The following is a 121,896-nucleotide window of genomic DNA, read 5'->3' as shown; positions in this document are numbered from 1 at the left end:
TATTAATATAACCCTATGATTTAAATAAGAATAATACTTTGATCCGTTAAATTAAGATGAATGAATAAATAAAAAACTATTATTTTCGAAATTGGTCTTAGTGCGTTTATGCTTTGAAATTGAAAACTTAAGGGGGGTGTTCTTAGGTAAGACATGACATAAACAATAAAATAAAAATAAAAATAAAATGATGAAGGTAGTCGTCCCCACTGAATATAACTTCTTCTTCTAATAGCAAACAGTTTTTCTCTCTTGTGCAGAGATAGAGATATAGATATAGAGAGAGAGAGAGCTGATCACTATAGAGAGAGAGAGAGCTGATCACTTTCTCGTCACACTGAATATATATTTTCTGTCTGAAAACTCATGCACCTTTTACCAACAAGCTAGCCTTACTTAGCCTTTTCAAATGAAGAATCTTATAACCATACCATTTTTCTGATCCTTACTATGGAAAATAATAATAATAATAAAGATGATATTGATCATCAGATCAAGGCGCCGACGTCGACTGATCAAGAAATTAATTCCGACCAGATTCCGACCACTTTCCCGGCAGTACCCAGCTTTTCAAGCATCTTCGACACACCATCCGCATCATGTGACCTGCAGAATGAAATCAAAACCTCAAATTTAGGTTTCATCGATATGCTCGAAATTCAAGACTACACCCCTTCTTTATTCGATATGTTCCAAACTCCACCTCCGCCGCCGCTGCAACCGCCGCCGCCGCCGCCGCCGGAACTCGCTTCACCATCAGGGAATTCCATCTCTTCATTATCTTCCACAGAGGTGACGACGAGTAAAACGGAAGAACGAGATAAAGAGGAGAAATCGACTATCAATAACCAGTAATTAATTAATATATACTTCCAAATTCAAACCCTTATTTTCTCTCTCTACAAGTTTTGATTTTTTTTTCTTTCTTGGGGGATTAATTAGGTTAAAACCGAAAAAGAAGAATACCAAAAAACAAAGGCAGCCAAGATTTGCTTTCATGACAAAGAGCGATGTCGATCATTTAGACGATGGATATCGATGGAGAAAATACGGCCAAAAAGCTGTCAAAAACAGCCCTTATCCAAGGTAATTAATTTAGTTCTACAATTTGATCCATATATATTATAAACACGGATCGATCTGTTTGTTTAATTTGTTTTGATGATCATATGATTTAAACTGATTAAATTTAGGAGTTATTACCGTTGCACCATGGCTTCATGTGGGGTGAAGAAAAGAGTGGAGAGATCTTGCGAAGATTCCACCGTAGTCGTTACCACCTACGAAGGAACACACGGCCATCCATGCCCTGTCACGCTTCGCACCACAACCACTGCGGCGGCGCCGGAGACGGCCGGTTTCATTGGCGGCGTTAATTTTCCGACGGTGGCTTCCCCCAATTTCATCATTTCTTCACAACCCCATAATTATAATAATAATAATAATAATAATCAAGTTTATATTAATAATAATAATAATAACAATCTCCATAACACTATTAATATCAACCCAATATCCTCCATAATATCAGATTTTGTTCCTCATTATTATAATTTCCCTCCTCCATCTTCATCATCAACAACATCTTCTTCTTCTATGGTTAGAGATCATGGGCTTCTTCAAGATATGATCATGCCCCGGAAGGAATCACAAGAAGATGATGATCATGATCAGCACCATTAAACATGATATACACGTTAATTCATTAATTAATTAGTGGATTTTTACTCCAAGATTGATATAATTAACTAACTTATGTGATCAATCTATAATATATGAGGGTTTTTGTTTCACAGGATCTTTGTGTTCATTCATTCACACTCTAGCTTCATGATATGTAAATCTCAAGACAGGTTTGATCTTTTCTTGATATTAATTAGTTTACCTCTTGTTTATATTCATTTTATGTAATTAACTTCACATTTCTTATATATATATAGTTATTGTTTTTGTGATTCTCATTTACATTAATGTTTCTTCCATTTGATCTTATGTTTTATATATGTATCAGGTTGAATTTTAGGGAATGTCATCATGAACAATCTAATATTTTCCAGACTTATACATGAATCATCATCAAGAGGTTGGAAATTAATTAGTTATGAATTATTTATTAATTTGTTGAGTAATATATGGTCATGATAATTAGTTACAAAATCATGATATAATTAATTAGTTAGGTCTTAAATGGTCTGAACATGTATTGGCTTGTGATTTTGAAAAGTGAAAACTTTTTTTAACTTGAGAACAAGTTAAAATTTCACTTGTTTTGGGAAAATTTATCATCAGTACAAACTAATTAAATTGTGATATTATATATAGCTAGCTAGGGATACAAATTAAATGTTTAGAATAATAATATAATAAATTTAATAAAAACCAGAAAAACATACTAAAAAATATCACTCACTAACATCAACTAATTAAACAAATATGGCCACTATTTCTGATCAGATTAATCTATCTCAAAAGATCCCAATTTTAGGTGGATGTTGATATCTTTATCTTGATAAGGGTTTTTTTTTTTCATTGATATTGAAATTTAACTGATGTTTTTTTAATTACATCCTTTTGTTCATCTTGAATTTTCTCCACATGTATACTTTCTCAATCATATTTGTTACTTTGACAATACCATTAATATTTCTAGATAACAAAAAGAAATAGTTCGTCTCTTAATTAATTAATGACTTGCCATAATTATTGATTATCTTTCTCTTCATGAACAAGTTCTTCAATATCAACGTCATCTAACGTCTCTCTTATAATTATTTGACCATCATCATTGACCTCTAAAATATATCATTTAAATCCCCTTAGCCGCATTTATTAACCATGGTTTAATATATCTATCTTTGATTTTTCATGTTGTCTGATAGATCTTGTACAAGTCAATTCTAGATGTTTTGTTGACTTTTATTTTATTTTATTTTATTTTGGGTGTGATTCCTTGACCCATATATATATATGGATCGAAATTAACTTGATACATTGAAACTTGTGGGTATATATAATGATTTAAATACATATAGCTAGAAGCTTAATGAGTACTATTGTAAATTAGCTAGCTAGCTCGGTGATGAGTATATATTATTGGTAATTAATTAATTATGTTATTGAAGTTTTGTTAATAATAATAATAATAATAATATTGTACATTAAGGCTAGCTGCTGCTGTTCTATCGATCTATTTATTATTATCTTCCTTTTTTGACACGCAAAAATGTGTACCCCCCATCATCAATACGGCTCTGTTTGGTTTGTACTTGGACGCATGTCTGATATCGTCTTAAATACCTCATTATCATTCCATACGGGCCTGTTTGTTCAAACTCGTGTATTTTGTTATATAGGACATTTTGTCATTTTATTATATTCAATCAATTTCAATTATTACCTAGCTAGCTAGGTAATTCATTCATCACATTTTATATATATAATAACACTTCATGCATGCCCCTCTCCTCTATTTATGGATATTTTACACCAATCTTATATATAAATATATAATCAAACATATTCAATTTAATTAACTATTTAACTTATCTTTAACTCCATCTAACACACACATACATATATTTACTTCAACATTTTCCAATAATTGAACCAGTACTAACTACACACATGAAAAATTAAAGAATTATAGTTTAGAATTACAAATAGCATTGCTACATCTAAAATATATATATATATATATATATATATATATATATATATATATATATATATATATATATTGAAGGAAAATTAATTTATTGTCTCACATTACATTGAAGTTGGAATTCGTTGTCGCGACAATGAAGATCTGATCGAATGAATTATTGTCGAGGCATCCTTTTATCATTTCATGTTTCATATAGCAACCTAACAGGGACACCTAATCAACATATATATTTCTCACAAAAATATATATAAAAAAAGAGAGGAAATTTTGTTGAAAAAAAGTATAGGAGAAGAAAAGTGTGAGATGATTGATAATCTCATGGATTTAAGAAAATAAAATAAAAGGGTGTATGGGGATTAATTTAAAGAAAAAAAAGAAATATATTAATTGAAGGACAGAATTCATGAAAAATATGTCTGCGATCAGGTTTGGACAAAACTCATTTTCATTATTTATTGTCTTATCGACGTATAATTTGCGTCGGCATTTAAAGGCCGAGAAAAGCCTATAATAATACAGGTTAATCTTTAAATTATGAATTGTTAAAATTAAAGCAATTATAAATTAGATTCCTTGACTGAAACAGTTATATAAGACGTTTTGTTTGATCTTATATATATATAAAGTTGGTTGGTGGTGAGTATCAATTTCAGGAGCAAATCTAGAAAAAGGAATTAGAAAGATCTCTTTAATTATGTCTTGTGCTCATCATCCATCTCCAAAGAGCTAACATCATTGCTGGATTCACGGCACATTATATATTTACTTTAATTAATTAGTTGTGTACGAAAAATCATTAAATGTTTAGTCAATTTATATAAAAACACATTAAATTAATTTAAAGATTTTTTAGTTAGATTTTTACTAAAAATAACTAATTAAGTTGTAGATCATCTCGTTAGATATTCACTAAAAAAAAACAACTTAATGAAAGAATGATAGGGTGGATTTGCTTAACTTTAATAAAGAAAAAAGAAAAAAAAAGTGATTGCATTAGTTTTTATAATTATTGCATCAGTAAGATCCTCAAAATATACAGAAGGGATCCCTATTCTGTCTTTCTCCTAACACAGAAGGGCAAAATGGTAATTTTTTCTTTTAAATATGATGTTCTTCTTGTGAGACGGAACAAAGAAAATCATGTAACAGGATCTCTTCTACAAAATAGAAGGAATCAATTCTTTTTATTTCGCATATATGTTCCCTTCATATAGAGGAACAAAATGGTAAATATTTTAAAAAAATTATGACTAGTTTGCCCCTCTTTGCAAGGGAAATCCTGATATCTGACGCCCAACCCTATATATGTATATTTAACTTTTAAAATATACGTTCACTACAACTTTATTTAATTTAGAAAGTGAGTAGAAATCTATTATTTGGTCGTTTTAATTTGAAGAGTTTTTAATAATAATAATAATAATAATAATTACATATATAATTTTAAAAGCTGTTATATAAGCAAAATCTTCCACAATTTATTCCTTTTTATAGACTTAGGAAAGAAAATAAGTGTTATGTATATATATAGAAGAGTAATTAATAATATTAAAATTGGGAAAGAAGTGGACGAGTGGAGAGCGGTGGAGTTGGACTAACTCTTAGATATCATTAACTTATTATAAACATTTCAATCTACTGTATTTTAGTTTCTTCAAATATAATTTTTCAAATAATTTTCACCATCAATCAAAACATAACGCTTCTATTTTGGTATGAAGAAATTATATTTAAGCTTTGGAAGTCTTTATTCAGACAAGTGTCCATGTTTTGACATATTAAGAAAAAAACTCCCTTTTATATGAATTAAACGAGCCAAAGCCCATGTTTATAAAATTGAAACTAGGCCTATAATATCATAATGGGCCTACTGTTTTGGGCTCAATTATTGTGTTGAGTTAATAATTTTTCTAATATAACTTCTCCTCTAACAACTAATTTTCTTTTGTCCAATTCTATTCTTTTTAAAATGAGTGACCACTAAAATTAATTTAAGTGATATTCTCAAGATAATAGATTAAAGTCTTCATACTTTACCATTTAAAAAATAAAATCAATTGGCAATAATATATTGTTTAAGTTAATGGAATATGAGACCAATTGAATATTATTTTTTATATCCTTAACTTTGTTATTATTGTTTAGTTATATTATATTATCATCTTCCTTGATGTTCATATTGTTTAATTAAATAAAAAAGTTATATATAAATATTGAAACCATATTTTTTTTCCAATTTATTATTGGTAGGATAAAATGAAACCATTTGAGATGAATTATAATATTATAAAAATGTATATATAGCAAATGCAATGCATGGAATTAAGACGCCATGGGTAATGGGGTCCCATTAGATTTGAACCGGTCCGTCAGTTGATTTTATGGGTGCCAAACCAAAAAAATTATATATATATAAAATATCTCTTAAATGCACGTGCCTCTGTACCTCTACCTAAAGCCTATGCTCTTTTCATTGTCTATTCTCAATTATTATTTATTATTATATATTTTTCATAAAACTATGACTGTAAATATTTAGGCCTTTCAATAATTATTTGATAAAAATACAAATTTAATTATGTATTGTCTTTTGTCTGAAAAACAAAATTAATATCCCTTTTATCAAATGGTCCCCAAACAAATACAGATTTTAGATTTTAGGAGTAAGGCACAGAAAAGCCATCAACTTTTAATGATTATTTAGGAAAACAATAATATATGGTTTAGTTAGAATTCATATTACACCGACAGCATATCATTTACAAAAAAACAAAATAACTTCCTAAGATTATATAAATAAACATAGATCTATTGTAAAATAGTAAAAAAAGTAACTAGGTGGGTGGAGTAAAAAAGGGGGTAATTTTGGGTTTTTGCTGGATGAAGAAGAAGAGGAAGGTGTCGGTGGAGGAAGGAAGAAGAGCAGTCGTTCTCAGCTTTAACAATGGCAAATAGAAGTTTATTCCGGTTAGTGGGGTGCATTTCTCTGTGCCTAATTAAATGATATATACAATTATTCATTCATATTTCTTTGCTGCTACCCTCCACTGTCTTCTTCCTTGTCCAACCTTCTCCTCCTCATCGGGCCCCAATTCATTCAACAAAAGGTCTTAAATAAATAGTCACTCCCTCACTGCCTCTCCCTTCGCCGCTCCTCCTCTTCTTCTTCTTCTTCACTGCAACTCCTCAAAATTGCAGGTACTACCCTTCTCCTTCTTCTCCTTCTTCTTCTGTAATCTGTATGTATGCATGTATGTTTGTGTGAATTCAATGTTTTGCTCAAATAATTTGAATGGATTTTTTCAGTGAAGAAGCTGCTTAATGGGCATGGTGGGTTCAGGTTGTTATGCTGCAATGGATTCATTATCTGAAACTGCAGATATTGATATTGAGACTGGTGTTGGTGTTGGTGGGTGTATTAGTGAAGAAGAAGATGAAGAAGGAGAAGAAGAACAAAGGGCTGTTTATTCCAAGACTTGTTGCAGGTCTCTGGTAAGAACTGATGGATCCACTGAAACAACTATGAACAGCAGTAGCAACGTTCTTGTTTTGGATGATGTGAAATTGTTTGAGACAAGAACTAAAGTAGTTAAGGAGAAAAAATCGTCTAAAAAACCTCCAAGGCCTCCTCGATCTTCAAAACCTTTGTCACTTGATGCTGCTGATCAGAAGCTAATCAAAGAGATTTCTCAACTTATAATCTTGAAACGGGCTAGGGTTGAGAGAATCAAAGCACTCAAGGCTAAGTCTGCCAAGGCTGCTTCTTCTTCTGCTAATGGCAATCTCTTTGCCATGATATGCACAATTCTCTTCTGTGTCGTCTTCATCTTCCAGGGTCTGTAAAATTTACATTGGCTGCTTTCCTTTCAATTTATGTCCTCCTTCAATATGTACTACAACAACAAAATCATCATATGTGATTATTCTTTTACTTTTCAGGAGTTTCCTCTGGAAGAAGGATCGATACGAAGACGGTTTTTCAGAGTTCTCGGGTATCGCCTGAAATTGTCGGTTATGAGTTGCCAATTCCACCACTAAATTATGACAGTATGAAACCCAAGGTTGAAGAAGATGCAGATGCTACAAGTTGAAAGTTTTATGTGTTTTAAGTAGGGAGTGTGTTTTTTTCTCATTTTGTTAATTGATTGTCCAGTCAAAATTGCAGTGTATATTATGTCAAGCTCTCTTGGTGATCCATAATCTATTCTTGTGATGATAATAATTTGTTGGAGATTCCACTCCGACTAACATTTGAACACTTTTAAACAGAGAGTCTTGTGCTTTAATTTATCGGAATAGATAGATCCACAAATACGAATTCTCAGCAATTAAAAAAAAAAAGAGTAGAGAATACAAATGACAGTAAAATTGAAAACTGGATAAGAGTGTGCTTGCTCATTCTTCTGCAGCACTGGCTGCACTTAGATCCACACTAAGATCTAAGACCTGCAATGAACCAAACCAGAAGCAGGGTTTTAGTTATAACCGACATTCTTTGCAAATTAACTACACTATTTTAAGAAATTAAACTTAACCAAGAACCATATTACGTCTATTATTTGAATTCAGAAAAGAAAAAAAAATACACTTGACATGTGCTGTTTTCATGCATCTCAATTATGGGATGACCAAAATCCCAATTATTTTGGCAGTTTCTTGAGACCATAATACTTGACCGAAAGCCCAATTTTTTTTTGGCAGTTTCTTGAGAACATAATTATTGAATTATACACGCATACTTATCATATGGATTTAATTCGTAAGTTCTTTCCATGCCATGCCCTTTTAGATTTTAAATCCATATCATTAATATGATGAACTAATTTGTTGAAGCTTCCTTTTCTTTTTCTCCATAAAAAAATATCATTAAAGTTTGTTTGATGTTGGGTTCTTTGGCATTATCCATCATCCCTTCAATCATTATATATTTAGGGTAAAATGGTAAAATGGTAAAATAACCTAAATAATCTAATTTCTAGGATATTAGGGTTACATGAGTGCATGCTTAGTGTTTAATGCTTTAAAATATTATAAAAAGTAAAAATTAAGGATCTTTTAGTATTTTAGTTTATAGTTTGATTAAATGAAGTGATTGATAATGGGATGTTTGGATTAAATTCAAATAACCCTTCATCAAACAAGGCCCAGAGATATGATTTTTTCAGAATAATCCAGGATCAAATAAGCCTCTTAGAACTACCAAACTAACTATACATTTTAACTTCCGTGCACAATGATAATTCTGGAAACATGCCAACTAAGACCGACTCCAAATAAAGAGAGAAAAATAACACACCTTTCCAGTTATCGCTGTATACATGTTCAGCACATCCATAACAGTGGACTCAAAGTGAGTTGTAGCATCATAACTCTGTGAATCAAAATTGGTGGGTGTATTATTAGTATAGCTAACTAGAACTTAATCCAAAAATGACCAATGATTGGCATTTACAAAGAAAGAAAAACTCACCGAGGATATAAAACAATTGTCCAGAGAAGATTCATTAACTGGTTCATATCTATCATAGGTGTCAATAAACATCTCATCAACAGGGCCCAACAGATCAATTCCAGCCTTTAGTTCAACAGCAGGGTTGTCAGTCTCAGCTTCTGTTGATACAAATGCAATAAACTTCCCTTTTGGAGCAACATTGTGAGAATAAGAACAACAAAACAGATACCTGCGCAACCCACATAAGATTCAAATGAATCAGTCTACAGATGATGTTAAAGGCTAAACCCATAAACTAACAGTATCAAAGAACAGTATAGTAGGAATGGAGGCTCAACAAGGATAAAGCCCTAGGACATAAAAGAATAACAGAACTGGAAGCCTTATATTGGCCCCATTGGAAACACTTTTCTTCTTCTGTCAGATGACTCATTGGGATGTTGATCCAGATGACATCGCATTTGGAAACATAACTTAGTTAAGACAGATGTTCAAAAATTTATTTACGGTTGCTCATTCGGATTCAGATTTAGAAACAGAAAGTGCTTACAAATAGGAATTGCAGCAGCAAATTATGAAAGTTCAGGCTAGATAACTCACATGTCAGATTTGCGGCCTAACTGCTTCTGTGGTAGAATAACCTGTACTGAGTGAGAGTCATTGGTATTTGGGATGGGGTGACTCATTATGCAGATTGCTCTGGCAACCTTTCCAACTTTTCTGATCTGAAGCACCATACATCAAAAGATTAGAAATGCTATACAGGAAATGCAGAAACAAATATAGACAGTGCTAGTTGAAAGTGCATAAATTATATTAATTGGTTATTAGAAACAACAACTGAATGATCTTCAGATCAAAAACAATTGCTGCTTGAATGGCTATTATCACCTTGCTCGGTAAATAAGAAGGATCGCAAACAACTTTCTTGCACCTAGCAGTTTCACCATCAGAGGTCACGCCAATGACCTGACCTTGATCATTGAACTCTACCTGCACAAGAATCATATCATGTTTCCTTTAAGCCCGATCACATAAGAATGACATATACATAAGGTATGATCATGAAGATGTGACACGTGCAAGGAGGTGGCACCTTGCATTCAGGTTTGTTCAGCATGTAAGTTCCACCATATACAGCACTAAGCCGAGCAAACGCCTGAATGATTAGAAAAACTGTCAAGGGCCAAATAAAAAGCAGAAGAAGTTAACTGATAAGAGAAGACATTCACAAAAAGAACAAGAAAGGAAGAATAGAATGTGAAAGAACCTGAGGAAGCTCTCCTAATCCATACAAAGGGTATATATATGGTGATCCTCCTGCAAAGCGTGCAAGAGACTCTGCATATAGCTGAATCACATAAATAAGTTAAATACTTAAAGAGCTGATTCAGAAAGGTTGACCTCTTCTTAAGTTACTGAAAAATTAAGTATCTATACAGTACTCAGAGATCTTACTTTCATTCTCTTCACAGTGTCTAATGCAGGTTCATCTAAGTAGCGATCATCTCTATGAAGTGCCAGTGAATGACCAATGAACTCCATAGTGTTGTCATCAAGACCATATTTTCTGGAGACACAATTGTAAGGTGAGAAGAAAATTATTAAAGTGAAAGGAAAAATGCATGGAAGGAAAACAAGCGAGATTGTAAAGCTTACGCAATAAGATCTCTGGTTCTCACTCTTGTCAGATCTATCCCCTCGTGGGTCTTTGGATCACTTTCAACATAATTCTGGACATATATAAAGAATTTACGGGCACGTCGCTTTTCAAAAATCCCCATGAGGGGAGATTTAAGGGCTTCAACGTCAGTCGCTGGAACCTTGTGAACCTATAACAATATAATCATAGAAAAAACTATGATTCGATAAGAAGAAAACACTAGGAAGCAGAAACAAACTTCATAAAACTAGAGCTTTCATGGACATTGCCTTTCCCTTGTTGTAAACAAAGCTTCCATCCACAGCCTTGAAGTACAAGTATTTGGTTACATCCGTGTGAATGAGGACTCGTACAAGAGTACCATTGGCCATCATAAACTGGGGTAGTGAACATGTTAAGTTAAGCATAGAATATCAAGATAGTACAACAATCCAATGAAAAGGTAAACAAAATGCAACTGAGAGAAGGGACTAACTTTGGGGACCATATCAACATTATAATCCTTGCTCGATCCCAAATGGGCTGGAGGCTGCTCACTTCCTCTAAATCTTTTCCAGAGCTACAGACCAAATATCCCACCAGACAATTAGATCAAGAGTAAAAGTTAATTGCATCAAAATTGATAAATCTTAATTTAGCTTACACACCTGAATAAGACTGAGTGAGCTAGACTCTCCTCCGTAATAGTCATTCCTATCCATGTGAAGAACCTAAAATAAACCAATGGTACATCAAATTCAAGATAAGTTAGCATTTCTTCAGAGTAGCTTCATCGTTGCCTATGGAAAATAGCAGCAACCATAATTGAAGTAATAAAAATCAAAAAGTAATAAAAATCAAAATCACATTTACGTTTCCATACTAAGAATGCCACCGGAAGTAAAAAACATGCAGGTTCCAGATCGAAGGTTTAATTCATTGATCGGATGAATAGACATATAAAATGATGATAAAGAAGAGAGGATACCTTAAGGCCATCAACCGAGAGAAGACCGCTCAGGATGCATTCCTTCAGACCGGTTCCGAGAACAATGACATCGTACTCTTCATCCATAATTGGATCGCGGCAACAAGAGCAAATTGCAACAGATCAAATCACAATGTGACAAACAATCAAGAGATCTGGAGATTCTTGGATTGGATAGGGCACGCAATGTTTGTTTGATTTATATATATATAGAAGAATATATATATATATCAATCTATGAATAGACAGGACTTGAGACACACTCAAGAATAAATCTGCATACTACCTTTTAAATATGTGTACAAAATATTTTTAGCATATTTGAAAAATTGTCACAATCTCTCTAAATTTAAATTATTATTTTTTTATTTGATATTAGATTTTTCTTTTTCTGAAATTATTTTTTGAAAAACATTTTCATGTATATAAATATATATATATATATATATATATATATATATATATATATATTTCACATATTTACACTACAAACAAGTTTTCTCAAACATTTTGTATCAAAATTATTTTCAATTTTTAGTTTATTAGATTTCAAAAAGTGATTATACTAGTAATATGTGTGCCAATAAATACAAAAGTTATATAGATTATAGTAAAAATTGGGATGAACTACAACACAATAGTTCAAAATGACAAACAAACTATTATACTAAATGTGATCTTTGAGAATCTCCTCGAGGTACTCCCGCTGTTCATGCTCCCCTCGAAGTTCTTCCCACTGAAATCAAAATCAAAATCAAAATCGATCGTCAATAAAATTAAATCAACAGGCAACAACAAAGAACACGATTATGAAACAGAAAACATACTTCTTGGTGAGAAAGGGACACTAATTTCCAACCAGCAGCTGCGATGTAACGACGCTTTAACATCGTATGACCCAAAGGAACTCCTGTGTCAAAGAAACATTATTATTAACCATAACAAGAACAACAACATTAGACAGATCATGGGACTCACCGGAATTTCTAGAGAAATGAGTAGGTCCATCAATTTCGAGAACCACTTTCTGATCAATTAAGACTGCATCTAATGTGTACATATCTAAACTGTATTCTCTAACCCAATTGAGTCCAGTCCCAACAAGAAGACGCGCCACTTCTTTCTGAAACAAAGAAGTTACTTTTTGATTAAACCTCTTGCTTCTTCCCAAACGAATCACTTTTTCCTCCACATCACTCCCTAAGCACAGTTCAAGATTCGGGTACTCCAGTTTCAAACACTGATTCGCAAGATGAAGCTGCGATGCAAACATCATATCCTCCCTATATTGATCCGACACCCTTTGCTCTTCGAATTGGCCCAGAGTTTTCCATGCCCGAGAAAAGAATGGGCGATCCATCTGCCCGAAAACTGCATAAGACCATGCTATATTTCCAAGCTGATCTCTCGTAAAGTTCAACAATGCAGATTCTTGATCAAGGGCGTCCAGTATTGAATCTGGATTCTCGTTTAAAGAAGCAAAAGCCCAAAGAACTTGAGCCAGTTCTTGTTCCTGAAACGTGTTGATTATTTCAGATGCTGTTTTCGAGAGTTTTGAAAAGAGATCAGGAGCGGAATGCAGCATTGAGGCGAAGGCACCAGCTAGATTAGCTATATTCTGAGAATTGAATTCGGTGACTTTTGTCGAAGCTACCTCGGCTACTCTATCCATTTCAGATGAATAGAGAAGTTCTCCACCAATTTTTGACAATGCCCATGAAATATTAGAGATTCCTTGACCGGAGCATTCGGGAAGAACCGACATGGCGATTCCAACAAGCATTGACATTTCTCTTTGTCGTGCGAATGCTAGCCTGCGTGTTTGGATCATTGAAACTGTCTCCATTTTCTTGGCGATTCTGTGGATTGCGGTTGCGATATTTAATGGAGAGAGTGGAGAAGGGCTCATGCCTTTTGAAACAGCCATCATTGTATCAGAAACAACTTCAAGCACTTCTTCTGCTGTCTGTGAATCAACAATGGAGCGGTTTAAGTTCACTTCTTTCTTGCGATCAGACGGACCTGAAATCTGAGAAAGCTTCTCGATGAAAGCTTCCATGTTCTTCTCCTTCCTTTCTTCAAACATACCGTTTTCAATCATACCCACTGTTGCTTTTAAGTCATCGATGCCATTTCCAAAACTCTCATCTTCAAATTCAGAAAATTCTCCCAAATACTTGTCCGTAGTCTTGTTGTATTGTGTCTTTTTCTTTTTCTTCTTTTTGTTTACCTTATTAGCATTCATCAGATCTTCCATGGAAGTAGAAACCCCTCTAGCTTGAATAGATTTAAGGGCAACTTTTCTAGCTCTAACACACCAATCCATCATCTCATTTTCCTGAAGAACCTTCGAATTTTGATTCTGCAATAATGGGTTTTGCTTCTTTCGATTGACTTCACCAAGGAATTCTGATTCCCAATCGCTACTTGAATTATCTGCCTCATCTTGTTCTTCATCAACGTATTCTTTCTCATCATTATCAGCAAATGGCACAGAGTTTTTAGATACATGACAAACCATACCTGTTCTAGAATGACAAAAAGACCCGCTTCTTACTGAAGAAGGAAAAAAAGGAGTCTTGGATTTTAGAATCATCGTTGATGGAAACTGCCGCGGAGGTTGAGAACATGTACATGGAAGAAAAGTCGTCAAAACCCCTTCCATGAAGCAAATCGGAAGAGCTACAGAGAGATTCCTATCTCAGATTTGCCGCCGCTTATAAAACGAATGGATATTTGAGCATCCGAGAAAGAGAGTTTCAATTGTTGCCGCCGACTATCTTCAGCGCCGAAAGTTTTAGACTAAAACGGGAAGAAGAAGAAGAAGATAAAATTAACAGGTAGTCCCCGTCCGTACAAATTCAACAAGTTTAAGTCCAATATAACATCAACTAAAAGTTAAAAGGTGATTCTAGATATTTTGTATAAGCTTGAGGGTCAATTTACAAAGGGTAAGATTGGAATTACATGCCAAATTATTATTATTATTTTAAAATAATTCATTTATAAGCAAAAAGTTAACGCAATCTTAAAATCTATATATATATAAAATGATGCTTAATTTTTAAAGGGTTCAAATTGCCGGGTCGAGAACTGTGATTAATTTGAATATATGTGAGAGTAAATGGATACTTGGGTCGAATTGTGGGTTGACCCGCCCATAAACTTAAAACGGTTAAAAATAAAATTAAAAATACTATATGTATGGTTCGAACTTGCAACATAACAAAAACAAGTACAACCTTTTAACCAACTAGACTAATAACACTGTATATTTTAAATTCAACCAAAAATTTGATAAACGATTTTAACAATATAAGTTCAACTTTTTAACTAACTAATCTATATATATATATATATATATATATATATATATATATATATATATAATCATACTTAATTTTAAAAGTGTCCGGATTACTAGGTCGAGAGCTGTGGTTAATTTGGATATATGTGAGAGTAAATGGATACTTGGGTCGAATTATGGATTGACTCGCCCATAAAAATTTTACCGTAATATTTTTTTACGGTTTTTTATATTATTACTCGTGCAAATGCACGGGATACATGCTAGTTTCTTTAATTTTAAGACATGTGTTTATGATAATAAAACATGTGTTTTCGATATCTAGACTCAAAATCTCCATTTAGATGAAGAATGATGAATTGGACTATGAACTAGATTAAAATCATTTTCAGAAACTTAAAGTACCCTAGTGTTACAAATCAAAATAACTAGTGTTACTAATCAAAATAAACTAGTTTAGATATGGGTAATATTAGAAATACGCTGAAGTTACAGAATTCTCGTGTTCCCTTACGGTGGAGGACAAAATAGTCATATTTATTTTTACGCCCCCATAACAGGGATTCCTTTTGAGAAATATGATACATCATAAAAAGAGAATTCTTATGATGCCCATAAGAGACTATAATCATTAAAAGTTACAAGGATACTCTATATATTTGTTCTGTAGTTAAAGAATTGTATTGATATTCATTTATAGCAAACCAAGAAGAACAATAATGGGTAGCTCATAATCAATGAGCAAATATACACACCAATTTTGATCTCTTATTTTTATTAGCTTTCTGACACAATGTGAAATCCATCTTTTTTGTTGTGGCAAACTGATAATTAAGTGGATATAATCTACTAATTACTACTCATTGTGAACTCCACAACAGCAGAAGGCCTTATGATAATGGAAACGGAAGGCAAATAGCTGATAAGGATTGGAACCATCAAACTTGCAGTCTTTAACACCAACAGTTTTCTTCTTCTTTCCTTTTCTTTTCGCGGGCAAAACAGTGAGACATTTTCCAGTACTATGTGAAACCCAGAATCTAAATTCGCGATGGTTCATGTTCTTGGGTGGATTGATCGATTTCCAGTCAGCATCAGCCAAACTATCGAGTTTCTTCAAAGAACTTAGGCTCACTTTTCCATGCTTGTTAACAGTTAAGTAACTCTCCCCACCTGAGCATTTGTCCATATAATTGCTGAATCTGTTTCATGCCAGCCAATGTGTTTCGTTTAATAATCAGAAGAAGAAGAATTCCAAAAAATCTTATTTTACCTATGGTAGCCCGAGGCTGAACCGGAGGTTGATTGCCAACCATAATAAGCATTAAATTTGGATGAATCTCCACCTTTAACATTTGGGACAGAGTAAACCCCTCTGTCATTGGAGGATACATAATCAGACTGTAAAGCTCCGGCAATTAAGGAATCATCAAATGCAGTCATGTGAGGATAAGCCTCAGTTGCTGGGCATTTGCTAGTGTCACATTCAGAGCACTGTCTGCAAAGATGTTCACTGCTCAACGCCTTCGCCTCCCTAACAAGCCCAACCGTCATCACTAGAACCAGCAGAAGTAGGTTTCCCATTGTGTTCATCTTTCTTGATAGGAATTCTCTTGTATTTGGATAACATATATATATATATATATATACTCTTGTTTCCTATTCTCATTTCTTTTACAGTTGTCATTTGATCATAGATCTTGACAACTCCAAGCTGGGATATTGTTTTTGTCTCCTAATAATAAAAAGAACAATTGATTTTTTATTTTATTTTATAATGAATGTTTGTCTTAATTGATGTTCTAGGTTTGTCTTGACATCAACTTTTGTCATCAATGGACTGCTGATAAGTTGATTTAAGAGTGAACTTCGACATTCTTTATGATGGCCGGCCACTTTGGACAATTCTTAGTTTTAATATCTATCTACATGACACAATATAAATAAGTGCTACAAATGTTATCAAAAGGTTAAGAATAATGGAGGCTGTTATGATTAAAGGATACAATAATAACATGAAACAACACCTAAACAACAATTTTTAATATTCTTTTGAGACAAGGGTTTTCTTCCCTTGAGAAAAAAAGACCTAGACAATAATTTATTGAACATGCTGTAATCATATGATGAAAACAGACACAGACTTACATGGGGCTTGATTCGAACTGATGGATGGGTTAGAAAACTACACTAGCTATGTTGTTTGGAACTTCTTCATCAGCAATCAATGATTTCAAACACGGAATCTGCAAACAGATTCAGGAAAATCTTACTTCCTGTTAACATAGTTATCGTCTTCATCATCTGAGAAACATCTGCAGCAGTCTGGATCATCAGTATCTGTAGTTCCACTGGTCAGAGTCAGACCATACTTCAGTAATATGCTTGCCTGAGATGAAGAACTTTCCTCTGTACTGGGAAGTTGTTGGGAGTGCTCAACGGAATTGCCAGACAAAATTGGGCAAGAAAACTGGAAACTTGAATCATAATCCAAAGGTAATAATATACCCTCCTCTGAAGAGGGAGTGGGAGAGGGAGAGGGAGAGAAGTTTTCCCTAACAAGAACCTCAAGTGATTGAATTTCTGGATAATGATAATCTCCATGCGGACTAAGTGAATCAAAACAAATTAATGATACCCCTTTACAATGATTAGAGATTGAATCTGATTCCGGGGTTTGAATCACATTCTCACTACCCAATGAATCAAATGAAAATGGGGACCAATTATTTCCCTCATGAAGAAAATCATATTGTTTCGCCCTTCTCTCTTGAGAAGTAGTAACCACCTCACGGATAGCTGTAGCAGGGGAAGAATCCTTTACTGAGAAATGTTCAACCACTTGATCATCACCAGAAAGGGAAGGAACCCTAGTTTGATTCGATGAAGGTGAAGAGGGAGAAGGCAAACCAGATACATCCTTTTTCTGTTCTCCAATTTCCTCGTCGCAACAGAGCCATCGCATTGAAGCTTCAAGAGGCTCCAGAACCAAAGATGAACTAGAAAATTCATGAAGATCAGCAGTGTTGATGCTATTGCTACAACCTGGATCATATCTTCCAACAGCTAGAATTCCTCTTGCTCTACATTTTCTCCTGTCAGTAACACCTGAAAGTAAATGCCCAGTACCATAGCACGCAGGCGTCGCCGCTGCATTGAAGGAAATTGACGATCCACCTTGAATCTCTGGCGACACCGATTGTTGAATAGGAGGTGTATTGTTAGGTTCTGAGATTGAACCCTCCTCCACAAATTTTACTACTTTATTACCAGATTGACCACTTGAACCTAGACATGCTACCTTACCGGTCGGAGTAGAAGTATGTTCCACAGCACCAACACCTGATTCGTTACCTGTCTTCACCGCTTTCAACAGATCCGGTTTTCTTCGGAGATCTGCTGAAATCTTTTGCTTCGAGGCGGCGATACTGGAATTATTCTTGAGAGGATTCGTCTTCACATTTGTCAATTTCACTTGTTTAGGCAGATTCTCCTTATTAGATCTATTAGATCTAAAACATGAAGGAGAATCTCCCGTGGTTGTTGTTGCGGGGAGCCTTCGGGGCTTTCGAACATTTCCGGAGGTAGAAGAACTTGAATTGAATAAGCGGTGAATGCCGATTGGAGCTTCAGTAGATAAAGATGAAGAAGACGAAGAAGAAGAAGAAGCGACGCCACCTCTGGAGCTACTTGAACTGGAACTGATGCTTCCGGTGGCGCCATTGAGATCCTGCAAGGGACTGCGAGGGCTCATAATAGTCGTCTTCTTCTTCTTCTTCTGGTCATCGGAAAGCTTTCGGTGCAGTATCTTCTTCGTCTCCATAATACCAGAAAGAGAAGCATTCGAAAAACTGATTCTAAGACCAGACAAGATTTGAATTTTGAATAGTGAAGAAATCAGATTCTGAGAATCCAAAGAAAATCATCCCCCTTTTCCTGTTAATGGGCCGGACCGGGTCTCGGGTCACACAGAACACGTTCTTCTTTTAAACTGAAATTTGTCCGTTGAGACTCTTAATTTGTTTTATTTTAAATTTCAAATTTTATTCTCTACAATAAATAGCAATTAATACGTTATTTCTTGGGAATAGAAACTAAGACCTACCTTTTACCTCTTAATTAGGCATGTTTCCACTATCAATTACTTGTCATTTTAGCTAGTAAATAAATGGAAGAAATAATATAAAGAAATGTTTCATTTGAATGTTTGATTTTAAAAGAATATTCAATCCAAAATATTACTTTATGGGTTTATATAAGAAAATAATACCTCAAGGATAAATTTCACAAAAATAACTAATACTTTAAGATAATTTATGTGAGTTAGATAAAAAAAAAATGGTTATTTATTTTTGTTCACAAATGTTTATTGATTAACATGGTCATAGTTGTCCGCTTATAATTCGTGAAGCTCGTATAAGATTCACCCAACCATCTCCATTTAACTTTCTAGAATGAGACTTTTGATATATTAAGAATAATATTTTTTAATTTAATTGTTATCATATATAATAATATATATATACAAAATATTATCATAATATTATATTAATATAATATTACGATAATATAATTATATTATTGTATCAGATTCTCTGTAATAATATTTTTATAATTAAACATAATCTATAATATTATATATAATATTTCTCTATAATAAATGATTAAACCCTCTATCAACAACTAAATGGTTGGTAACTATTGATTGAGTTACAAGAAAATTGTATTTATAAGCTTAAAAAAAATATGTCTCTTATATCATGTTAGCATATATATATATATATATATATATATATATATATATATATATATATATATATATATATATATATATATATATATATATATATATATATATATATATATATATATATATATATATATATATATATATATATATATAATTTAATACAATATTTTATATATTTACTAATATAGGTTTTCCTTCATACAAAATAATTTGCATCGTCTTGTTATTTTTAGTTGTTGTTAAAACTTAGTATTTAATTTTAATGAGATTTTATATATTTTTTTTTTTATTTTTCTTTTAGGCAAGACATTGTCAACTTGTTCGTTTGATGAATTATAACACTCATAAATAATTTCAAAGATTTTTTTAGTTGTTGTTTCACTACATCATTCCATACTTATGAGATTATATTTTTCTTTACTAGTTTTTTTAGACAACACATTATCATCACGTAATTTAATAAATTTCTAACACTTTCGAGTTTATCAAGTTTAAAGAACATAACATCAACATTTTATAAAATCGTTTTTAACCTCCGGTTGTCAAAAAATTTTCATCTCAAGTTTAAAATGAGATGTTATAATATAGAATAATATATATGTAAGATATTATCACAATAATCAACTCGTTCGTTTGATGAATTATAACACTCATAAGTAATTTCAGAGTTTTTTTTAGTTGTTGTTTCACCACATCATTCAATACCCATGAGATTATATTTTTCTTCGCTAGTTTTTTAGACAACACATTATCATCACGTAATTTAATAAATTTATAACACTTTCGAGTTTATCAAGTTTAAAGAACATAACATCAACATTTTATAAAATCGTCTTTAACCTCCGGTTGTCAAAAAATTTTCATCTCAAGTTTAAAATGAGATGTTATAATATAGAATAATATATATGTAAGATATTATCACAATAAAATATAGTTATACTATTATATCAATTTTCTTATAATTTCATTATAATATTTATATATTATATATAATTTATTTAATTATATACAACATTAAATACAATATTTTAAAATAATGATGCTTAATTGTTACTTGAGAATTAAACTCAATATTAAATGAAATTCGAATTATTCAAATTTTAATCATTAGAAACTTTGTTCACACATTTTGAAGGCTCACAAACCATATTTTTATTGTTTAGATCGTGTAAATTTTGAAATATACTTCATTTAAAACCATAATATCCAAAGAACAAGAATAGTAGTTCTCACACAAAATTATGTGATTCCGAAATTATGTGAAAAAATAAATATATAATTGATGTCCTTTAAAAAAAATTCAATTTTTTAGCACATAAACATCCAAACCATCGCAATTTCAAAAATACTCAATAATTTCAAAAATACTCAATTTAAAAAAAAAACATCAAAATAAGAAAATAGACGTTTATACTTCAGCACAATTTGATGAAAACTACTAAATTAAATGTACACATGAATCTTGTTCCCTCAAAGTTATGGAGTTAGACATTGATTTTTCAATAAGATCAATTCTTTTGACACATTGAATGCCTTTTTTAAAGTATTTATAAATAGGGATGTATTCATATTTGTTCTTAATTGGAACTCTTAAGATTATAATAATACTAGAATAACATACACACATATTAATCTGAGTTATATTCCAAATCCAACACAAAACATAAACAAATTCAAAGAGAACAGGGTCCTACTCTTTGTCTAATGAAGCTTGCTTTATACCTGGTTTTCAAAGTTTCTAGACAAAACAGTAACTACTTTCAGCATAATCCCATCGCCTTGTTATTGTTGATCGGGAGCAGTTGAAACATCGAACCCAGGAGGAATGAATATCACATCATCCCAAATTGATGTGCCATTGTCCTGCAAATCAAAGGTATAACTAAGCAACCACCAAAATTACATTTTTTGAAGAAAAAGAAAGGAGCTAATGAGTGAGTGAAACAGGCGAATCACCATCATCCCTTGTATTATATCCTCAAGTACACCAACCTGCCAAATTATTAAAAACAGTAGTTAAACAAACCGATTGTCCCAAGTTCATCATCTAAATGAAAATAAATTTACAGAAATTGAGTTTAAGTTGTTGATCGATATCATACATGAATATCACCCTCCCTAAGGGCTGGATTCATTTTCCTCTGTTGACTGGAAGCTCTTAGAAGCGAGCTGTCAAGATCTTCCTGCATAACATGCACGTAAAAAAGTGTTTCTAAATTGTATGAAGAAAATGAAAGCATGTGATAGTCTTATTACTCAGTTGTTATCTACCACTCCATCTACCTTTCTAAAGAAAACCGGCCTATATGTTTTATTGTCGCTCCTCAGCACCAAGCTCCGTGACTGCAAACAACAAACTGCCTATGTTATAAATGGTTCTCGAATTTACAGATTCGCTCATTTGGGTTCAATGAATAGTAAACAGACCTGGAACACAGGAATGCCTGAGAAACTGTCACCTTTTACACCATTCTTTTTCCTCATCTACATACCAAAGAGAAATAGCAGGCTAATTCATGAACTTTCAATGCAACATTAGCTAATCACTCTTATTGAGAACAGAACGGAACAAAAGAAACAAAAACATCCACTGTTCTTAAGGTTAATAATTTAAACAAAGCACATCCTTGGAACCAGTTGAAGATGGACAGATCCTTGTTTTCAATCTTAGGCTAAGCTACAGTCTAAGATTATCAACATCAAATTGATATGAAATATATAAGACATGCAAAATTGAGAGAATTCAATAAAATCACTAACCCTAAGAGCATTTTGTATCTGGGAAGCATCGGGTATCAACCTAAATGCCACTCCATCAAGTTTAAGCTCGAAAATCTGCATTGATATTATAAGCAAAAACCCATCAATTGAACAATTAAAGAATGAAGAAAACAATTACAAAAAATAAAAAATTGACTACCTTGCTCAAAGCCACGGCAACCACTCTAGATCCTTCACGCATTTCAGGGTCCATTGTTTTCATCTGATTAAGAAGGGACTCAGCATCCTGTTCCTTAAAACAGAACAACCCAACAGCTTTTTTTGCATTTATGCTCGAAATCAAGACGAATTCTTGCGAAGAATTGCTGAGTGTATATACAGGTACGCCGGACAGACGGTCTTCAATGGATTCGGCTGACATGGTAGCGCTCCCTGCGGTCGTAGAGTCGCCAATTCGAGCCCAAGCCGGGTTCTTACCAGCACCAGAACGCAATCGCAGCTCCGAGAAGGCTGACTCGAAAGCATTCTGGGCGTGGTTTTGGAATTTGGAGACGGCGGATTCGATGTGGGATTTGAAGGAAGATGGGTCAAAAGTGGGGGGAGAAACTTGGGGTAGCCTTGGCGCGTTGATAGAGTGAGAAGAAAGGAAGTCATTGCAGCTTTTCCGAAGATGCGTGAAGGCTTGCTGGAGATGGATATGGGGTGTTGACGGAGATGGCAAAGATTCAGATTTTCGGGGATTGGGAGAGAAAGGCGTCGCCATCATTTCTAGGGATAGCGATGAAATCTCGAAATGGGTTTTAAAAAAAAAACAGAGTAAGGGTTTTCTACATATTTTTTTAGTTCTTATTGTTGAAATATTATATTTGATTTTAATAAAAGAATGGTTGAATATCTTTTACAACTTTGTAAAATAAAATATATTTATATAAACCTTGAATAAGTAGACATACTTTTACAAAAAAAAAAAAAAAACTTATATTATAATTTGACAGGATAAAAAAAAATTAATACTTTATTTTCTTTTGGGTTATTTAGATAAATATAACATAAATTTATAGGATTGTGAGTATATAAATAATATACATATATATTTTTAATTCTGTGATAAATTTGAGACTATCATATATATATATATATAATGATGCTTAATTTTTAAAGTGTCCGGATTGTCGGGTCGAGAGTTGTGGTTGTCGGGTCAAAAACTGTGGTTAATTTGAATATATATGTGAGAGTAAATTGATATTCGGGTCGGATTGTGGGTTAACCCGTCCATAAACTTAAAACGGTTAAAAAAAAATTAAAAATACTATATGTATGATTTGAACTTGCAACCTAACAAAAACAAGTTCAACCCTTTAACCAACTAATCTAATAACACTTTATATTTTTAATTCAACACCAAATTTGATGAACTCCTGATATTTTAACAATATAAGTTTAACTTTTTAACTAACTAATATATATATATATATATATATATAATGATGCTTAATTTTTAAAGTGTCCAAATTACCGGGTCGAGAGCTGTAGTTAATTTGGATATATATGTGAGAGTAAATAAATACTTGGGTCAGATTGTGGGTTGACCCGCCCATAAACTTAAAACGGTTAAAAATAAAATTAAAAATGTTATAGGTATGATTCGAATTTGCAACCTAACAAAATAAGTATAACATTTTAACCAACTAGGCTAATAACACTTTATTTTTTAAATTCAACACCAAATTTGATGAACGCGGGACATTTTAAATATATAAGTTCAATTTTTAAACTAACTAATATATATATATATATATATATATATATATATATATATATATATATATATATATATATAATGATGCTTAATTTTTAAATTGTCTGGATTATCGGGTCGAGAGCTGTGGTTAATTTGAATATATATGTGAGAGTAAATGAATATTTGGGTCGGATTGTGGGTTGATCCACCATAAACATTTTTACCCTAATAATTTTTTCACAGTTTTTTATATTATTGCTCGTGTAAATGCTGAAAAATGAATTATTTAAATGGAGTAAAAATATCTATAAATAATGAAAAGTATATATTTTTAAAATTAATATTTATATGTTTTAGTCTATAGTTTAAATATTGAATGATATAGTTAATAATAAATAAAAATGCATGATTGATTAAAAGTTGTCTTATTTGAGTTTGATCCCAACTTACTTGATATGAGTTATTTAATATTAATTAATAAAAATAATATTATTTATTATTTTCAAATAATTCTATTATATACTAATTTTATTCTTTAAAATAGAAGGAAAATAAAATTGTAGATAAATGTTGAAGTTTGAGGTCTACCGTCAATTATGAAGTAAGAAATAGGTCAACAAGTCATAGCTGTTCTTTGTTGAGTTTTTTACATTGTTTATTTATTATTATTATTATTTTTTTTTAAATTTTTTTTTTGTCTTTATTAAGATCTTATCCCTCGATCTCGATGTAAGCAAAATCCATGACATTGAAGATTAATTACAAACATCTCATTTTTCTAAAAAATAATACCAAAAAGATATTTTCATATTTTAAAACTTTGTTTATTATAATTTAAAGAGAACAAATTATTAATAAACTTGAATAACCACATATTTTAAACCAAGAACATTATTTTCAATTTCAAATAATAATAATTTTTAAACCAAGAACATTATTTTCAATTTCAAATAATAATAATATTTTCTGTATTCTAAACCCTAAATCTTAAACCATTCAAAATCAAACAAGTTATTTTAAACATTATTTTGATCTGTTTTTTCCCAAAATTTAATATTTGTTATGTGAAAATAAAATCCAAATCCAATTTATTTAGTTTAATTCTTTATTGTTAATTAATTATTCCGTAGATTTATTTATTGATTAGCGCTCATCATGAAACACAGTTTACAGGTTACCCTAAACCCTAATTTACTCTTCTCGCAGTATGATTGTTAAGAAAATGATAGAAATTTGAGTTCTTGTGATGCACGTTTCTACTTTGTAGAAGTGGTGGAGGAAGAAGAAGAAGGCGAAGAAGGAGTGAATTTGAGAAGTTGTTTATCTTGATCAGTAATCCATGGCTTCACCACCAACACGGCGTCGAACGTCTTCGTGGCTCCAGACTTAGTTACCACCGTACTGATCTTCATGTAGTATTTGATCCCGGAGACCACCTGTGTCTCCGCTTCCACAACCTCCCGAAACTTCACATCTCCATAACCGCCGCCACCACCGTTCTGGCTTCCAATTATTGATTTCTGCATATTGTTGTACTGTTCGACAGAGAATCGTCCCAGATCCTGGATCTCCTTGTTCGTTTTCACGTTTTTCACCTTTGTCCGACCACCGATTAGCCCACCGATTGCCTCCGAGTAGTGCGCGAGGAGGCAGATCATCGCGATGACGGTCACTGCTGTAGGTCTCGCCATTTTCAATTGATTCAAAGTTCTTACTGAAATGATGATGAAGTGAAGTGATGGGGGTTTATAGAGAGGGCTGGAAAATTGAACACGTAGCAGATGCAAAACAGGGTGCCGCGTTTCCAAGCTAGACGACGGAAGTAAGTAAGAGAATCATCTTTATCTTTCTTATCCCTTTTCTTTTATAAATGTCATTTTGGTCCTTCAACTTGTTCTTTCCCTATACAAGACCCTGTATATATGTGGGTAGAAGTTTGACACTTGGATGGATGGGATGAATGACGATCCTCTGTGTCATTTCACGATCACCCAAACCAAATCCATACAATCAATACCCATTTACTACCTATTACTCTATCTTTCAATATCTCTCATGCTGATCTCTTAGAGAGAAGAAACCAGAAACTAAAATAGAGAAATGCCCATCTTTGCAGCCACAGCAACAGGCTGGGCTTCAGGAATTGCTTTTCTCTCGCCACACCATTCTTCTTCTTGCGACGGTGCTTCTTCCCAGCAGCAGCAGCAGCCTTTCCCTTCAATTACTGCATTTACCATTACCAATTCATTCAATTCGCTACACTTCTCCTCTTCTGTCAGATACCCTCTTCACGTCGCCAAGGTATCTGTCTCCGGCGATGCCAAAACAGAAGATATCGACGGAGTTGAGTCCGTCCTAGTTCCCAGAGACCAACCTTCTCTATCGGACGATGATTTCAGGAAAGCACGGGTGAGAAACTCTTTTCCCTTCATTTTTCTCGTATAGAGTTGCATATGCTGCGCAAGAACAGAACCCATCATTGATTTAAGATATTTAAGTAGAACCCTAACACCTCATTCCTAAAAGAAGTAGAGGTCTGCTGACTGGAAGGCAGCAAAGGCTTACAATGAGAAGTCATTCATTTACGAAGGCAAGGTTGAAAGTGTTAATGGAGGAGGTTTACTGGTTCGCTTTTATTCTCTAGTTGGTTTTCTTCCTTATCCATTATTGAGCCCCTCTCATTCCTGCAAAGGTACATTGACTGACACTGCCTCCTTGTTCTACTCGAAAAACGTTCAATCTCTGAATAGTCATAGTATTTTCTTACAGATACTAAAAAACCCATCAAAGAGGTAGCAACAGCTCTGATTGGTTCCACAATTTCAGTGAAGGTATGTATGTCTAATGTCTCCATTGTGTACCACCTTAAAATACTAGTGTGAAGCAAGATTTGATAGAACTGTAAGTGAGATATATTTAGATAATCCAAGTGGAGGAGGAGAAGAGGAAATTGATATTATCAGAGAAGGAAGCATCATGGGCAAAATTCTCTAAGCAAATAAAAGTTGGAGATGTTTTTGATGCAAGGGTGGGGTATGTTGAGGATTACGGTGCATTTGTTCATCTGCGTTTTCCAGATGGTATCACTACCACCCATCTTTCTCTTTTTGATCTTCTTCCTTCCTAAGAAGATAGTTCTTCTTGACTAACAAATTCATTTTTTTTCTATAAAAAAATTACAGGTTATTACCATGTTACTGGACTTGTACATATCTCAGAGGTGTCATGGGATTTGGTTCAGGATGTGAGAGATGTATTAAGTGCAGGTGATCAAATCAGGGTTAAAGTCATTAAACTAGATAGGTTGGTTGGTTTAGTTCTTTGAGTCTCTCTCGTTAATATGATTGCAATGCCTGTAGCCTTGATTTTATTGCTTAAACTTCATTAATGGCAGGGTAAGATCGAGAGTTATACTATCGATCAGGCAATTGGAGGAAGACCCTCTTCTAGAAACTCTAGACAAAGTCATTCCTCAGGTGTGTGTCTGTGTGTTTCTAGAATCAAACTCTTGTCTTCCTCTCTAATTGAATGAATGAACTGATGCAGGACAATTCGCTAAATTCTGAAACCGAGAGTCGAGGAGAATCATATGTAGACATCGAACCTCTTCCTGGCCTGGAGACAATACTGGAAGAGCTACTAAAGGAAGAAGGGTATTTAACTATTTATTGATAAATCTTTAGTGGAAATGGTTTAACCTCCAATCCATTTTTTGTTCTTTATTATTCAGGATCGTTGATTTAAAGATTAGCCGACAAGGATTTGAGAAACGGGTAGTTTCACAAGATCTACAGCTCTGGCTTTCAAATGTAAGTAGTAATTTACATACTAGAATTTGAAAGGAAACACAATGATAATAATCTGAATTGAATTTAACAGGCGCCAATCACTGGGAAACAGTTCACTCTCCTTGCTAGAGCCGGGAGACAGGTAGGTGTTAGCTAGCACTTGATCCTGAGTCTGATTTCTGATTTCTAATATATGGGTTCGATCATTCAGGTGCAGGAAATACAATTGACAACTTCGCTTGATCAGGAGGGAATTAAAGCTGCATTGCAGAGGGTTTTAGAAAGGGTGCCATGAATCTATTGGGTTTTTTGCATATCTTTGTTTGAGCTCATACATACCCCCACAACTCCAAATGGCAATTACCATTCTATTTTATATTAATATTGTTCTTCTTGTCCCTCCTTCTTAACATTTTTAGATACAAGCCATCATCATCAACATCAAATTAAAAGATAAAAAAAAGAATACACCAAGCAAAGAAGAAAGCACACAAAAGATAAAGTAGCTAGAAATGAGTTAAGAAACAAACCATTATGGTGCATGCATCTTCAATCAATCAATCAATCTTGCTACTAACTAGGGTTTTGTTTGGGGAATGATGGAATCATCATCATCAGAAGCAGCTTCAACAATGGGTGTGGGTGCAGATGGTGGTGGTGGTGGGTATTTGATGGCATTCAATTTGAGCTTACGAAGAGCAGCTTTTCCAAGATCTACACCACACATATCAGAAAGCCTGACAAGGTAAAGTAATACATCAGAAAGCTCCTCCCCCAAATGTATTTTGTCAGCCTCATCCCAATCTGCTAACCCTTTTGCCACCTCCCCTTTCCATTGAAATATCTCCGACAACTCTCCCACTTCTCCTATCTTCAAACAAACAAACAAAATTCACAAGATATTAATGGTCTTCTTCTTCTTCTTCAAGATCTCGAACAAACCTAATGAATGGATCATACTTACCATAGCAAGGAGGAGATTTCTAGGGCTATGATACTGATCCCAATTCCTTTCCAACGCAAAATTCGCCATTTTCTTCCTCAAATCTTCTAGAGTAACCGCCGCCGCCGCCGTCTTTTCTCTCTCCGAACCCTCTGCCATCTTTCTCTCTCACTCTCTCTCTCGGAGTGCCCTTATCACAAAATGTGACTGCGCAGGAGCCCTGTAACAGAGGTTTTATCGGCCGTACATCACCTTTGATATATTAATACATGCCTAAAATTTATTTATTTACTAATTGTGTCTTTTTTTTATTTAATAATTTTACATGTCTTAAAACAATTTATATATAGTTTACAAACAATTGGGTTTATTATTATATTTAAAAAGTAAACAGTACCAATGAAAATTTTATTATAACAAATAAGTGTAAATATATAGTAAACTTATTTATATATAAAGGTTTATCGCACACAGTATATACATTGAGTACACCATAATGTATATACATACCGTTTTATTATAATAACATACAAGATTATTATTATTATTATTATCATTATTATTAGATAAACACAATTAATTAAGCAGCAGCAGGAGGAGGTAGCCATGGTTGTTCCAGGTTTAAACAAAAGCCCTAGGAACACTCCCAACCGGTTTGCAATCGGTCTCCCTGAGCACAGTCTTGAGCCCTTTCCCAGCCGCATTAGCCAGCGGATGCAGTCCATGGTCCGGCCCCTTCATATCCACACGCTTAACTCTCTCATCTTCAAACGAAACACCATACCGATTCTCCACCTCGGTCGCAAGATTCCGATAAAGCTGACCGTCCCTAGTCAGAGCCATCATAATCTGAGGTATACCCAGCGGAAGAACATCTCCTTTCTCAACCTGCCAAAAATGGATTGTCTTACCATAAGTCTTCGCCACCTTCTCAAGGTCCATGTGCTGCACCGCCGCCGGCATACCCGGCATGAACAGAACGCCGCTCTTAACCTCGTACGCGTGGCTATGCCACATGGGCTTTTCCTCGTCGGGGAGAGTCATGAATATGTTTTCCGTTACTATGTATTCAACTCCGATTAACTTTGAATCTGCGTCGGGTCCGTCGTAGATTAAACACTGACGCATCTCCTCGTTTAGGTGACCGCAATAGTGATGCGCCTCCACTTGCCGAGTCATGTCATCGGCGTAAAAGTGAAATCTATATGATTAATTAATATATGTAAGAAATTTAATTAATGAACACAAATTGATGAATGGATGAATGAATTACGCGCAGAGGTGTTGATGGATATTTTTGAGGGGAGCAAAGTTTTGGATGGTGGCGGTTGCCTTCTCTAGGAGGTAAGTTCCTGTCTGAGTATGTTCGCCGGGAACGTCTATCTTCTCCGACGAGCTGTGCATTGCCATAGCTGAAGCCTGAATTGATTAATTTACAACTGAAATGAATAATCTGGATTGATTGATTGCTTGCTTGCTTGAATGATCTGAATATGTTCAGACAGACTTTAGAGGAGATGTTATGTGGACGTGGCAAGTAAGGAGGACACCTGGCTTATGAGTTCTATCACACGTGGTGTGCTTTTATTAACACGTGTCTTTACAGGTGGCAAACACCCAACTTGTGCCTTTTTAATGTTTTCTTTTTAAATACTAAAGTATTTTCATTTATTAAATATATATAGTTTAAAATGTAGGAATAATATTGTTATTTTGAATAGTATTGTTATTTTGTTTAAATATTAAAAATGATAAAAATGGTTTAATCATAACGACAAAACATTAAATGAAAAAAATAATATATTATCGAGCTCGTAAATTTTCGAGAAAATTATTAACTCTTCGATGAATTTTATCGGCTTTCTGGAACGATTATCAAAAAACGTCATAATAATAGCACGGTGAATGATACGCATTATACGATTACGATCATTGAAAATACCATAATTTTTTCAATCAGATAGTCCATCAAAAATAATTTGAATGGTAATTCAAATATGCAATTTTGTCATACAAGCCGAATCAATCCAAACTTTTTAGCAATTATTTAAAATATTGGACATCACCTAATGAATTACCATAATATTAAAAAAAAATAAAAAATCTAGATACTAATACCCCATAATGAGTTACTGATTCAACATATTTATAACATATACGACTAACCATAATACAACATTTTTTCATGTGTATATTATAGAATTTCACCGTAAATAACGTTTCATTCAAAAAAAACGAGATTTTAGATGAAAACTTTGATTCTCAAAATTTTTCTCAACAAATTATATGAAATCATTTTAACGAACAAACTGTAACAATGTCCTACATTAACTTATTAATACATTGTCAACGTACATTTTGCTTAGACGGGACATTTGTTTGCATTATACCAAAATAAAATTTATTATGGGACGAACTCCTCCTGTCTATCTAATTTGGTCAGGGAAATTAATAACATTTTATTGAAAATGAAATAAAATAAAACAAACTAATAAAAATAATTATAAAACAATAAAGTCAAGGATAAGTCTTCACATCAGACTCACATTGCCCTTGTTTCAGATTTATTTGAAATGAATAACATTGTTATTGAAAATGAAATAAAATAAAAACAAACCAATAAAAGCAATTATAAAACAATAAAGTCAAGGATAAGTCTTCACATCATCACATGGCCCTTGTTTCAGATTTATTTATTTTAATCTAGAAAGAGAGAAATGAGCGGTTAGAAATATTTCTTTTAAAAATAAAATAAAAATATTAATATATAATAATATATTTTAATTAATAAATTGAATATCAAAATATTTCATCTTAAATTTTTTTTTTTTTAAAACAAGAAAATTCTAGTAATTTGAGAATTAAATCAGAATTTTAAAAAATATATATATAATATAATATACCCTTTAAATGAACAAAGACAAGAATACTTCTCATATATATATATATATATTCATTCTTTTATTCGGTCTTAGGTCTTACTTCTTCATTGACTCTAATTAAATATTGTTCACGTGAGTCATTTAATGATTTAATAATAATATATATATATATATATATATATATATATATATATATATATATATATATATATATATATATTAGAGACATAGTGAAAAACGTAAAAAACACTCATTAGACATTTAAGGAAAGACGGGAAGGTTCATAGAAGAAAGTTATTACTTATAAGAAAAAAAGAATTATAATAGTTATCTAACAAATAAACTATGTGATTATATAAAATAAAATAAAAATACATGAATATTTAACTAATAATAAAACTGATAATTTGTATTAAATAAACATGATTATATTATATTATTATACGTAAAATGTGTAAATTTGTCAAGATTTATTTGAAAAAACGAAATAGAAAAACGGCTTCTTCTTCTTCTCGAGAAGGAGAAGAGTCTACTAGACTAATCATCATTATTTTCTTCTTGTTCCTTGATTGATGGCCTCCAAAACAACAGTTCAAATTCACTGCACTGTGAAAATGGTCCTTGTACGAATTCAAATTTCGTACACAATACAAGTTATTTGATGATAATGTTTTGTTGATGTTTGAGGGAGGAAGAAGAAGAAGAAGATATGTATCTTCCTTTCTTCAATTACTCTTTCACCAGTCCACCACCGAAAAAGCAGAGGATCAAGAAATGTGTTTAGTCAAATCTCTTCTATTTCAAGTTAACAATAATAATATTAAAGTCTTCTTACATCCGCGTTGAACTAGATAGATGCGACCTTCCTTTCCTTTCCTTTCCTTTCCTTTCAAAACCACTGACTGTACCATTGCTTCTTCTTCTTCTTCCCATCCTGACCCGCTACTTAATCCGACTTGAGAGTTAGTTCTGTCTTTGTCTCTGGGCCGATCGGATGGAAAACTCAATTCACGTGGCAGCTATAGAGGCGCTTGGATATGGGTTTGATCTCACCTCTGACTTCCGTCTCAAGTTCGCTAAGAGTTGCCCTCACGGTGGGAGGTTAGTGGAGCTAGATGAAACCACTAACAAACGGGACATTGTCATTCCAGGCTCTGCCCTCTCTATTCCTGACGTACCAGAGGCTATAGGTTGTGATAAAGGAGACCGGGTCCGCTTTAAGTCAGATGTTCTTGAGTTTAATCAGGTGAAAGCAAAAAGAAGCAAGCTTTATAGAACATTCCTCGATTTTCTTTTTAATGTCATTTGATTGCAGATGTCTAGGTTATTTAACCAGAAATCTTCTCTACAAGGTAAAGTCCCATCTGGGTACCTCAATTCTCTGTTTGATCTCACTGGTTCCTGGCTCAACGACAGAGAAGACACCAAGTTTCTTGCTTTCGATGGTTACTTTATATCTCTCTGCTATTTACATCTCAAAGAATCTCCACTTATACTCAGAGAGAATGTTAAGAAAGCAGTTCCATCTTATTGGGATCCATTATCATTATCCAGGTCAATATTTCATTTTGAAAGTGGTTCAGTTATATATCTATATTATATATGAATGATAAGAATAGTATTTGTTTGTAGATTCATCGAGACATATGGAACACACATAATTGTGGGAATGACTGTTGGAGGTCAAGATTTAGTTTGTGTTAAGCAGAGAGCAAGTTCATCAATCCCACCTAGTGAACTAAGAGGTTATTTGGAGGATATTGGAGATTGTTTATTTTCAGATGGAGAAAACCCTTCTTTACTAGATATAAGATCAAGAGATGGGAGGCACAAGGTACTTACTTTTGATAGTTTTGGTTTTTTGACCTGTTAGGGACAGTTTTTTTATTATCATTCATCAATACTCAGGTTCCTGAAGTGGTGAAACGGGTGTTGCAGCCCCAGTCGATGCGATTTAGTAATGTTACTGAAACTTCAAGCAAGGATGTAAGTGCGATTGATCACACACTTGCTGGGATTTTGTTGAAAAGTTCATCTTTTTGTGAATTTGAACAGGGACTCACTATTATTTGTTCGAGAAGGGGAGGGAATGTGTTGTCAAAGAGCCACTCCGCGTGGCTTCAGACAGTTTCAGGTAATCCAGAGGCGATTTGCTTTAAATTTGTTCCCATTACTTCTCTTCTAACCGGGATCCCAGGAAGTGGCTATCTCAGTCATGCCATCAACTTATATCTACGTTGTAAGTTCTTTTTTTATGTTTCTGGATACATTAAGGCTTGTTTAATGAATCCAAATATAACCCAGATTCTCATATCATCATCAATTAAATCAGATAAGCCAAGCCGAGAAGATTTGCAGTGCTTTTTGGAATTCCAGGTTCCTCAGCAATGGGCACCGACGTTCTGTGAGCTCCCTCTTAGACACGAAAGAAGGAATACAACCCGTGCCTCTCTACAATTTAGTTTCATGGGTCCCAAGATTCTTGTCAGCTCTAGTCAGGTCTTTTTGCTAGCACTTTCTATTAATATAGTCATCAAGGAGACACCCCTGATCGTCTGAATTGTTTCCCACACAGGTTTGCAGTGAGAAGAAACCGGTTTTAGGATTGCGGTTGTTTCTAGAAGGGAAAAAAAGCAATGGGTTGGGGATACACTTACAGCATCTATCTAGCATGCCAAATATAATGACTTGCCGATCATCATTCGATCCATCATCAACAACCCGTAAACCATGTCAATGGCGAGGCTCCAACGACTACGAGTCGAGTCCAAAGTTTCTGGAACCAGTTAATTGGAAGAGATACTCTAAGGTATGCTCCACTGTAGTGAAACACGACCCGAAATGGATTCAAGAGACTAGCGGGGTTTTTATAGTGACCGGCGCCCAACTCGTTTGCAGTAAATCTATACTGCACCTCCGGCTGCTATTCACACACATCCCCAACTGTTCTATTAGGAAAACTGAATGGGTCAGTGCACCTCCAGCAGATTCTCGCAAAGCCAACATTCTATCGAATCTCAGCACCACTTTCACGTTTTTGACTGCTAATATTACAGATGCTCCTCCAAAACAGCATAAATTAGAATCTCTAAATTCTGGTGTATACTCTTCAGGTCCTCCTGTACCTGTCCGTTCTAAGAAGTTTCTAAAGTATGTTGAGACAGCCGAAGTGGTTCGAGGCCCACATGACACACCAGGGCATTGGCTAGTGACGGCTGCTAAACTGGTTTCTGAGAATGGTAAAATCGGATTGCATGTGAAGTTTGCTTTACTGGAATATTGAGCCAGTTTATCTCATTTTCTTCTTGGTCATGTTTGTTTTGGCCTAAATAAATGCATAAATATATATATGTATATTTTATTTCCCTTGAGTTTGGTAAAAGCCAGAGTGCCAGCCAGACCAGGATTTATGTGTGTACAGAAAAATAGCTAAAAGAAATAAGTCCATTTGGAATTTTGCATTTCAAAACACAGCTTGTTTGATTGTGTGAGTTATTTGAAAAATATTTAGGATGCTTGAAGAATAAAAAACTGGAGTCCTATAATCTTTTACAAGACAACCACTCCTAAATAATAATATTAGAATCATAACACTACATAAAAGTGAAGGAACAACATTCAACTAACAATCAAAACAGAATGAGTTTCAGGTTAAACATATGTTTCAATCTCGGGCTGTTTTCTGTAGTAGTAAACGACAGTTTGTTTGTTTGTTTGTTCTAAGTAGAGAGTAATCTGAAAACATAGACAAACACGACTGAACCAGCAAAATTATCATCATATCCCTATCCTCTATCTTCTATATATATCCCATCCATCTTCAATGACAAACATTATGGCACAGACTATTGCATACAAGTATGGATTATCTATGCAGTACCCAACCCAACAAAAGAAGTGCATAATGATACAACCAAAAAAAAAGAATCAGATGTACAAAAAGATAGAAAAAAAAACACTGGCTTCAAGCTAGATAGATTGATACTCCGCACAAAATGAACTCCCTGCAAAAGGAAAATACTACTGATTCTACTGCATACTTTGTTGAGGAAGCTATAAACATTTTTCAATAATCATAGGCACATTACCTCAATTTAGGGGGAAGAATCTCTGAATTTAACAATTGAATGTGTCATTTGGAATTGGATAGTGCCAAGTGAATTCATTGGAAGATATATATTCCCACGATGCTACTTGCAAAATATTTATTGAGCAGCTTCAGCACCAAATCTCTTTACCAGAAACTCATCAAGTTGCCCCCAATTTGGGGTATTAGAATTGCTCAGATCACCACAAGGCAAGGATCTAATACATCCAAGGATATGCTGAATATCGGTGTACAGCCTATTTGACAGGTAATAATAATACAACATTGTGAGCAAAAAGCCTTAATGCGTAAGTCCAAAGGAAACTAAAGACTTGCACCTTTTTTCTGCTTGAGGAGTATTGAATTCTAGGTTGGAGAATGCATCTGAAATCTGAGAATGGAAGATCTGAACTACTTGCCTGAAATAGCAAAAGAAAAATTTTCATCCTAAATCTATTATTTGACAATAACATATATTTTACCAATAGTAGTAAAAAAAACAAAAAAATATAACAATAATTCTTGTTTACAGTTTCTATTAATAAAGCCACTGGTATATTTTTCTACTCCACTGGTATATTTTTCTACTTATTTTTTTCTAGCTGACCTCACCGCTAAGTCTCTCCAGTCTCCAATATAATCAAGGTATTCTTAGTGAGAATCGAACTTCATACCCCAGTCTCTTAGGACAAGATTCTTACCTCTTGAGCTACCCTGGTTGGCTGGGGACCTAGAACATATATTTTACTAAAGAAAAGGATTTTATGATTTATTAGGATACGAGAATGAGGGGAATGGCTGTCAAGATACTGTCATGATCTAGGCCTTGTTTGCTGAAGACTTATTTGGATTTTATGATTTATTAGGATACGAGAATGAGGGGAATGGCTGTCAAGATACTGTCATGATCTAGGCCTTGTTTGATGAAGACTTATTTGGATTTTATCCAAATAACCCCTTATCCCACCATCATTCAAATTACCCTTGCTTTATTTTTTTTATAAGATTTTAAATATTAAATACAAACATATTTTAGTCATTTAACCCAAATAATCTACTTTTTCATCAAACAATATTTTTATTTTTTTAAAAAGAACATCAAACAAGCTCCTAGTGTACATGAAATACAAAATCATGGAATTGATACCCTAAATCATGAACCTATTTGGATTCACCCAAAACTGATGTTGAATATTGATGAATGTTTTAGTTTGAAGTTGGGAAACAATTATTGTGGATGATTCTAATATGTAAATGAGTTTTCACTTGGAATAGAAAAATGAGCAACAACTATGGATGCTTCCAGATACGACCAACAAAGCATTTCCTAAGCTATTAACATGATAAACTGTGACCTGAAAATTGCTTGAACATCTACTTCATGTAGATACCGGGACAAAACACGCTGAAGAAAGCCAACTTCCTGTGAATAATCAAGTCGGAACAAATTGTCAATAAAACAACAGATAAGGTTCACATTTTCATTGTAATATTTCACTTAGCAAGATATCCTTTTCAATCACTTTTCCCACTAAAGACTCAGTTGAAGAGTTTAATTTATATTGCTCCACCATGATCTAAGGATGAATCGATAGGTTTAGAAATTGATAGTCAGCCTCAAACACATAAAATATTGATAAGCTAGTAATATTTTCTATTTTATTTTGTTTTAAAAAAACACTAAAATAGCAATATAAAGCCCTAAAGGAAAAATAGTAATATCAAATTTCCAGAGGCCAGGATAGCTTGGTAAGTCCATTTTATAAAGGCTCTCATTAGTGATGGGAGCGTTCACTAAAAGTAGCAATCTGTGGTATATGTCGGCACAAAAGCATACTGAAAAAATAGGATAACATTGAAGAATTTAGTGAATGAGTATGAATAATATCTCCAATACTGTATAATAATGAATGTTGAAACTTTCCACCTTTGTCAGGGACCGAGCAAATTGACTCGGTTGTGCATCGGTATCCTCCGGCCTATTCCAACCTTCAACGATTTGAGACAAACCACGAAGATGTGCCAACAATCTTTCTCTCATTATTTGGACCAGTTTTGTGTGTATCTCATCTCTGTGAACTTTATAATCCTACGAGCCAAAAAGCATATGTGAACTAGGATTAGCCCCAAAAGAAGAGAAAATTTTGAATTGGGTGGAGGATGCTTATTTGGATATTGTTCATCCTTCTAGGTTAGCAGTATGAATTATTTTTCCAGTAAGAAGTATTAGGTAACTGGCAAAAGGAAAGCTATGGCTAATGCTCTATGGACTGAACTACCAACAAGCTACCACATCACTACTACCATGACTGTTACAGGAAAAAAACTAATAAGTGTAGTCCAAATCAAACACTCGTAACCTCTCAATTAGTAAATATCAAAATTTCTTCCATTTTCCTGTTCATACAAAATATCTTGGTCACCTCAATACAAATTTTAAAAACAAGTTTTAACATAGTTGATTTGTAAGTGACTATAATTAGATATATGTTCATAAATACTCAACTATTTAATTGTTTAGCTTTCTTTGCACATTTAGCATGAAGACTTATTATTTTATTTTTTGAGACCAGGATTTATTCCCTGAGAAGGCTAGCAGAGTATCCCACCACCATGAACCCCCACCCACTTCAATCAATGTGCTTTCATCAAGACTTATTAGTTTAATTCATGCAAACACAGATTTAGTGAAAAAAAGATAAGAAAATGAAAAATATAATATCTATATAAATTAGTTAGGTCATACTTATGTTACCTGTGCTACACGATCAATCTCTGATAGCAACATAGCCTTCCGTGTCTCAGGTACTTTCATTAGAAGAACTCTCCTGATTTCTTGGTTTCCATATAGAAGAAATTGTCATCATATTGCCATGTAGAACAATGCAGCAACAGGAAAATAATGCAAGGGTTTGTTCGATCTTGGGTTATTTGGATAAGTAGCAGGTTAGTTTTTAAAATAACCTTGTTTGGTGTAGGTTATTGTAAATTGGGTTATTTGGGTCAAAGACATTAGGGTACAAATATAATGATATTTTTTTTTTCAAGAAATAGAGGCTGATTTGGTTAATGATTTGAATGACATGATTGATGATGGGATACTGAGATTAATCTCAATTAACCCAGATCGAATAAGGCTCAAGTGATATTTTTGCCTGAATATGTCATGAAGGTTGCCCTAGAATTTTAACTTTGATTCAACAGTAAGGCATCAGACAATACCAAAATTTAAGGTATTATATCCCTATCAAAAAAAGCAACCCCTTTCAAAGAGCCCATGCATTTTGAGATGCTCTTACATTGGAAAAAGGACATGCTTATTAGAGGAAGACTACATGACTATGCAGGGAATATATTACTTCAGAGGCAACACCTACCAGGAATAACAGCATGTGCAAAGCTGATGGCCTGACTTGCAAGTGCCAAGTGCTTAGAATTAATAGATTTCAGACCAGACACCTGCAGTTCATATCCAATAACTGCGCAAGTCACGAAAACATAGAAATGACATAGTAGGCAATTTAGGCAGATCAATTCAAAGACAAAAGGTCTCAGCTCAAGAAACCCAAACATTTCACGTTCCACTGCAGATCTTATGGATATTGAATATAGAAATTCTTAGATATGTTAATCAAATCATATCACCTATTTTATACATATTTCAGTAATGCCATGTGATTTACTAAATATTAGCATATGGATGCTTGTGTTATTGCAAAAACTGAATGGAATGCTTAGACACAAAAGGGTAAATGGAGATTGTATATTCACAATACAGGTTTCAAAGAAGTACCTGCATGGCACCAGCACCAAGAACAAGCTGACAAGTCCTCGTATTAAAAAATTTTAAGATTTCAACAGCCCGGTGAATAACTTCTGAAGATAGTGCTGGCAAGTAGTTGTTCATGTCAATATATTCTGACAATGTCTTCAGCAAAATCAAGACACTGAAGAAAATATGTTAAAAATATTATGAGATTTTATTAATATTTCAGAGAATTACAAGCCCAAAATTCAGAAGAAAGCAATTAAGATATGGCAAGTAGGTGAATTCCTGAATATCAATAATAAGAAGATATTGATAAGTAGGTGAGGTGGAAGTGTAGCAGATTATACAAGAATACTAACCAGTTTACCAAGTGATAACCAAGACCTTTGAATTGAAGGGTCTTCCCTTGTTCCACAATATTACTGCTCTTTTGAGGCAAAGAAATACCGACATTGGTTCTGATCTCCCCAGAAGTAGTCCTGGAAGGTGGAGATTGCACATGTGGATTTCCATCTGAAGAGACTGTTATAGACTCTGCTTGGTCACTGTGCTGATCAGAACTTAATGAGCCAGAGTCACTTCTGAGAGGGGCACCATTTTCTGTGACCACCTCTCCATTACTTGTTGTAAAATTATCTTCAGCATCATCGGTATGCTCAATGTCTTCTGAAGAAAGCAGTGAGCTTGCAAGCACCTGAAACTCGTGAGGAATTCCCTCTACTTCCGTCCATTTTTCCTGATCGAGCACTGCCCTTATTTTTGACATCTAATTTAAACAATAATAGATGTTAGTTAAATAGTGACATGAATACATGATAGAACACCACTAAACAAGCTATTGAAATGCTAAGGACTAGACACTAACCTTAGATTCATGCTGATAGTCAACGAAAGCCTTTGCCTGTGACTGTAGCGTCCCTCGAATGCTGTAACCCAACCTTCCACCAATCTGTTTATGTTACGATATATTAGTACTATAATCACAAAAATGTGTAAGATGATTTCACAAATGTTTTTTTAACTTTTATCAGGAGAAATGATTTAGTGAAGTAAGAACATAAATTATGTGATCTAAACATAGATTGGAAAGAGAAGAATTTGATGGTCTTACCTTCTCAGTCATAGTAATAAATTCCTGGGTGATGTTGTAAAGGCTTATGAATTCAAGTAACCTCAACTTTGGATGAACAGTTGCACGGACGCCAAGAAGCTTGGCCCATCTCCCATGAGCAGCATCACAGGCTGCAAACACTGCTTCAGTGTTTTCCCGCAGTACATCAGCTCTGACAAGGAATAATCATCAACAACACTAAGAGTTAGCCACACTTAGAAGATTCTTGGTGGATCGAATAATTATATACAAGATATTGACCAAAACATCTTGTACACTGTTATTCAGATTTTCAAAAGAATATCCAGCAGATAAACAAGAAGGCAATTCCCAGAACTACTGTCCAGGACCCATCTTACATTAGAGAAAAACATTGCATATCTTGGATGCAGTTAATATCTTGAACAAACTTCTGTTGTTTCACAAAATGATCACTACTTGAAATTACCTTGTGCTAACATTTGAAGTCACAGCACCTCTTGCTGTGAAGCTTCCGTATAAAGAGAAATAACTTAAAGCATTAATTTTTTAAATTATGCCTTATGAACAGTTGCATTGTGTATTGAATTGGGGAAAATTCATATTGCAAAGATAGTGGAACACAGATAGACATTTCCATCACTATTATTAAGCTACATGTTGCTATTTAGACACAAAGGGGAAAATGCCACCTGAAATTTTTCGACATGGTGGATGAACCAGTTTGGTGGCTGGTCCTTCCCTGCAGTGAAGACACATTAGTTGCATTATTTTGGGAAGACCTTAGCTGCAACGAACTATCTCGACCAGCAGTATCTTCCGAAGCTGCTACTGCCCCAACAGCAATTGCAGCAGCAATGGTGTCAGCCGCATAATGACCATCAAGGTTACCCATAATCCATTCTATGGATCTCTTCACTTCAGCAGCCCGAATCAAGTGTATCTGCAATGAATAGGAAAAAAATACAGCTTGAGATTGCTTCATGCTGAAGGACATAATACAGGATTCAATGCTAAAGAAATGTTTTATAACAAATGAAAAAAAATGTACATGCAAATCTCAAATTTGTAAATCTTAACTCATACATTCTTGATTCACTAAAGGAGTGAATAACTGAATGATGACTAAAGTGACAAAAATACATGGGTATGTACGTAATATTAAATGAAACCTTGTCATACCAAAATGTAATATAGAAAAGTTCCCGTGTATCCTAAAAACTAAACATTTTGTCTTCAAATTTGAGAGAAGAAAAGCAATTGTTATTTTTTTTTAAAACATAATTGTTTTTCAGCTCACGTGTTAGGCGTTTAAGCACAATGATAAAAAATCATTTACAGAAAACAATCAAAATTGAGATTTACCTCCACAATAGAGAAAATGGCCCCCAAGAGAACAACAAAGCTATCAGATGACATACTTTTCAGCTTGCTTGCTAGGGATAAGCCTCCACCTGAGGTGCAAGTAGATATACTTGAACAATATGCTTGAAAAGTCATGTTGATAAAAGGGGAAAACAGATCAAACATAACCTAAATTTACAGGACAAGCTCACAAAGATCCAGGTCAGGAAATGAGTAGTTGATTGCATATGAATGATATAGAAAAGCACTTTAAGATTCAACTTACCATCTCCATCTCCTACTCGATCTCCAGCTATTACATCATGATCAAAATGCCGGGAAAGAAGAAAAGGAAGAAGTTCTGCAACAGCTTTCTTAATGGAAGTTTTCATATCAGCTGTCAGTGTATCACGATATATTCTCAATACATGGGGTAGTCTCGCCTGAAATTAACCAACATACGGATAGAATTCACAAATTTATATCATAAACACCTTAATTCTTCAAGCTAGAGGAACTAAAGGTGGTCACACTAACAGGAGACAAACAATTCAGCATGATTACAAACCCGGGTTCGATTCCCGGCTAGTGCAATTCACTTTTTCTCGAAAAGAAAAAAATCAGCGTGATAAGAATTTGAAATAGGTTGAAAGAACACAAACACTTGTATTTCCTTAATGGAGAGGTTATTTGGAGAAGTAAAACTATATAGTTCAACTAAAGAGAAAAAAATACGCAAGCAAGAGTGGACATATCAGGAAAATAATAGGGACCAGGAAAGGACAAAGTGAGCTACAGGGAAAAAAACATGTAACAATAACAATATGCTTTACATGATCTTTTTACCATTACAGAAAGAAAAAAATAGAAATAATTTATTTTTGGTCAGTCTTAAAATTGGGATGCATGATAAAGCTGTCAAAAGCCTTCCATCAAAAACACCTTTTTCATGATTAGTTGCATCTGATTCATCAACTTATACATGTACTGGAAGCTCATATAGTTATGACCCCCTACTACTAAGATCACACATAAACATACCGTTCTTAGCAATCCAATTATAAGAGGAAGAAGGCGGTCATTGAAGTTGGATAATTCTTCTTCATCCAGCACAACCTGTCACGTGTCAATTCAAGTAAGGTTATTTTACATTTGAAGAGAAAGCTTGCTCCTATTAATAAAAATAGTAAATATGAGAATGGTTCAAATAAAAAATATATATATATATAACAGTAGAATTCTAGAGATGCTGCTAGTAAAAACTATCTTATTATGGAACTCATCTCACATAATGCCTTCATGCCTATCAACAAAATAACAGGTAAAACATAATTAATGGCTAGTAAGTTGCTTGATTTCAAATTCCAACATATGGGGGTGGGTTTTGCATTTCTTTTCAGGTGACTGACTCAGTAATATAGGGTTTAGAAAAGGATCTTAAAAGTTCACATTCTATCCTCATTTGTTTCACTTAATAATACACCACATTCGTAACTGATAAGTTTTTATTCATAACAGAAAAGTACAAACTTGCTGTCTGCTTGTAGAATACTTTCAAAGAAACATTTATCGGTTCTTCTTAAAGTTCCGAGGAATTCTTTCAGGACTAAGTTATCTAAAAAGAATTAGTTATGTTCCGTTCATACAACTCATAAAATTATTCTTCACAGTTTATTGATCAGGTATCTTAAGTAATCAATGTTGTTTAAAAGCAAAAAATATCATACCATCAGATAAGTAAGTTTGGGATTCCGAAAAAGAAAATAAAAGAAATACATGTATCTAATTATATCTTCCTTACTCCATGTTTTTCGTTTGAAGGTAGGCTTGCCCTTGCTTTTGATAGTATGAGAGCATCCTTATTCCCAGAATCAGTTATAGCTGTACGCATAAATTCTGCTGAAAGAATACTACAGAATGAATTTGATAAGTCATGCTGCACACTTTATGGTAAAAGAAGCAACTGGATGAATTTGGAACACAAGCTCGGTGTATAAAAGATGTAGATGCAGCTTTTTTTCGCATTAAGTGTAAATTATGTGTTAGGAATGCTATTACCATGTAGCATGACAAACAAGGGAATGAGACAGACAAATGAAGCAACACAAAACCTACACATTTCTTCTTGAGGGTAGTAATTTTCTTCACTGACTAAGAGTCATCAAAGCATATTTCAAGCAAAAGTCCAGTAGAAGACCTTTCAGTAGAAACTAATGTGAACACTTCAGTAGATCAGCAATACCAAAAGTCAGAGGACTGTTGCATAACCCAATTCTTGGTCTTAGTAATTGGAGACTTGAATTCCTAGGAGGTTAATAGTTTACGTCATACCTTATAAAAGATATCCTTTGCAGCCAAAACATACAACCTCAAACAAGTTGATTAGTTGATTTGATACAAGTACAAAATCAAGTATGTTAAAGATTCAAATAGAAAATTCAACTATTTTTGTTAACTTAATACCATGTCACAAGGAGGATTTAGATGATAAACTTCAACTAAATATGCTAACTTGTGTACTTTGGATTGTCTCATCAATATTTGACTTCTAAACTGAATTTGGAAATTGTATGGATAACAGGTTGTAGATCCATGTGGAATAGTGCTCATAAAGAAAATCTGGGCACGTGAACATCAAAATATTAGGATATAAAACCAAAAGGAAGGGGGAGAATGAAAAGGCCTTTCAAACATACACAACAAAAATAATCACGGGGAACATCCGAAGTCCACACAAGTGTAAAACCAAGAAGACGGTAACACAACTAGAATTCACTTATAACAAGTGTTGATTATGGAATAAAATTTAAGACCCAAGTCAAATTGCAGCCATGTTTCCTACCATTACCCCCTCCCCAAAGATCATTGAGGCACATACCCCAAGAACAAAAATTGATAAAAGGATAAGATAAATACTTCTCAATTATGAATGCTTAACCTGGTAGACGGAGAAAGGTAAAGATATGATAATAAGATAAATAATATCAACATTCAGTGAATTAGCTTACGTGTTTATGGAATCTATTGCAGTTGCTAAATGATCTCGAAGGTGACGAAAACAATGTAGGCCAGTCAGTTCGTCACTATCCTGGAAATCAAATGAGGATTATAATATTGAATCCAGTGTTGACTAAAAGAACATATCATGATAATCATAACAAAAAAGAGAGAAATAAAATAAAGTATGTAATCACCCAACATTTTTAAGAATGTACACACATAAGTTATTGAACCATCTGCACTTCAGTGAGTTACTGCTTTTTATATTTTTTTATTAACATTCAATACTTAGTTAGGGACATTTAGTTATCGACAAGGTTTTATAAATGTCTATTTCTCGTAATTGTCTAGTATTGGAATCCTATGCTGATTCATTGTAATATTATGTCTATTTACGAACACTGCGTATTCATGTGAAAAAATTGTTCAGCCTATCTCATAATAGCATAAACTTCTAAGTCATTTGGTAACTACTGCAACCAGACAAGGTGAACAAGCATCCAAACCTTGGAATCTTCCCCTTTATCCCTGTTTTCTAAGTCTCGTGCTAATATTTCCTTATCCAGCAAATCCGCTTCCTATAAAATAGGGAGTGGTATATTTCCTTCACCACCTTACAAAGGCCCAAGAATGTGTTTGGTGCCGCTTGCCTAAGGAGTTTTTGTAGACCATGGACCAATCTTTCAGCTGTTAAAGTAAGCAGAATCCAGATCTCATTATTCAATGATTTTGCACCCCATGGGAAATGCAACCTGGCCAAAGCAACCATGTTGCTGTACATTTCTCACTTCAATTCCAACCCAGCCTACATATAAAAAAAATCTAAATTCAACTAATTCTTCAAAAATCCTTCATTAGTATAACCCGAGTCCTAATTCCATAAAGGACTGCTTCTTAATCCTCTGTCCATCTAATTTCCAGCTGAAATCTTGTGCTATATCTCACCTCCCAATCCTCTTCACCTGCCTATGATTGTACCCCTCCAGTACACTAATGAAAACAACAGCAATCATAATAAAAGTTTATGTTGACAAAAACAATAGAAATACTACTGAGTGAACCTTTTGGCTAAGACAAGTGTAGAAATACTACTGAATGAAATATAAAATATAGAGGCCTTAGGTCAAAAGGTATAAAACCAAATTAAGAACATATCAAGAGTGTTATAATATTTTAACTGATATTACTTTAGATCTTCTTGTCAACAAGGAAAATAACAAAAGAAAAAACCAATGTATGGATTCTTCCTACTAGCCTCCATTAACGTATTGTGGCACATGCAATGATAGTTGAGGAGTGAACTAATACCTTACGCAAACAAGAAAATTAAAAGTCGGAAACAAAAATAATAGGACGGTAAGTGATGAATATATACCACCAACTGCTTCAAATCATCAGTGACATCCAAAGCTCCAGCACAGTCTGCAGATCCAACAAGCTGCATTTAAATAAAAAAGAATGTTGGATTATAAATACATGAGCAAAGATTACAGTTGTGGAAAGCGAAGTCTAGACATGGAGTGATGTTGAGGATCAGAAAGAGATTAAAGATGGTAAAACCAAGCACGAGAGAAAAATGCTAAGATCAAGTTCCTATATAAATGATGATAGTAAGGTTCCTTCAGCTTGCAAGAAAATTAAGGATTTCAAAAGAAAAGGTAAGAATTTGAAAGGTTGTATTATTTCCAATGAGAATTATGAGCCTAATGTTGGGGGAGTGATTGACTCCTTTCAGTCGAGGTGGTTTTGATGAGTTTGTTGGCTTGAAGAGAGTGGTTTCTTTGGGTTTGTACAAACGAGAACTTCTTTGAATGACGAAAAATGCCAAGTTGGCTTGGATTTTTTCAACTATCTTCAAATTTGGTCTCGTTTCATAATTATTGTACTTTTTCTAACTTCAATCTATCAAAAAATATAAGTAAATTAGAAGTCTGCTTCTATTAATTAAAATTTTAACATTTCAAACAATAAACAGAAACTACATGAGCAAAGAGAAGTCATTCAATATAATTTTCTTTCGCAAATTTAAGGGAATTGTAGTAAATCTCCAAAATTCCTCTGATCTAAACAAAATATTGACCTCAATCCATATTCAATATAAATACTTCAAATCCAGGAAAATTGTGTTTCTTTCTTTTCTATATTTGATTCCCGTACTTTTTCATCATATGCAATGAGTTGATCTGAAACTTTGGAGACTTTTATATGAGAAAATTATGGGGTAAGGTTTTGAAAACCCACCTAAATTTGTTTTCCATACAAATTGATGGTAGTGAGGGAAATAGTAGTTTGATAAGTTCTCTACATAGTTTTTCAACAGCATGTCCTACTTTGATTGGTTTAACTATCAGCAAGCTAGAAACTAGTTAAACAAGCAATAAAACTGCTTATTCTTAAATAACGCACATGGCAAATGAACTGAAAATAACAAGGTTCTAGGTAAACGCTGTCGTAAGGAGTTACCAGTTTCAGGGTTGAAAGAGCTTGATTGACATACAATATGACCCTCAGTTTCTGTTGCAAAGACACGTAGTTATTTCTAGTGGTATTGTGATCCTGGATTCGACGTGCTGAAACCACCAAATCTGCATCCAAGAGCCTTATTGTCTCCTTTAGTTCCCTAATACGAGTGCAACCTTCTACAATCTTTGTATTTAGATCTTGCAATTGCCCCTGTGCCTCAAAAAAGGAATTAGACCTCAAAGCGATCTCCTTCACCAAGTGCAACTCAACCACATCCAGATGTTGGGACAGCTTTTCCTGCAACACCGCATTCTCTGATACAGTAGAGAATGGACAAGCAGCTCGAAATGTGGCTCCGTCCTCCAATGCAAAGTCCTCCTTGAAATACAATGCCGGGACTTCCCTCAAACAAGCAACCAGAGCTTCACCAGGACCTCCACTGGCATCAAAATCAAGGAACTCTTTACTCCTGTGTTCCTGAATATCTGCGAATCGACTGTGAGGTTCAGAAATGGAGGCCAAATATTGCTGGAAATGAATTCGGGTCAGTTCAGATCCAGGCTTATTTGCTGATCCAGCGAGAGGAGCAAATTCAGGGACGGCAACAGCAGACGAAGAAGAAAACCATCCAACCCATGAAGTATCTGAACCATAGACGCCAGACTTCCCACCGTGAGGATTATTAAGAATTGAAGCTAAGCTTTGGCTAGTAGCAGTAACATCGGAGATCGATTTGGACGGCAGTGATTCAGTTCGGCCTATGCCGGATGCTTTCTGAGTAGTATTGTTGTTGTTGTTGTTATAATGATCCGCAAACCTTCCCGATTGGGAAGGCGGAGAATCCATGCTCAAGTTGATCCGTGAATCATTAAAGTAGAAACCCTCAGAATGAATTGGTTGAAAGCTCCGAATTCCAATTGATTGTTGTGATTAAACCCTGATGGAATTCGAAGAGAGAATTATTCCCCCATCAAAATGTAGGCAGGCAGATGCGTGCGTCTGATTAGATTGGATTAGATTAGATCGAGAAGAAGAAGAAGTAGTAGATTTGAAGCTGATATGGGTTTTACTTACCTAGAAATGAGATTAAATAAAAGGTGATGAGATTGATGTTTATGAAATGGGAGATCGCGGAGGGTGTCTTCTCCGTGGTGTAGCTGACTGACACCTCTGTTATTGTGCGAGTCGGTCTCCTTTGCAGCTTCTTAACTTTCTTTGAGACTCAATCAATCAATCAATCAATGAATCTCTTTCTTTAAGTCGTCCAAGTCTGTTCAATGGACCGACTACACTCTGCCCGGTTTATTCACCCCCCTCCCTCTCTTTACTTCCCTTTTTTTTTTATACAAAAATTAAGATTGTAAGGAATCGTCAAAACGGAATTCAAATCAGTTTAAACCGAACAACAATATTAAGCATAAATTTCTATTGTTTTCGGTTAATCGAGTTACTCAATTTGGCTCTTCGAGTTTTTATTTTTTTTAAACAAATTTAAAAACCTAATTGAATATTGAAATTCAAATTTGATTTATTTAAATTTAATCTTATATTATTAAGATTTATGCGAAAGATTTAACATATCTTATTCCATGATCTATCAACAAATATAAAGTTAGGATTTAAAAGAAATAGTAGAGAGCAAGAAAAAAAATAATAATTTATATTTTTGTTAGTCGGAATTAATAACTCAATCGATGTATATATATAAATTTATGAAACATCATTCAAGTTTATTTGAATTCAATCATATATTATTAAGATTTATGTAGAATATCAGACGTAGACGTACCTTATTCTATGATTGATCAAACGAATATACAGTTAAAATTTAAAAGAAATGGTAGAGACTATAGAACATGAAAGAATAATTTAGATTATTATTTATGTTTAGGTTGATCAGAATTAATAACCCAATCCATGTATATATAAATAAATTTAGGAAACATCAAGTAAAATATAAAACTATAATAATATTCTATATTTTAAATAAATTATTTCTTAAATATATAATATCTCTTTATCTATTCTAACCTTCTATATTTTAAATAAAGTATTTCTTAAATATATAATATTTTAATAGATATTTGATTTATACCAAATATTAAATCCATGTATTTTTTATTATAACAACTGTATTTACATTTTATTTTTTATTTTTCTCAACCAATTTTAAGAATTATAGTTTTATATATTTAAAAGATACTATCATTTACCTAATTTAATATATAATAAAATATATAATTATTTAATTATATCTAATATATAATTAAAATAAATAATAAAAATTAATTTGATTTTCAAGTTAAAATCCAATTCGAAAATCAAATCGAAAATAGTATTTAAATTCGAATTAGTTTAAAATTTGATTTAAAAACCGAAAATGAAATTTGAATTCGATTTTATATAAATTCGAGATGAATTTAAATTTTGTAAAATAGTCAGTTTATACTAAATATTAAACACTTATACTATTGTATTTATTATAATTAAAGATTAAAGGGATTAAGGTCTAGAAACGAATGATTTGACAAAACTCTTAACACATGTAAACTATATTGATTTTGTCAAACTAATATTATAATAATATAGATAATATATATTAAATTTGACTCAATTATATTATTTCTTCAAATGAATTACAATTATATATATATATATATATATATATATATATATTTAAATATAAGAATTGCAACACTTAATTAATTAATTAATTATAATATATATTTTAAAATATATATTTTTTTATTTAAAAAAATAAAAGATATTTATATTTAACTGGTTTATTTTCAGATGTTGTTACCTCCATTTCATTTAGGTGAATATTTTTTTTCTATCTTAAATGAGTTAATAATATTTAATGAATTATCAAATTAATCAAAATCATTTCTTTTAATTAATTAAACTAAATCTAACAGTTTAAAATTCAATGAATTTATTGTTTATTTTGATATACAAACTGATTTAATGGAAACCACTTAAACTCATATAAACTAAGAATTTATGAACTAATGTAAAATTGATAACAAAGTCATTATTATTTAATTTTTTTATACATTCAATATACACTACAATTTTTTATTATTATAATAAATATATATTTTTTTGTAGATCATAATTGAATAATGTGATAAAAAAAATCAAAATTCTATAACAATCTTCTTTCTAACTTTAATCAAATGAATAATATTTATGTAATTATTAGGTTTAAATATTAAAAAAAAGATCCTTATATATAAAGGACAATGACGAAGAATCCTATGGGTTCCATTATTATTAATTGGTTTTGTTATAGAAGAAGCTACTGTTAACTTTTGTGAGGTTTATTGCGGTTTCTTACGATACCTGAGAAAACTAGAGAGAGAGAGAGAGAAAGAGAAAGAAAGTGGGATTGTTGGGAAGGCAAGAAGGGTTCATCGTTTCTTCATCGCCTCAATTCTAACCCATCTTCTGCTACTCTTTCTTCCTTCTCTCCGATTCTCCAATCAACCCAGTTAAGTTAACCCAACATGGCCACGGCTGGAAACAAGAGTATCAACGCTAAATTGGTATTGTGATCGTCTTCCTTTTTACTTTTTTATTGTTTTCTCAATTCAATCTACCCATCCTGTTTTGATTCCATCTGGATTTTGTTGTTTAGGTCGTCAAGCTTTAAGCTTTCTGTTTGAAATTCAGACCATAAATCGTTTACGACCTAGTTGAGTTTGGTTTTGTTAGCCAAACTTCAGGGCGCCCTTTTTAAGCAAGCTGATTATACTTTTGTTTGATAGATCATAGATGTTTGATTGGTGAAATAGTTGACCTTGAATTCCTGCACTCATTGTACATTAAGCATGATACTAGTTTGTATTCTTGCATTTTCATCATGTTGTTAGAATTAGAATTAAGAAATCAGATGTGATGTGAGCAATTTGGTGGTTGATTAGATGCCTCTCAAGTAACTAAGATCAAGTGTTTTGCAGTACATATTTACATTGTTTTGATCTTTTATATAGGTACTTCTAGGTGATGTTGGTACAGGAAAATCTAGCTTGGTGTTGAGATTCGTGAAAGGACAATTTATTGAATTTCAGGTTTGTAGAATTCCTTTTTAGTAAAGTGAATCTGAGAAGTTATTTGGTTTCTAGTAACCTGATGTTCTTAACTCTTACGCAGGAATCTACCATTGGCGCTGCTTTCTTCTCACAAACGTTGGCTGTAGATGATGCGAATGTTAAATTTGAAATATGGGATACGGCTGGTCAAGAGAGATACCATAGTCTTGCTCCAATGTACTATAGAGGAGCAGCAGCTGCTATAGTTGTGTATGATATCACGAACCAAGTATGTTTACTGAAATTCTTTCATTTGACAATCCAAGAATATTGTGAATTGTGTTCTCAAAAGGTTTCTTCCCTAGGCCTCATTTGATCGTGCAAAGAAATGGGTCCAAGAGCTTCATTCTCAAGGTAATTCAAACATGGTCACTGCACTTGCTGGGAACAAGGCGGATTTGTTGGATGCAAGAACTGTTTCAACTGAGGCAAGTATTCCTTTATATCTCATTTAGGAAACACCATCTCCTGCAACTGATGTTAAAATAATGTCTTTGAACTCTGACAGGAAGCAAAAGCTTATGCACAAAAGAATGGACTATTCTTCATGGAAACCTCGGCCAAAAATGCCTCCAATGTCAATGACATCTTCAATGAAATAGGTATGTATAGTTTCAAATAACCCACTATCCATTCAACAATATACTCATCATTCAAATACCTTATATTTATTTTTATATACCTAACTACCTTTTACTCAAATAACCTGTTTTTCCATAAACCTACATCAAACTCCCTATTTATTTGAAAATAACCACCAGATTATTCAAATAACCCAGGATCAAACAAGTGCATCACCTCTCTTAGAACTTGTTTATTGTGAGTTTTCATTAACACCACCATCAACTGGTTTTACAGCGAAGAGACTTCCACGTCTGCAGCCTTCACCAAACCCTTCAGGGATGGTTCTTGTGGACAGGCCAGCAGGGGCAGCAGCAGATAGACCAGCAACAGCTTCTTGCTGCTCTTAAACCATTTTTATTATACCTTTCATCATGCTCTGGTTTTCCTGAATGTGTGAATATTCAGATTTATTGTGAACTTATTTCTGATGTTTAATTGTTTGACATTTGCATAACATGTTATGTGAAATTTGGCAATTATTCGGGATACCCCAGACACATGTACTATAAAGTGTGGAAGCATTTATTTGTTTTACTTAAATATGTTTTTGTTGAAAGTACAAACTTATCAAAAATGGGATATTCTTATTTGAATTCAAAGACAGATGCATGCAATTTTATAAATAAGAGGGCAGAAGCCAAAGTGGTTTAATTCTTAAACCTGACAATCATCTACAAGACCACACAATAATTAATGCACAAAGCCTAAATATTGCTGCTTGAATCATTCTCTAACTGATGTGCTTGAATCATTCTGTAACTGATGAGCATTCCCAGAATGGTTGTTAAACTGCTCTTTAGCAACAAAGACTGAATGCATTTGCTGCTGATGATAATGTGGTTTGCTCAAACTCGACTCCAATATCTCTAATTTATCGTAAGTTCCATCATCATCAACGCCGACGACTCTCTGCTTCTTGGCTGACCTTTCAGCTTTTGGGCTTTCACATGGAGAACTAACATGGCAGCTGGAATCAGGAGTTTTCGGACCATGTTGAGAAGAAAGTGATTCATCAACAGAAATGCTCTTTGTTGACACCATGGCACCATTATTGTCCAACAATGGCTGTTCAGATGAAGCTGGAGTTGCTGGATCATCAACTTTATTTGATTCCATGGCTGAGATTTCTTCATCTACTACTTCCGATAGGACTCCATTGCGTTTTTGTTGCTCTTCGATTATTTTTTTTAAATACTTTCCTTGGGCTTCTATTCTTAACTGAAGCTGTCTCTGCACCTCTAATTGCTCATGAAGCCGCTTTTGCACTTCCATCTGAAGCTTCAGCGCTTCAGTGATTTGAAGCCCACTGCTATAATACTAATCATTTAGATAACCAAGCTGAGACCATCATTAAGAAAATCAAATCAACTACTTACGGTGAAACATCCAAACCGGCAAGAAGATCTCCCGATTCTTTGTTGTCAGTCTTCTTACCTAATCATTCTAACAGTTAAAACGGGATTAAAAAAAATGGAGACAATCTCTATACATATATACGTACCATCAGATGATGAATCTGGAAGATACTTGGCAAGCCGATATTTCTGCAATGAGAGTCAAAACAGGCTTAACTGATGCGATAAAAATCAATGTAACATGAGATTTTTACCTGTAGATGACTCTTGACATGGTAAATAGTAAGGCCTTGCACTCCCATCACTCTAAGAACACCTTTTGGAGTAGCACCTGCAAGTAAAACTACATTAAAATCCGTAAAAAAACAGTTCAAAATGAATGATATTCAGCTTAACTCACGATCTGGGCCGCCCAATTGAGCAACAGCTTCAACAAAACGTTCGTGAAGCTCGTGTGTCCAACGTAATCTTTGCTTTGAGGAAAGACTATTAGGGTTGTTGTTGCTGTTGTTACCACCATTCATGGATTCGTCCATCATCATTCAAACTCACTATTATTTAGTCTCTGCCCAAACAAACAAAGAAGAAAAAATTGATACTTTATCTTATAAAACACAAAGGGCAATAACATTTTACTGCATTTTTTGCTCAACAACAAGAACCCAATACATAGAGAGGACGCGAGACAGAAAAGAAAGGGTCTGGCTTACCCAGATCTGAAAGTAATCCCAAGAGTTGAGAATCCAAATCCTGAGGCAGAAAAGACGGAAAATGGTCGGGGGAAACACTAATATATCTGTATACAACACAAAAGTGGCGGCCAAATGACTGATTAAGTTGCTTAGTAGGATCAATCTGTAAGATCCTCCTCCATTAGTGTATCCCAATGGAGATCTTTGAGCACAAGAAACAACAGAAGAAATGTATTATGGAAGAATGGATTTCCTTTATTTCTATTTCCTCTCTTTTGGGGTTTCCTCTATTGATGGATGGATGGATGGGTCTTCGGTCAGCCTGACAGCATTTCTCAACTGCCCTCCTCAGGAGTTCTGATTGCTAAATATCTCTTTAGGGTTTGTTTGGATTATATTTCTTTTCAACTGTTACACTGTTACACTGTTACACTGTGAGTGTGTGAATTCTGTAATAGTTTATGTATTTACCATCTTTATTATTTCAGAAATTTTAAGAAACGACCTGGAGGAATAAATGAGTTGGTGACTAACGCATAATTTTAAATATGTGGGTGACCACTTTTTATTTTTTTTACGAAATTATCCATGTCGCGAAACGTAACCGGATGCCATGTGAAAAGTGCACAACCGGTTGCGTCTCGCGATTGTCGGTTGCGTCTCACGAATGCATCTCGCGAATACCGGTTATTTCTCGCAACCGGGCACCCGCAACCGGAGGTGCGTCTTGCGATTGTGGATTTTTCATATGGCATCCGGTTGCGTCTCGCAACCGGCGACTGCATCTCGCGACAGGGACAATATTGTCAAAAAATTTGAAATGGACCAACGCATTTAAAACATTTACCCCTATTAGATGATCCTTTTGTTAAATTTCTCTCTTATTTAACAGCTAATTAATTTATGGGTTATTTAAAATAAAATAAAATGATGTAAAGAAGAAAATTATTATTAAATTATGATGATGAGTAGTTGAGAAGTTAGTAACTAATTAATTAAGAAGTAATAAACAGATTAGAGATAACTAAACAGATCTGACAAAGATTCTTCAAGTCACGAATCATGCGTGACAACGGAGTCGGAACTTTTCTACGGATGAAACTTTTGTTGCAATCGGCGACCTTCTTACCGGCAACTCCAGCAAGTTCCGCTAGCCAGTAATAAGATTCTGAATCTAAGTCACCGTAAGCCGCCTCTAGGGCTTCCATAGCCTCCTCGTAGAAACCGCTGCAACGATGGAGAGGATTTGAAGCAGCTTCGGAAGAGGAAGACGATTTTAGCAGATGATCATCGATGTATGCTTTTGTGGCGGTGGCTTTGGAGTAAGCCAAACGGAATGAGGCATATGCTAGTTCAATAGGATCCGCAGTGGCAGTGGCCGCTCGAGGATCAGAGGAGCTGAGTGAGTCAAAACAGAAATTGTAATCGGTTGTGTTTCTGCAGACGCTGGTCAGCAGGATGCTCGATGGAGGAGGAGGAGTCGGAGCAGAGGAAGCTGGATTGATGATTATGAGAGAGACGCAATAGCCATAGACGACGAAGGAGATGAAGAGCTTGAAGGAAAAACTGTAATCGCTGTAAGATGTTGTAAGTGACGCCATTTTTAGTGCACTCAAAATACTTATTACAGAACTCTCAATATATATTGTTACTTTATAACTGCACATATTATTATCATTAATCTTATTAATTAAAATAAGGAAATGTATTAATTAAGTTATGATATAATAATAAAATATAGAGAGATATTACTATTTATGTAAAATCTTAATTAAGGTATGATTTACTATTTATGTAAAATCTTCCTAAACTTTAAATAATATAATCCCAACTTTAAATATATTTAGTCAATAATCAGTTTATAATTACTAAGTTTGTTCTAAACTGTTAGGCTGTCCATAAGTGTTAAGTTGATTATTTATTATTTTAAATTAATTAATTTTTAATATATATATATATTTAATAAAAAAAACTTTTTACCCACTTATTTACAATTTATCTTTACAAAAATAAATAGATAAATAAATTATTTTTTATCTAATTACTCCTATTTTTAGTTAATTTAGAAGATTAATTATGCTTATAATCTTATTTTTGTTGATCCTAATTATGTAAGATAAATTATGAATGTTAATTTGAACATTTTATAAAATGATATTTATAGAATATCTTTATTATATTTATATTTAAATTTATTTATATATTTCAATTGTTTAGTAACCAAAATAAACAGCACATACCGTATTCATTGTTTACTGTCATTTAAAACATTGATTTAAATAATAAATATTTTGTTACTTGCCTCTAATTTTAAATTTTCAGTTATTTTTAGTAATTAGTTCAGTCCAATTTTGACTAGGACAGACTATTTTAGTAATTAATTCAATGCTTTTCACCTTTTATTTATGTAATAAAATATAGAGATATATAACTATTTATGTAAAATCTTCCTAAACTTTAACTAATATAATCCCAACTTTAAATATATTTAGTCAATAATCAGTTTATAATTACTAAGTTTGTTCTAAACTGTTAGGCTGTCCATAAGTGTTAATTGATTATTTATTATTTTAAATTAATTAATTTTTAATATATATATATATATATATATATATTTAATAAAAAAAACTTTTTACTCCCACTTATTTACTATTTATCTTTACAAAAATAAATAAATAAATTATTTTTTATCTAATTACTCCTACTTTTAGTTAATTTAGAAGATTAATTATATTTATAATTTTTTTTTTGATGTAAGATAAATTATGAATATTAATTTAAACATTTTATAAAATATACTTATAAATATCTTTATTATATTTATCTTTAAATTTATTTATACTTATATAGTGAATATTTCATTTCAATCGGCAATAAAAAAATAAGCAGGCACATATCGTATTCAATGTTTCCTGTCGTTTAAAACATTGATTTAAATAATAAATATTTTGTTACTCACCTCTAATTTTAAATTTTCAGTTATTTTTAGTAATTAGTGTTGAGTTATGAAACCTACACTTATAATAAACTCTACATTGTTAATTAGAGTTTATTGGGTTTTCTTTTTTTGGTTTTGGCTCTACATTGTTAATTAGAGTTTATTGGGTTTTCTTTTTTTGGTTTTGGGCTTGGGCCTGACCAAAGTTATTTAGGTTTATTACCTGAATGTTTACCCTATAAATATGTGATTATTAAGGGTTTACATTGGTTAGACAAAATTCTAGAGAGATAAAGTGTGAGGCAAAAACTCTGTATTCCTTCTTCTTCATAGTAAATCTGGTGGTGGCTGAAGTGAATGTAGCTCAATTTGAGTAAACCACTATAAATCTGTGTGTTCTTGTGTTCTTCTTTCTTGTGTTTTTACAGATTGTTTTCAAACAGGTCGGATTTGGGAGATACAAATCTTAACAACTGGTATCAGACCAGCTAGGCTAGATCCGAGCATTGGAAATAATGGCAAGTGAGAATAGAATAGGACATGGGATTGGAAGATTTGATGGGACAGATTATGCCTTCTGGAGAATGCAGATTGAAGATTATCTCTATGGAAAGAAGCTTCATGTTCCTTTAAGTGAGAAACCAGAGAAGATGAATGAAGCTGAATGGAAACTCCTTGATAGACAGGTTTTGGGAGTTGTCCGATTGACGCTAGCCAAGACAGTTGCTCACAATGTAGCAAAGGAGAAGACCACCATGGGTCTGATGAAAGCTCTTTCTGATATGTATGAGAAACCATCTGCTAACAACAAGGTACACTTAATGAAAAGACTCTTTTACTTAAGAATGGTTGATGGTACTTCTGTCACTACTCATTTGAATGAATTCAATACAATTGTGAATCAATTGCTATCTGTTGAGATTGATTTTGGGGATGAAGTTAGTGCCCTGATTTTGTTAGCATCTCTACCAAATAACTGGGAACCTATGAGGGCAGCAATTAGTAATTCAGTTGGAAATGCTAAACTGAAATTTGTTGAAGTTAGAGATCGTATTCTTGCTGAAGAGGTTCGTAAAATTGATTCTGGTGAAACATTCAAAGGTTCTGCTCTGAATGTGGAAAACAGGGGAAGAGGTAATGATAGAAATTTCAACCGAGGTAAGAGCAAATCTATGTCAAGGAGCAGGAGGAGTCAGTCCAAGTCTGGGCGGACATTTGAGTGTTGAAATTGCGGTAAACAGGGTCATTTAAAGAGGAATTGCAAAGCACCGAAGGAAAATGGTGATGATAAAAATGATGCAGCCAACGTTGTTACAGAATCTGTCACTGATGAGTTACTTCTGTCTGTTGATAGTCCGATAGATTCATGGGTTTTGGACTCGGGAGCGTCTTTTCACACCACTGCCCACAAAGAATTAATGGAGAATTACGTGGCTGGAAACTGTGGGAAAGTTTATCTCGCAGATGGTGAGCCATTGGATATTGTTGGCATGGGGGACATCAAATTGAAGATGGCAAATGGTTCTGTTTGGAAGATTAATAAGGTGATACACATTCCAGGTTTAATGCGCAATTTGATCTCTGTTACACAACTTGATGAAGAAAGTCACAATTTCAGTTGTGGAAATGGTGCATGGAAGGTGACTAAAGGAGCAATTGTTGTTGCTCGAGGTCACAAAACTGGAACGTTATACACGACTTCAACTTGCAGAGAAACAGTTGCTGTTGTAGTTGATGACTCGAAGAACAGTGAATTGTGGCATTGCAGGTTGGGCCATATGAGCGAAAAAGGGATGAAATTTTTTTTGAAGAATGGACAGATTCCAGAACTGAAGTCTGTTGAACATCAGTTATGTGAAAATTGCATTCTTGGAAAACAGAAACGAGTGAGTTTCTTAAAAACTGGGAAGGAGCTCAAGAAAGAAAGACTAGAGTTGGTACACACTGATGTGTGGGGACCTGCACCTGTTTCTTCTATTGGCGGATCATACTACTATGTGACTTTTATAGATGATTCAACAAGAAAAGTATGGGTTTACTTTATGAAGCACGAGTCTGAAGTATTTGCTATTTTCAAGAAGTGGAAGACTTTGGTTGAAAATGAAACAAATCAGAAAGTTAAGTGCTTGAGATCCGACAACGGAGGTGAATATATCAATTCAGATTTCAAAGAGTATTGTGCTGAGAATGGGATCAGTATGGTGAAGACTGTTCCCCGAACGCCTCAAGAGAATGGAGTAGCTGAAAGAATGAATCGAACATTGAACGAGCGTGCTAGAAGCATGAGATTGCATGCAGGGCTGCCTAAAACCTTATGGGCAGAAGCTATTAATACTGCTGCCTATTTGATAAACAGGGAACCCTCTGTTCCTCTTGAATTCAGAATTCCTGAAGAAGCTTGGAGCAATAAAAGGTAAATCTTTCTTATTTGAAAGTGTTTGGTTGTTTATCATATGTTCATATTAATGAATGTGATAGAAGCAAGCTTGATCCAAAATCTAATAAATGTTTTTTCATTGGTTATGGTGATATCGAGTTTGGTTATTGTTTCTGGGATAATCAAAATCGGAAGATCATTCGTATCAGAAATGTTATCTTCAATGAATAGGTTCTCTACAAAGATTGTGTTGGGAAGACATCAGATGGTGATTCTAAGTTAGAAGAGATTGGTACAGTCGATTTGAGACAATTTTCAGCTGAATATATACCGGTTGTCGAAGAAGAACAATGTGTTGTTGAAGATGAAATCGTTAAGAACGTGGCCCCAGAGGTAAATCAACAAACACCGGTTATACAGTTGAGAAGATCATCAAAGAATCGAAAACCAGTTGAGAGATGGTCTCCATCTCTAAACTATATCTTGTTGACAGATAGAGGTGAACTTGAATGTTATGAAGAAGCAATACAATCTGATGAATCGATTAAGTGGGAGTCTGCTATGAAAGTTGAGATAGACTCTTTGATGTTGAATCAGACTTGGGAGCTCACTGAGCTACCAAATGGAGAGAAAGCACTTCACAACAAATGAATCTTCAGGATTAAAGAAGAACATGATAAACCATGAGGTACAAGGCAAGATTGGTTGTGAAAGGATTTCAACAGAAAGAAGGTATTGACTACAATGAGATCTTCTCTCCAGTAGTTAAATTGATGACAATCAGAACTATTTTGAGTTTGGTTGTGAAAGAAGACCTTCATCTTCAACAAATGGATGTCAAAACTGTTTTTATTCATGGTGATTTAGATGAAGAGATTTACATGCGACAACCAGAAGGATTTGAAATCAAAGGAAAAGATGAGCTTGTGTGCAAGCTTCAGAAGAGTCTGTATGGTTTGAAACAGGCTCCAAGGCAATGGTACAAGAAGTTTGATAGCTTCATGAAAAGTAACAATTTTTTGAGGTGTGAAACTGATCATTGCTGCTATATCAAAAGGTTTGATAAATCGTACATTATTCTTCTTCTCTACGTTGATGACATGTTGATTTCTGGAGCAAGCTTGTATGAGATTAACAAGCTTAAGAAAGAGTTGTCTGAAAAGTTTGCAATGAAGGATTTGGGTGCTGCTAAACAAATCCTTGAGATGAGAATTTTCAGGGATGAAGAAGTTCTCAAGCTTTCACAAGAAGAATATGTGAAGAAAGTTCTTAGCAGGTTCAACTTGTATGATGCAAAACCAGTTACTACCCCCTTCGCTAGTCACTTCAGACTATCTAAAGATCAGTCGCCTTCAACAAAGGAGGAGAAAAATTACATGGCCACTGTTCCGTATGCCTCTGCCATTGGTTGTATTATGTATGCGATGGTTTGCACAAGACCAGACATAGCACATGCAGTGGGAGTTGTTAGCAGATTCATGAGCAATCCGGGTAGACAACATTGGGAAACAGTAAAGTGGATACTACGATACTTAAGAGGAAGTACGGGTCTCGCTTTGTGTTTTCGAAAGTCTAATATGGGTTTAGAAGGATATGTTGATGCTGACAATGATGGTGATGTTGATAGTAGGAAGAGCACAACAGGGTACATTTATACTCTAGGAGGTACTGCAATCAGTTGGGTATCAAAATTGCAGAAGATTGTTGCTTTTTCTAGTTGTGAAACAAAATATGTTGCTGTGACAGAAGCTGCTAAGGAGATGATGTGGTTACAACCCTTTTTGCGAGAATTGGGTCAAGACTACGAGGAAAGTGTGTTGCGATGCGACAATCAGAGTGCCATTCATTTGGCAAAAAATCCTGTTTATCATGGCAGGACGAAACATATACAGGTTCGTTATCATTTAATCCGGTCAGTTTTAGAAGATGGAGTATTAGCTCTTGAGAAGATTTCCGTGAGTGAGAATCCAGCTGATATGTTGACGAAAGCTGTGATAAATGAGAAACTGAAGTTGTGTGCAACTTCAGTTGGTCTTCTTCGTTAAGACACCGAATGGAAAGCCACTACCGATCGAGAGATGATGAAGTTAGTCTCCAAGTGGGAGATTGTTGAGTTATGGAGCCTACACTTATAATAAACTCTACATTGTTAATTAGAGTTTATTGGGTTTTCTTTTTTTGGTTTTGGGCTTGGGCCTGACCAAAGTTATTTAGGTTTATTACCTGAATGTTTACCCTATAAATATGTGATTATTAAGGGTTTACATTAGTTAGACAGAATTCTAGAGAGATAAAGTATGAGACAAAAACTTTGTATTCCTTCTTTTTCTTCATAGTAAATCTGGTGGTGACTGAAGTGGATGTAGCTCAATTTGAGTGAACCACTATAAATCTGTGTGTTCTTCTTTTTGTGTTTTTACAGATTGTTTTCAAACAGGTCGAATTTGGGAGATACAAATTCTAACGATTAGTTCAGTCCAATTTTGACTAGGATAGACTATTTTAGTAATTAATTCAATGCTTTTCACCTTTTATTTATGCAGTCTCTATTGTAGTTGAAGTATAAGTTTGTTTATAACCATAAAAAATAATAATAATAATAATAATAATAATAATAATAAATATGAATAATATTGATAGAATATTCGAGTTTATATTAGAAAGTGATAAAAGAAAGAGAACAAAACCCATAAAATTATCATCACTAGAGTTTGTGAGTGAGTGGTTAAGAAGCCCGGGAAGCTCTGTCTGTAAATTGACAGAGAACGATCTTCACTCTCCCATATTCGTTTCTAAGAATTTACACTGCAGGAAGGAATATGGCGACAGCATACATGGGAATTTCTCCTTCATTTGGCCGGAGGACAGCCTCGAACCGCGTTTCTTCAACTTCACTCTCCGGCCAGCAATGTGACAAGATGAGCAGCACCCTTTCGGCTTCTCGTTCTTCTTCTCTAACTGGAGGAACTATCCGATTCAACGCAGGACTCATCAGTCGTACTTGCCGCCATCTCAGGACATCTCATTTTATGGTTTCTCCAAAGGCTGTTTCCGACTCTAGTTCTTCCCAAACCTGTCTTGAGCCCGATGCTAGCCGGGTATTATACTTTTTACATCGCATTATTCTAGCATGTTTGTATACGTAAGATAGATTGGATAATATGATTAATTGGTAGGTGTGTGTTTGATCTTCACTACTAGAATTTTCTGAGATGAAGTAAAATTGCAGAGTGTTCTGGGAATCATTCTTGGTGGTGGAGCTGGAACAAGGCTCTATCCACTTACGAAGAAGAGAGCAAAACCAGCTGTTCCATTGGGAGCAAATTACAGGTTGATCGACATACCCGTAAGCAATTGCTTGAACAGCAATATATTGAAGATTTACGTGCTTACTCAGTTCAACTCCGCATCTCTTAACCGACATTTGTCCCGCGCATATGCAAGTAATATGGGTGGGTATAAGAATGAAGGTTTTGTGGAAGTTCTTGCTGCTCAGCAGAGCCCAGAAAATCCAGAATGGTTCCAGGTATTGAGGAAGAAAGAAAGATGATGTGGTCTGGGTTATTTATGGTAATTTTTTATTTGTTGGCATTGATAATGAAACTTGATGGTGGGAAATTTAGGGCACAGCTGATGCTGTGAGACAGTATCTATGGCTGTTTGAGGAACATAATGTTATGGAGTTCCTGGTTCTTGCTGGAGATCATTTGTATCGCATGGACTATGAAAAGTTTATCCAGTCACATAGAGAAACCAACGCCGACATTACAGTGGCTGCTTTACCTATGGATGAGAAACGTGCCACGGCGTTTGGTCTCATGAAAATTGATGAGGAAGGCAGGATTATTGAATTTGCGGAGAAGCCAAAAGGAGAACAGTTGAAGGCTATGATGGTATAAGTAATTATTAGGTTTGCAGTTCATGGAATCCTAAGTTAGTTTTTAACTTGCCATGTTTGTCTGTGGTATCTTAGGTTGATACTACCATTTTAGGTCTTGATGATGAGAGAGCTAAGGAGATGCCTTATATTGCAAGTATGGGCATATACGTTTTCAGCAAGGATGTAATGTTGGATTTACTTAGAGGAAAGTTCCCTGCTGCTAATGATTTCGGAAGCGAGGTCATTCCAGGTGCCACATCAATCGGATTGAGGGTAAACCAATCACATAATTAAGTTGTCTGGATGAAAAAGGAAGTAATATTGGTTAACTTTTATGTTCGATACTTTCAGGTTCAAGCTTACTTGTATGATGGTTACTGGGAAGATATTGGTACAATTGAGGCGTTCTATCATGCCAATTTGGGCATAACTAAAAAACCAGTACCAGATTTCAGGTCAATTTTATTTTTTTTACTTTCATCATTGCTTTGAAGATGATCGGAATGGGTTTGAGTTTGCAGTTTCTATGATCGATCTGCTCCAATCTACACACAACCGAGATATTTACCTCCTTCGAAAATGCTTGATGCTGATATAACTGACAGTGTTATTGGTGAAGGATGTGTGATTAAGGTAAATGATGGGGATTTGTAATAATTAATTACTTTGATGAATCTCTTTTAAGTTTGGAAATGGTTAATTAATTTGATGCAGAACTGTAAGATTCACCATTCTGTAATTGGGCTGCGATCTTGTATCTCTGAGGGTGCAGTTATTGAGGACACATTGGTAATGGGAGCGGACTACTATGAGGTAATTAAGGAATATGACATGAATCATGTGTTGTTGTTTGATAGATCTAAAGAGAACGCTGATATGCATGGTTTAATTTGGTGAACCAGACTGATGCAGACAGAAGGCTTCTTCTTGAGAAGGGAGGAGTTCCTATTGGTATAGGGAGGGACTCTCATATAAAGAAAGCGATAATCGATAAGAATGCACGTATTGGAAGCAACGTGAAGGTCTTCTTCTATTCTTATGATGCCTTGTAAACTTACTTACTCATATTTTTTATTATTGATTGGATTGGATTGAATTGCAGATTTTGAACTTGGAGAACATTCAGGAAGCAGCAAGAGAAACAGAGGGATTCTTCATAAAGAGTGGGATTGTGACTGTGATCAAAGATGCCTTGATTCCATGTGGAACTGTCATCTAAAAGATTATTTAATTTTTTTCCTCTTGTATCATCAATATCATACTCCCACTTGGGTAATTTCTCGCCAAACCAGTGTGAACCCGCGACAGAAAAGATACACGAGAAAAGGAACAGAAATAACGAGCAAGGTATCGCAATATCCATCTCATCTCATCTCATTCTGTGTATTATTATTGTATGCTCTTATAGTGATATTTTTGTTGTAAGTTATGAAAAATGGGAAAATACCTTTAATTTATGTAATTCTTTTTATTCAATAGTCAACTACTTTGCATTGTTGGCTTACTCTTCAAAAGAAAGTTAGTCTCTGTTGACATTTACATTTAGTGGTAGCTGCCAAAAAGTAAGCTGTTTTTTTCCATTCTTTACTCCATTATAATTTCTTCCTCCATCTGTAATCCCCCATTATATAGTTTCTTCAAAGTTTGAATCAAGAGAGATTTCTCTGCGTGATTGTCTCTCTCAGGGTTTGTTTGATGTTTGGTTATTTGGGGAAAGTTTCTTTTAAAATGGTTTTAGTGTCTGAAGATTCAAACTAATGTCTTGAGGACATGAGTTATGGGTCTGAGTGTGAAGACTCGAACCCATAAACGACAATATGGTCCGGGTGTAAAGGTTCGAACCCATAACTTGATGATATGAGTTTTTGCGTTCTCCCCAAACTTCCAAACCAGATTCTTTGTAGGAGTGATTCCATGTAATTCCACAAACCAAACAAGCCCTAGCTAGCTATAATTTAATTGCATCCATCCAACCATCCATCATTCATTTTTCTTATAGAGAATTATTAGAGAGAGAAAGTCTTCACTGTGGGAATCCCGTGAGTGCAAAATTGACAGCTTTGGCAATTAGAAACATGTGATTGTGAGCTAAGATTTCAGAGACCTACCAAGGAATAAGAAATAAGAAAGGGGGGTCCATTATTCATCAAAGATAGTGGTCCTATTTATTATACAAATATTGCTACCATCCAAATTAAAAACACTTAGATAAAAATGGCCATTGTATCATTTCACTAAATTGCATATTTAAGAACCCAAACAAACAAAAAGAATTACCCCTTTCATTACACATGAAACTTACCAATTATATATACCATCATTATACATGGATCTTTCACGAATTACAGTACAAAAAATATATGAATGATACAACAAAATCAAACAAAACCGCCTTATTTAGCTCCCCACCAACGTTTTTTCTTGAACCTTTTCATCATATCCCTAACCGACCCAACCTCCTGGAGGCCATCCATACATGTTCGATCAACAATGACATCGGATTAAACAGAGTGTTATAACACTTGGGGAGGATTAAGATTCAATCTATTGGTTTATGTTGCACTCCCGTAAATAAACATGGTCGTAATCAACGTATTTCGTCCAGTAACTTCTGAATTTAGGTATAGCAATCTCAAGCCACGGTTTCAAGTTTCCATTATAATGCATCACAGCCGATCTATCAATCTCCTTCAAACTAACACTCGGGTTATACCCAAGACCAAGAACATGCCAAGATCGATCAAGGGGATATGTTCGATTCCAAAACGTAATCAAACCGGGTGGCAGCGTCCCCAACTTCCACAGCTGTCTATCGCGGTTCTATAAATAAATAAAACACATAAATCAGATCAAAGTTAAAAACTAAACAAATATATATATAAATTCCTCACCAGATTTTGCCATGAGTGGTAAACCTCTGTAATATTCTGCCGCTTCCATTCTAGCAAATCAAATAAATTCATCCCATATGCCCACCCGCAGGCGTGGGGATCAAAATTCTTCGAAATTAATGGATTCGAGAAGTTAAGATATCTATCGAATCTGTGAAAGCTTTCGCCACATGTCTCGACTGCTCCGTTAACTTTTCCCTTCATATCAATATTCCAAAGCCCTGAAAGATCCTTCTGTACCACTATATCGTCGTCTAAGAACAAAACCTTATTAAGTTTCGGGAAGATCTCGGGCAAGTAAAACCGAAGATGGTTCATCATCGAAAGGTACTTTGGGTTGCGATACTTCAAATTAGGATCAGAATCTGATCGACGAGTCTTGAAGTAATAATCTATCATCGATTGAGAACCGAGCTGTTTAAGAACCGGACTGTAACTGGAGTTTAACCATGTAAACTCGTCGATATTCTGGACTTGTATCGTCGCTTTCCCAGGGGGACTCGACAGAAACCACATGCTCATGGCTGCATAGTTTAGTTTGTCAGTCACAATGTGGAAAACATGTTTTGTCGGATCCTGCAAACAAAATAATTTTTAAATCAATCAACTGATTTTTTTCCTTTTTTCAGATAACCGTTCATTAAACATGGTCTAAAGCTACTACCTTGGCGTGGGAAATAGTTGAATTCACAACGACGGCGGCGGCCAAGACGTTATCAGTGAACAAAGCATAATGGAAGAGAGATGGGTCCTCAAGATTCTCTTGATTCGCGAAATTACGTTTTGAAGAATCCAACGTAAAATATTCAGAAGTAAGACGTAAAGGAAGACAATGAAGACCCTTGGGCATAGTTTTCGCAGTCAAATGAGTCAAGAACAAAGCCTGTTTCTTGTGAACCCGAACTTGTTCTTCTGTAGACTGAAGCATTGCCCGAAGCTTCTTAACCGCAGATGTACAGTCGTCTTGAATTTGTTTACCTTTTTCCAACGTTTGCTCCATGCTCTTCATCTTATCGTTCCAACTGCAATTCGAGAACAGAATAACCCGTTAAAATCAATCGCAATGGAAAATGAAAGAGATCGAACTAATTACCTTTTAGGTAAATCGGAATCTTTAACTGCGTCGCCAAGCAGGCGTTGGATTTCCTTCATTCGTAGACGAAGTTCTCTAACGAAATGTGGGTTGTTTCTCGTAGCTGAAAGAGAAAGGTATACTCTTCCCCTAATGAGCTGATCTTTAAGCTGAAGAACACCATCGTCTACTACTACCACTGGATTATTCAATTTCTCAGTGTTGGTTTTTGTTTTCGAAGAGGCTACTTCCTTAATAGCTCCTTGCTTCCCTGCTTTATGCTTTCTTTCGGTCACCTGTTTGATAGGATTCTCAACTGAAGTATGATTATTAATCACACTTTCCTTATTTGTTGTTGTCTTGTTCTCAATTGATTCTGTAAATGGATGGAAGAGAACACTTGTTCTTATTACTATATTTGAAACTATAATTAAACCCTAAACCAATTGTAAACTACCTTCGGTTAGTTGTCTACTGTTCTTCCGAAGACTTTCTCCTGTCGTGGAATTGGAATCTTGGGGAGTTTGAATTTGAGATGTGCTGTTCTCAACAAAGACAATACCTAACGGTTCTTTTAAGGTTGTTAATGGCTCCTGCGATTAACCAGATTGATAAGTGATAAAAAATCAGAAACGCGAGACTAAAGGAAGGAAGATCATCAAAGAAGATGTATTTATATGCATACCTGAGGAAGCAAATTTAAAGCCCTAACATCAGCACCCAAAGTCTGCATATAGAAAGAAATAAAAAAGGGTGAATCAGATTTAGTTCGTAAACAAGATTTATCTTAGAAAGAAATGAACTTACGAAAGTGGAGATGTCTTCTATGTATTCATCTCTAGCTGCAAGAAAGAGGGGAAAAGGGGGGGGGATTAAGAAAAGTCCAATCTTTAGGGTTTTCAAGAAAGAGAGAATGAAACATTAATGTGAAGGAAATTTACTTGAAGAAGCTCTAAAGCTACCGATTCTGTCGGTGTAGAGGACAATGGGGGCGATAACGGTCATAAGAAGCAGAAACAGAGCCGGTTTTCTCATCTTCAACTTCATCTTCATCAGATCGGCGCTTACCTCCTTACACTACCAAGATTTGTTCAAGAAAGTATCAAATTTGAAGTTGCTTCTCACTCTTCTGACTGCTACAATGGAAGACGATGCAGGTTTTTCAAGATTAGAATGCGGACGCCAAATAACATTAAAAAAAAAAACAGAAGATAACAAGAAAGAAACAGACTTTATGCTTTTTTTTTTTCCTTTTTTTCTCTTCTGGGAAAGATGGGTAATTTAATTATGATTATATGCGCATGAAACCAAATTCATAATAGACAAGTTTAGAGGAGATAATCACGCACCCAGAACTCACTTTTTCTTTTCTTTATTTTATTTTCTCAGCCCAAATGAGAGAAAAGATAGAGAGAGAACACCGCCATCATCGTCTACAATACCCACCTCTCAAAAATCAAGATGGGCCCTTGCAGGACGAAAGCTGTGTCGGCGGCGGCGTCGGAATACCGCTATCCAAGAAATGGAATGTCGGAATACAACTCCAATTCCGTCCGTGGAAGGAAGAAGAGAGAGAGAGAGAGAGACAAGTAATTAAATCTTGACGAGGAGCAAGATCTGAAGCACGACACCACAAACTATGACAGCTGTTTGGAGCACGATATTTCTTTTATCCTTATAAAAAATAACAATTTTATTCTTAGTTTTTAGATAATCATAATTTAACTACTCTCTTTTCATTTTTTATGTATTTCACTTAGAAAGCTAACTAAACTAACTAGGTTGAGTTGGATAATATGTGTAATAAAAAAATATTATTTTAAAGTAAAATCAATTTCAAAGTAATATTTTCTTAAATTTTAAAATGGTAACAAGAATGAAAAGTTAAATATTGAACAACTGATAATATTATAATATTGAAATTAAAAAATATATATATATTATTATTATAGAAAGAAAGAGAAGTGTTAGCTACCAATAATAATTAATAGTAATAGAAGAAAGACAAATGTGGCCCCATGACCATGGCCCTTTGTCATACCGACATATAAGGATATTTATTTTATTTTATAATCATACTATACATCCTTGGTTTTGTTTGGTATTTTGGTAACATTTTTTTCATTAAAAGTTAGTAAATTTTCACTAATCTAAAATAGGCATATGAAAGTCTCTGTGTTTTTTATAAAAAAGAAAAAAAGAAGAAGACATATTTATAAACTAAGTTAAGACATAATTTATTAACACTTTAATCAAAAATAGTTTAATTTTAGTTTAACTTTATGCCTTCATCCTAATTTGTTACCTTTATTTAATATAAAGCTTTAAATAATATGAATGTCACCCAATTTCTTATAAAAAAAAACATAGAAAAGTACATAAGTACGGATAACAAGTTAAAGTAACTTAAAAAAGAAAAGGTGAGCTCTGAAAATTACCATTCATGCTTATTTCATCTCTCAACCAATTTTTTGGAAAATAAAATTTCAACCAAATTTTATCACCTATCTATTATTATAAAATAATAATAAATTAAGAAATTAAATAAATATTCAATAATATATAAATGGTTTGATGAGTAGATAATGAAATTTTAATATAATTGGTAAAATCACGTAGATTAATCAAGACAAAATAAATCATCGTATACTTTTATATTTTTTAAAATTAAATTTTATTAAAAAGAATACAAAATCGGTTCAAATATTACAAATAAAAATGTGAAGAAAAAATAAAATAAAATAAGAAAACAACGTAAAATTTTAGGGAAATTTGAGGAAATGACCCTAAAATAGGGGCTAAATGCGTTTGGTGCGGGCCCATGTTTTTTATAGCGCTGGTGACCCCCAAATTTTTTAATGACCATTATACCCATGCGTCACGCACCCTCCAGATGCGTGACGCACCCTGAACCCTATAAAGTCATAATTTTTTTTTCATTTTCGATTCATTTTCTCTCTCATCTATGTCTTCTCCGCCGGTGAACCCTAATGGCGGAAATATTTTCTCTTCTTTTCATTGGTGAAGAACAAATCGAAGAGGCACCATGGATCATTCCACTATATTCAATGACGTAGAGCGGCGAAGAACTTCCAACGACGAACTGCGACTCCAACGACGAACGACGACGGCCAAAAGATAAAATTTCCACTATATTCGTTATATTCGTTTATATTTTGTGTTGTTTTCGTTTACATATGATTGTTTGTGTTGATTTCGTTTATAGAACGTCATTGAATCGCCCTGATTCGTTGAATGCAGGTTGGTTGGTAGGTTGATTCGTATATGGGCTCTTCAGTTGGTTGGTTACGTCACGCAGGTGCGTCACGCAGGTGCGTCACGCAGGTGCGTCACGCAGTTGCGTTGCATCACGCGGGTGCGTCACGCTGGCACGTGTCAAATTTATTTGTATTTTCAGCGGCAATTGAAAATCTAGCCATTTTTGTAAAGCTCTTTCATTTACTTTGAGAAAGACGACGAACTTCTCACTAGGGTTACTATCGATTCAGATTCTAGTTGAATTGACCGTTTACTAATTCGAAATTCTATTAATTTAAATGGTTCACTTGATGAATTCCAGACAGAAATTCAATACAAAGCGCCGGATAATGGCTCCAGTGAAGCGGGAAATTGTGGACGATGCTTTTCCCGAAGAATACAGCCATCCTAGCAAGAGATCTAAGCAACCCTCTTCTCTTTCGGTTCGATTACTCGATTTAGTTCATTTATCATTTGTTTTTTCAATTTCTAGCTTTAATTAGGGAATTGGGTTGACTAGAACGATTCGTTTTGATGAGGAATTATTGATTCTGTTGATCGTTAATCGTCATGGTACTGTTTATTTGCAGAAGAAAAGTTTATGAACATGTGGGTTTCTAATGCCTTCATCTCAGTATAATCCTCTTGATGAACCGAGTCCATTGGGTTTACGGCTAAGGAAGAGTCCTTCGCTTCTGGATTTGATACAGATGAGGCTTACTCAAGGGAATATTAATAAGATTGGATCATTAACTAAGGAGGAGCAAAAGGCTGCAGTATCTTCTACATCTAAGAAGCTGAAAGCTTCTAATTTTACTGGTTCTCTATTGAGGATTGGTTTCTGGGAGGTATATAAACTATTGAGGTTTTTTGGATTTAGTTATTACTTTAAGTTGTGGGTATTTCATTGGTTTTGTTTGGATGCAGTATAAGTCAAGACATGAAAGGGATTTAGTGGTAATTAACTTGCTTCTTTTGATTGTTGTTGTTGGTTCGGTTTTGTGTTTGAATGGCTCTTGAACTACTGCTGGTGAACTTTTGATTTGTATGACAACGATGTGTACATTTCTTTACAGATTTTACGGATGGGCAAACCAGAACTACTTAGATTTGAGCAACTGTGGATCATAATTTTTCATGTTCAAACTTCTCCTGCAAAGGAGGGGAAACACAGTCCACTTCTAGACATATGGGAAGTTTTCCACATTATAGGCTTTCTCATAGTTCATCAGGTAGAGTGCAACTAATTATAGTTTGTAAAGTAATTATTTTGTTGTCCTTTCATTTCATTAATTGACAAATTCTGATCATAATGCAGTAATGGACAACCATGCAATAATATGACCAAACCTGCTCAAAAGATGTCGAGAATAGATTCACTTGGTGAGCTGCTGGTTAATCTCCCGAAAATTGCTTATCTCCCATAGTTCTTGTTCAACATTCCAGAGGATTCCAAGATGAACCAAACTAGATAACCTTGAATCTGTTGTTGGGAAAACTTGTTCTAGTAAATGAATGGTTGTTAAGAGGATTCTGAAATCGACGTTAATAAATTGTGTATAGATAATAGGTCTACTGTTTCTGCTTTAGTCTTTCTTTTAAATGTACAAGGAATATGTATAGTTTCAATTGTAAAAATATTAAGGGTGGCAATTTAAGTTGGCAGGGTTAACGATTCTAACCTGACTCGATTCTACCTATTTCGAACCAAACTCGACTTGATTTTTTCATGGTTCGGTCCGCGAAAACTTCGAAAATTCAGTATAAATCAAATTTCAAATATTTATAAAGTTCCCAACATAAGGTGATCATTATTGAGTAATGTCTGATTTACAAACCAATGTAATTACATATTTACTTACTCATCTATGTGATAATATCATGAATTCTCTACAAAGAAAAAAACAATTTATAAAAGACAGTATAAAGACACATATCATCTGATCTTTGTTGATCATAAAAAAGATCGATCAGATCCAGAAACTAGGGTTCTTCGTCGTCATTTTCCTGCACCAAACTGATAAACATGTCGATCTGGCTCTGCAATCTCACGTTCTCTCTTTCTACATGAGACATTTTATTTCTCTTCTCCAACAGCTGAACTTCCAGGTGTTCAACACATTTTGCATCCTCTTCCAATTGCTCATTTAACCCATCAATCTATATCCTGAGTTTTCAACAGACAATGGAGAATACAATTATTAGAGTTTTCGGATATTCATATGTATGATACTACAAAAAATTAACTGTTTTACAACTTTCTGTTCATTTCTTGAACAGTTATTCTCCTTATGCTTTCTACAACACATTCACAAGCTTGCGCACCTGCGTTACGCACCTGCGTGACGCACCTACGTTACGCACCTGCGTGACGCACCTGCGTGACGCACCTGCGTTACGCACCCGCGTTACGCACCCGGATTCACGAGATGCACCCGTATTCCGTCGCAACTGTGTCATTTACCTAATGAATCCATAATCCTTAAACCCTAACAAATAATGCATTCAAAGAAAGAAATAAAAGGAAGGAGTAAGCATACCAGTAGCAACGGACATCCTTCCTTTGTTGGGATTCCGACGTCTTCGTCGGGATTCCGACGTCTTCGTTGGGATTCCGACGTCAGGGTCGTGGTCTTTTTAGCTAGAGAGAAGGAGGAGAAGGGGAGAAGAGGAGGTGAAGAGAGAGAACAGGGAAGAAAGAAATAGGAAGAACTGAAAATTTTCTAATTATATAGTAAGGGCATTGTGGACTTTTCACAATGCCCTTAGGTGCGTCACGCAACTGGAGGGTGCGTGACGCAATAGGGGTATTTTCGTCAGAAAAAAAATGGGGGTCACCAGCGCTATTTAAAATAGCAGCCCTCACCATCCGCTATTAGACCTTTCTTTAGGGTCATTTCCTCAAATTCCCCAAAATTTTAAATGACAACAAGATCGAAAAAATCGCATACAGTACCAACCCAATTTTTCGGATTGAAACAAACGCGTATAACATGAATAATTTGAGACGATCGTATCCATAACATTTTCATTCGAAAACTCTTCTATTTCTTTATTTCTTGATGGTCCATCACACGATAAGGAGAACTGGTTATATTTGTTGGTGTCCCCAATAAAAAAAAATAATGAGGTTATGCATAAATCAACATGCTATCGGTAAAGTCGCAATAAAGAAAAATATGATTAATCAGTTTCTTATAGGTTAAGACTCTTACATTTATAACTTTCAATAAAGAACGAAATTTTTGATTAAATTTTTATTTTTACACCTCTTTCCAAATAAATTGGGATAGAGACTTTTAGATATATACATGATAACTTTAGCTAATTTTGAAATTGGGAAAGTCTGTCTGAAAAAACTTTTCGTCAATTCAGGTCAATCGAATCATAGGTAAAACATCTAATTTCATAGTTTAATCTATTAATATTCAGCACTAATTACATAATTATAATTCACAAGATTATATATATATATATATATATATATATATATATATATATATATATATATAAAGATAAAAGAGTTATACAGATGTTTAAAACATACACAACTAATAGGTCTAACTTAGGGGATGAAACTTATAAAAAATATATAATTAAATAAAGTTATTTTATTATTTGAATATTAAATTATTTTATACTATTTAAAATTATATATTAAAAAGAATTAAACAAATAAAAATCACATTAGGTATGAGTATCCAAACCTAACTGCATTATTTATTAATATAAACAACATACATTTTCATTCTATTTTTCTTTTTCATTTTCATTTTAGTAAAGTAGGTTACATATTTATACATTAAAAAATAAAAATAAAATTGGGTGTAAATTTGAGAAAATGAAATGAACTATTATTATTATATATATTTATATGATTTTTTCATCTGTGGAATAACCTCTCTATTTAAATTGAGAAACCGTGAATATGGTGAAGAAATTAATTGCCAATGCCCTGAAATGAATTAAAATAGTAGAAACAAAACAATATAATTATTAGATCCCGGTTCTTGAATTAGCAAGAGCAGCAGCATCGTGGTGAATTGATGATGGCGACAGAGACCCAAATCCAACGGTAATAGGACTCCTAACGTAGTGTTCTTTATCAGACCACGAAACCTCTCCAAATACATAATCCATCGTCATTCTCACATTATCTTTTTTCTTCATTTTCAAAATATAACTCTTTTCCTGTCCAATCTTCGAAAACGTTAGAGCCGCCGGCTGAACCGTCACTATAGTTCCTGGCGGAGAACGAATACGGGCAACATAGGTTCCGGGTTTGCCCACATTCTTAAGAGTTCGAGTTACAACAACCGGATTCGATAAATCATCCACGGTTATTGACGGGTAGTTATAGTTGAGAAGACTCGCATCCTTAGGACATATGTGAGGAATTCCGGAGAAGTAACTGATCACGGTTGAGTTGTACCCAATTGCGCAAAGGAAGTTCATGTGATCGATGATGTTCGAATCGTAGACCAAACCCGGGTCCATTGCTCGGTTTGGCCGCATATGTCCGGCTCCGTAGTTAAAGGGTGTGGCTTTTTTGAAGTTTCCGTCGACCATTGGCTTTCCTCTGTTGTCTCTGGTTCTTGCTGTTGTCATGATGGCTGATTTTATAGCGGCCGGGCTCCAGTCAGGATGGATTTTCCTGATCAGACCCACGACTCCAGCAACGTGTGGGCATGACATGGATGTACCTGATTCGGTTATGAATGGTGTTCTTCGTTTGTCAAGTTCACTTTCGGTTGGACTCTTTGAACCTGTGTATGCTGCTATGATGTTCACTCCAGGTGCTGTTATGTCGGGCTTGAGAATTCCTGGTGTTATTTTGTTGGGACCTTGGGAAGAGAAAGAAGCCATGAATGGTGCGGGTTTCTGGTCAAACTTTAGCTTGGTTTCGGATATATATCCGGATGGTCTCTTGTCTGTCTTGATGTATTCGAAAATGGCCAAACCGTCTTTATAGGTAACATGTGAAGTAGGAAGAACATGAGGGTCGGCGATGATCTCATTGCCGGTGGTTTCATCGTTGCAGAGAATCATACCGACAGCGCCGGCTTGAGCAGCCATTAATCCTTTCTCTACTCTAGAATTCTCACCTCTTAAACAAGCCAACACTTTACCCTTTACCTTCATTGGATCTAAAGTTCCATTTAAACACAGCAAACTGCAATTTCAACAAAACTAAATGTTCAGTTCAAGAACGACAATAAGAGAGATGAATGAATCTTACGAATCTACAGAAGGGACGCCTTCGAGACCAGCATCATCGGCTGAAATAATCTGATACATGCCCTGTTTTGGTAAAGGCTTAGTTAAGCTGGTCCCCTGCACAAACAGAGTGTGCTCATTATTTTTTATGGTTTAATCAAAACCCTAATCATATTTCATAGTTGCATATACATATAAATACCACGTAGATTTTTCCATTGGCGAGTTTAACTAGGGTTTGGAATTCGCGATCCATGGTGCTGGCCGCGACGGTGATTAACCACGGGGCAAGGTTCTCAACAGTATAAGGAGTCGGTCCACTGTTACCTGCAGATAAAACCATTACAATCCCTTTCTTCACAGCGTGGAAACCGCCGATTGCGATACTATCACTCAAGTAATCGGCCGCATCGCCACCGAGGGAGAGCGAAAGCACGTCTACGCCGTCGTTGATGGCTGCATCCATGGCCTGAATCATGTCACCGTCATAACACGAACCTGAATTGTTGACAGGAGTCCAGCAGACCTTATAGGAAGCGACACGAGCCCTTGGAGATCCGCCCTTGGCGGTGCCGTTTCCAACTCCGAAAACGTTTGCGTTGTCGACGAAGTTGCCGCCGGCGGTGGACAGAGTGTGGGATCCGTGACCGTCGTAATCGCGGGCGGAGTTGGTCGACGGCGGCACTTCGCCTCCCGCTGCTCTGTAAACTGCATTGTAGAACTTTGCTCCGATCAGTTTCCTGCAATGAATCCATTTTATTTTTTCGCATTAAAGCTTATGGTAAAATACAACAATTTCATCACGAGAATATTACGTTTTTACGTTTATAAATGAAAATTGAACCCGTAACTTACTTATTGCAAGGAACTGCGTCTTTAGTATTGTTCTCACAAAACCCTTTCCAACGCGATGGAACCGGACCATAAGTATAGCCTTCATCGGAGAAGCTCTTAGACTCGGGCCATACACCTTTTTAAAATATAATCACAATAAATATATTTATATACATGGTAATGTTATCAAAAATAAAAAATATACATTCACTTAAATGATGTTATTAACACGACCTACCAGTGTCTAAATTTGCGACGATAATATCTTCACCATAGTCTGCGCTCTTCCATATAGCATTAGGACGAATGGCAACCCTAGATTTCTTATCAACCTCTTCAAGAAGCATGAAATCCCATGAATGTGTTGTGTGCAAGTTCTTAGCTTTGTTTAAGAAAACCGACACAACTTTCGGATTTTCTACAAATTATATCAATTGGTTAATTAATCGATATTAATTATATCAATTGTCGTATATGGTATATGCTATAACCAATCATACTCGCAATTTCTTTCGCTTGGTCTTCGTCGAGCATGGCAGTGAACCCGTTGATGTTTTTCGTGTAGGAATGAATAATCACATCGCTAGCACTCTCTTGGCTGTCACGTCACGCAACACGATAATCAAATAAAATTTTCACCTCGGACCAAGATAAATATCCAAATTAAACGTAGTCATCAATGTTTACCTCAAGAGATAAGGTGAAAGAAATTGCATATGAGAACTCTTAACTAGAGTATCTAGATCAATATTGTTGTTCATGTCATTATATTCTCGATGTGAATGTGCTCCCATGTAGACTACATAAGGCTATTAAGAACAGCACAATTATAAATTAATCATAAGAAAGATTTGAATGTTGTATGTTTGTGGTAGCTTACATGTTTGGCTGCGGAAACCAATGTCGCCGGAGAAGAAAGGAGGCAAAAAGTGAGGAGGAAAAACATGATGTTTCCGGCGTCCATATTAGAACAACAACAACTATCCGATGATGCGATCAGATCAAGGGATAATTAATATAAAGTTTATGGACATGCATGGAATTGGATCGTTACGTGTCTGATCGATCTATGATCCAGTGTTTGTTAATTTGTCTGACTAAGGTTTATTATACTATATATAATATTTATGTGAATGCGTTAGATAAGCCATACTTGCCGGAATCTTTTATCGATTCTTATATTTACAAAGACTAAGCAAAATTGCATAATAGAGAACATGATATTTATTGTTATATTTTGACCAACACCATATACCAGACAATATTATTTACTTAAATTACAAATAAAAAATAATATATGGATATAACTAATTTGGAAGCCGAGTTTCTCTCTTGTGAGTACTTATCCATTTAAATCATGACTTTTTCCGATGAGTTAGAAAGTGTTATATTAGTAATACTTTCAAAATGGTATTTTAACTTAGGAAAGATCTCAAATTCATCTTAATATGATCTCAAATTCATCTTAATTTTTTACAAGTATTAACTACTTAACTTAATTAGCTTGATATTAGATTTGTAGAAAAAAAAAAGATTTTGAGTATTCACTCGATAATTATAGGCCAAATAACATTTTTTACCTTTTTTTAATTCTTGATCTATCTTTAAAAATGACTGTTCTACGTGTATTAACTACTTCACTTAGTTTGATACTAGATTTGTTTTCCTATTTATTTTTAAAAAAAATTATGTATATTAAAAAATTGTTTAAACATAACGATCAAATATGACATGAAAAGAAAAATGTTTGTTTTCCTTTATTATGGTAAGTTAATTTATTTTAAGAGCATTTATTATTACTTTTTTATTTAATAGTACCATTTGTATAAAAAAAATATAAAAATTGATTGAGATATGAAACATATTTATTTTTAAAAATAACATTAGAGCATATTTGCATGTGATTTAATTTGACACAGAGAGAGTGATTTAATTAATCAAGGAAGATGACATGTATAATTTTCTTAATTAAATTCATTCTGTGTTAATTATCATATTAATCACGGGATTCTTATAATTAAAAAGTAATTGTAGTCACATTACTGGTTTCATTAAAAAAAGTTTGGGTCATGACAATATCGCCGTCTTAAACGTTACTAAATAGAAAATATTTTACAAATTATTGACTGGTCATTTGGATGTATTGATCATGACCGAATAAAAACCGTAAATCAGTGGTTTAAATTGTATAATTAAATCTTGGAGGCTCGGCCATGATAAAATTATTGAAAATTAAGAAAGATGAAGAACATTTAATTTTATATAGTATATTTCTATTGAGGATGACAAAGTTTATTTATATTAAATTTAGGCTAAATCGTCATATATAGGTGATTTTGAACTTTCTTTAAATTTTTATAATTTAGAGTTTTATTATTATTAAAGTTATTTATAAACAAATTTAAAATTTAACTTAATATTTTTTAACACAATTAACTTATAATTTACATAATATTTATAAAAAAAATAAAAAGTAAAGGTTATTATTTTAAAGTATGAAACAGTTTACTCTCTTCGTCTTCACATATTTCCGCTCTTCTATGTCTTCACCAACACCAATGATTATAACATCTCTTCGCAATTCTCCAGTCATCTTTTATCGTCGCGATTCTCCAGTCATCCTTTATCGTCGTCAATTCATAGTTTGCCCCAACCGCTAAACTCTTTACAAAATTAATACCTTAAATCGAAATTTTGTAAACCTTTAAAAAAAATCTAATTTTATTTTAAATGAATAAATTAAAAAGAAAATCATAAATTGAATTGAAGAAAAAAAACTTAATTTAAGATTGGAGTGGTGTTGATATATTTCAAAAATATATATATATATTTTATATATATCATGTAGAAATAATGACATATATTTTTCTTTTTTATAAATATCTCATTTTTGTATAAATTTAATAATTATGAGTTCCAAAATTTTGTAATAAAATATCTAAAATTCAAATTAACCATAAATAAGAGTCTCAATTTATTAATTTGATTATTAAATTTATGGAGATAACATTCACCTTAACTTCTTAATATTTATAGAACAATAAACTTTAATGATGAAGCTTATGTTATGGACCCACACTTTAACTTCTTAATAGGTATATATATATTGAGATATTTAATAACTTACACAAGTTGTGAACTTGTGATCTACAAGCATCGATCTCCCTGGAGCATTATGAGTTCCAAAATTAGAGAAATAATTTTAATTATTTTTTTTCTTGAACTTTTCTACCAAAATTAGAGAAATATAATATTTTTATATTAAAATTAACAAATAAAAAATAATTTAGACTAGTTAAATATTCTTTATAGACCTCATGTCATATTTTTAGGATAGGATGTATGAACAAGGGTTAGCCTCATGATGATTGAGGCAAATAAAAAAAAACAAAAAAATGTGATGATCCAAATTGAATTTTTGTTTGAGCATATAGAAAAGGGTATAAGAATTAAGAAATGCTTCATTTAAATTGGGATGGTTTCAACTATTATTATACACATAACTTAGTTTGAAAAAAAAAAAAATCAATATTAAATTTGATAATATATATATTTAATTTATAAAACTTGAAGAACTTTAACTTCACTTTCTTATATCCTAAATAAATAAAAATTTCAAACAAATAAAAAACAAAAATTTTGGTTCAAACTGAGATTCAGTTTCGAATATTATAAACATTTATAAAAATGTTGTATTAGCTTTCTAAATTAAAAAAATATAAAAATTTTGATGAGCGAAAATGAGTTGCGATATATTCCCTACCAAAGAATTAAAAACAAGTTTTACATTTTCATAATGATAAAAGAAAAAATATATATGTAACTAAACAGTAATCATTTTCCATGGAAGGTTAAACCATTTTAGTTTGATAACATTACAAGTCTCCACATTGGAATAGGAAGAATGGTGCAACAATTGATTCTTTCAAGAGATCTACATTAAGCACGTAACAATCCATAATTTGTATGATCGCTGAAACAAGAACAAACATCGTATCGGAGTATCGGACTATACATATATCTAGACTATAGTGTGTTACACATAATTATTGATTCATCTGATAATATATCTCTACAATGATGATGCAGCTCCATTTTCTAAGGCAAATTCCTTCTCAACTGTATCAAATATGATCTTTAGTCTGTTATGCATACTCGACACAATGTTCTTTGTGATCCTCTTCTGATGTCTAGTGTTCTTCAGCCATCCAATTCCGAAGAACACTTGGACATTACATCCATTAGATCTTGGTATTGATTGAAGTAAATCTTCAATTTGATATTTCAGGTGAATCTGCGCAGTTTGACATTACATTACATTACATTCATTCATATTTTAAATATCTACTAAAAACATTATAAAAAAAACGTACACTGAAGTAGTCGCCCAAAGGAATCCCTTGCAGAGTCATGACTTCTTCAATGAGCCAACCATTGGTCTGATCAGGGAGATGCGATCTTTGCTGAATGCTCGTCACTTCTCCTCTGAAACGCGATATGCTCTTATCGAATTTGTAATTGATATTCCTTTGACAAATATCAGAATCGTCGAACTCCCATGTGCTATGACAATAATTCACACAACCCGCACTCTCCATTACTTTCACTTCCAGTGCACTCCCAATGAATAACTCCATGAAGAAGCTTGTCTGTACAAACAATTCATCCAAACTCAAAACAAGAAAAAATAAAATAAAAATCAAAAACACCCAAGAAGAATCTCGAGAGCTTACAGGGACAGCGATGACTTTAGAATAAACGAGCGATTGGTTAACAACATCTTCAACGCCCAAGAACGAGCCAATATCTTCGGGTTGGAGCATCTTAGCTTCAGATTCCTCCTCTACAATCTGCACCTTCTGCTCCGGACTCAAAGATTTTGCTTTCCAAAGTGCCATAACTGTCCTGTAAGCAATGTTGAAAGAAACGAAAGTCTGGAAATGAAATTTCAGCCTGCCTTGCGCATCTTGCATCTTCGCACCCTCTCTTGCATCCTCCCCCCTGCCAGGTTTTAGCGTTATGACGACAATAGGACTTCCCATTGACGACAAAGTAGGAGGAATGACTTGAATATCTTCTATGTCCTCCCAAAGGAAAAAGAAATTTGTTTTGCGGCCAAATATATCTCCATGAAACCCAATTATTCTCGCAGATAGAAACAGCCGACCCTGTAGTGGCATTTTGCGTTTCAAGTGACAAGCAAAATCATTGATGAGAAACTCTTGATCTGTAAGCCCAAACAGTTTCTGAAACGCGGAGTTCTTTTGAGGCGATCGCGGTTTTAACTGTAGAATTCTCCCATCAGTCATCAGATAGATAAATGATATTAGATCCTATCAACATTCAGAAGAAAGACAGTATTTTTATACCTTTGTACCAACTTCCTTCTCCATCTTTGTTAAATATTCAGAGACGACGACATTATTTCCTCTGGTATTGTCTAGGAAGATTCTCAAATGAATCTTTGACTGACATGTCTGAGCTAACTTGCCTTGAAGGGGTAGCCACACATCAGCCAAATCCGATATATTATTCGTTACAAAATTTATCTTAGAATGCCCGAGAGATGCAGCTTCGCTGAAAGGCCCGTCGAAATCATAAACCTCAACGTCTAGCACAGATGGAGAGTCATCCATTGCGTCGAATTCAAATATTTCTGTAACAAAAACCAACATCAAGATAACAAAATAAAAAAGTAAAATTGGTAAGACAGTAAAAGATTTACTGCTTGCTTACCATTCCACTGAGGATCAGCACCATGAAATTTAATGGAGCTAGTTTTCGTTTTTCCATTGCACGTAAAAACCACATAGGGATCCGAGAAGCCACTCGAATCGACAGCAGGCAAATTGCAACCTTCAATCAAGGCAACAGTAAGCAACCAACCGTCTCCTTTAGCTTTAATCCCATGATCACCACCCTTTTGTGTTCTTGCTTGCATGAAACGCGAAAACAAATCCAGCAATCTAGCACCTAGAAGTGTCAAGATCCCACCAACAACAATTTCCCCAATTGAATCCGGCAAATCTAACCCAACAAACTCAAATCCTTGAATCTGATTTGGAGCAGCTAGCCAGACGTGCACCAACACATACACTCCAAGAACAATAGCAAACAAAACAGTAAGATTTGAGAACATTTTAGCCGCCAATTTCAAGTCTGATTCCGGCTCTGTCTGCAATGAAGCCAAAACCTGTTCCTTATTCGAAGCAATGTCCTTCATATCAACCGGCTTAACACTCTGGATCAATATGTTCCCAAAATTGATAAAGTTTTCCTTAATACCTTGCCTAGCTCCACCCTCAATCATACCCTTCATCATAGTGCTCTGAAGAAAATTAACCCGCCATGAAATCACCATCTGGGATGAGGGTTTCTCAGATGGGAGCTCGGGTCCTGGTTTAATGAGATAAAGCACCTCTACCTTAAAGGTGCCTCCATACGGAACATCTGGAGTACTTACAATTGCCAAGACTGCAAAAGTTTTCCCATCTGCTTTTATGTATGTGTGTTCTTCGGTAGCTCTTGTGGCCTTAACTAGTTTGCTCGCGGCTTTAGTATAGGTAACAACCCTTTTCAAATTATCCCCAACCGCTTCCAATTTCCATGCTCCTACTTGCAGATCCGTATTATTCTGCAGCTCTGCTAACGAATTTAAAATAGTTGAATCCTGCGAAAAGACCACAGAATTCAGTTCTGATGGAGAAATTGCGTATAACTGATCGAGAACAATTCCTCCTGGTAAACTGTTTGGTGTTTCGATTTCTTGGTGTTTGGACTCCAATGTTTTCAGTTGTTGTTCGAAAGTTTGGGCAGACTGTTCATCAGTGGCGGCGGCGGCTGCCAGTTGAATGTCTGGCGAGTCAATTCCACTGGAGGCGGGTGAAGAAGGCGTGTCCTTATCTCCCCTCGAGAAAAACTTTTGAGATAATCTAACTGCAAGCTTCTTTTCTTTGGAAGATACCGAGTCTTCTGATCTGACCGGAGATGTAACCCTAATGGAATCGGTGGATGATCTCACAGAACTAAACGATCCTGAATCGGTTAGATTCTGTAGCAGGTCATCATGCAGTTGACAATCGACTAGAGAATTACTTTGAACGAAGTTAATGGTAAGAAGAATTTCACCTATTAAGATAGATTTGAGATTTAGGGCAGAATGTTAATAATTTCCAAAATCAAATTTGAGATTTAGGGCAAATTAGAATGAATGACGTACCGCAATCCTTGTTCTTCAACTTCTTGTTCTTGGGGTGCAATGAGTGCCAAGTAGTGCCTAGAGACTGGTCAATAGAATCGAAAACTTGAGAAACAGGGATTTTGATCTGTCCAATGAAATCATCATTGAAGTATTTATCTTCGTCGAGTACAGAGATTAAGAGTTCATCATTCAGGTCTTCAACCTTGAAACAGAACTCTTGGTTCCAGGTTGGGTTTAATGTCTTCTTAATCACTCTACTTTTGCTTCTTTGCTTTCCCAACTGTAATTTCACGTACGGATCACTGAATCCATTTGTATCCATTGCCAGAATGTTCCTAGCTTCAATAACCCTCACGAAGAGCTTCATTGTCAAACTTCAATTCAACAGATTAGCGGTTCAAGCTGATAAATCAAGATTTTTTTCAGAAATCAAGATCTAGCCTTTTATGGTGATCAAGCTCAAACCTTTCCAATTATTCTAAAGAGAGAGAGAGAGAGAAAGGATAAGACAAAGAAGAAGACTGAAATTCGAAAGCAAATGGGAGGGGATTTTTGCCATCATCTTCTTTAGATTTTGTTAAATTCAATTGTTTGGTTTAAGAGATATAATTCTAATATTAATATCTTCATACCAAGCAAATCATGTGATAAAACATCATTTGACTCAATTTTTTCATCAAAAGACAATTTTATGATAGAAATAAAATAATTTCAATATAAATCCATATCAAACCAGCTCAATAATATGCACGATTATGATAAAAACATATTAGATTATGCGTGGGCTTTTGGAGTTGACCTTGACTCTTACTAAAATAATGTGGCGTACATTCAATTGTATATTGAAAAAAAAAAACCTTCCTGATCTGAATACATTTAAATATAATTAACCTGTCTTTTTTAATTTGACTATGACACTTTCTTGTATAACTTAAATTAAATATATCTAAAAACAATAATAATACAAAATCAATTTGTAAAAACAATGACCAAAGTCTTAAATAATGAGCTTGAAATAGAGTAAATTTAATGAACATTTGTGTAATATTTTAAATGATATTTAAAATAACATTTTTTTTATTAATTTCAATAAAGAGAACTGAAATTATGAAAATTATTGATATTCTTATCGATTTTCATCATTCGATAAAAGTTAGAACTTTACTTTGACATGTCTCGTTCGTAAAGTTTTAGAACTATTAATGTTAAGAATTTTAGGTTTATTACTCTCGTTTCGTCATTTTATAAGATTATCGCAAAATGTTTGGCCAACATGTTACGAAAGGTGTTAAAGACGGTCATATATAATAATCAGATGACGTTCATCAAATGTCGTCAAATCTTTGATACCGTATTAATAGTCAATGAGTGTATTGACTCAATTAATTCAATAGGTGAAAAATATGTTTTTGTCAAATTAGACATCAAAAAAGATTATGATCGTGTCAATTTGGGGTTTTATTTGATGTAATGGACAAAATGGTAATGGGTGTGAAATGGATTGGTTGAAATATATTTTGCATCTCGATAGTTAAGTTTTATGTCATTGTTAATTGAAGTTCTCAGGGATTTTTTTGAGAGCTTAGAGGGATCAGACAGGGTGATCCATTTGTTCATCGTTGTTATGAAATCTCTCTAAAAAATGATGGTTTCGCAGAAAACTAAGGACTCATTCGTGGAGTGAGTTGTAGGTCAAAAAGATATCATTTCGCCATTATCACATTTTCTTTACGTTGATGACACGATTTACATGGTTCAAGCTACTTATAAGAATTTTAAATACCTTATCCGATGTATGTCTTCAAATTAATCTTAACAAATTAGACATTTTTTTTCAAATTCTGTTTCGAATAGAAGAAGGATAAGGCTAACAAAATGTATTGGAGTTCATAATTAGTCATCTTCCATCAACATATCTTGGTTGAAGAACAAATAATACACCATCCACGATTAAATAACAAAATTCGAGACGAAAAATCTAAACTAAACAATATATAAAATTGGAAAATATAACAACTAAAATTTTAAAATTAAAGACATATCTAATGCTAGAATAAAAAAACTTTTTAATGCTTTCAACTTTTTTTAAACAGAAAAAAATAGTATGACTAAGTGCTAATAAATTTTAATATTTATTTGAATTACAATTAATTTGATAATTATTATTTATATATTTGGCAATTTTAGTTGTAAAATCATATGGGCTTATTTTAATCTAAAAAATATTATTTTATTATTCTTTATATCACTTAATTCATTAATAAAAATAATAAAATTTTAAATTATTATTTTTTATTTTATCATTATATATTAATAATTTTTAAATCTTTTTAATAAAAAAATATCTCACCTCAAGACTCAAAGTCAATACCAATTATTATTGATAAATCGCAATCTGAACCGGACCATGATTTAAGAAACCCACCGCTTGTCCGTTGTCACTCAAATGAATGGCTTGGAATGACCTCTAAAATTTATCATCTTAATATTTTTTTTTTTTAAATTGTAACAAATATTCCATTCTCTTAATAGTTTTATATATGTATATATATATTATGATTACTTTTATTAGTGTTAGTCTTATAAATTTTGAAAATCCTTCTCATCATCTGAGAAGAAAGGGTAACGTATGAGAGTTTGCTCCGAACATCCATAAAAAATCATGTCTTGTGTTATTTTTTTATTTCCGGCTTACTCACTCTAAACCGAACTATCACTTTCTTCAAACCAAACAGAAACATAATTCTCCTCCTTTAACCAAACCGGTCTATCTATCCTCTCCAACCGACTCCTTATAAATATCATACAACCGTTGTGTGTTGCTTCAAGCTGAAATAGACATTTCCGCCCTTGAACCCGATTTTCAAGAGTCTGTGACAGCTTGTGCAGTGTTAAGAAACAGTTTTAGCCTCTAACCAGACTATCACCAATCAGTGTGTGTGCGTTGTTGCAATGTTGTAAGCGTTCACCCTTTAAGAAACCGAAACCCCGGTCTTACAAGGGCGATCCCGATCCTAACAAATAATAATAATAATAATATTATTATTATTATAATATAATAATAATAATAATATTAAAAGTATATGTATTTATTCAAAGTTAGTATTATCCTATATACTCTTTTCAAAATGAGATCGCGATCTTATAAAATATATATATAATATAATATGTTCTAACAGTTCGATTACGGATTGTAAATTTATAATGATATTCTTAGTTATAAAATAATTTATCTTTATAAAAAATATATATTTAAAAATCTATAAATTAATAATTAATCACTAAACTTTAATAAGAGTATTTGAAAAGTAGTTTTCCTTTCTAACTAACTATATATATAAAATGATAATTTGATTTGTATCAATTATTTTATTATATTAAATATATATAAAGTTTTTTAAAACTTAGTTTGCTATATATTTAAATAAAAACAAATTTATTTATTTGATTATTTCTCTCTCTTCTTTCTATTAGCCGCACTGATGAAGTTGAATGCTCCTTTCGGTGATTTGGTTCTTTCACTTCGGTTTCAGAGTTCGGAATCGTAGAAGGAGGTTAACGTAGTCAAGCCTTGCCTTGTGATGTCAGGGGAAAAAAGAATAGAGTCTCCAGATTTACATCGGTACAAAAGAACGGAATACATTTCCCGGGCGAAGCGGACAGCATAGAATCGTCTGTTTGATTTGATGCCGAGGGCCGTAAAGGCAGATGTAGTAGGGGTTGCAAACCGGACGGTACACAACTTGGTTTTGGAAGATATGGCACTTAAACCAAGCTATTGGGATCGATCCCTTTAGTTCATACTGGGCTCCAGGCTAGAGAAAAGATAGGCTATTACTGACCATTCCATACCCAACCGCATGAATCGGAATCCACTGTTCTTATTAAGAAAGACGACGCCTTCTCTAAGTGGTTGATCAACGCGTGCTAGCCGCTGCTTCATGGAGTATAGTGATAACGTTTTCTCTTTCTTAGCGCTCCGCCCCCCTTGTATAGGTTGGGGAACTTTGGTTACGCGGTTTTCTCTTATAGGAGTCTCCTTTCTCTCTCACTTGTTCTCTTCATATTTCTTTGTAACGATTGATTACGGTTTTATTTGCCGTTACAGATATGTTTCAATAACGACATTTGATGTTTTCAGTAACGGTTTTCGCCCTTACTGATATCTCTTTTTGTACTAGTGTAATGAAGATCATTACATTGTGTAAATAAAAGTTTATAAATATTAAGTGGACAAAAACTTTTTCTTGTTGAAAAATAATAATTTTAATTTGTAACTGACATGAATAAATATATTTTTCATGGAAAAATAAATTGAAAACAATAATTATCATAAGTTTAGTTTGAAAGCAAAAAAGTATAATATCATGAATGAAAAATAAAATGCATCAAACTGTTGAGATATAGAAGATGAAATATCTTTAATTCAAGAATAACAACATCGAAAAATTGCGGAAACAAAAGAAAACAACTAAAGAACACAAATACAAATGACGATAAATCAAGATGGAGTGTTGACAAATATGGTATATTAATGGAACCCAATCTTAGTACAATGAAGGGTATATTCAAAAAAAGGAAACTATATATTTTAGTTTATAATATTATGAAATAAGATTAACACAAAAAAGAAATAAATATTTTATTATAAAAATAAAATTAAAAAATATGGTAAGAAATATTTTGGAAAATCTTTATGAGATATGAAAAGATATTATTGTAATTGGCTTATATATTATAGCAATAATATCTTATAATATATAAGATTGATAAAGATGGAGAATATTATGAAACTTTATATAAGTACCCGGTCTAACTCATTCTATTAGGTCTTATTCTTTAATTACTCATCACGATAATATTCTTCTGTAGAAAACCCTGAAACAAACTCTAGGATCTTCATTTTTTTACCTTACCATGAGTACCATGAAATTTTGTCGCGAGTGGTGAGCTCTCTCTTCTTCATTTCCTGTATTTTCATCTAATTTTTTGTTATACCTAGTATGTATGCACATAACAATTAAAGCAAAACTCGTTTTAATGGAGTCATTGTTGTTGTTTCAAATTCATTTCAGCAACAACATTCTCTACCCCAAGGAAGACAAGAATCGAAGGATCCTTCTTTTTGCCTGCCGTAATTGCGATCACCAGGTTATCATCTTCCTCTTTTTATAATGTTCTAGAGGTTATATATTATTTCCTGCGAATAGATAGATGTTTGAAACTTTAGAGAGTTGGAAGTTTGATTTTATTTTTTTGTACATGCTTATAAACTGTAGTGTTGTCCGTTTCTAATTAAGGAAAATGTATATTGTTTGCAGTATGCATTTTAATGGTTTTATATCCAATTCCAATCACTTGAATGAATGAATCAAATTAATGTTCAATTGGAAGTGTTATCATTGTGCTCAAATATTTGTAACACTAGTAGAAAAAGGGGTATTAGTAAGGGCTAAAACCGTTACTGAAACTTATTTGTAACGGCAAATAAAACCGTTACCAATCGTTACTAAAAATTACGTTACAGAAACTTCACAAGTATCAGTAACGGCGTTCGAAAACTGTTACTGATAGTCATGGAATAACAGTAACGGTTCTAGCCGTATAAAAACCGTCACAGAAACAACACGAGCATCTATAACTGTTTTCGAAAACCGTTACAGATAGTAATGGAACAATAGTAACGGTTTTAGCCGGCTAAAAACCGTTACTGAAAGACTGTAGTATCTGTAACGGTTTTCGAAAACCGTTACAGATGCTTCTGTTGTTTCTGTGACGGTTTTTTATTTGTTAAACCGTTACAGTTAGATTTATAGTAACGGTTTTTGAAATTATTTAACCGTTACTAAACCCTAATAGTTTTTTTTTCTTCAAATTTTTACCTATTTAAAACCTTAATCATCAATAACCAATAACCAAAAATCAAAAAGCACACAATCATCAATAACCAAAAACCCAAAACTACAATCATTAATTCAAAACAATAATCATCCACAAACTACAATCCATCCAAAAACTATAATCCATCCAAAAACTACAATCATATCACAAATTCACAAAAACCATTAATTAACGTATTTCAAATTACATTTCAACTAACCAGAATTGAAGTGGGAAAGCGACGATCAAGTGGAAGGGGATCAGACGGCCGAAGCGTGCATGTTTGTCATGTGTCCAAATATGCAAGTCGCTCACGTCATCAAAACCTGACCGGTGCACACATTCTTGCCAAGTGTTAGAAAGGTTAAACGTGCACGCAACATATCTGAACCGGCGTGGCCTCAGATAACCAATCCAACGGGGAGAGAAAAAGATAATCGTTATGACATTCTCCACTATAAAAGGAAGATGAAGGGTCTTCATTAAATACCGGTTCTGAACTAACAAGAGAGAGAATTGAACATCCAACAGTAAAGGGAAATCTCACGCGCAACTCTAAATAGTAGTTTCAATTCTTGAAAGCAATTGTTGTTGTATTGAGTTATTGTATTACATCAGAGTGAAGTGGTGTAACCGACGAGTAGTGATTAAGACTCGTTCAACATTGTGTGAGTGGTGTAACATTCAAGTTAGTGAAAATCCTTCTCATCATCTGAGAAGAAAGGGTAACGTATGAGAGTTTGCTCCGAACATCCATAAAAAATCATGTCTTGTGTTATTTTTTTATTTCCGGCTTACTCACTCTAAACCGAACTATCACTTTCTTCAAACCAAACAGAAACATAATTCTCCTCCTTTAACCAAACCGGTCTATCTATCCTCTCCAACCGACTCCTTATAAATATCATACAACCGTTGTGTGTTGCTTCAAGCTGAAATAGACATTTCCGCCCTTGAACCCGATTTTCAAGAGTCTGTGACAGCTTGTGCAGTGTTAAGAAACAGTTTTAGCCTCTAACCAGACTATCACCAATCAGTGTGTGTGCGTTGTTGCAATGTTGTAAGCGTTCACCCTTTAAGAAACCGAAACCCCGGTCTTACAAGGGCGATCCCGATCCTAACAAATAATAATAATAATAATATTATTATTAAAATAATATAATAATAATAATATTAAAAGTATATGTATTTATTCAAAGTTAGTATTATCCTATATACTCTTTTCAAAATGAGATCGCGATCTTATAAAATATATATATAATATAATATGTTCTAACAGTTCGATTACGGATTGTAAATTTATAATGATATTCTTAGTTATAAAATAATTTATCTTTATAAAAAATATATATTTAAAGATCTATAAATTAATAATTAATCACTAAACTTTAATAAGAGTATTTGAAAAGTAGTTTTCCTTTCTAACTAACTATATATATAAAATGATAATTTGATTTGTATCAATTATTTTATTATATTAAATATATATAAAGTTTTTTAAAACTTAGTTTGCTATATATTTAAATAAAAACAAATTTATTTATTTGATTATTTCTCTCTCTTCTTTCTCTTAGCCGCACTGATGAAGTCGAATGCTCCTTTCGGTGATTTGGTTCTTTCACTCCGGTTTCAGAGTTCGGAATCGTAGAAGGAGGTTAACGTAGTCAAGCCTTGCCTTGTGATGTCAGGGGAAAAAAGAATAGAGTCTCCAGGTTTACATCGGTACAAAAGAACGGAATACATTTCCCGGGCGAAGCGGACAGCATAGAATCGTCTGTTTGATTTGATGCCGAGGGCTGTTAAGGCAGATGTAGTAGGGGTTGCAAACCGGACGGTACACAACTTGGTTTTGGAAGATATGGCACTTAAACCAAGCTATTGGGATCGATCCCTTTAGTTCATACTGGGCTCCAGGCTAGAGAAAAGATAGGCTATTACTGACCATTCCATACCCAACCGCATGAATCGGAATCCACTGTTCTTATTAAGAAAGACGACGCCTTCTCTAAGTGGTTGATCAACGCGTGCTAGCCGCTGCTTCATGGAGTATAGTGATAACGTTTTCTCTTTCTTAGCGCTCCGCCCCCCTTGTATAGGTTGGGGAACTTTGGTTACGCGGTTTTCTCTTATAGGAGTCTCCTTTCTCTCTCACTTGTTCTCTTCATATTTCTTTGTAACGATTGATTACGGTTTTATTTGCCGTTACAGATATGTTTCAATAACGACATTTGATGTTTTCAGTAACGGTTTTCGCCCTTACTGATATCTCTTTTTGTACTAGTGTAATGAAGATCATTACATTGTGTAAATAAAAGTTTATAAATATTAAGTGGACAAAAACTTTTTCTTGTTGAAAAATAATAATTTTAATTTGTAACTGACATGAATAAATATATTTTTCATGGAAAAATAAATTGAAAACAATAATTATCATAAGTTTAGTTTGAAAGCAAAAAAGTACAATATCATGAATGAAAAATAAAATGCATCAAAGAGATATAGAAGATGAAATATCTTTAATTCAAGAATAACAACATCGAAAAATTGCGGAAACAAAAGAAAACAACTAAAGAACACAAATACAAATGACGATAAATCAAGATGGAGTGTTGACAAATATGGTATATTAATGGAACCCAATCTTAGTACAATGAAGGGTATATTCAAAAAAAGGAAACTATATATTTTAGTTTATAATATTATGAAATAAGATTAACACAAAAAAGAAATAAATATTTTATTATAAAAATAAAATTAAAAAATATGGTAAGAAATATTTTGGAAAATCTTTATGAGATATGAAAAGATATTATTGTAATTGGCTTATATATTATAGCAATAATATCTTATAATATATAAGATTGATAAAGATGGAGAATATTATGAAACTTTATATAAGTACCCGGTCTAACTCATTCTATTAGGTCTTATTCTTTAATTACTCATCACGATAATATTCTTCTGTAGAAAACCCTGAAACAAACTCTAGGATCTTCATTTTTTTACCTTACCATGAGTACCATGAAATTTTGTCGCGAGTGGTGAGCTCTCTCTTCTTCATTTCCTGTATTTTCATCTAATTTTTTGTTATACCTAGTATGTATGCACATAACAATTAAAGCAAAACTCGTTTTAATGGAGTCATTGTTGTTGTTTCAAATTCATTTCAGCAACAACATTCTCTACCCCAAGGAAGACAAGAATCGAAGGATCCTTCTTTTTGCCTGCCGTAATTGCGATCACCAGGTTATCATCTTCCTCTTTTTATAATGTTCTAGAGGTTATATATTATTTCCTGCGAATAGATAGATGTTTGAAACTTTAGAGAGTTGGAAGTTTGATTTTATTTTTTTGTACATGCTTATAAACTGTAGTGTTGTCCGTTTCTAATTAAGGAAAATGTATATTGTTTGCAGTATGCATTTTAATGGTTTTATATCCAATTCCAATCACTTGAATGAATGAATCAAATTAATGTTCAATTGGAAGTGTTATCATTGTGCTCAAATATTTGTAACACTAGTAGAAAAAGGGGTATTAGTAAGGGCTAAAACCGTTACTGAAACTTATTTGTAACGGCAAATAAAACCGTTACCAATCGTTACTAAAAATTACGTTACAGAAACTTCACAGGTATCAGTAACGGCGTTCGAAAACTGTTACTGATAGTCATGGAATAACAGTAACGGTTCTAGCCGTATAAAAACCGTCACAGAAACAACACGAGCATCTATAACTGTTTTCGAAAACCGTTACAGATAGTAATGGAACAATAGTAACGGTTTTAGCCGGCTAAAAACCGTTACTGAAAGACTGTAGTATCTGTAACGGTTTTCGAAAACCGTTACAGATGCTTCTGTTGTTTCTGTGACGGTTTTTTATTTGTTAAACCGTTACAGTTAGATTTATAGTAACGGTTTTTGAAATTATTTAACCGTTACTAAACCCTAATAGTTTTTTTTTCTTCAAATTTTTACCTATTTAAAACCTTAATCATCAATAACCAATAACCAAAAATCAAAAAGCACACAATCATCAATAACCAAAAACCCAAAACTACAATCATTAATTCAAAACAATAATCATCCACAAACTACAATCCATCCAAAAACTATAATCCATCCAAAAACTACAATCATATCACAAATTCACAAAAACCATTAATTAACGTATTTCAAATTACATTTCAACTAACCAGAATTGAAGTGGGAAAGCGACGATCAAGTGGAAGGGGATCAGACGGCCGAAGCGTGCATGTTTGTCATGTGTCCAAATATGCAAGTCGCTCACGTCATCAAAACCTGACCGGTGCACACATTCTTGCCAAGTGTTAGAAAGGTTAAACGTGCACGCAACATATCTGAACCGGCGTGGCCTCAGATAACCAATCCAACGGGGAGAGAAAAAGATAATCGTTATGACATTCTCCACTATAAAAGGAAGATGAAGGGTCTTCATTAAATACCGGTTCTGAACTAACAAGAGAGAGAATTGAACATCCAACAGTAAAGGGAAATCTCACGCGCAACTCTAAATAGTAGTTTCAATTCTTGAAAGCAATTGTTGTTGTATTGAGTTATTGTATTACATCAGAGTGAAGTGGTGTAACCGACGAGTAGTGATTAAGACTCGTTCAACATTGTGTGAGTGGTGTAACATTCAAGTTAGTGAAAATCCTTCTCATCATCTGAGAAGAAAGGGTAACGTATGAGAGTTTGCTCCGAACATCCATAAAAAATCATGTCTTGCGTTATTTTTTTATTTCCGGCTTACTCACTCTAAACCGAACTATCACTTTCTTCAAACCAAACAGAAACATAATTCTCCTCCTTTAACCAAACCGGTCTATCTATCCTCTCCAACCGACTCCTTATAAATATCATACAACCGTTGTGTGTTGCTTCAAGCTGAAATAGACATTTCCGCCCTTGAACCCGATTTTCAAGAGTCTGTGACAGCTTGTGCAGTGTTAAGAAACAGTTTTAGCCTCTAACCAGACTATCACCAATCAGTGTGTGTGCGTTGTTGCAATGTTGTAAGCGTTCACCCTTTAAGAAACCGAAACCCCGGTCTTACAAGGGCGATCCCGATCCTAACAAATAATAATAATAATAATATTATTATTAAAATAATATAATAATAATAATAATATTAAAAGTATATGTATTTATTCAAAGTTAGTATTATCCTATATACTCTTTTCAAAATGAGATCGCGATCTTATAAAATATATATATAATATAATATGTTCTAACAGTTCGATTACGGATTGTAAATTTATAATGATATTCTTAGTTATAAAATAATTTATCTTTATAAAAAATATATATTTAAAAATCTATAAATTAATAATTAATCACTAAACTTTAATAAGAGTATTTGAAAAGTAGTTTTCCTTTCTAACTAACTATATATATAAAATGATAATTTGATTTGTATCAATTATTTTATTATATTAAATATATATAAAGTTTTTTAAAACTTAGTTTGCTATATATTTAAATAAAAACAAATTTATTTATTTGATTATTTCTCTCTCTTCTTTCTATTAGCCGCACTGATGAAGTTGAATGCTCCTTTCGGTGATTTGGTTCTTTCACTTCGGTTTCAGAGTTCGGAATCGTAGAAAGAGGTTAACGTAGTCAAGCCTTACCCTATGATGTCAGGGAAAAAAAGAATAGAGTCTCCAGATTTACATCGGTACAAAAAAACGGAATACATTTCCCGGGCGAAGAGGACAACATAGAATCGTCTGTTTGATTTGATGCCGAGGGCCGTAAAGGCAGATGTAGTAGGGGTTGCAAACCGGACGGTACACAACTTGGTTTTGGAAGATATGGCACTTAAACCAAGCTATTGGGATCGATCCCTTTAGTTCATACTGGGCTCCAGGCTAGAGAAAAGATAGGCTATTACTGACCATTCCATACCCAACCGCATGAATCGGAATCCACTGTTCTTATTAAGAAAGACGACGCCTTCTCTAAGTGGTTGATCAACGCGTGCTAGCCGCTGCTTCATGGAGTATAGTGATAACGTTTTCTCTTTCTTAGCGCTCCGCCCCCCTTGTATAGGTTGGGGAACTTTGGTTACGCGGTTTTCTCTTATAGGAGTCTCCTTTATCTCTCACTTGTTCTCTTCATATTTCTTTGTAACGATTGATTACGGTTTTATTTGCCGTTACAGATATGTTTCAATAACGACATTTGATGTTTTCAGTAACGGTTTTCGCCCTTACTGATATCTCTTTTTGTACTAGTGTAATGAAGATCATTACATTGTGTAAATAAAAGTTTATAAATATTAAGTGGACAAAAACTTTTTCTTGTTGAAAAATAATAATTTTAATTTGTAACTGACATGAATAAATATATTTTTCATGGAAAAATAAATTGAAAACAATAATTATCATAAGTTTAGTTTGAAAGCAAAAAAGTACAATATCATGAATGAAAAATAAAATGCATCAAAGAGATATAGAAGATGAAATATCTTTAATTCAAGAATAACAACATCGAAAAATTGCGGAAACAAAAGAAAACAACTAAAGAACACAAATACAAATGACGATAAATCAAGATGGAGTATTGACAAATATGGTATATTAATGGAACCCAATCTTAGTACAATGAAGGGTATATTCAAAAAAAGGAAACTATATATTTTAGTTTATAATATTATGAAATAAGATTAACACAAAAAAGAAATAAATATTTTATTATAAAAATAAAATTAAAAAATATGGTAAGAAATATTTTGGAAAATCTTTATGAGATATGAAAAGATATTATTGTAATTGGCTTATATATTATAGCAATAATATCTTATAATATATAAGATGATAAAGATGGAAAATATTATGAAACTTTATATAAGTACCCGGTCTAACTCATTCTATTAGGTCTTATTCTTTAATTACTCATCACGATAATATTCTTATGTAGAAAACCCTGAAACAAACTCTAGGATCTTCATTTTTTTACCTTACCATGAGTACCATGAAATTTTGTCGCGAGTGGTGAGCTCTCTCTTCTTCATTTCCTGTATTTTCATCTAATTTTTTGTTATACCTAGTATGTATGCACATAACAATTAAAGCAAAACTCGTTTTAATGGAGTCATTGTTGTTGTTTCAAATTCATTTCAGCAACAACATTCTCTACCCCAAGGAAGACAGGAATCGAAGGATCCTTCTTTTTGCCTGTCGTAATTGCGATCACCAGGTTATCATCTTCCTCTTTTTATAATGTTCTAGAGGTTATATATTATTTCCTGCGAATAGATAGATGTTTGAAACTTTAGAGAGTTGGAAGTTTGATTTTATTTTTTTGTACATGCTTATAAACTGTAGTGTTGTCCGTTTCTAATTAAGGAAAATGTATATTGTTTGCAGTATGCATTTTAATGGTTTTATATCCAATTCCAATCACTTGAATGAATGAATCAAATTAATGTTCAATTGGAAGTGTTATCATTGTGCTCAAATATTTGTAATCACTAGTAGAAAAAGGGTATTAGTAAGGGCTAAAACCGTTACTGAAACTTATTTGTAACGGCAAATAAAACCGTTACCAATCGTTACTAAAAATTACGTTACAGAAACTTCACAGGTATCAGTAACGGCGTTCAAAAACTGTTACTGATAGTCATGGAATAACAGTAACGGTTCTAGCCGTCTAAAAACCGTCACAGAAACAACACGAGCATCTGTAACGGTTTTCGAAAACCGTTACAGATAGTAATGGAACAATAGTAACGGTTTTAGCCGGCTAAAAACCGTTACTGAAAGACTGTAGTATCTGTAACGGTTTTCGAAAACCGTTACAGATGCTTCTGTTGTTTCTGTGACGGTTTTTTATTTGTTAAACCGTTACAGTTAGATTTATAGTAACGGTTTTTGAAATTATTTAACCATTACTAAACCCTAATAGTTTTTTTTTCAAATTTTTACCTATTTAAAACCTCAATCATCAATAACCAATAACCAAAACCAAAAAGCACACAATCATCAATAACCAAAAACCCAAAACTACAATCATTAATTCAAAATAATAATCATCCACAAACTACAATCCATCCAAAAACTATAATCCATCCAAAAACTTCAATCATATCACAAATTCACAAAAACCATTAATTAACGTATTTCAAATTACATTTCAACTAACCAGAATTGAAGTGGGAAAGCGACGATCAAGTGGAAGGGGATCATCTCTAAGTAGGAGGGGCATCATCTCGAGTGGGAGGGGCAGGTGGAAGTTGATCACGGGGAATCCTGGATAATAAGAAGTTCATCGTCGATCTCATCTCAAGCATCTCATCCCGCATTCTATCACGCTCCCTTCGAGCTTCTTCACGTTCATCTTCACGCTGCATCAATAACTCTTCGCGCTCCATTTCACGCTGTCTTTGTGCTTCCTCACGCTCCATTTGACGCTCGAGTAAGGCTTCTTCGCGCTCTCTCCGTGACTGAAGCTTCTCAGCTTCACGCTCCTCTCGCATCCTCTATATCTCCTCAAGTAAAAGTGCGTTTTGCGTGTCACTGCGCTGTGTGCTAGTACCACCATGAGCATCAGGTCTAAAAGATCTAGGTGTTACACTGGAGCCCAAACCCACAACTCGCCCATGTCCCTGAGACCCGAATGCGCACTCAGCCAACTGCAATTCATTTCTATTCAAGTCTTCTTCTATAGCAGTTCACAAGGCAGTCTACAAACACAAATTATATTTGATTACATACATACATAAAATAAATAAAAGAAATATAACTAATAAACACGACTTACCACTTTTTCTTGAATAATAGGGGGAACCTCCGGATTTGGATCTTGCAGAGTCGGTTTCTTTGTATGAGTGTGCAGAAATAATTCCGCAAAATTAGGCGACGTACCGGTAATCTTCTCCTGTACAAATTTAATAATTATTAAAAACGTAATAACATTATAAACTTTTTTATTCAATGATAAAACGAACCATTTGCTTCTCCACTTGCGAAAATGAGATGTTGCCCGCATGATTCTTGTACACAACATGCGACCTATTTTGCGCATTCACAGCACTTGTTTTCTGCAAATAAGAAAACATTTGTGTTTAATGAATGATTAATGTAAAAGCTATTTATAAACACATTAATTTACCTTGAATTCCGGCGTGAGAAAGCGACGATCAAGTAGATAATTCCAATCACTAATTTCGATCTCGGGAGGGGGATTTGCCCTAATCGCTTGCTCGTTACCTTCACGGGCTTTAATGTACATGGTGTTCCAATGACATCTCCATCTATCCCATAATTTGTTAGCTTGAAATAAACTTTGTGTACGATAGTTGTTGATGTCATCCCCCACAGCCACGAAAGGATCCTAAATAGTGAACATTAAAATACGATTATAGATTGTGTTGAATACATAATGGACTTAATAATATAAAAAGTTACCGTGATAGCCATCCATATGTGTTCTAGCTGTGTGGAGCTCAGGTCCAACCAACGCAAAGTCCTATGAGGTAGTGCATTGGAGTCTCGAATGACACGCCCAATATGCCTCGACCAAGCTGTCATATTCTCGCACATTGGTTTACCATCAACAGGGTTAAATTGAAGAGTCATCTTTTGCCCCGCTTGCAATCTACCAACAGCTTTATTCTTGTTCTTGCCCCGTCTCCTTCTCGAAATAGATCCTAAAATTAAACAAAAAATTATATAGGATCACAACAACTAACTTAAGCAAAAACACAAGTACCTCCATCTTGCTCCTCAGACGGGGGTTGTGTCTCATCATCATCATCATCATCGGGGATAGTGTTTGGTACACTATCAACATTCATGACATCATCAAGGTCCAAATCAATTTCCCCGATAGAGTTACACAATTGCACGGGATCTTCTGAATGCTCCTCGGTCCTTTGTACAAGGTCGTGTAGCGCGCTGCTTAAACTTTTACATTGCATTCTTTTAGGTGCCATGATAGCTGCAAATATTGAATGTAATGTTTATACGACAAATTTACAAGTAACCCTTCATAGAAAATAATTCAACCTTAATTAGAATAACGGGGATTTATTGGTGTCACAATTTTCCAAAACCGTTACTAATATGCAATATATAATAAGAACGTTATAAATGATGGCATATCTGTAACGGTTTTTCAATATGCCGTTACTAATATAGTGTCTGTAACGGTTATTGACAAAACCGTTACAGATATGCAATAATAAGAACGTTATGATCGAAGACATATCTGTAACGGTTTTGTCAATAACCGTTACAGACACTATATTAGTAACGGCATATTGAAAAACCGTTACAGATATGCAATAATAATAACGTTAAATTAAGTTATATTTGTAACGGTTTACATAGCCGTTACTGATGTCCTAATAATAGTAACGGTTTTTCATAGTCGTTACTGATAAAATATATTAGTAAGGGCGTTCGAGCGCCGTTACTAGAAGTCGTTACAGAAGACATAATTTCTACTAGTGAACCTTATAAAAAGAAAGAACATGAACTGTATTTGCTGCAACAAACATCAAAAATCGTCATCATCTTAATCTTAAGTAGCATTCACACACACATAACTAATAATAATAATAATACATCATTATTCCATCCATCCCGATCTAAACAAAGAGTCTTCATCATAAAGGCAACAATAAGTCGCAAAGCTCAGTATTTGTACTCATGGGAGTGATGATCTTCAAAAAATGGATTATAACTATCGCTCCTCATTTTTGACTCCTTATCAGTCTGCACCATATGCAAGAGATTTCAGTGAAATTTTCAATTAGTTGAATAAAACATTTTTTCATACCCTTATCTGAACAAAGTCTAAAAAAGAAACGTCGTTGCGGGGATAACATATAATAACAAAAACAATTCTTTACAACTAAATAAACAAAAAGGTAAGCACTTAGCGAAACGGTAAGCACTTAGCGAAACGGTAGGCACTTAGCGAATCTTCCCTGAAACGGAACCAATATGAACCAAATAAGAATAGGTTAAATCGAAGGGTTTGAAATGAAGATAAGATAATGAAAACATGAACTTAAATCAAATTAGATTAAGGTTTGAAATGAAGATCTTCTTCTCCTTTGTTCTTCGACCTTCAAATCTTTAGAATCCTTCACCTGCATGCAAAAATAAGTTTAGGGTTAGGGTTTGAAATTAAGATCGTGTAAATAAAAACATAAATCGATTTAAGTTAGGGTTTGAAATCAAGATCATGTAAGTTATGTCGCCTCCGTCGACATAGCCGCCGCATCCGTCGCCTCCGTCGCCGCCGTCAAAGAAAGAACAAGAGAAGAGAGCGAAGAGAGAGAAAGAAAATGAAGGAAATGAAAAAAATTAAGTATTTATACTAAACCTAATCCACTTAGCGAAACGCTAAGTCCCTTAGCGTTTCGCTACAAGGGCAATTTTGTCAAAAAAAAAATAAAAAGACCACGAGCGCAATTTAATTAATAACTTACCACCAGCTCAAATAACCTCATCTTTGAGGTTATTTAGTCAAATTTCCCAAATAATGTGGCGTACATTCAATTGTATATTGAAAAATAAAAACTTCCTTGATCTGAATACATTTAAATATAATTAACCTGTCTTTTTTAATTTGACTATGACACTTTCTTGTCTAACTTAAATTAAATATATCTAAAAAAAATAATAATAATACAAAACCAATTTGTAAAAACAATGACGAATTCAATTTGAGGTTTTAAATAACGAGGGTTGAAATAGAGTAAATTTAATGAACATTTGTGTAATATTTTAAATGATATTTAAAATAATATCTTTTCTATTATTTTCAATAAAGAGAACTGAAATTATGAAAATGAAATTATGAAAATAATTGATCATTTTTATTGATTTTCATTTTGATAAAAGTTGGAACTCTACTGTGATATGTCTCGTTCTTAAAACTTTATGAACTATTGATGTGAAGAATTTTATGCATATCAGTCTCGTTTCGTTATTTTATAAGATTATCGTAAAATGTTTGGTCAACATGCTGCGAAAGGTGTTAAAGACGGTCATATCTAATAATCAGATGACATTCATCAAATATCGTCAAATCTATGATACCGTATTAATAGTCAATGAGTATATTGACTCAACTAATTCAATAGGTGAAAAATATGTTTTTGTCAAATTATACATCGAAAAAGCTTATGATCGTATCAATTTGGGGGTTTTATTTGATGTAATGGACAAAATGTTAATGGATGTGAAATAGATTGGTTGAAATAGATTTTGCCTCTCGAATGTTAAGTTTTCTGTTATTGTTAATCGAAGTACTCATGAATTTTTTTAAGAGCTTAGAGGGATCAGACATGGGTGATCCATTTGTTCATCGTTGTTATGAAATCTCTCAAAAAAATTATGGTTTTTTCAGAAAACTCGGGACTCAGGGACGAATATATGTAGGGCTTGGGTGGGCTAATTTATTTTTTTTCGGTAAAATATGACATTACCCTTAATTTCTTAAAAAAAAATTAATATAATTCATTGTTTTTTTATCTAATTATTAAAAAAATTGTAAAATTACTTTTATATACTTGTTTTTTTCAAAAAAAAATCGTTATTATTTTAAACTCACCTTAAATTTTTTTCAAACCCACCCCAGTTTGAAATCCTAGATCCGTCCCTTTCGGGACTCATCCGTGGAGTAAGTTGTGGGTCAAAAATATATTCTTTCGTCATATCACATTTTGTTTTCGTTGATGACGCGATCTACATGGTTCAGGTTACTTATAAGAATTTTAAATATCTTCGAGATATTTTATTATTATTCGGTGTATGTCTTCAAATTAATCTTAATAAATTAGACAAATTTTTTTCAAATTCTGTTTCGATTCAAATAGAAGAAATAAGATTGACAAAATGTATTGATGTTCAAAATTAATCATCTTTTGTCAACCTATCTTGGTTGAAGAACAAATAATACACCATCCACGATTAAATAACAAAATTCGAGACGAAAAATCTAAACTAAACAATATATAACATTGGAAAATATAACAACTAAAATTGAAAAATAAAAGACATATCTAATGCTAGAATAAAAAACTTTTTAATGCTTTCAACTTTTTTTAAAACCGAAAAAAAGTATGACTAAGTGCTAATAAATTTTAATATTTGTTTGAATTACAATTAATTTGATAATTATTATTTATATATTTGGTAATTTTAGTTGCAAAATCATATGAGCATATTTTAATCTAAAAAATATTATTTTATGGTTCATTTTATCACTTAATTCATTAATAAAAATAATAAAATTTTAATTATTAATTTTTATTTTATCATCCTATATTAATATTTTTTAAATCTTTTTAATATAAAAATATCTAACCTCAAGCTCAAAGTCAATACCAATTATTATTGATAAATCGCAATCTGAACCGGACCACTTGTCACTCAAATGAATGGTTGGAATGACCTCTAAAATTTATCATCTTAATATATATTTTTTTAAATTGTAACAAATATTCCATTCTCTTAATAGTTTTATATATGTATATATATATTATGATTACTTTTATTAGTGTTAGTCTTAGAAATTTTGAAAATTATTGTTAATTTTTATTTTTTAAGTAAAATTTAGAAATAATTATATTATTTAATGAACTGATAAAAATAAATAAAAACCAACTTCAATTAATTTTTACATACATTTAGGAACAGGTAAAATTATTTAACGAACTTGATGAAAAATGAAAACCTGAACCCAATCTTAGATGTTTTCAATTGAAGACAGGACAATTATCAACCTTAATACCAGGAGCAGTAGGACATCCTCCCAAATCACAATGATCATCCAATTCCAATCCCCACCATCCAATCCCATTAATATTCCTAAACTGTAACGCAAAATAACTCAATATCGCCATAAACGCCACTCCAGCGTCCAAACCCGCAGACAACACATAATTATGTCTCGCCCACCACCCTTTATATTTCCTATACACCACCAAGTTAAACAATATACCAACCGCAAGCCAGCAATTATAATTCACCGCCCTTGCCGGCGGCATAGCTCCGGCGCCACCCAGTATAACCGGCATGTTAATCAGCCTGATCCATTTCTTCTCCGGGTATATTCTCGACAGAATCCAAACAGGAACAGGGGCCAGGGCTCCAATTAAGAAGAAGTAATTCATCGCCATGTAGTTCCCCAGCCGACCGAACATTCTGAGTGGAGACACAACTCCCCATATCACGGATGCGTTGTAGAATACATCGTCGCCGGGGCATGTCCACGGACTGCCCTCCGGTAAACTTTCTGGATGACAGATGTAATCAACCGTCGTTAGTAGCCACCAGGCTGTTCCAAAGTAGACTGAAGATGCCACAACTGTCCCCACCAACTGAACCACGAACATGGATTTGGGAGGGATTTTCATGTAATGTCCCAATTTGAAATCAGACAGAAACATGATCGCTTGCGACATGCTTATGTAACCGTATGTTTTAAACGCGACATTGGCCAGAGGCTTCCCGGGGTAAATGTATCCTATTATAAGCTCGGTTATGACATTTAATCCGGGTTGCTGCAAATATTTATATAAGATTATAAGTGAAGTAATTTTATAAGAACAAAAAGGAAATTAATGAACCTGGTTAGTGGTGGCTGTAATGACACCAACAGGAAGAGTGAAGAGGAAAGCTAAAGACATTGCCAAGATGACTCCCCAATAAGGTAACTGTAACTGCCTCCCGAACCCTTCACAAGCCAACATGGCTAGACCTGTTACCAATACCATCAATGAGTAGAACCACCATTGAGGAACCGGGTCATAGTTCTTTCTCATTATTCTCGTATGAACATCCCCGAATTTGTCCTCAAACGACGCCTTCGATTGTTGCCAAATACTCCTGATTCGTCAAATTTTGTTAGTCATTCCAAAAACAATCCATACTTAGATAAAGAAGGTGTAATTATATTTATATTAATATACCTGCCGTGAAAAAGGAGGACATGAGATACGGTGGCGGCCAAAGTTGCGAAACTTAACCCGTAAAGGAAAGCGAAGAAGATGCTAAGGTTAACCCTACTATAACCATTGTATCCTTCCAAGTCGAACTCAAACAACGTTTGGTTCAATACAATTGAGACGTTGTAAGGCAACCCTTGATCATCGAAAACATGCGACGAGAACAGGGGATATTTCTTTGCTTGAAACATGTTTGTCCAATAAGCGATAGGAATTAATACGTAAACAACCCCAACATAGCCCACCAATATGTTGATTATGGCGAATCCCGGGGTGGCTAAAGGGCTTCCAAGAAAACCAGCAACCGTGGACCAATCGATGGCGAATGCACCCACTCCAAGACCTTTAAGTCCCGAACCGATTTGTTGGGCCGTGACAGAGTCCTTCCATATCCAACAAACGAAGGAGAGGGCAGTAATAGAAGGGAATAGATAATTGGGGACTATATAGTATGCGAAACTTGATACTAGGACTAAAAGGAAGAATTGTAGCCTTGTTAAACCACGTTTAGGTCTTTTTTCATGTTCATGCAGAGCCCTGAATAGTGAGACTTGAACTAGATTGGCAGGCCACCACATGTAAGGTGAATCAACCAAAAACTTCCTGAAAATTCCTGCCCAGCCATAACCAAGCATCTGCAAATTAACAGAAGAATGTAATAAAGTTACCTTCTTCTTCTTTTCCTTTTTTTTTAAAAAAAATGAAATAAAATTACTTGGGTTGATAGTGTTAAAAGCATGGCAGCTAATGGATGGATTGGTCTGTAATAAAAGGCCTTGATAATTGTGAGTATGTCCACTGCGTAAACTGAACTGGAACCCGAATTGGCGAAGATGGTGATGAGGACATGTTCTTTGAGGTTGAAAGGACCTGGATTCATGGAGAAAGACCATTTTGTGCCTGGAAGACGAACCGCCTTCTTGGGGAGGTAGGTTGCCATGAGACGGCCGATGGGTAAAACCACAATCTGAGCAGAGACGGATGAAACGACAAGAGCATTTTGGCGATAACCAAAGAATTGGTTAAGGAAAGATAATAAGGCACAACAAGTTATGCCCAAGACCCAAGTTCGGAATGTCAAGCATGGAAGCTTCGGATTATCTTCTATGGAAACTGTTAGCCGGACTTGCTCGATCGGAGAATCGTTCACTTCTTCGACTTCTGAAAACAAATTCACAATTTTATTATAAAAAAATCAAAATTTTGTTTGTTTGTTTGTTTTAAGGAACACTAGTTACGTACCTAATTCAGTACTTGGGACATATGATGGAGGTGCTTCTGGATCAAGCTTCTTCGACTGCAAGAACGATGTCGTGGAATTCATTTCAACCTCGGATCCCTCCATTTTTCACAGGTTGGTAATAATACAAAGAGATAGAGAGAAATGTTATTTATTATATAGAAAAAAAAACTCATTACTACAACTAATAAAAGTTTAAAGTTTATTAAACATATGTATTATTAAAATTTGATTAATTTAATCTCCATTTACTTTAATATTAAATGGAGTTATTTTTTTTTTAAAATTTATATATTTATTAATTAAATATTTGTTTCTTTCGTTTCTTTTCTTATTTTTATTAATTAATTAATCAATTTATCTCTTATTAATTAATTTATTTATCTACTTTTATCTTTTTCTTTCTTTATAATATTTTGTGAATTTTTATTTTTTTTAATAATAAAATTAAAATTAATAGTCTTTTTATTTAATTTTTTTATTCAGGTTTATTTTTATAATCTAATTATTACTCTTTAGTGTTGGATGAATTAACATATATTATTATCTAAATTCAGTAGTCTTTTATCGTTGTTGAAGGAATGAGTCATTGTATTAGTTCTTTAAGTAAATCAAACAGTTTTAAAATAATCAATTTTATATAGAATTAATGCAAAAATAAGAGAAAAAAATAAAATTAAAATAATTAAATATCAAATACTAACGTATGAATAGACTCGTGAAAAGATAAATAAATAGAGAGAAATTAATTAATTAATAAAACAAAAAGTAAAAGAGATTAATTAATTAATTAACAAAAATAAAAAGAAGAGAGACAAAATAAATATTTAATTAAAATATATATAAATTTTAAAAGAAATTATTAATTGTACAAGTATATACAAATTTAAATGAGTTTTTTTTTAATTATAATAGTGAATATATATTATTGTTTTTGTTATCATTTCTCATTCATATTATATATTCTGATTATAATTAACATGATCATATATTATATATAATCCTAGTTTTATATTTCCTCTTCGGGATTGTCACGGGAACGTCCAATATGTTGAAATGAATCTTGGAAATGTGGTTCATAAATTGGTAGTCCATGTGAAAACAAAAAAAAAATCATCCTTACATTTAGCTAGATTCCTTTCTTTATCGTTTTCTTGATTAAAAAACCCTTATTTTCATCCAGCAATAAACAAATTAATTTATACTTAGATCTTGTTTAATGCTGAATTGTTTGGGATATTTGTTGGGTTTTTTATTCTAAAAAAAATATTTTTTAATTGGTTAAATTATTGTAACATCTTTGTATATTTAAATTTTTATTTTTTTATTAAAATAAAATTGCATGTTTTAGTTAACAAATTGAATAAAACAAAGTTTGATAAGTGAAACTGGGTAAAAAAAGATAATTAGTTTGTTAATATAGTTAAAATGAGAAGAGTTTGATTCAGAGATTGAAATATTTTACATTTAACTAAGTTGAAATGGATGTTCATTTTTAATTATGTTAAACTATTTAAAAAAATATTTTTAATTTAATAAATTAGTGATATGAAAGACTAGCTTAACAAATCATTTCATCCTTATGAATTTTCAGTACTCTGTTATTTTAAACCAAGTATTTTGTTAGTCTTTTCAAAAAGGCAAAGTTAATAACTAATTAAAATGGGATTTTGTATTAATAATAATTTTAGACACAACTAGTTATATTGTTTTAGAGAAGATGTATGAAACCCAATTATTAAGCACTTTTACATATATAGGTAGATAGTTACACGTCCACTTTATTTGCCAACTTGCCTTAATCAAGGTTGATGATGTCGTTTTGTATCACATTCATTTACTCATTCATTCATTTTCATATAAATACAAATTCGTACGTGATTACCAATGGAATTATTTTTTTCTTGCTTTGATGTTATCTTAATTTTAGTAATAAACTTTAGAAAATGACTCTTAACAGCTAGTTTAATTAACAAAATAATACGTACCTTACAAATAGATTCAAGATGTCAACATTTAAAACAGCTATAGAATTTAAAATAACTAATTAGAGCTTATATTAGGTCAAATGTTCAATAATTTTTGTATTTCTTGGTATTGTTTTTTGAGTTATTCTTGTTATTTTTTCTTTTATTCTGAGTGTGTTTTTAATTATTTTACTCATTTTTATTGTTTTTTTTTTATAAAACAATAAATATATGGATTGTCGGGTGAGAGTTATGGTTAATTTGAATATATATATATATATATATGAGAGTAAATGGATATTTGGGTCGGATTGTGGGTTGACAAGTTCATAAATTTAAAATAGTTAAAAATAAAATAAAAAATGCTATAATATTTTTACCGTAATTTTTTTTTACGATTTTTTATATCATTACTCGTGTAAATGCACGGACTAGATGCTATGCTAGTTATATTTAAAGTTTAAATTATATTTTTAATGTAATAATTTATGATATTTAATCTTTTAAAAATATTTTTCACACTTAATTTTTTTCTAAATAAATTATGAATTTATGACAAAGTGTATAATTAAAAACTTTTAGCATGATCTTCATAGTTAAATGTGTCAATGAAATATGGTGATGAAAATTTAGGCCAATTTCTTAAGCCCATTATAGAAGGGCCATATTTAGGCCCAATTATGGGTATAACAGCTGTCCTTCACTATCCTCCAATTGCTTCATGAGCTGTGTTAGGATCACAAACACTAGGACCTACTTGAAAGCCCTTTCTTTTTTTTCTTAATTATATATATATATTTTTATTTTTTTAAATTGCACATAAGAATATTTTAGTTATTTTTAAAATTTTATTTTATAAATAGTTTAAAATCTTAAAATCTAAATAATTTATAAACTCTTAAAGTTTGAAATAGTAAAAATTTATCTATTTACTTTAAAATTATAAAATAATAAAAACTTACAAAGATTTAACTGTATTTGTTGGTTACAGATAACAATTAAAATAAAAAGTAAGTAAATCTTATATCATAAAAATCTAGAAATAAAAAAAATCACAAATTAAACATGGACATAAATGAGAAGATGTAATTAAGCCACGAATATAGCTAATTAATATACTGAAAAAACAAAAAACGACAAATCCAACTATTTTCTTGATGTCCAAATGCATGTAACATATAATATATATTTAATTAATTAATGTGGATAAGATATATAGTGTCTGGTGTATAATATCATAGTGTAATAGGTTTAAAAAAAGGTGTTGGAGTTGGACCCTTTTAAGAGGGGCCTTTCAAATCAATTCAATTATTGTTTTTTATATCTTAAATCTCTTTTCTAATCAAAATATATCTTAAAAATCATATTATTTTAATGCATCTATATCAAATTATTAAACATATGACATAACATAACGTTGTTTATTATAAAAAATCAACAATTAAGCTCAATATTAATTTTCTTCAAAAAAGAATTCATAATAATTATTATTATTATAAATAGAGCCGTTGGATGTAGCTGTTGGTTTGTTTCATTCATATTGTAATTTGTATGTCTTGTCTACATAAATCTATAATACTTACAATAGGTTTAATTTATTTTTTTTCAAATTGCATTGTCGTTTATTGTCCAGTCCTACACTGTTGAATTTTTCGATTACGACGACAAAAAGACATTTAATTGACATTTTTCTTCTTAAGTTTGTTTTTATTGTTCAAGTTTGAGACATGATCAATTTGATATTTAATATTTTTATTTTCATATAGGGTTTGGTCAATTAATAAATAAATAGAATATTATTTTGTGTCTGGACAAAAGAAAAAACACATTATGCAAGAAAAATGGATTTGCACAATGCATGCATGTGGAAATATACATGTACCTAGATTAGTAAAAAGAAAAATAACCTTTTTGAATATTCAGATAATTTTTATGAATCCTGTAAAATTTTCAAGTTCTTACAATAACAAATCATTTAAATCATTTAAATCATATTGAAGTGAAATGAAAATTATCTTAATAAATTATTTAATGAGAACAATTGATAAAGAAGAAACATATATAATAACACAAAATCTATGAATACTTGGTATTTAATTTATCCCCATGAACTTTGTTTTAATTTTCACAATTACTCCTTAAGGTGTATATATATATATATAGTATTTAATTGATTTGGAGCTCTCATTTCTTTTTATGCATGTGCCATTATTACCTTTCTTAAATTTGTGTGTTTATACTTTATAGCATGGTTTGTTGTTCATTATATCATTTGTTTCATTGTTTTAACTAACAATATAAAATAGATCTTTTTGCAAAATTGACTAGTTTTACATTTTTGTAAATTTAAAAACTCTGAAATAAATCCTTAAAATTAGCCAACCTGTTAATATTTTTATTTTGATTAGATTTGATTGTTTATGGGCAAATAGGGTATTTTATAACTATTGAATTGATGAATGAGCCTAAAAGTGATAATTAAGGTTGGTTGATCTGAATACTTTATTTGTGAAGTGTATAAAAAAGGCACCACCACCCTATGAGGAATCGTGCGACACCCGATAATGTGGTAGGCAAGGTCCCCACCCCACTAGTAATTAACTTAAACTAAATATTTAATTAATTAGTAGTAAATAAATCAAGATTAACCAGATCTTACTTTTTTTTATTGTTTCAAAATCACATAAACCAAACACATTTCCCCCATTCTCCAAGAGAAAGAGCGTGATCTATTATCAAAATACGAGATTTAATATTACTTTATTATTTTTACCATTTCTAATTATTTTCTCTTTTTATAAATTATTGTCAATAACTAATATATTGTGAGGAAAGGTCAGAACATCATGAATGGATAATAAAAATGAATTATTTTCATGATATTAAATTTGAACTTAAAAAAAATATATATCAAGATACAACTATACAAACTTTTCATATAAAAAAAATCAAGAAAATAAGGTATACAAAAATATGAACTAAAAACAATCTTAAATTAAGATAGTAAATAATGAACATACCAAGGTGGTTAAAATCTCAAGTTAACTCTTAAAATCTTATGATTTTACGATTTCACATGAGGTTAACGAGTCTGATTTTAAGTAAACTCTTAAATTGGTGAACTTTTACAATTTTAAATTTACGATAATAAGATTTTACGATTTTACGAGTTTATAAATAATTTCGTTTTAAAATTATATACGATTTTACGTTTAAAAAAAATTATATTTAAAAAATAAAGTTATTATTTTTTAAATAAATAAATTAATATAATTAATTTTGTAAGTATAACTTTTTTCGTAGTGTTATTTATTTATTATTATTTTTTAATTAATTTTATATTTAAATATATAAAATTTTAAAATTAGTTAGAAATAAAATATTTAATTATATAAATAAATAATAATAATATATATATATTATTTTTTTAAATTAAATTCTTATGATTTAAAGTAAATTTTAGATTTTACGAGTTTATAACTCATCGTTATTTCGATTTTGACAATCTTAGAACATTATCTATAAATATTATAAGCTTACATGAAGGTAGACTATAAAAGATAAAACAGAAAAATTATAACTACCAGAGTGTTTTGACTTTTTTTTTTTTACTCTTTTTGGGTTAAAGAAATCATTTATGTAGTTCTAACTCTTTTTTTATCATATATATATATATATATATATATATATTTTTGATTATTTATTTTTATTGAGTATATTTTAAATAATTTATGATAAAACTGAAATTATTTAAAATTAGTATTTTGACACACTCATCACCATAGTCTCAATCACAGTTATAATCAATTTTGAAAATTATGAGTGTAAAAAAGTGAAATTATATTTATTTTATATGAAAAATAGGACTAAATTAAGTAAATTTTTAAATGGAAAAAGTGTTTTTTCTTAATAAATATTTAACTAAAGTTATAAAAAAGTGATCTAACATCTTATAACCAAACATGATTAATTTTTATTTTGATAAAATGAAAATTTTATTATAAGATATTTATTCATTGTGTTTTATTACTTAATTAAATATATATGCTGTCAGTATCAAAAGAGAGGAAGCAAATATACCTAAACCCTATTGTACTAATGGGATTCACTTTATTTTATAGAGAGGTTAGCTTTAATTTCCTTATATATATTCCCGCATGCTATCTTATAATTTTATCTATCTTTTTTTCTTTTATTTTTTTTTTCTGTGGAGCTGAGCTTGCTGTGTTGCCTCTTCTTTTAAGACATTGGGTCCCACTTTTCTTTATCAATATATTTTTATACATTTGAGCTGTCTCTAAACCCATTTAATAAATAATTCATTTCCCCACTCATATTATACATTATTATTATTATTATTATTATTATACAACTCCATTTCTTAGCCAACCTAACCCAATTCAATACACTCCCCAAACCTATGTATATATATATATTTACAGCAAACTGATTTTTTTTAATAAATTAATAAAAATAATGATATTAAATTAACTTTATTATGAGAAAGCAAGGAAGGACCCATGAAAAATGTTTATAAAATATTTGAAGGGCTAATTAGTCACTTTATAAGTGTAAAGAAGATATGATGGGATGGCAGTAGCCCCAGCCTTTCTTCTCCAAATTACAGCCAGCCAGCATGGCAATGGCTGATTCGTAGATTTGTACCTCTCTCTCTCTTCTCCATCAGTTTTGGGACAAGATAAACACAGTACATGAGTAGTATTATAGTAAATTATTGCTTTCAATTCCAAAAAATAAATAAAGGGTTTCAGTCTGAATCAGATATATAGATAGAGAGTGGTAAAAGCTTCCATCTTCTTCTTCCATTTAGCTTTGACTACTCTCTCTCTCTCTCTCTACATCTATCACACTTAAGGAAGATGCCCCTCTTCATTTCTTTCTCAACCCTTGAAACCATTTTGTTGCCGGAGCAAAACCCACAAGTTCATTTCTGATCATTCACCTACTGGAGGAAGAACCACACAATAAGGTACTCTTTCTTATTTCCGATCTCTTCTTATGGGTTTGGATGATCAAGATCTGAAAACGAATTCAGGGGAAAACTGCATTTTGCTAGTGAGTTTCATTACATTAATTGGATCCATAAGTCAAAACCTAAAATCATTACCACTTCCTTCTTTAATTTTTGATCTTTGGTTTTCTGATATACTAGTTTTACTGATAAAAGTTAAAGTGACTGATTTCTCCATTCTTACACAAATATGCTTTTGCTTTTCTTTTCTTTTCCTTTCTTTTCTTTATGGTCTGCTATTGAAATCTTTGTATTTGTATTGCTGTTGTTTGATCTGATCTGACCTGACCTTCCTTCTTCCAGTTTCTGTCTATCTATCTTTCTTTTACTTTACTGATTGATGATAAGTGATAACCATGATTTGTATTCGAATAATCAAAATACGTTATAAACCCACCTAATCTTTCTGATTGTATTTCCACGTATTGAAAGATCATTGACGAAGATTCCTTTTCTGTCTCCATCCGCAGAACTGGGGGAAAGGAAACTCAGTGGAGTCAAAAGTTCGTGGTTTAAATGATGGCTTAATCTACTACTACTACTTCTACTACTACTACTATTCATTTAAGTGTAAATTTATCTGCTTATTATCCAGAGAAAACTGCAGATATGGAGGAGAGTAAAGGATCATTAACAGATTCTGAAAAGAAACATCCTATTAGTTCTCTTACTGATAAACTATCAGATTTGAATATGAATAGTAGTGATGCAGAAAGGAAATCTTCTCAACATGGAAAAGTAAGCGATGGGAGTGGGAATAAGAAGTCTAGTGATCGTAGCTTTCTGGATCTGGTGGAGAGTGCTAAGAGCAGTATGTGTAGAGGAAGCACTAGCACAGATGCTAGCGAAGAAAGCACTTGTAGCAACTTTAGTAGCAGCATCAACAAGCCACATAAAGCTAATGATATGAGATGGGAAGCTATTCAATTGGTTCGAAATAGAGATGGGAATTTGGGATTGAGCCATTTCAGGCTCTTGAAGAAATTGGGTTGTGGTGACATTGGAAGCGTTTATCTAGCTGAGTTGAGTGGGGCTAAGTGTTACTTCGCCATGAAAGTTATGGATAAAGCTTCTCTAGCTAGTCGAAAGAAACTCTCCCGTTCTCAGACTGAACGGGAGATTCTTCAGATGTTGGATCATCCCTTCCTTCCAACTCTTTACACTCATTTTGAATCAGACAAGTTCTCTTGTCTTGTAATGGAGTTTTGCCCAGGTGGAGATTTGCACACTCTCCGACAAATGCAGTCCGGGAAACACTTCACCGAGCAAGCTGTGAAGTAAGAAGATTCATTTTATTGCCAATTTAATGCCCGGTAGAATCTTGAATTACTAAGAATTAAGAATGTTTTCTTTTCTTGTTCTTCCAGATTTTATGTTGCGGAAATCCTCCTAGCACTCGAGTATCTACACATGCTGGGGATTGTCTATCGCGATCTCAAGCCAGAAAACGTGCTCGTGAGAGAGGATGGTCACATAATGCTATCGGATTTTGATCTTTCCCTCCGTTGTGCAGTCAGCCCGACGCTTCTGAAAATGTCTTCTGTTGAATCCAATTCTCTTCAAAAGAATTCCGGTTATTGTGTTCAACCTGCTTGCATTCAACCGTCTTGTATCCAACCGTCTTGTGTGGTTCCCACGACATGTTTCTCTCCGCGGTTCTTCTCCAGCAAGTCTAAGAAGGAGCGAAAGGCAAAAAACGACATAGGAAACCAGGTGACACCACTTCCCGAGCTGATTGCAGAGCCAACGGGTACTAAATCTATGTCGTTTGTTGGCACCCATGAATACTTGGCACCTGAAATCATCAAAGGAGAGGGACATGGTAGTGCTGTTGATTGGTGGACTCTGGGGATCTTTCTTTACGAACTATTTTTTGGTAAAACACCTTTCAAAGGATCTGGAAATCGCGCCACTTTGTTTAACGTGGTTGGACAGCCTCTCAGATTTCCGGAGTCTCCAGTTGTGAGTTTTGGTGCAAGGGATCTTATTAGGGGTTTGCTTGTTAAGGAACCACAGAATAGACTGGCTTACAAAAAGGGTGCTACTGAGATTAAACAGCATCCTTTCTTTGAAGGTGTTAACTGGGCACTGATTCGATGTGCGACTCCGCCTGAAATTCCAAAACCAGTCGACTTTGAGCGACTGTCGGCTCCTCCTACTCCGGCTCAGGGTCACGCTCAAGCGCCAGCTCCGGTTGAAAAGAAACCAATGGTGGTGGTTGCGGTTGCTGCTCCTCCTCCTTCTGCTGCTCCGGCTGCTGCTCAGAAGAATGGAGATAACTATCTGGAGTTTGATTTCTTCTAGGGAAGAAGAAGCATTTCATTTGTGTATATTTTTATTAATTTCGTCAGCATTTTTGTCTAGATGATGTTTTTCCGTTTCTTGATATTTATTATTATGTTCTCTAGTAACAATGATGCCTGCGAAAACTTGAATGTTTGGACTGTTAGTGTCTTTTGTCTTTTCTTTCACTCCATCAAACCCTTTATCAGAGCATCTATACTCGACCGTTGAGTGTCAGTCTTAGAATTCTTATGGCAGTTTGCTTACATTCAAATGTTTGATTAAAAAAAAACATAAAACAACACAAGACTTTGAGCCCCATTTTATACAAATTTCAAATATGAATAAAGTAATAAGATAAAAGAAATGTAAATTATTTATATTTCTGTGGCCTAGCAACGACGAAACAAAGAATCTGAAAACATTTCGTTTTGGCTCCATTTGAGCTGCTGCTGCTTCAGAAGACCAATCAATCTCTAGTCAAGAGGAGAGAGGGAGAGGATGGAGAAAGAGAGATACAGTCCTCTGTTTGAAAGCAGGCCGGCCAAGGGAAGAACAGCATACAAGATCTTTGCGGCTTCAGTGTTTATGGCTATATGCTCCATTTGTGTCTACAGGCTGACTCGGATCCCTGCATCTTATCATGGAAGATGGGCTTGGATTGGATTGTCCATGGCTGAACTCTGGTTCGTCTTCTCATGGTTTCTATTACAGTTTTCTAGATGGAACCCTGTTTATAATCAAACCTTCAAAGACAGGCTCTCCCAGAGGTTTCTTTCTTCTTTTCATTTGTTTAAATTGCATTAGAAGTTAGTCCAGCTACGGCTACTCAAAGATGGGTTTTGATTAATTCATTCATTCAGGTATGAGAAGGACTTGCCAGGAGTGGATGTATTCGTATGCACTGCAGACCCGAAGATAGAGCCGCCGATAATGGTGGTCAACACAGTCTTATCAGTCATGGCATACGATTACCCGCCTGAAAAGCTCAACGTCTATCTCTCCGACGATGCCTGCTCGGAGCTAACGTTTTACGCTCTCTTGGAAGCCTCCAAGTTCGCCACACATTGGATACCCTTCTGCAACAAGTTCAAAGTTGAACCAAGATCCCCTGAAGCTTATTTCTCATCTCCTCACAATTCCAATCCCATCATGGATTCAAGCTTCCAGTTTATCAAGGCAAGTATATATATACTCAATTGAAGTAGTAATAATGTAAATGAATCAATGAATCAATTTATTTCAGGAAGAATACGAAGAAATGAAGGATCGGATTGAAAGTGCAAGCAGAAATGGAGAGGTCCCATATGATTCACGCCTACCGCACACCATGTTTTGTCAGTGGGATACGGTCAAATCGCGCCATGATCATCCAACCATTTTGCAGATTTTGATTGATGGCAATTCTCAACCTCTGCCTACTCTGGTTTACTTGGCAAGAGAGAAGAACCCTAAATATCACCACAATTTCAAAGCTGGCGCAATGAATGCCCTGATAAGAGTGTCTTCATGCATAAGCAATGGTTCCATTATTCTTAATGTGGATTGCGATATGTACTCTAACAATTCATGCTGTGCTTTTTCTTGGACGATAGAGGAAAAGAAACAGCTTATGTACAATATCCTCAGGGTTTCTTCAACCTCACAAAGAATGACCTCTACGCAACAAGTTTCTTACTAAGCATGGAGGTATGTAATCGCAACCCTAAAAATGGAACTTAATTTCAACATTTTCTTTTAGCTCATGGGCTTAATCAGTTACTTGAAGATTGAATTAGCAGCCATGGATGGGAATGGAGGACCTTGCTACATCGGCAGTGGTTGCTTCCATAGAAGGGATACATTATGTGGGTTGAAATATGAGGACAGAGAATCCGTAAACATTCTTGCAGCACAAAATCACAGAAAAGGAAAACAGAGCATGAACATTCTTGAAGAGACATCCAAGGTTCTTGCTAATTGTACCTATGAAGAAAATACTCAATGGGGAAAAGAGGTCTTTCTCCATCTCTTCTCTGAGAAACTAAAATTTTCAAAGTTGATTCTCACCAAAGAATATTTGTCGCAGATTGGAGTGTTGTATGGATTCCCAGCAGAAGATGTAGTAACAGGAGCTTACATACAATCTAAAGGATGGAAATCGAAATATTACAATCCCACGACGAGAAAAGGATTCCTAGGAGCTGCTAATACGTCGTTATTGCAGGCCCTCGTACAACATAAGAGATGGTCAGAAGGCCATCTTCTCACCTTCCTATCCAAATTGTCACCTCTTCTACATGGTGGAAGAATTCCCTTCAAATTAAGGTTAAATTACTCAATCTATAACCTTTGGGCAGTCCATTCTCTCGCCACAATGTACTACGTTACAGTTCCAGCTTTCTGCCTCCTCCAACGCATCTCCCTGTTTCCCGAGGTCTGTACACTTTTCTTCCTCTCTTTTTTTCCTCCATGGAATCCTCTAATTTGGAGTACTTGAATCATTGTAAGATATCGAGCAAGTGGGTGATTCCGTTTGCATATGTGTTCGTGTCGAGTTACATTCTCAGCTTAGGAGAGTTTCTTTCTTGTGGCGGGACATTACAAGGATGGTGGAATGAACAGAGGATGTGGTTATTTAGGAGGACAACATCGTTTCTCTTCGGTTTCATAGACAGTTTACTGACTCTAATGGGAATCAAAACTTCGGGTTTTGTGGTGACAGCAAAGGTTTCGGAGGATGACGTGAACCAGAGGTACATGGAGGAGGTGATGGAGTTTGGAGCATCCTCACCTATGTTCACCATTATAGCGACAGTCGCAATGTTTAACTTCTACAGTTTTGGATGGAGTTTAAACATATTATTGTTTAAGCCATTGGGCGTGCAGATTTTACTTAGCGGGATGATCGTCTTAATCAATCTGCCTGTATATGAAGGTCTCTTCTTCAGAAAGGATAATGGCAAAATGCCTTTCTCTGTCACCTGCAAGTCTGTAATCTTGGCCCTCTTAGCTTCTTCTGCAGCTACATATGTATGAACAAGGGTTGTGAATGATTTGTAATCAACAAAACTAAGCAGCCTGTATTTCTTAAGATGATTTGTATTATCAGTTTTTTAATCGTTCTAATAATGTTTCATCTGACTACGCGTCTGAAAGTGAGATTAATACGGGTTGTTCCAGCTTTTACACGTTTAGGCACTGAATGGAGCCAGTCCCGTTGGGTATAGCCTCTCATCAGCAACAGCGAACCATGCTTTAACATGAACGATTGTTGGTTTGACTGATCATTTTTCTTCAACCGCTTTGTAGGAGGCGCATCTTCAACTCTCTTATCTGACATAATTTAGATGAAAACAAGAGTGAAGAAATGTCTAAATTGTCAATGTAGTGTAGCAAAAGATGAATGGTTTGACCCCTATTTGACACATTTCAAAAAGGAAATATGTCTAAATTATCAACCGGACCCACAATGTCAAAATTTGGTTAATTTGAAAACATTTTCTGGCCTGGATCCGGATATAGATGAGAAACATATAATCAATTCTTTCGAAAACACTATTTCTATGTCAAGTATTTCATCAAGATATGGATCCAGAAGTTTTCTCCATTGACCTCACAAGTAGGTCAAAAGATGTAAGAAAAGAGCTATGGACTGAACTGGGAATAGAAGATACTACACACTAAAAGTTAGTATAACAAATATAGGCTAGCTTAAATTCCTCTTCATACTCTGTTCTGTATAGTGTGGAAGTTTGTATTCTCTACTTATCAATCTAGTAAATTTCAGAAGCAACAGGGATATAGAAATTTCCACATGGGCAATAATAAAAACATACCTTTTGGTGCTTTGCTAGGTTTCTTCTTTAATAAGAAATCACGATCACATCCAAAGGAAACAGATGCTATTTCTGGAGTTGGACCATAAAGTTTCTCATCATCTGCATGCCAGCCAACATAGTCTTCTCCACCTTTATATCTATTTAACAGTAGGCTATTATAACTACAATCAGGAAAAGCCTTGTTGACCTACAATGAACAAAAAAGAAGAAGAAACTTTCATGTATGCTGACAACAAATTGAAAGATGAACAAAGTCCTTTTAGATAAAGTTCTCTTACTGCTTCCAAAATATCCTGAAGAAGTGGAAAATCATCCCAGGAGTAAGCATGAGGCTTATACCCACTGTAAGTCAGTTCCGGCAATCCAGGACTTGCAACATAACATGTGTCCCTAGGCTGTTAAATAACAGGACATGTGCTGATACAGAACGAATTCGAAACAAACAAACGATAACTCCAAAAAGAATAGCATCAAGAAATTTGTCATCTTTCATCGGCAATGTAAGGAGCTGAAATATTAGAAACCTGGAGACATGAGCGGCCGAAGACGCGAATGGTAGGCCTTGTCCATGGGATCTCCTTATTGAGGTAATTGAAAAAATTCCACGACTCATCAGACGACAGAAAGCGCGGGATATACACAACTTCGCTTCCATTTCCCAGATCAATAATTTGTCTCTTCGTCTCTTCCATATTAGGTCTAGGGTTCTCAGCTTCTTCGCATGCCAGATTCATAATCCTCTCAGAGAGGATTTTAAGAAATAAATAATCTCTCTTATAATTAATAAATTTATCAAAATTTATTCATTTAAAAGCTAATTCAATTTTTCATAATTTTCTTGATTTTCCATTTATGGGTAATGTTATTCACGCGTTTCATTTAAAATGCATTTTTGAACTCATGTGTTTTAAATGAAAATGCGTGAATAACATTTATCGTCTTCAAGCAATAAATTAATCGCGGGAAATGGTCTTTTTACATCATCATTGTAAACTATGTTAAGCGGGGTTATTTTTTATTTAGACACTTAAGTGGGGCCATTTCATCAAATTGGCCGTTTGTTTATATAATCTAATATATTAAAAAATTTGTATTGTGTCATTTTTTTAGGTTGCGATTGGAGTTGAACCAGAAATTAAATAAATAATTTTTAGATATTTTTTAGTTATGTTCGGTATTAATAGTAGAATTGGATGAAATAAATTTATTTTTATAAATAAAAATTTAGTTTAAATATATATTTTTTATTTTTTAAATTACATTTTAAAGTAATTATTTAATATACATAACACGATTATAATATTTATATTGTGTTGGTCATATTGATATGAATGTAATTTTAATATTAACATTATAAAATTGAGATGCATGTTTTTCCAATTAAATATTGTGTAGTTATTGACTAAATATGTTAGATAAAAATCAATTTTAAAATAAAAAAATTCCAATTAATTATAATAAATGTATGAAACTAAAAAAAAAAAAAAATCAAATCAAGTTAACATCAATACAATAAAAGATCAAGTCATGAATTAAAAAAATATTGAAAATATTTCATTATCAAAATATATAAAATAAATGTCTATTACAAATAATTTTTTTGTTTGTTATTAAATTATTTAATTAATTATGAAAAAAATTAAGATATATTTCAAAATATTATTATATCTAAATAAATATTTGAATTAAATATTTAAAAAAAAACATGAGTTTAAAAATCTCAAATTCTTTATTAACTTTCCATTAATATGGGTTTTCAAACAAACCTAATGCATGGGAGAGATGAAGCTAAGGTGGAGATGACTTCATAATTAAGTGTTTCTTTATTCGCATGCAAAGTTTAATTATGTTTCCAAACAATGTTAAAAATAAATTTAAAATTTTATAGAAAATAGATAAATACATGGGTGATTTATTTGTGTTTTTGTAATAGTTGAGACGCAATCAACTTCAATCAAAACCATTCCAAAATTGAAACATTTGGATTGAAAAAAGCTGATATAAATATAATTAATATATTTAATGACCACTCATCCATTTTATTTTAATTAATTATCTTTTATATTTTAATTATTATGCATTTTAAGTAAGAATGTATATTTTTTAAATACATTTGGATAATCTTTCTATATTAATATATATATATATAATGTGATAGTTAATATCAGTCAATGTTTAGAATATACTTGATAAATAACCTTGAATTTAAAATAAATAAATAAATTGTCCTTTTCAAGAAAAAATTAATTTAAAATAAATAAATTTGAGTAATCTCTGTAATATATATAATATTTTTTATTAATATAAAATATGTTGATTTAGTATCATTAATGTCAATTATAATAAAGTTAATAAATTTAATAATTTTTTATTATAAATAATTATCTTTAAAAAATAAAAAATTCAATTGAAAATAATAATAATGATTTTTTATTTGAGAGTTGAGTGATCATAATTATAATATCAATTTTATAATTGAAAAGGTTGAATTATTATAATCATTACTTTTTATTTGTATGTAATAAAAAAGTTTGAAATTTTAAATAATTCTATAAAATTTTTGTTTATTTTCAACTAAATAATTATAAAAGGGGAGAAACAGAATTTTGAAATACTGA

At 33.3% G+C, this 121,896-nt stretch overlaps 23 protein-coding genes and 1 pseudogene across 29 annotated transcripts; 8 read left to right on the top strand and 16 right to left on the bottom strand.

The window, feature by feature from the left end:
• Positions 1–412: 412 nt before the first annotated feature.
• Positions 413–1,807, top strand: LOC124916483 (probable WRKY transcription factor 48). The gene is made up of 3 exons (XM_047457201.1): positions 413–851; positions 943–1,086; positions 1,194–1,807. Exons 1-3 carry the CDS (start codon positions 451–453, stop codon positions 1,681–1,683), a joined length of 1,035 nt encoding a protein of 344 aa, XP_047313157.1. The 5' UTR covers positions 413–450; the 3' UTR covers positions 1,684–1,807.
• A 4,756-nt stretch (positions 1,808–6,563) lies between these two features.
• On the top strand, positions 6,564–7,908 carry LOC124915683. The gene is made up of 3 exons (XM_047456445.1): positions 6,564–6,862; positions 6,971–7,499; positions 7,604–7,908. Exons 2-3 carry the CDS (start codon positions 6,986–6,988, stop codon positions 7,753–7,755), a joined length of 666 nt encoding a protein of 221 aa, XP_047312401.1. The 5' UTR covers positions 6,564–6,862; positions 6,971–6,985; the 3' UTR covers positions 7,756–7,908.
• Positions 7,909–7,925: 17 nt separating this feature from the next.
• On the bottom strand, positions 7,926–11,938 carry LOC124915681 (guanosine nucleotide diphosphate dissociation inhibitor 2-like). The gene is made up of 13 exons (XM_047456444.1): positions 11,747–11,938; positions 11,427–11,489; positions 11,255–11,338; positions 11,049–11,156; positions 10,776–10,948; positions 10,575–10,686; positions 10,387–10,467; positions 10,213–10,275; positions 10,008–10,109; positions 9,717–9,841; positions 9,135–9,345; positions 8,961–9,035; positions 7,926–8,110 (listed from the first exon to the last, which is right to left on the bottom strand). Exons 1-13 carry the CDS (start codon positions 11,831–11,833, stop codon positions 8,060–8,062), a joined length of 1,335 nt encoding a protein of 444 aa, XP_047312400.1. The 5' UTR covers positions 11,834–11,938; the 3' UTR covers positions 7,926–8,059.
• A 388-nt stretch (positions 11,939–12,326) lies between these two features.
• Positions 12,327–14,554, bottom strand: LOC124914523 (RAP domain-containing protein, chloroplastic). Its single transcript, XM_047455097.1, has 3 exons — positions 12,725–14,554; positions 12,574–12,656; positions 12,327–12,482 (listed from the first exon to the last, which is right to left on the bottom strand). Exons 1-3 carry the CDS (start codon positions 14,409–14,411, stop codon positions 12,414–12,416), a joined length of 1,839 nt encoding a protein of 612 aa, XP_047311053.1. The 5' UTR covers positions 14,412–14,554; the 3' UTR covers positions 12,327–12,413.
• A 1,130-nt stretch (positions 14,555–15,684) lies between these two features.
• LOC124915663 lies at positions 15,685–16,917 on the bottom strand. The gene is made up of 2 exons (XM_047456423.1): positions 16,327–16,917; positions 15,685–16,255 (listed from the first exon to the last, which is right to left on the bottom strand). Exons 1-2 carry the CDS (start codon positions 16,644–16,646, stop codon positions 15,910–15,912), a joined length of 666 nt encoding a protein of 221 aa, XP_047312379.1. The 5' UTR covers positions 16,647–16,917; the 3' UTR covers positions 15,685–15,909.
• A 153-nt stretch (positions 16,918–17,070) lies between these two features.
• LOC124915659 (uncharacterized protein DDB_G0271670) lies at positions 17,071–18,972 on the bottom strand. Its single transcript, XM_047456420.1, has one exon. It carries the CDS (start codon positions 18,874–18,876, stop codon positions 17,323–17,325), a length of 1,554 nt encoding a protein of 517 aa, XP_047312376.1. The 5' UTR covers positions 18,877–18,972; the 3' UTR covers positions 17,071–17,322.
• Positions 18,973–21,415: 2,443 nt separating this feature from the next.
• On the bottom strand, positions 21,416–23,352 carry LOC124915661 (protein TIC 22-like, chloroplastic). Its single transcript, XM_047456422.1, has 7 exons — positions 22,724–23,352; positions 22,564–22,638; positions 22,231–22,287; positions 22,087–22,146; positions 21,906–21,986; positions 21,760–21,795; positions 21,416–21,666 (listed from the first exon to the last, which is right to left on the bottom strand). The coding sequence occupies exons 1-7, from the start codon at positions 23,288–23,290 to the stop codon at positions 21,586–21,588; spliced, it is 957 nt and encodes a 318-aa protein (XP_047312378.1). The 5' UTR covers positions 23,291–23,352; the 3' UTR covers positions 21,416–21,585.
• A 2,021-nt stretch (positions 23,353–25,373) lies between these two features.
• On the bottom strand, positions 25,374–25,996 carry LOC124915664 (cysteine proteinase inhibitor B-like). The gene has a single exon (XM_047456424.1). It carries the CDS (start codon positions 25,954–25,956, stop codon positions 25,522–25,524), a length of 435 nt encoding a protein of 144 aa, XP_047312380.1. The 5' UTR covers positions 25,957–25,996; the 3' UTR covers positions 25,374–25,521.
• A 308-nt stretch (positions 25,997–26,304) lies between these two features.
• Positions 26,305–28,455, top strand: LOC124915660 (30S ribosomal protein S1). Its single transcript, XM_047456421.1, has 10 exons — positions 26,305–26,674; positions 26,798–26,957; positions 27,035–27,096; positions 27,186–27,345; positions 27,448–27,568; positions 27,660–27,741; positions 27,812–27,918; positions 27,996–28,074; positions 28,145–28,195; positions 28,265–28,455. The coding sequence occupies exons 1-10, from the start codon at positions 26,366–26,368 to the stop codon at positions 28,346–28,348; spliced, it is 1,215 nt and encodes a 404-aa protein (XP_047312377.1). The 5' UTR covers positions 26,305–26,365; the 3' UTR covers positions 28,349–28,455.
• A 25-nt stretch (positions 28,456–28,480) lies between these two features.
• Positions 28,481–29,223, bottom strand: LOC124915665 (dCTP pyrophosphatase 1-like). The gene is made up of 2 exons (XM_047456425.1): positions 29,018–29,223; positions 28,481–28,924 (listed from the first exon to the last, which is right to left on the bottom strand). Exons 1-2 carry the CDS (start codon positions 29,153–29,155, stop codon positions 28,631–28,633), a joined length of 432 nt encoding a protein of 143 aa, XP_047312381.1. The 5' UTR covers positions 29,156–29,223; the 3' UTR covers positions 28,481–28,630.
• Positions 29,224–29,586: 363 nt separating this feature from the next.
• LOC124915545 (oil body-associated protein 1A-like) lies at positions 29,587–30,416 on the bottom strand. The gene is made up of 2 exons (XM_047456284.1): positions 30,270–30,416; positions 29,587–30,197 (listed from the first exon to the last, which is right to left on the bottom strand). Exons 1-2 carry the CDS (start codon positions 30,404–30,406, stop codon positions 29,618–29,620), a joined length of 717 nt encoding a protein of 238 aa, XP_047312240.1. The 5' UTR covers positions 30,407–30,416; the 3' UTR covers positions 29,587–29,617.
• Positions 30,417–32,545: 2,129 nt separating this feature from the next.
• LOC124915366 (MACPF domain-containing protein At4g24290-like) lies at positions 32,546–35,364 on the top strand. Its single transcript, XM_047456070.1, has 7 exons — positions 32,546–33,124; positions 33,194–33,432; positions 33,511–33,712; positions 33,787–33,864; positions 33,934–34,117; positions 34,211–34,377; positions 34,454–35,364. The coding sequence occupies exons 1-7, from the start codon at positions 32,873–32,875 to the stop codon at positions 35,159–35,161; spliced, it is 1,830 nt and encodes a 609-aa protein (XP_047312026.1). The 5' UTR covers positions 32,546–32,872; the 3' UTR covers positions 35,162–35,364.
• A 272-nt stretch (positions 35,365–35,636) lies between these two features.
• Positions 35,637–48,916, bottom strand: LOC124914024 (vacuolar protein sorting-associated protein 54, chloroplastic-like). 3 transcript variants are annotated; one of them, XM_047454481.1, is made up of 20 exons: positions 48,706–48,912; positions 47,632–48,630; positions 46,544–46,606; positions 45,177–45,256; positions 43,970–44,078; positions 43,210–43,284; positions 42,455–42,611; positions 42,190–42,278; positions 41,517–41,767; positions 40,846–41,017; positions 40,600–40,683; positions 40,094–40,500; positions 39,759–39,912; positions 39,343–39,424; positions 38,721–38,800; positions 37,893–38,054; positions 37,321–37,388; positions 36,304–36,384; positions 35,967–36,222; positions 35,637–35,882 (listed from the first exon to the last, which is right to left on the bottom strand). In XM_047454481.1, the coding sequence occupies exons 2-19, from the start codon at positions 48,475–48,477 to the stop codon at positions 36,084–36,086; spliced, it is 3,099 nt and encodes a 1,032-aa protein (XP_047310437.1). In that variant the 5' UTR covers positions 48,478–48,630; positions 48,706–48,912; the 3' UTR covers positions 35,637–35,882; positions 35,967–36,083. The 3 variants fall into 3 exon arrangements, with proteins under 3 accessions (XP_047310437.1, XP_047310438.1, XP_047310439.1); XM_047454482.1 differs by having other exon boundaries at positions 47,632–48,568; XM_047454483.1 differs by lacking the exons at positions 35,637–35,882; positions 35,967–36,222; positions 36,304–36,384; positions 37,321–37,388; positions 37,893–38,054 and having other exon boundaries at positions 39,343–39,444; positions 48,706–48,916.
• A 2,025-nt stretch (positions 48,917–50,941) lies between these two features.
• Positions 50,942–52,889, top strand: LOC124914026 (ras-related protein RABF2b-like). Its single transcript, XM_047454486.1, has 6 exons — positions 50,942–51,179; positions 51,627–51,704; positions 51,787–51,954; positions 52,031–52,153; positions 52,234–52,327; positions 52,584–52,889. Exons 1-6 carry the CDS (start codon positions 51,141–51,143, stop codon positions 52,694–52,696), a joined length of 615 nt encoding a protein of 204 aa, XP_047310442.1. The 5' UTR covers positions 50,942–51,140; the 3' UTR covers positions 52,697–52,889.
• A 47-nt stretch (positions 52,890–52,936) lies between these two features.
• On the bottom strand, positions 52,937–54,760 carry LOC124914025 (myb family transcription factor PHL7-like). 2 transcript variants are annotated; one of them, XM_047454484.1, is made up of 6 exons: positions 54,415–54,760; positions 54,105–54,269; positions 53,959–54,035; positions 53,851–53,893; positions 53,726–53,783; positions 52,937–53,658 (listed from the first exon to the last, which is right to left on the bottom strand). In XM_047454484.1, exons 2-6 carry the CDS (start codon positions 54,244–54,246, stop codon positions 53,073–53,075), a joined length of 906 nt encoding a protein of 301 aa, XP_047310440.1. In that variant the 5' UTR covers positions 54,247–54,269; positions 54,415–54,760; the 3' UTR covers positions 52,937–53,072. The 2 variants fall into 2 exon arrangements, with proteins under 2 accessions (XP_047310440.1, XP_047310441.1); XM_047454485.1 differs by having other exon boundaries at positions 52,937–53,655.
• A 631-nt stretch (positions 54,761–55,391) lies between these two features.
• LOC124916391 lies at positions 55,392–55,997 on the bottom strand. The gene has a single exon (XM_047457104.1). It carries the CDS (start codon positions 55,995–55,997, stop codon positions 55,392–55,394), a length of 606 nt encoding a protein of 201 aa, XP_047313060.1.
• Positions 55,998–62,395: 6,398 nt separating this feature from the next.
• LOC124914027 (glucose-1-phosphate adenylyltransferase small subunit, chloroplastic/amyloplastic-like) lies at positions 62,396–65,171 on the top strand. The gene is made up of 9 exons (XM_047454487.1): positions 62,396–62,809; positions 62,941–63,237; positions 63,335–63,604; positions 63,685–63,864; positions 63,943–64,046; positions 64,113–64,224; positions 64,306–64,404; positions 64,494–64,613; positions 64,694–65,171. Exons 1-9 carry the CDS (start codon positions 62,531–62,533, stop codon positions 64,808–64,810), a joined length of 1,578 nt encoding a protein of 525 aa, XP_047310443.1. The 5' UTR covers positions 62,396–62,530; the 3' UTR covers positions 64,811–65,171.
• Positions 65,172–65,853: 682 nt separating this feature from the next.
• On the bottom strand, positions 65,854–69,168 carry LOC124913959 (probable galacturonosyltransferase 4). 4 transcript variants are annotated; one of them, XM_047454412.1, is made up of 9 exons: positions 68,904–69,168; positions 68,496–68,690; positions 68,362–68,396; positions 68,240–68,281; positions 68,012–68,147; positions 67,576–67,930; positions 67,147–67,504; positions 66,483–67,058; positions 65,854–66,411 (listed from the first exon to the last, which is right to left on the bottom strand). In XM_047454412.1, the coding sequence occupies exons 2-9, from the start codon at positions 68,605–68,607 to the stop codon at positions 66,136–66,138; spliced, it is 1,890 nt and encodes a 629-aa protein (XP_047310368.1). In that variant the 5' UTR covers positions 68,608–68,690; positions 68,904–69,168; the 3' UTR covers positions 65,854–66,135. The 4 variants fall into 4 exon arrangements, with proteins under 4 accessions (XP_047310368.1, XP_047310365.1, XP_047310366.1 ...); XM_047454409.1 differs by having other exon boundaries at positions 68,496–68,687; XM_047454410.1 differs by having other exon boundaries at positions 68,915–69,168.
• Positions 69,169–74,808: 5,640 nt separating this feature from the next.
• On the bottom strand, positions 74,809–77,827 carry LOC124916389 (subtilisin-like protease SBT5.4). Its single transcript, XM_047457103.1, has 8 exons — positions 77,744–77,827; positions 77,551–77,672; positions 77,364–77,461; positions 77,102–77,281; positions 76,885–76,999; positions 76,232–76,769; positions 76,052–76,146; positions 74,809–75,985 (listed from the first exon to the last, which is right to left on the bottom strand). The coding sequence occupies exons 1-8, from the start codon at positions 77,825–77,827 to the stop codon at positions 74,809–74,811; spliced, it is 2,409 nt and encodes an 802-aa protein (XP_047313059.1).
• A 2,887-nt stretch (positions 77,828–80,714) lies between these two features.
• Positions 80,715–84,619, bottom strand: LOC124914075 (C2 and GRAM domain-containing protein At1g03370-like). The gene is made up of 6 exons (XM_047454553.1): positions 84,083–84,619; positions 82,600–83,991; positions 82,233–82,519; positions 81,597–82,148; positions 81,237–81,512; positions 80,715–81,157 (listed from the first exon to the last, which is right to left on the bottom strand). Exons 1-6 carry the CDS (start codon positions 84,429–84,431, stop codon positions 80,936–80,938), a joined length of 3,078 nt encoding a protein of 1,025 aa, XP_047310509.1. The 5' UTR covers positions 84,432–84,619; the 3' UTR covers positions 80,715–80,935.
• A 19,026-nt stretch (positions 84,620–103,645) lies between these two features.
• On the bottom strand, positions 103,646–106,277 carry LOC124913794 (oligopeptide transporter 1-like). Its single transcript, XM_047454208.1, has 5 exons — positions 106,178–106,277; positions 105,651–106,096; positions 104,900–105,570; positions 104,558–104,816; positions 103,646–104,491 (listed from the first exon to the last, which is right to left on the bottom strand). The coding sequence occupies exons 1-5, from the start codon at positions 106,257–106,259 to the stop codon at positions 103,685–103,687; spliced, it is 2,265 nt and encodes a 754-aa protein (XP_047310164.1). The 5' UTR covers positions 106,260–106,277; the 3' UTR covers positions 103,646–103,684.
• A 6,503-nt stretch (positions 106,278–112,780) lies between these two features.
• LOC124913793 (serine/threonine-protein kinase D6PK-like) lies at positions 112,781–115,635 on the top strand. Its single transcript, XM_047454207.1, has 3 exons — positions 112,781–113,132; positions 113,645–114,451; positions 114,542–115,635. The coding sequence occupies exons 2-3, from the start codon at positions 113,784–113,786 to the stop codon at positions 115,476–115,478; spliced, it is 1,605 nt and encodes a 534-aa protein (XP_047310163.1). The 5' UTR covers positions 112,781–113,132; positions 113,645–113,783; the 3' UTR covers positions 115,479–115,635.
• A 258-nt stretch (positions 115,636–115,893) lies between these two features.
• LOC124914526 lies at positions 115,894–118,580 on the top strand (annotated as a pseudogene).
• Positions 118,495–120,017, bottom strand: LOC124914527 (DNA oxidative demethylase ALKBH2). Its single transcript, XM_047455101.1, has 4 exons — positions 119,803–120,017; positions 119,557–119,673; positions 119,276–119,465; positions 118,495–118,772 (listed from the first exon to the last, which is right to left on the bottom strand). The coding sequence occupies exons 1-4, from the start codon at positions 120,010–120,012 to the stop codon at positions 118,573–118,575; spliced, it is 717 nt and encodes a 238-aa protein (XP_047311057.1). The 5' UTR covers positions 120,013–120,017; the 3' UTR covers positions 118,495–118,572.
• Positions 120,018–121,896: the final 1,879 nt, after the last annotated feature.

Source organism: Impatiens glandulifera, chromosome 9 (assembly GCF_907164915.1).
Source record: "Impatiens glandulifera chromosome 9, dImpGla2.1, whole genome shotgun sequence".
In the NCBI taxonomy this organism is placed as follows: Eukaryota; Viridiplantae; Streptophyta; class Magnoliopsida; order Ericales; family Balsaminaceae; genus Impatiens; species Impatiens glandulifera.
This window is presented reverse-complemented; position numbering and strand designations above follow the sequence as displayed.

What these genes read in the sequence shown, in the direction of transcription:
- LOC124915366 (XM_047456070.1), top strand. Translation starts at nt 32,873, where the DNA reads ATGGAAAACTCAATTCACGTGGCAGCTATAGAGGCGCTTGGATATGGG. An exon ending in CAAGAGATGGGAGGCACAAG is followed by an intron (nt 33,713 to 33,786) that starts GTACTTACTTTT and finishes ATCAATACTCAG; the next exon opens with GTTCCTGAAGTGGTGAAACG. An exon ending in TTCTTGTCAGCTCTAGTCAG is followed by an intron (nt 34,378 to 34,453) that starts GTCTTTTTGCTA and finishes TTTCCCACACAG; the next exon opens with GTTTGCAGTGAGAAGAAACC.
- LOC124915663 (XM_047456423.1), bottom strand. Translation starts at nt 16,646, where the DNA reads ATGAACACAATGGGAAACCTACTTCTGCTGGTTCTAGTGATGACGGTT. An exon ending in TCAGCCTCGGGCTACCATAG is followed by an intron (nt 16,256 to 16,326) that starts GTAAAATAAGAT and finishes GGCATGAAACAG; the next exon opens with ATTCAGCAATTATATGGACA.
- LOC124915660 (XM_047456421.1), top strand. Translation starts at nt 26,366, where the DNA reads ATGCCCATCTTTGCAGCCACAGCAACAGGCTGGGCTTCAGGAATTGCT. An exon ending in TCATCTGCGTTTTCCAGATG is followed by an intron (nt 27,346 to 27,447) that starts GTATCACTACCA and finishes AAAAAATTACAG; the next exon opens with GTTATTACCATGTTACTGGA. An exon ending in TTGCTAGAGCCGGGAGACAG is followed by an intron (nt 28,196 to 28,264) that starts GTAGGTGTTAGC and finishes TCGATCATTCAG; the next exon opens with GTGCAGGAAATACAATTGAC.
- LOC124914026 (XM_047454486.1), top strand. Translation starts at nt 51,141, where the DNA reads ATGGCCACGGCTGGAAACAAGAGTATCAACGCTAAATTG. An exon ending in AGAGTATCAACGCTAAATTG is followed by an intron (nt 51,180 to 51,626) that starts GTATTGTGATCG and finishes TCTTTTATATAG; the next exon opens with GTACTTCTAGGTGATGTTGG. An exon ending in TGACATCTTCAATGAAATAG is followed by an intron (nt 52,328 to 52,583) that starts GTATGTATAGTT and finishes CTGGTTTTACAG; the next exon opens with CGAAGAGACTTCCACGTCTG.
- LOC124916391 (XM_047457104.1), bottom strand. Translation starts at nt 55,997, where the DNA reads ATGGCGTCACTTACAACATCTTACAGCGATTACAGTTTTTCCTTCAAG.
- LOC124915659 (XM_047456420.1), bottom strand. Translation starts at nt 18,876, where the DNA reads ATGGAGACGAAGAAGATACTGCACCGAAAGCTTTCCGATGACCAGAAG.
- LOC124915681 (XM_047456444.1), bottom strand. Translation starts at nt 11,833, where the DNA reads ATGGATGAAGAGTACGATGTCATTGTTCTCGGAACCGGTCTGAAGGAA. An exon ending in TGAACAAACCTGAATGCAAG is followed by an intron (nt 10,110 to 10,212) that starts GTGCCACCTCCT and finishes ATTCTTGTGCAG; the next exon opens with GTAGAGTTCAATGATCAAGG. An exon ending in ATACAGCGATAACTGGAAAG is followed by an intron (nt 8,111 to 8,960) that starts GTGTGTTATTTT and finishes GGTTCATTGCAG; the next exon opens with GTCTTAGATCTTAGTGTGGA.
- LOC124913793 (XM_047454207.1), top strand. Translation starts at nt 113,784, where the DNA reads ATGGAGGAGAGTAAAGGATCATTAACAGATTCTGAAAAGAAACATCCT. An exon ending in TTCACCGAGCAAGCTGTGAA is followed by an intron (nt 114,452 to 114,541) that starts GTAAGAAGATTC and finishes TTGTTCTTCCAG; the next exon opens with ATTTTATGTTGCGGAAATCC.
- LOC124915661 (XM_047456422.1), bottom strand. Translation starts at nt 23,290, where the DNA reads ATGATGGCGACGCCTTTCTCTCCCAATCCCCGAAAATCTGAATCTTTG. An exon ending in AGATACAAAATGCTCTTAGG is followed by an intron (nt 22,288 to 22,563) that starts GTTAGTGATTTT and finishes TTTGGTATGTAG; the next exon opens with ATGAGGAAAAAGAATGGTGT. An exon ending in TTAGGGAGGGTGATATTCAT is followed by an intron (nt 21,796 to 21,905) that starts GTATGATATCGA and finishes ATAATTTGGCAG; the next exon opens with GTTGGTGTACTTGAGGATAT.
- LOC124915683 (XM_047456445.1), top strand. Translation starts at nt 6,986, where the DNA reads ATGGGCATGGTGGGTTCAGGTTGTTATGCTGCAATGGATTCATTATCT. An exon ending in TGTCGTCTTCATCTTCCAGG is followed by an intron (nt 7,500 to 7,603) that starts GTCTGTAAAATT and finishes TTTACTTTTCAG; the next exon opens with GAGTTTCCTCTGGAAGAAGG.
- LOC124915545 (XM_047456284.1), bottom strand. Translation starts at nt 30,406, where the DNA reads ATGGCAATGCACAGCTCGTCGGAGAAGATAGACGTTCCCGGCGAACAT. An exon ending in ATCCATCAACACCTCTGCGC is followed by an intron (nt 30,198 to 30,269) that starts GTAATTCATTCA and finishes TTAATCATATAG; the next exon opens with ATTTCACTTTTACGCCGATG.
- LOC124915664 (XM_047456424.1), bottom strand. Translation starts at nt 25,956, where the DNA reads ATGGCGAGACCTACAGCAGTGACCGTCATCGCGATGATCTGCCTCCTC.
- LOC124916389 (XM_047457103.1), bottom strand. Translation starts at nt 77,827, where the DNA reads ATGGACGCCGGAAACATCATGTTTTTCCTCCTCACTTTTTGCCTCCTT. An exon ending in CCAAGCGAAAGAAATTGCGA is followed by an intron (nt 77,282 to 77,363) that starts GTATGATTGGTT and finishes TATAATTTGTAG; the next exon opens with AAAATCCGAAAGTTGTGTCG. An exon ending in GGCGTCCCTTCTGTAGATTC is followed by an intron (nt 75,986 to 76,051) that starts GTAAGATTCATT and finishes TTGAAATTGCAG; the next exon opens with TTTGCTGTGTTTAAATGGAA.
- LOC124913959 (XM_047454412.1), bottom strand. Translation starts at nt 68,607, where the DNA reads ATGAAGATGAAGTTGAAGATGAGAAAACCGGCTCTGTTTCTGCTTCTT. An exon ending in GATTCCGATTTACCTAAAAG is followed by an intron (nt 67,505 to 67,575) that starts GTAATTAGTTCG and finishes CTCGAATTGCAG; the next exon opens with TTGGAACGATAAGATGAAGA. An exon ending in CAACTATTTCCCACGCCAAG is followed by an intron (nt 67,059 to 67,146) that starts GTAGTAGCTTTA and finishes TTTTGTTTGCAG; the next exon opens with GATCCGACAAAACATGTTTT.
- LOC124913794 (XM_047454208.1), bottom strand. Translation starts at nt 106,259, where the DNA reads ATGAATTCCACGACATCGTTCTTGCAGTCGAAGAAGCTTGATCCAGAA. An exon ending in TTTTAACACTATCAACCCAA is followed by an intron (nt 105,571 to 105,650) that starts GTAATTTTATTT and finishes GTTAATTTGCAG; the next exon opens with ATGCTTGGTTATGGCTGGGC. An exon ending in TTACAGCCACCACTAACCAG is followed by an intron (nt 104,492 to 104,557) that starts GTTCATTAATTT and finishes AAATATTTGCAG; the next exon opens with CAACCCGGATTAAATGTCAT.
- LOC124915665 (XM_047456425.1), bottom strand. Translation starts at nt 29,155, where the DNA reads ATGGCAGAGGGTTCGGAGAGAGAAAAGACGGCGGCGGCGGCGGTTACT. An exon ending in GAAATCTCCTCCTTGCTATG is followed by an intron (nt 28,925 to 29,017) that starts GTAAGTATGATC and finishes GTTTGTTTGAAG; the next exon opens with ATAGGAGAAGTGGGAGAGTT.
- LOC124914527 (XM_047455101.1), bottom strand. Translation starts at nt 120,012, where the DNA reads ATGAATCTGGCATGCGAAGAAGCTGAGAACCCTAGACCTAATATGGAA. An exon ending in TCGGCCGCTCATGTCTCCAG is followed by an intron (nt 119,674 to 119,802) that starts GTTTCTAATATT and finishes GTTATTTAACAG; the next exon opens with CCTAGGGACACATGTTATGT. An exon ending in TTCAGGATATTTTGGAAGCA is followed by an intron (nt 119,466 to 119,556) that starts GTAAGAGAACTT and finishes TGTTCATTGTAG; the next exon opens with GTCAACAAGGCTTTTCCTGA.
- LOC124914523 (XM_047455097.1), bottom strand. Translation starts at nt 14,411, where the DNA reads ATGGAAGGGGTTTTGACGACTTTTCTTCCATGTACATGTTCTCAACCT. An exon ending in TCATTTCTCTAGAAATTCCG is followed by an intron (nt 12,657 to 12,724) that starts GTGAGTCCCATG and finishes TCTTTGACACAG; the next exon opens with GAGTTCCTTTGGGTCATACG. An exon ending in TGTCCCTTTCTCACCAAGAA is followed by an intron (nt 12,483 to 12,573) that starts GTATGTTTTCTG and finishes TTTTGATTTCAG; the next exon opens with TGGGAAGAACTTCGAGGGGA.
- LOC124914075 (XM_047454553.1), bottom strand. Translation starts at nt 84,431, where the DNA reads ATGAAGCTCTTCGTGAGGGTTATTGAAGCTAGGAACATTCTGGCAATG. An exon ending in AGAAGGAAGTTGGTACAAAG is followed by an intron (nt 82,149 to 82,232) that starts GTATAAAAATAC and finishes AGAATTCTACAG; the next exon opens with TTAAAACCGCGATCGCCTCA. An exon ending in CTAAAGTCATCGCTGTCCCT is followed by an intron (nt 81,513 to 81,596) that starts GTAAGCTCTCGA and finishes TTGTTTGTACAG; the next exon opens with ACAAGCTTCTTCATGGAGTT.
- LOC124914024 (XM_047454481.1), bottom strand. Translation starts at nt 48,477, where the DNA reads ATGGATTCTCCGCCTTCCCAATCGGGAAGGTTTGCGGATCATTATAAC. An exon ending in ATGATTTGAAGCAGTTGGTG is followed by an intron (nt 45,257 to 46,543) that starts GTATATATTCAT and finishes TTTGATTTCCAG; the next exon opens with GATAGTGACGAACTGACTGG. An exon ending in TCGAGTAGGAGATGGAGATG is followed by an intron (nt 42,279 to 42,454) that starts GTAAGTTGAATC and finishes CTTGCACCTCAG; the next exon opens with GTGGAGGCTTATCCCTAGCA.
- LOC124914025 (XM_047454484.1), bottom strand. Translation starts at nt 54,246, where the DNA reads ATGATGATGGACGAATCCATGAATGGTGGTAACAACAGCAACAACAAC. An exon ending in TCCAGATTCATCATCTGATG is followed by an intron (nt 53,784 to 53,850) that starts GTACGTATATAT and finishes TAGAATGATTAG; the next exon opens with GTAAGAAGACTGACAACAAA. An exon ending in GCCGGTTTGGATGTTTCACC is followed by an intron (nt 53,659 to 53,725) that starts GTAAGTAGTTGA and finishes TTAGTATTATAG; the next exon opens with CAGTGGGCTTCAAATCACTG.
- LOC124914027 (XM_047454487.1), top strand. Translation starts at nt 62,531, where the DNA reads ATGGCGACAGCATACATGGGAATTTCTCCTTCATTTGGCCGGAGGACA. An exon ending in CCACATCAATCGGATTGAGG is followed by an intron (nt 63,865 to 63,942) that starts GTAAACCAATCA and finishes CGATACTTTCAG; the next exon opens with GTTCAAGCTTACTTGTATGA. An exon ending in AAACCAGTACCAGATTTCAG is followed by an intron (nt 64,047 to 64,112) that starts GTCAATTTTATT and finishes TTGAGTTTGCAG; the next exon opens with TTTCTATGATCGATCTGCTC.
- LOC124916483 (XM_047457201.1), top strand. Translation starts at nt 451, where the DNA reads ATGGAAAATAATAATAATAATAAAGATGATATTGATCATCAGATCAAG. An exon ending in AAATCGACTATCAATAACCA is followed by an intron (nt 852 to 942) that starts GTAATTAATTAA and finishes GGGATTAATTAG; the next exon opens with GTTAAAACCGAAAAAGAAGA. An exon ending in AAAAACAGCCCTTATCCAAG is followed by an intron (nt 1,087 to 1,193) that starts GTAATTAATTTA and finishes GATTAAATTTAG; the next exon opens with GAGTTATTACCGTTGCACCA.